Source organism: Meriones unguiculatus, chromosome 3 (genome assembly GCF_030254825.1).
Source record: "Meriones unguiculatus strain TT.TT164.6M chromosome 3, Bangor_MerUng_6.1, whole genome shotgun sequence".
NCBI lineage: Eukaryota > Metazoa > Chordata > Mammalia > Rodentia > Muridae > Meriones > Meriones unguiculatus.
In genome coordinates this window covers 68,468,933-68,590,828 of record NC_083351.1, presented here as the reverse complement: position 1 = coordinate 68,590,828, position 121,896 = coordinate 68,468,933, and the positions used below count along the sequence as shown (strand labels likewise).

Genomic DNA, 121,896 nt, shown 5'->3' with positions numbered 1-121,896 from the left:
TTAACACAGCGCCACCACACCACACTCCCTATCGCCCGGTTTTGTTTTCTCGTTTCTTTCACTATTATCTAAACTTCTTACTCGTTTAATTACTTTTTGATTTAGTTCCGAATCGTAAAACTGTTCTTATTATTTATTGTGAACTTCCCAGAAACGATTGGCTGGCGATAGACGGATGGATGAGGGACTGAATGAAGGATTAGAGTGAGAGAACGGCAGGGAGGAGGTTACTAGGTCACTAGAGGGCTGTGTCTGTGCAGCCCCGCGTCGGAACCCGAGGGTAGCGGTAGCGGTTTCCCTTAAATGAGAGGGAGTGTTTTGTGAGCGCACACAGGAAAGGCTGGGCGCTGAGCAGCGGGCAGCGGTGAGTTCGGCAAGCGAGCGCGGGCCGGAGGGTGTGTGTGGCCAGGGTGTGGGGTGCTGCCGCGGTTTGCTACGCTGAGCAGGGCGTCCGGGGAACCGGCCTGGCTTCCCGGGATCCGCCACTCGGTTGCTGGCTGCGGCGCGCCGGAAGGAGGGGAGATTGGGCCGGGCCGGCTTGGCGCACACGCCCGTGGTCCCTGCGAATTAGATGTGCTGGTTCGAGTCCCAGAGCTGTCCCTAACCTGTGCCTACGCTCCCCCACCCCCCAGTCACTTTCCCCCTTGGGCTGTGGGGTGCCCCGGAACAAAAATGGGGCCAGTAGTATTTGAACCATAGAGGGTGGGTCGGTTCGTTCATTCTATTTACTAGGGTCTGCTGATGTGGATGGCTAGAACGTGACCCAAGGTTTTCTCCTTTAGTGAGAAAACCCCTACTTTCCTTGTCAGGAGAGGGCTCAAAGTTAGAATTTGGGGTTTTGGGAGCTTATGGGTTGGGGAAGAACCTGCTGGGAGGCAAAGATATGTTAATGTAGACAAAATTGAGATTTTAACTGACATTAATGAGAATGAAAATTCTGGCTACTGAGAAGGGGATATATACACTGTGAATGTAGTACATATTTTGAAGGCAAATAATACGGAAAAATGTGAGCTTTTACTCACAACCCCTTCGCAGCCAAATTAAGTAATCTGATAGTGTTTCTTTTCCTAGTGAAGAAGTTAATTGACTTCCAGGATCTCACCCCCTGTAAGTAACAAAGCTAGGATTTTGTTAGGCATCCGGGCCAGTCCTATTTGCACACTAGGCTGCCTTCGTATTTCCCTCATCTTTTAATAGGGGAATCGTTTATGACAAAAAGGGAGTTGCATAGGGTAGGAGTGGCTTTTAAAAAGACAGTCCATTCAGAGTGTCCTCAACTTTCAGGCATTCTTCCCATGCTAGTCTCCACTTCGATGGTTTTAGCAACCCTCATCCGTTAACTTTCACAGACATGAATCCCAGTTCTGCAGCTTGTGTTCAGTTTCTATTTCCAGACAACTAAGGCAAGACATCTGTTTGGGCTTCGTTGGAGTTCGCCCAGCAGGTATAGGGGTCTAGAGTCTCCTTAACTACCCACTATGCCTTCCCACAAACTTAAAATAAATCCAAGGGCTTGAAACCACCTTCCAGTCTGTTGCCAAGCACTTAGCCTGGCTTGTCTCCTCATCCCTCACCTGCCCTCAGCTGGTCTCCAAGTGCTGCCCATTGATATTTTATGAAGACCTCCAAATCCTTTATTGACACTTGTTTAGAAATTAGGGCATCCACCCCTCTAATGGCTCCCCTTAGCTTTACTCCCAGGTTCTTGTAGTCTTTAGACTCTGCAGCTCAAATACGATTATGTCATTCATCTGCTAAAAAAAAAAATCTCTTGTTTTTCTTATTTGTCTTCAACATAATATCCAAAGCGCTTAGTGTAGATTCAAAGTCTTTTCAAATCTGCCTGCTGCCCCATGGTTGTCTTTAAAGTCTGGTGTGTTTGCCACCTCCATTACAGCTACAGTAGTAACTGCTAACTAAAACGAGATGACTACGCAGATCTAGAACAAAGGAGGCTTTGAGGAAGGGAGGTAATAACTAAGAATATACATTTCCAACAAATTTTGTGCATTTTAATTAGGTTTAATGAGGACACTAAGGGCTGAGAACCGGTGTCTTAGAAGCCATCCCATTCATAAAGTCTATTGATGGTACGTATGGCATGGTAATCCCCAAAGTAGTACATTGGCAGTAGAGGAAACAGTAGAAGCAGGAAGTTGTTGCTGTTCTAACCTGAAGCGGACTTCCTGTATAAGGCTTTCATGTTAGAGGTGCCTGTGTTATGCATGCAGGAAAAACGTATTTTCTTTTCTTAAGATGAAGGGACACAGAAGATCCCGAACAAATAGACCTTGTTGGTCATTGTCTTTAAGTCATTGCACCTTGTTCAGTCATGTTTCTGTACAACTTTCTAGTCTTCATCAAATTTTACATACATAGGGTTTTATTTCTGAAAGTTCTGTGTCATGTAAAACTCACATTAGATAGACTTATGCTTTTTTTCCTTGCTAATATGCTTTTTGTTACAGGAGTCTCATTCTTAGTCATGGGTGAGAAGAGAGATTACTTCTTCAGTCTGTTGCCTGCCTGTGTTTTTCAAAACATATCTATCTTATCTACCTATCATCTAATAGCCTTTGTGTAACACATATACACACATTTAGCCTTTGTATATTTCTTAGTTCAAGTTTATAACTGGGATGGCTTAAATAATAAAAAAAAATTATTTCTCACAGTGTGAGAGAAGTATGAACTGGAAGTATGAACCCAAGATGGTTGGCACAGAGTGTGGTACCCTCTTCCTAGTTTGCAAATAGCTGTCTTGTTGCTGTGTCTTCACATAGCAGGTTGAGTTGGAAGGGATATGAGACCATCTTGCTGGTGTCTTTTCTTAGAGAGGGGTGCTAATCCCTTTTCAGTGGGAATTAGGGCAGCTACTTTCAAGTTTTGGAAAGATGTCAAGGCCATTGCATGTCCTAACCCGTTTCCTCTGTTACTTGTAATCTGCAGGACTCTGAGAATGTCCTGACTGTCTGGCTCTTTCACACTCATCCCAGTTAGGCCCATTTTTGTGGACTCAAGGTAGATCTGTTCTCCTTCCCCTGCACTTACATTATTGTGTTGCAACTTTGCTTGTGTGGTTGTATCGCAGGTAGGGATTTAATGATTATAAGCATTTGAGAGAGGGACTTACTCGTCCCTGCTCTGGCTCTTAACACAGAGCAGGTGTTGTCTGTTAAAGAGCTCTTGAATGAATAAGTGTTTAGGGCCAGCTGGAGAAAGGTCCAGAACTACATGGACCTTTGGAACTTTTTTGTACTAGCCTAAATGGCTTCATTGATGTCTGCAATGTGGCTGTTTCTTCCTAGGAAAGGGATTTTAGCCAAAGAAAGGTAAAGGGAGAAATAATTTTTATCTATTTGGATAATAATGTATATTTATTTTAGAAAAGTTGGCATTGCATATATGTTGCAATTTTGAGAGGTCATTTACCATCCTGTATTTTAGAGGAAATTATACAGAAGTTATGCTTTTGTTTATTTTTATTTTTATTGATAGTCTTATTTGAATATAATTGGTATAATGCTAGTTGTAGATGCCTTTTTACCCTGCTAATTTTATTTAACATTGTATTTTGTCTTGTTTTCTACATCTGTGACTCAATTAAAAAAATTGAATTTCTACATGACTTGTTCACTTAATAGATGTTTTTGGAATAACTATTATGTGCCAGGTCTTACTTGATATATAGGATCTAGCAGTGACCACAACTCTACATTCATGGAGTTTACTCCAGTAGGATGTAAATATCATCAAATGATGCCATACAAAAACAGAATAAACATTACGCCACTTTTTATAAAAAGAGCTAATTTACTTTCCTTACAAGAGTAGGTGAAACTATCTTGTTATATTTTGTGATCAGTGAATATGATAATTTAAAACTAATTTTATATGTAAATAATAATAGCTTTGTAATTTGCATGCCTTTGATTAGTAAGTTGAACATTTTGTTTTTTTTACTTAGCAACGTGCATTCTTTTTTTAAAATGCATGTTCTCCACTTCATATCGAAGACATAGTGTTTTCCTCTGTTTTGAATAAGCTATTGCTGGCATTTTGGGTTCCTCATGTATGTAATGGACAAACACTCAACAGTGGTATAGTAGGACAGTAAGAGGACAGGTATCAGAGGAAGCCTGGAAATTGATTCCACCCTTTCTGACCTCCTCCTTTCTTCTAATATGGATAAGGAAAGGTGATTTGATATGGAAGAAGGAGAGTCAATGTAGAATACATGAATGAAGAAGGAAGATTGGTGAATGGATGAGAAGATGCTGATGAGAATAGAAAGGAAAAAAAAAAAAAAAAGAATAACCCAGAGAAGTGGCAAAGAGAAACCAAGAAAAGGAAAAAGGGGGAGGAGAAGACCATGGAGGAACAGATAATAGAATGTTCCATGATTATCTTGGATAACTTTTTCCTCCCTTTTTCTGTCTATCAAATCTGTAGGAGAAGATGACTGCTTTCTTTAAAACGCTTCGAAATCATTGGAAGAAAACTACAGCTGGGCTCTGCTTGCTGACATGGGGAGGTCACTGGCTCTATGGAAAGCACTGGTAAATATTGACAGCCGCTGCACCATCTGCATCCCACTACAGAACAAGATAGGAGCTGGGTTGAAATCTTGTTCAGCTGCCCTTCTCTGTATAATGCAGTGGTTAAACAAAATCGTTCAAATAAAAAACAAAGGCAAAAGCTTCTCCTTACCTGCCCGATGTAATTAACTATATGAAGCACTAGCTGTAACACTCACACGTCAACGCATATAGTTAGTGAAGTTGAAAAGAAAGCAAGTTTTACTCACTGTATTTGGAATTAAAGAAATTGAGACCAATTCTGGACAGTCCTCTCCCAAGTAAGTAGTAAGTTGAAATTGTAACTCACATATCTCCTTGGGATTGTTGTTCTTACTATGGTCTCTATCTGTCATCCCCTGGTTGCTGGATGATACTTTTTGGCTCTGCTTTTTCCATTTCCTGTAACTGTCTTCATCTATTTCATTAGACTGGGTTAATTTAAATGAGATCACAGATTAGCACCCTTTGTGTTTGAATAAGGAATTCAGTGAAATCATGTGTTATATCAGACTCAGACATGACAGGAAAAGAAAGTACCAGATCTTTTATTCTGGCTTTCAGGAGTCTATACTGCCTTTGCAGGGGCCTCTAAGGCACACTGATGCCATCTCGTTGGGGGTTTCTTTGCCCTTGCCAGGTGAAGCTCCAAAGAGCTCACTGTGTTCCTTTTTCAGTATGTCTTCAGAGGTCCTCTGATATTTCCTGAAGTCTTAAGATTTTTTAAAATTAATTAATTATTTTCATTAATTATAATTTATTCATTGTTTCCCAGCTGTAGCCCCTCCCTTATCCCCTCCCAATCCTACCCTTCCTCCGTCTTCTCCCATACCCCTGCCCTAGTCCACTGATAAGGGTGGTCCTCCTCCCCTTCTATCTGACCCTAGCCTATCAGGTTTCATTAGACTGGCTTCTTTGTCTTTCTCTGTGGCCTGGTAAGGCTGTTCCCCCCTTAGGGGGAGGTGATCAAAGAGCCAGCCACTGAGTTCATGTCAGAGACAGCCCGTGTTCCCCTTACTAGGAATCCACTTGGACACTGAGCTGCCATGGGCTATATATGTGCAGGAGTCCTAGGTTGTCTCCATGACTGGTCCTTGGTTGGAGTATTAGTCTCAGAAAAGACCCCTGGGCCCAATTTTTTTGTTTCTGTTGCTCTCCTTGTGGAGCTCCTGTCCCCTCTAGGTCTTTCTATCTCCCCCTTCTTTTATAAGATTCCCTGCACTCTGCCCAAAGTTTGGCTATGAGTCTCAGCATCTGCTTTAATACCCTGCTGGGTAGAGTCTTTCAGAGGCCCTCTGTGGTAGGCTCCTGTCCTATTCCCTGTTTTCTCCTTCTTCCGATGTTCATCCTGCTTGCCTTTCTGAGTGAAGATTGATCATCTTACCTAGGGTCCTCCTTGCTTATTTTCTTTAGGTGTATAGATTTTAGTATGATTATCATATATTATGTGTCTAATATCCACTTGTAAGTGAGTACATACCATGTGTGTCTTTTTGCTTCTGGGATACCTCACTCACGATGATCTTTTCTAGTTTTAAAAGGCCCTTTAGTTCTCCAGCATGAAGAGGCCTCACCCTGAACGGGGTTTGAGAGCCTTTGGGTTAAATTTTGTATACTAGTAAGGTCTAGCCTCACTGTTTTACATGTGGGTATCTGGGCTGGCACCGTTAATAGAAAAGTGTTCTTTTTCGGTTGTGTGGTTCTGGGAGTTTGTTGGAGATGTTTTGACCATATACAATGGAGCTTTATTTCTAGGCTCTCTGTTCTGTTTCATTGGCCTGTGTATATGTATGCCTGAACCACATTATTTTGATTAAGGTAGTCTGGTAAGAAGTTGTGAAATTAGGAGGTGAGAAGCTTTGAACCTTATTCTTTTTCTAGATTATTTTGGCCATTCAGGCTATTTGAGATTCCATATCCATTCTGTGGTGGCATTTTTCTATTTCTGCAAAAAGTGCCATTGGATTTTTACAGGGATTGCATGGAATTGGTAGCCTGCTTTGTGTTGTGGCCATTTTAACAGTGTTGTCTTCCAGTACATGAGCACAAATGTCTTCCTGTTTGTGATGTTAGTGAACATTATCTCTCATATGCCTAAATTTATTTCTAAATATTTATTCCTTTTGATCTTCTTGTGTGATTGATTGCTTAATTTCCTTTATGCATTTTTCAATCAGTGCATGGAAATGCAGCTTGTTTGTTAATCCTTTTTTATCTGGAAGCTTTGATAAAGTTGTTTGATGGTTCTAATATTTTTTTTATGTGTTTGGGTGGAGCCATTTTGGTGTTCTATATAAAAGATCATGTATTTGTAAAGAGAGATAATTTCCTTTTTCCTTTCCACTTATTTTAGATGCATTTTATTTCTTTCTTGTCCTCCTTTTCCCTTCATTTCTTTCTCCTCCAACCCTCAGCTCACCTGGGTCTTTTTATGTAGTCTAGGCTGGCTAGTAAGGTCTAGGTATACTAGTAAGGTCTAGCCTTAGGATAGAACTTAGGATCTTACTGCCTCGGCTTTCCAAGTGCTGGGATTATAGATGAGTGCCACTACTTGACACTGGTAATTTATTTTCTTCCATATTTCTTGGAGTCATTTCCCCTTTTACCTATACTGCCTGGCCTTGCAGTCTCATATGTCCTCCCCTTACCACAGCTGGAAATATTTCTCTGCAGCTAGAAATATTTTCTCTCTGTCTCTGCCTTACAGACTTCTGCTTCTCTTTCCCTCTCTGCTTCTTGTCCTCTGTGACCTTTCTTTCAAGAATGAGGAGCGAGTTCTCTGCCCTAGGTCCTCTTGTGTTGTCATACTCTTCCCCGAATGATCTCACCTGTACATACTGTCTTCTGTTACAACTCTAGGTGTCCAGTCCCAGGTTTTTGTTTGTCTCTGTAAAGACGTCTTCTGAGACCCAGTCTTAAATGTATGTTCCAGTGCTACTTTGGCTAGAACGAGATAGTCTTGAGTGGCATAGTCTTGTGGTATTTGAACACTGGATCTTCAGTTGGTGGTACTGTGTGGGAGGTGTGGCCTTGCTGGAGGAAATATGCCACTAAGGGTGAGCTTTGAAGTTTAAAAGACTCATGCCATTCCTACTTTGCTTTCTGCTTCCTACTTGTGGGTCAGGGTATAAGCCCTCAGCTTCTTTCTGCCCCATGCCTTTGCTCTGCCACCATGGACTCTGAAACTCTGGAAGCATTAGTCCACTTTAACCTTTCTTTTTATAAGTTGCATTGGTCATGGTGTTTTATCACAGCAATAGAAAAGTAACCCTACAAATATTAATCTTAGGATGCTTTCTAGGTTTCTCTGACTCAGCATCCTAAAAACAAAAATCCTGCTTGACCTGCTCCTCAGTTATTGGCTATACTCAGGATCCATTTTACTTTGCTAGATATTTGGATATCTTCTGTTCCTTCTTATCCACATTTCTCATATCTTGTACATAGATTCTCAATTATTTTAGAATCTCCTAATGTGTTCTGTTTCTTTTGTCTGCCTCACTGTCACCATCTTCATCTGTAGCGCCCTCCTTGTATGGATTCTTATTAGCTTCCCAGCTTTTTGACTGTTTCTGTTTTGCACACCATTGCCATGCTGTTGTTTTTCAAGTGAAGACTGCTGTTGCTTTTCGACTCAAATCCCAAATTTTTACCTGCAATGCATGAACTTGATCTCATTTGCATATATCCCTAACCTTGCTGTATTCTACATTTTAGCATTTGGCCTTCAGGTCTTCAGTCAAGTGATGTTTTGGAGAAACATAAGAATCCTGAAAGGGCTTTTGCATATGGTATTCTTTTCTGAGCAACTTAAGTTTCTCCAAGTCTTAAATACTATCTTTTCAACGAGATCTTACCTCTGTGATCTAGATTAGGCAGTCTTCCTACATTTTCTCCATAATGCTATGAAATCTTCGTATATAAAATACTCATTGCTTGTGGGGCCAGTGAGATGGCTTAATGCGTAAAGTGCTTACTGTGCAAACACGAGGATCTGATTTGGGATCTCTGACACCCACATAGGGGTTAGTTATGTATGCCAGTGTGCACCTATAACCCCATCTTTGGATTTGTGGAGAAAAGACAATTTCTGAAGCTTACTGGCCAGCCAGTCTAGTCAAAACTGTGAGTTCCAGGTTCACTGAGAGACCCTGTTTCCAAAAAAGAAGGTGTAGAATGATAGAGGAAGACACTCAACATCAGCCTTTGCCCTCTGCAAGTATCTACACAGGGGAGCACACCCATACAAATGTGTACACACACACATGCACACACGTAAAAGCACTCACTGCTATTGTGATGATTTGATCTGCTGTGTCTTCTTTTATCATACTACTGTATAGACTTTGTCTTGCACAATATTGTCCCAAGCCCGTGCACATCAGAAGGACACAATGCACATTTTGTTTATTGGGGAGGAAGCACAGGAGCAGATGAAAGGAGAGAGTAAGAAGCAAAGCAACAACTCCTTTGGCCCCTTTGGAACTCACACATCTAGGCTGCTGAATCCCTCTAAAACAAGTAATGTACTCCATCTATAGTCAGGTTCCTCTTCCATTGTTCACAAATGTATCTTGAAATATTCATGAATTTCTGTTTCATCCTCTGCCTTCTCTATACTGAGACAACCTTAACTCCCATTTTAAAGAAAATTAAAGACCACAACACAGTTATTCACACACACACTTTTGTGTTCTTTCCTTCAGTGGATGAGACAACCATCCTGCTGCCCAAGGCCAGTCATTCTGCCCCTCCTTTGTACCTTCCTGTTATCATCTACATCTTCATTTATGTCCTTGATCTTAGACTTCTGCTTCTTCTTTGTTGATCACAATTGTCTAAACTTAAACATGTCTTCACTCAAGTGACAATTCCATTTGTTTACTGCTCTGCCTGTCTTTTCATTTATGCCAGTTTTTAATGGTTTCCTCTCAACCCTTTCTGCCATTTTAAAACCACGTTAGTAAAATTTGGTTTATATTCCATCATTTGATTGAGCATTCTCCTGACAAAGTCATAAATAGCCTCTTAATTGAGTGAGTACTTTTCAGTCTTTCCTTCCTGCATTCAGTTGTCTTTGGTCTTCTTTAGTTACTTTCAGGCTGGCTTTTGGTTTGTTTGTCTTTCATTCTGGTGTCCTCCAGACCCCATACATACTTGGCATATTTTGTAAGTGATCCTCAGCCACTTGGCTGTTTGCAGGTAAGAGAGAGAGATTCTGGGAACATTGTATTTCTTCAGACATTCATCTTCTATTGACACTACGTGAAAATAGAAGAGGTGAAGGGGCATTCATAGCAGGTCTGGAAGAAAAAAGACATATTTTGATATGACATTTTATCTGTCCCATTTTTTATTGCCTCCTCTTATTAATCTTTTGATATCGCATTTATTTGTACGCTTTATTCCCTTGTTTATAGTACTTATAGATTTCTTCTCTTTTGAGAATTTCTTCCATTTTCTCTCTTCTCCCTTCAAAGAAGAAAGTCTTTTTTTTTTCTTTTTTTTAAAGATTTCTGCTATATAATTTTCCTGCTGAAGGCTGCTGTAGTTGGCAGGAGCAGCAGGGATGGCTCTCAGCTCAGCTCTGTGAGAGCAATTGAAGAGGAGGAAATGACCCTGTGTGCTGAGAGTAAAGAGAGTTTAAGTATTGCTCATTCCTCTCCAACTGCTCTTACTGAGCCTTCTGGGATCCCTGGGGAAGATTATGTTCCAGGCTGCTAGTTCATCATGTCAGCGGTTTACCTGCAGTAGCCTTTCATACTTTTCTAGCCTTTTAATAGCAAAGAGCCTGCTGATTAAAAAGTAGCAGAAGAAAGGACACAGAGTAGTATGAAACTTGTCACTGGAGTCAAACAGCAATAAGACATCCTAACAGTGTGACCTTGGGCTCCTAGAGCTTTATGTTCTTCAACTGTGGAATGGGCATAGTGGTATCTCATTGGGTCATTAAAGATTGAATAAGATAACAGCAAAACTCTAGCTTAGTGTATTCTAGACATGAGTTCACTAAGTGTGCTGAGTAATTTCATGTAATAACTGTTCAGTACTTGGAGACTTAAAGTTCTGTTGGTATCTGGGCAATGAATGATGTGAGAGATATCCAGGGGGTAGGAAGACAAGGACCTGCCAGATGATTGAATAAGATCTGAGCCCATCTTTCATGTGAAATGTGACTATTAGAAAAAGTATAGTTTTAAGTTTAATGTAGGGGCTAAAGAGATAGGTCTCCATTTTAGAGTACTTGCTGCTCTTACAGAGGACTTGAGTTTGTTTTCCAGCACCACATAGTTTCTCACAATCCCCTGTAACTCCATTTCAAGGAGGATCTTCTGGCACATACATATATGTAGGTACTCACACTTACACATATAATAAATATAAAATAAACCTTAAATTACTCACAGCCTAACTTAAGAACAACAAGGCACAAACCATTAAGAAGAACAAGACATAGCTGAACTCCTGATAATCTGTCTTGAACTGATATTCTGTTATCACTGAGACCTTGTCCTTGCTTATTCTGTCTTTCGTCTGTCTCACTGTTTTGGTCATTAAGTGCTGGCACTACTTTTCAACCCTTTTAGCTTAGCAATTAATGATGGCTTTAATCCTGCTTCTTTCTGGTCCCCCACTTCTCAGTTAATGCCTTTGGCTCCAGGCTTCTGGCACTAGTTCTACCACCAGCCCTTGCCTGTGATCCAAGACCCCCTTTCACTTATTTCAAGAGAATTTCTACCATCTCAAGTTGGCTAGAATTCCTGCAGATTTAAAAAAATCTCATTAGTCACCTTCAGTCCCTTGTTAAGCTTGCAAAGCAAATATGATGTTGGAGCCATGGTCCTGGGCCCAGAGAGCATAGGTTTTTATTAATATTGCGGATTTTTTTTTCTCACGTCTTGTAACACCAATCATGACCACATGTACATTTGGCCTTCCTAACCAATGATTATGAGGTTGTCTTCAGGGTTTGTTCATTGCCATTCAATTTATAGACCTTAATGATAATAGCTAACAATCAGTGTGGCTGGGTGTGAGTCTCAGCTCTCAGTATTTATGACATTGCTTTATTTTCCTAATAGTTTGGTGAAATGCTTATTAGTCTCATAGTAGCATAGTAGCATGAGATTAATAGCTACGGGTGGATGAAGAAATAGGGCAATGAAAAAAATGTAACACTGATGTTGTGTGTGAGAGATCAGGGGATTTGGGTGCAATTGCCAAGCTGTTGAAAAAGAAGGATCACTTCTCAGAGGCCCCTACAGTAGTGTAGTTAAGGTAAGCCCAGCAGTGTGGACTTGAACATCATTATCAACAATGTCTCAGTTACTGGTCTGGTGCTGTGAACAGATTCTAAAACCAAGGCAGCTTATTAAAGAAAGCATTTGATTGGGGCTTGCTTACAGTTTCAAAGATTTAGTCCATGACCATCGTGGTGGGGAGTGTGGTGGCAGGCACACATGACACTGGAGAAGTAGCAGAGAGCTTTACATCTGATTTGAAAGGACTGGCAATGGCATGGGCTCTTTGAAACTTCAAAGCCCACCCCCTCCAATGAGTCTGTACCTCTTAATCCTTTCTAGACAGCCCACCAACTGGGAACCAAACATTCAAATATATGAGCCTAAAGGGGCCATTCTCCTTTAAACAATCACAAGCAGTGAAGCCCTGGGAAACTTCACCTGTCCATGTTTGGTTTCTCGGCCAGTGACTGGAGGTAGCAGACTGTAGTAGTACCCATCTCTATGGGTTGGCATACAGACTTTTCTTAGAATAGCACTTGGTACAAAGAACATTCACAGAAACAACACTTCTTCTCTTGGGTTTTCCCTCATGAGGCAAAATCTAAGAAAGATGTCATTTGAGTTGGACCTTGAAGACTTTTTGGAGACTGGTACAGAATGTGGCTGGAGTGGCATGTTTTCACTGTACGGTGGGAAAGCCAGGTTGTGGCAGGCTTTACAGGCAGGAGACCCGTGTTTGAGTAGCAGTAAAGATCTTAGGGGGAAAATGATAATACTAAAAAAAATTAAAAAAAGATCTTAAGGGAAGAAGAATATATGAACAAGGTAACATTCTAGCCTCCTGTGCAGGGAACATTTCAGAAGTTGACCGCAAAGCTACTAAAGGCCTGAAATAGAGGGTTGCATAAGAAAAGGAAAACAAATGGGCAGATGTGGAGCTGTGGTGCCATGACTAATACAGCACTGAAGGCATGTAGGCATCTCTAGCTTCAATTCTGCTACCTGTCACCTTCATGGCCCTGTCAGGTGATTTAAACCACTTAACTCTGAGCCCGGTCTCCTCATCCCCACATGAGGGATAATTATATGTGTTTGGCAGGTGAGTTGCAAAGACTGAATGAGGAGGTGTGGGTCAACTGCCTTAACGCTGTGCTTAAATTTAGCTCTCTGCAGATGCTAGCTGTTGTTATTGCAAGGTGATTGACTGGGTGTTTGGCTGAGGAGGTGAACATTGGAGAAATCATTTTATGGCTTCAAGACTTAGGTATAACTGGTGATGCAGAAAGAAGAAAGTCACCAAGGAGCACTGGTTCAAGGAAGATGTATTATATTCTATTTTAGGCCCACTGAGTTTGAGGCCCTGACAGGGATAGGCAAGGGGAATGTTAGCTGCCAAGGGTAAATTATGCATGAGCTGCACTTGAGTAGACTTGATATACATACATATATATATATATATATATATATATATATATATATATATATATATATAGTTGGTGGAGATTATGGCTTCAGGAGTATCTTGGGCTTTGGGTCCCAGTATCCGGATATCTGAAAGCTCATGCTTTATCCTACTATCCCTTTAGAGCAGCCTCTGACTCTGCAGACAGTTGTTTGGGATCTGGCTTCCTCCACTGCAGCAGCTGCCTTAACAGTGCTGATGGTAGGAGGTTTATTCCTCTTCCTAGCTTCTCTTTGTTTCAGATTTTGTTGAAACTTTGATAAAGCAGTTTGTTTTGCTTTTTAGTCATTTCAAAGTTCATTCTGCACCACCCCACCCTCTATCCCTGTGCACAGGCTGATGCTGAAATTGGGGTTTTAATGGGTGCTATTTAAAGAAGCTCGTTTGTGGGCAATTAAATAACATGCTTGTCAGCCCAGATTTGATAGGGAATAAGGAAACCATTTTTTTTAACTTTAAAATACAATGAAGTTTAATTATATTCCCTTTCTTTTCAATTCCTTTTGTTAGATTATGTGGAAAACAGATTTCTTCCTTAAAAAATCGGTGTCTGTACTTTCCTGTTTCTAAGGGAGGTGCTAAGATGAAAGACAGAAAATATATTTAAGTTATATTTTGTCTTTCTGGCTTCACATAATTGGGGAAATTTTTATGTAGTGGTTTTACTTGTTCTAAGGCCTGTACAGAAATAATCATAGCTGAATGCTGAAAGCCGCGCTTCTCTAGGTAGTGACTGACATTTCAAATGTGTCATGTTTCAAAACAGCTTAATACTGATGTTAGTAGCTCTGAACTTTGTGTTTTCAGGTCAGAAGTTGTCCAGATCTGTCCTTGAGCTTTGAGCCCACAGTGAGTATCATCTCATGTGTGGTGTTTATAGAGAATTTGGTAGGTTGGTAGAGAAGGGAGGTTTTCTCTCAGCCTGTATGTTCTTGAGTACCCTAATGATCTCTGTGTAATAGTTTGTCTTCTCTTTTCCTCTAGATTTGAGTACCTTGCACATAACTGAAACTCAGAATATATTCCTTTACAATGACATTTGCCAATGTATAGTAATGGTCACTGGAACCCAGAGAGCTAGTGTTTTTTGGTTATCTAGTAAAGTAAATGATACATTTTTATGGAAAAAGAAATCTGGAATAAGATGTTTAAATGGATAAAAATGTATAGATGGAAGAAAATATAGAAGTAAATGAACCATGAAGAATGTCTTCTTAGAATTAGAAGCCACCAAGATGGCTCAGGGGATAAAGGTGTTTCCTGCCAGGACTGACAACGTGAGTTTGATTCCTAGGACCTACCAAGAGAAAACTGACTCCCGACATTGTCCTCTGACCTCTACACACTGCTGTGGGATAGTCGCCACACATATACATACATACACAAATAAATGTATTAATTAAAAATGAATTAGGAGTAGAAACATAAAAGAAAAGCTAGAGAGAAAAAGACGGCAGCTGAAGCATCCCCCAATGGTGGTACAATAAAGACCTCAGCAGAAATGTAGCCACCAGTTAGATATAGAGGCTGTATCTAAAGTGTAGAGAACTCAGTCCTTTTACTTGTGCTTTCCTGAATATCAGAACAATGCAGTAGGAAGAAACATTGGTATCTTCTGAGGACTTTGTGGTCGGGAGAAACATTGGAATCTTGTGAGGACCTGAGTATAGAATAAAAGAGCGAAAGTAGAATAATTTCCTATTCTAAGGAAAGAAAAGGCTTGCAGGATAAAGATGTTTCCACTTCCATTTCTCTCTGTCAATGGGTAGGTATTTGGGAAGCATAGACTGTAGAGCTGTCTTCTAGTTAAAGTCCTACAAAGCAATCTCACAGTACAGCTCAGTCATGAGAGAGACCCCTCAAGGATGCAATCTTTTGTTAAATAATTTCTTATTCTGAGCTGGAAGGGGAACAAGATGTGAGGAAGAAACAGGAGAGACCAGGAGATACTTGAAGAATTCACAAGTAATAGCTTATCTGCACAAGTATAGACAAGTATCTGTGATCTGATAATAAGACTTGGGAAAGGTGGTTTGGGGGTTTCTTATTTCAGAGTATAAAAGAATAGGCACCAAATTAGAGCTATTTAGAGCAGCTTTGGATTTTGTTAGAGTGCAGGCCTTCCTCTCTTGGGTAGAGGGCAAGTCTTTGCCGGATAAATACTACTGAATCATTAAAAGGTTGGGGTAGATTTGTGGGCTTTTTCCTAAGCCCGCCTGCAAAAAGTAAGACTATAATAGTACTGTCGTACCAGTGCAGTGAGCGAGTGTGAAGTGGGTGACTGATGAACAGTGGACTGGGCTCTGCTGTTGCTGAAAACATCTGTAGAAAGCAGTAGGGTGTTGGAGGAAAGCACAGTGTGCTGAGAAGCATGGTATTCAGTCCTAGTGCTAAGCCTCCAGTCACCTTCTGACAGTGTGCATGTCCCAGGCCAGAGCTTTCCTCACTAGGTCAGTTCTAGGACCATGAAGGGTTGTGAACAATCCTGAGTCTTTTGGGGTTAGAGACTGAGGTCCGGCTTCTATTTGTTTTCTTTGAATGCCATTAACAAACTGAGATTCACCGATGTAGTGAATTATGTTACCAGTGGGGTGGTATACCATTTGATTGATGGCAGTTGGGATGTATGGAAGGATCGTAAGGCAATGGGCTAAGTCATTTTCTTTTAACCTTAACATTTTAGGTTTCTTGGAACTAGGGCTTAGGGTTGTACACCTTTTACAAAAGTATTTATTTGCTCTGGCTTCTGTTTACCTTTTCTGTTTTGGCAAAGAAACAAAGATAGTAAAAGCAGGATTGTAGACCTAAGCATTGCTATCAGTATTCAGTAATCTATGTTTTGACAGTGAAACTCTGGGTTGAATCACAAATCTCATTCAGTAAGTGGGTTTACACATTTTGGCAAAGCGTGTTGGAAATGTTTTTAGTTTATTTTTTAATACCTTCCTGCTGGCTTGTTCCTCATTTCCTGTGTCCCTATTAAATTCACCTTATTCTCTGAAAAAAATTTTTTTTATCACTTTGTTTCTCTTCTCTTGCTCCTGGCTTAGCAAATAATAATTGTTGGTAAGTGCATTTGCCTTGCTTTATATTATTATTATTATTTTATTTTTTATATTAATTACAGTTTATTTACTTTGTATATATTATTATTTTTAAATGTCCCTTCCATTGTTGAATTAAGCCACCAACTAAAAAGTTACTGAATACCTTACTAGTATAGGAGGCTGTACAAATTACTGTACCTCACTAGCACAGGAGACTGCCTCATACTTGCCTACACTTCTGCTTGTAGTTGGTTAACTTTCTTGTTCTTTATCCACTTTCATTCAGCAGTATGACTGTGATAGGTTTTGATGCCAGCTGTTGCCTATGTGGCTCTTTGTTTTCTCTTATATACCTTTTATGGCATTGAAATGAAGAGAGTTGCCACTTAGTATAGAGCAACAATATTTTCTTCCTTTATACAACTTCAGGACTTTAGAGATGTAAAGATTTCTTTATTATTTTTGTGTGAGAGAGAGTTGAGAAGATACACATTTCCTTGGTGTCCATCATAGGGAGGCCCAGGAACAAGAAAAGGTGATGTCTGTAAAGACAGAAATACTAGAGTGGAGGGCCCCATAGCCTTTCAAGAATCTTTAGTATTTGGATTGTCGCCTTAGTGTTCTAACCTGTCACACTGACTTTTTCCTTTAGTCCTAAAATAACTGGACATTCTTTAGGAAGGAAAGATTCAATATTCTTTTCAGTAGGATGCACTTCCCTCTGCTGGGTCAAAGGTCTATCTGTCTCTTAGGCAAAAGTGAGGTGGCCACTGTTTTCTCATGTGAAATAGGGGTACCTGCAGCAGTCTTTATCTCTTTGGGAGAGAGTCTGGAATATGAAAAAGAGGTTGAAATGTGTAATTGGAAAAAGCTGAAAAAAAGTAGTCATTCTCTTTTCACTTTTAGCTTTGTTGTCATTTGTTTTTCTATTCCTCCTTTTCCATGGACAACCAGTGAGCATAGCCCCTGGCAATGTGATGACTAATTATTTTAGGAAGCCTGAGTAAGTCGCTGTGGTTGCTGTAAACATCTAAACTTTAAATCTATTTTGTGCAAAGCAAAGATAGTGTTTGTATGCACCAAGGGAAAACTGGTGGTAGAAATTGCTGAACAATTTGCCTCTAACTGTAGTAGGAAATATCTTTTTTGGGAAATAGGATGGATCAGTGTAATTCTTCTCTTCATGCAAAGCTGTTATTGAAGTAACAACTTATCTTATTTTGTAGTCCTAAAGTAATAAATAAAGCATTTATGGCTTGGAATAAATTGAGAGCATCCTGTTACCTGTAGTAGCAGGCAAGTTCATATTCTTTTAAAGCCTCAGGCAACAACATCAGCAGATATGTTTTCTTCCTTTTTTCTAATCCAGAAGCTTCTAATTTCTTTCTGTCAAAGAGCTTCCATTTGTGCTCTGAATAGGTATTCAGGGACCCTTCTTGATATGACTACCACTTGTAAATTGTATTTGCCATTAGTGCCCCATAGGCTTCTTGGCTGTATAGAAAGAACATAGGCTGCCAGTTGATGTACAGTCAGTTTTCTGTGTTTGGTAGCTAGGTCTCGGGCTCACATTCAGACTCATGATTCTTTAGATATCTGGATTTTTCTGACACTGGAATGTTCTCAGGCTTCATGGTATACAGAAAGGAACTCTTTGCTTTGGTTTTTAAGAGTACCAATTGCATCCTCTTCTGCATGTATATATTCACACAGCCTGAGGTCCTTCTGACCTGGCAGCGTTCCCATGACAGTATAGATTTTTTCATGCCTGCCCTTGACTATACTGGAGAGCTGTCTCAGATGATGTGCTGGTTCAGGATTGCCAGGTACTCATATAAGAATAACCTTCAGTTTGCCTTCAAGGATGAAGTGTGCCTTCTGAATACTGAGTCAATTTTCCTGTTCAAACATTTGCCACTTATTTATTAACAAGTATTCACTATCTACAGGAGTCAGTGCTGTGGATTGTACAGGAGAAAATGCCAGCAAATTATCCCTTATTAAAGAAGCTCATAATCCAGAAGGGAAGACAAGATGAACAGTTCCATGTATGGTAGGGTAAAGGCAGGGGTGGTTTGTATTTTTTTTTTTTTAATTTTTTTCTCCAAATTTGTATTAGTTGCTCTTAATACTATGACCAAAATGGACAGAAGCAACATACAACAGTGGACAGAAATCTTACTTCAATTCACTGTTTTTTTTTTTTTTTTTTTTTTTTTTTTTTTGTGGATTACAGCCCATCATACTGGGGAAGGCTTGATAGAGGGAGCATGTGGTGATGGAGCAGAAGGCAAGAGGGTGCAGGCTGGAACCAAGGACAGGATCTCTTTCCTTACTGACTCCATAGTGACCCCTCAGTCAGCTAGGCACTACCTCCTAAGGTACTATGGCTTTCCAAACAGCACCATAACCTGGGGACTGGGTGTCTGAAACATTTAAACCATAATATCTGAGGAGAGATAAAACAACTGAATTCTTGGAGGTCTGACCTCCAGTACCTTTTAGGAGAAGCAAAACATGAAGTGTAAAAGCAACATCAAAGGGAATGATGGGAAATAAGGAAAACTTAACCCTTTCCTCAGTTATCACCTCACTTTTTCTGTCTTCTTTCTTTCTTTACATTTTTAAAATTTTAAAAATAGATTCCTTTCTCATACAATATATCCTGATTATAGTTTTCTGTCCCTCTACTCTTCCCAGTTACTCCCCACCTTCAGTCGCTTCTGGATCCACTCCATTTTTGTCTCTCATTAGAAAAGCATAGGCTTCTAAGAGATAACACCACACATGACAAAACAAAGCATAATAAGATGAAGCAAAAACTTTCATATCGAAGTTGGACACAACAACCAAATAGGAGGAAGAGAGTCTCAAGAGTAGACAAAAGAGTCAGAGACCAACTTATTCTCACAGCTAGGAGTCCCATAAAAGTGCTAACCTAATAGCTATCATATATACATGTAGAGAACTTGGGGTAGATCCATGTAAGCCCTGTGCTTTCTGATTCAGTCTCTGTGAGCTCATTTGCACCTTGCTTAGTTAATTCAGAGAGTCATGATCTCTTGGTGTCCTCCATCCACGCTTTCTTCCTCCTCTTTTGCAGGATTCTCTGAGTTCTGAGGGGTGGGATTTGATGGAGACCTCCAGTTTAGACTCTTTTTCTGCCTAATGTCTGGCTGTGGGTCTCTGCATCTGTTCCCATATGTTGCTGGAGAAAGCCTCTCTGATAATGACTAAATAAGGCACTGATCTATGAATATAGTAGAATATGATTAGGAATCATTCTATTGATTTTTTTTTTTTTTTAAGAACAGTCACATTTGGTTTTACTGTAGGTCTCTGGATTATCTAGTTTCTGCTTCTTGGTTACCCAAGTAGTGTTGTAGTGTGAGTTCCTTCTTGTGGAGTGGGCCTTAAGTCAAATCATACAGTGGTTGGCTACTCCCACCAGTTCTGTGCCACCATTGCCCTAGTGTATTATGTAATCAGGACAAATTGCAGGTCAGAGGTTTTGTGGCTGGGTTAGCATCCATGTTTCTTTTTCTATAGCCTGCAGAGCATTTTCCAGTACTAAAGAGACTAGAATGTAGGGGTGAGGGCTCTATCTAGGTACCAGTTAGACTTCTCCATGTCTAATGAGTTGTGAGGGTGATAGTGCTTTATCGGGGGTGCCTGCTGGAGTTGGAGGATGGGATATAGCCACTAGTTGGGGGAAGGAGGTTAGGAGAGATGGTCTGTGCGATCCACAGTCCTCTCTACAGCTATAGCTATCACTTTTCATCCAGAGGTGCTACAGTATCTGGCTCATCACAATCGCTTTGTTTTTTTGTCACATAGTTATTTTCTTGTTAGTTCTAGCAAAATTATATTTCTGAAACAATTTTTGGAAATTTTTGAAGTAGTTTTTAGAGTTTGCTTTAGATCATCAGAATATAGGTGACTATAGCTACCTGTAGGCTTGGCATTTGTGGACTGAACCAATTGCAGATAAAGTATTCCGAAAAAAATTAAATCTACATGGAATATGTATGTATTTTTTTGCTTGTCTGTGTCTGAACAATATACTGCACTGTTTATATAAGCTTTTATCTTGTATGAAATGTTCAGAGTAGTGATTTGGGTATCTGTGGTAGGATAGGGCTGTCCTGGATCCAGTGTCTGTAGGATACTGAGAGACTGTCTATCTTAGTGCAAGGACTCTTTTTTTTTCTTTGAGAATGTATTTGTCTTTTACAGACATCCTGGTTCTGAGAGGAAGATCAAGATAGTTTATGTGATTTAGATATTAGAGTTAACTATGATTATATTTAGATTTTGTTTTTGTACGATCTAAGTCAGTGCATATTCTGGCTTTCCTGTAGTATTCCATTTTGCACATTAGATTAAAATTCTTTTGATTTTGAAGAGCATTCTGAAAAATCAAGCAGATTTTTATAAAAAACATGAGACATACAATCTTAAAATATTTCTCACTGGTTAATTATCAAAATATGTGTCGCAACGAAGTATTTGGGGGGAAATAATCCGACGCACTGCCGTGTGCTCTTGTAAACACTGGTATGTTCTTGTACACACTAGGGTAGTTCTTGTTAGCTAGTGCCTGGGAATAATGGTTGAAACAAAGCAAGGTGAGTTCCCTGCTCACGACCCCAGAAGAGCCAGTGCCCTCTGGTGGTCTGTCAAGCATAGTGGTTGGACCCTGGAAAGAAGCAGAGGTGGGCAGACATGAACAAAGATAGAGGAGTCTGTCCTGTTTATAGAGAGAGGACATAGAGCATAGACAGTACATAAGGAGGTCAGCGGATAAACGCTGGGAGCAATGGGAAACCGGCCTATCGGAAAAACATCAAAAACACGAGTTTGGGAGAATCCAGGTGTGAAGACTAGAAGCAGGATTACCGGGGTTACTTGGAAGCAGATGGTGGTTTATGCAGTCCAGGAAGCTTTAGTGACTGTGTCATTATTGCCACTAAAAACCTGGTAACACTCTGTGCCCAGTGATGCCTGGGAATTCACTGTTTCACCATTCCAGAGTGTCTATATGGAAATAGGTGTGAAATACCAAGTAAACTGCAAAGGCTTATCACTGTGTGATTTTTAAAAATTAAGTTTGTACCCTGTAGTGTATGTGTTTGAATTGCTAATGTTGGAATGGTTCTCTAGGGGCATTTGATGGAGGGATGCAGGGAGAAAAACAGAGTTGGATGGGATAGGGGAGAAGGTTGCACAAGTCCCCTGCCACCTGGGCAGCTGTGCAGAGTAACACAGCTAGTGTAGCCTGAACTTGGTTGTCAGGACCACCTGTGGAGCAGACCTCATAACAGATCAGTGCCCCTCAAATCTATTAATGTGTGCTTTTGAGGTACTGGAGCCATTATAATTTTCCTGGGACATTGTTCCTAGCTTTCAGGCTGTTTACCATTTTGTGTTGCTTGACTGTGGAAGACAGGCTACAGGCAACAGCTGTGACAAACATATATAGATTATTTTTATCCTCTCTCATCCTTAATTTTCAGTATGAGTCTTGAAATAACTCTCAAAATGCCAGATCCAGGTCTCCAGTGTTATAAAGGTGGTCAAGGAATATATGTAAAGCAACCCCTTTTTCTTTTAAAATTCTTTTCTTCTGTTATTTTCTTAACAAAACCAAGTGTGTAAGTGCAAACTCAGGTTTGAAGACTGGTCTTTGCAGGCACTATGCACCATTTAATGTGCTCTTACATCTTGGAGACCTTTATGTTAAACATACGATTGCATTCTGATATAATGTTTTCATATTTGGAAGCCAAACTTTTACTTCTTATTTCCATTTATGGTATATTAGATATAGATATACAGATAGTGATATTAAGAAAAATAGGAGTCTCAGAATGGTAGCAGAAGCAGCTAAATATCAAATTTAGCTTTGGCAAATGACCCAAGTAATGTCCATTGAATAAGAAAAATTCAAGACACGTATATTAGTTTTCTACTGTTGCCTAATAACTTAGAGTTTAACATACCATCAATATTTATCTAACCATTTTATGAGCCAAAGTCCAGGGGTTGACAAGGCTTGCCATTCCTTCTGGAGGCTCTGAGGGGAGGAACCACGATGTCAGTGTTCCTGGGCTCACAACCCCTTCCATCTTTAAAGCCAGCAAGTGATCACCCTCCCAGACCAAGGCCAGAAAAAGCTGCTCAGCTTGAAAGACCTAGTGAGCAATGCAGGATGCCATCACTATCTTGAAGCCCTAAATTAATCTGCATTTCCTTGTTGCCATGTGGAGTCACAGATCTTCAGGTTCTGGAAATTAGGCTGTAGGAGTTCAGGCGTCTAGGGCATTGTTCTGCCTACCGGAATGTGGAAATAGCTAACACAAGCTTTCACTCAGAGAATGTATTTCCTGAATGTGCTCCTGATTTGGTATCAGGTCTTTAAGAAATCTTCACTTAAGGTACTTTTTTTTTTAACCCATCAATTCTGTTTGGGTCTTAATCTCTAAGAATGTTAATGCTGGGTCTCTTTTGTTTCCTTTGACAGTGATAACCTGCTAAGAAGAGCAGCCTGTCAAGAAGCTCAGGTAATGCCATTTCCTGTGATAAAATTAGATTGCCCCTTATCTCCATGGTGCAGGAGACACAGCTTCTCCAGGGACTTACTTACATGGGGTCTTGCATCAGTGCAGTTTGGCTATTTTTCCCCCACTTCCAGATGGATCAGGCCGTTAGCCAACTCTGAGTAGAATGGGTGGAAGTTAGCCATCTGGTCAAGAACAGTTCTGACGCCCACCATGTTAGACTTGTTTACTTCTGGATCACTCCCAAGAACACATAATCTGACTGGCTGAAGAGCTAGGAATTGGCATGTGTTTGCAGTTAGCCTTGAAGATCTGGCTAAATCCTGAATCATTCCTGATGGAATAGCCCCCAGGGATGCTGGTTTAGAGCAGATGTTACCTCTGAAAGTCAAATCTTATTAAAATTGTTGACTCCGACATTTAAAGCCCATCTTCCTAACATAGCTGATTCATAGCGTTGCCCTGCCATCCAGTTCCATGAGATCCCGCTTAAGCATCAGTTCATCTGGCTGTGGTGATGATAGTTGAATTGCAAATCCTTTCAGATTTAAGACCCTGGCTTTGCTATCTTTTCTATTTGTAATTTGTGCCCTGCAGATGGACTTCCATGACTCAGTATCTTTTTGTTACATGCCATTTAAGCTTATGATGTCAGAAATGGCTAAAGAGATGTATAAAGGTTAAAATGGCAAAGAAAACACATTTAGTAGAAATGGTGTCAAACGTTTATTTCTGAAGTGTTTTCATAGATGATAATAACAATAGGTACTATTAATAAATCCTTCTTTGGTTCTAAATATGCTTTATGAATTTAATTTTATAATTGCACTCATGTACTAGCTAGTATAGCATCAAGTTATTTAAAATTAATTTAAAGAAACTTTAAAATTTATTTTAAAGATCGACATGATGGTTCACACCCATAGTTCCAGCTTCCAGGAAGCCGAGGCAGGAGCTTCAGACCAGCCTGAGCTATTCTGTGAGGCCCTCTCTCAAAAATAAGCTTTTGGATTATTTTTAATTTGCACAATATTTATCCTCTCTTATAAGTCTCAGTATGATACTCTGGTACATATATGCAATGCTTAATGATCAAATCAAGGTAGTTACCAGTAAACCTTAATGTTGAATTCCAGGTGCTGATACACCACCTCTTACTTAAGGTGAATCCCCTGCATCTGTTCATCCTGAATTCCACCTCCTCTTACTTTCCCAGGAACAAGGTCTTGTTAGGTACTTCACCACATACTGACCTCCTTACTGTTCTATTCTTTCACTCCTCTGCACATGTTTAGCTCCTTTAATGTGACTAAAGGTGGATTGATTTTCTGCTTTTCTCTGCTTTTCCTGTGTTCTTCTTACAGTCTAAATTATTGAGTGCTTAAAAATATCATGTAAACTCAACACAACTTTTATAAACTTCTTAATCCATTATAGATGAGACTTGAATTTACAAGTATGGTTAGGAATTATAGGGACTAAGAAATGAGGACAAGAAGGGACAGTCTACTGCTATAGATCTGGCATTTGTTTGACTGGTGGGTTGTCTCTTATTAGAGTTTCTACTAGTAGATTTCTATTGCTGAGAAGAGACACCATGACCACAACTCTTATAAAGGAAGACATTTAATTGGGGCTGGCTTACAGATTCAGAGGTTTAGCACATTGTCATCATGGCTGGCTGGAAACTTAGCAGCATGCAGGCAGACATGGTACTGGAGAGGTAGCTGAGAGTTCATCCAAATCGGCAGACAGCAGCAAGGGAATGCCACATTGGGCCTGCGTGCATCTGAAACCTTGAGCATCTGAAACGTCAAAGCCCACTCTCTAGTGACACATTTCCTCCAATAAAGCCACACCTACTCCAACAAAGCCACACCTCCAATAATGTCACTTTCTATTAGTCTGTGGGGACCATTTTTATTCAGAACACCATATTCCACTTCCTGGCCCCCATAGGCTTATAGCCATAACCTAATGCAAAAAAGCAGTTAGTCCAACGTCAAAAGGTCCTATATTCTATCATAGTCTCAACCATGTTTAAAAATCCACAATTCAAAGTCTCTATACTCCTGGCAGTCTCTTAACTATAACCTCCTGTAAAATCAAAATGAAAAAAAGAAAAAAGCAGATCACATACTTCTAACATAGAGTGGCACAGGATATACATTACCATTCCAAAAGGGAGGAAAGGGGAGCATAGAGAGGAAATACTGGGCTAAAGCAAGACTGAAAACCAGCTGGGCAAATTCCAAACTCTGCATCTCCATGTCTGGTATCAAATTACTCTTCAGATCTCCAACTCTTTTCAGCTTTGTTGACTACAACACACTTCTTTGTCTTGGGCTGGTTCCATTCACTCTTAATAGCTCTTCTTGGCAGGTATCTTATGGCTCTGGCATCTCCAACATCTTGGGGTCTTTCCAGGCAGTTCAGGCTTCACCTTTACAGTTTTACACAATGGCCTCTCTGGGCCTCCATGAAGGGACATGTCTATGCCTGGCTAAAATGGCTTTCCTTAGTTACAGAGGGAGATTTTGTAACTTCTTTCTTGTATCCTTGACTCAAAACTCAGGACCACATGGCTGAAGTTGCAAAGTTCTGCTGCTTGCTGGGGTTAGAACATGTCCCCTTGTTCAAATAAACTTTTACTAGCTTTCTGTTTTTGATAGTTTCTTTCACTGCCTAACTGTGGCTGTCCTGGAACTCCCTCTGTAGACCAGGCTGGCCTTGAATTCTGAAATCTGCCTGCCATTGCCTCCTTAGTGCTGGGATTAAAGATGTGTGCACCTGGCCCTAAGCTTTTCTTTTAATTCCTTTTCATTAATTGGAAGCTTAGCTGCGTGGTGTCTTCCTCTAAGGCCACCACTACCTTTATTCTACTCAGTATCACACTTTTGTTTAATCCGTTTATACTTCCTCATACTCCATTTTTCCTCCAACAGTACATTTTGTATTTTTATTTGCTCAGCTTGCTTCTTTTCATTAATGTCTGCATAAGATGAGCCACTAATAGCCATACAACACAGTTGATGCCAAGTTGTTTGGAAATGTCCTTTTCTTTTCTTCTGAAACCTTTTGAGCTGGGTTCTCACAGTTCAAACCACCCTTAGTACCACTGTCTTCCATGCTCCTACTGGTATGGCCCATTAAGCCCCATGGAAAATGTCCAGTCACTTTTCTAGTCCAAAGTCCCAAAGTGTCCCATATTCTTCCAGGCAAAACCATTGTCAAGCCTGTCACAGCAATACCCTACTCCTGGTACAAACTTCTGTTTTGGTTAAGGTTTCTAATGCTGTGAAGAGAAACCATGACTATAACAACTCTTATAAAGGGAGGCATTTAATTGGAACTGGCTTACAGGTCAGCCATTTAGTCTATTATCATAATCACATGCAGGTAGACATGGTCATAAGGAGGTGGCTAATAGTTCTACATCCAAATCAGCAAAAAGCAACAAGACAGTGCCACACTGGGCCAGGCTTGAACATCTGAAACCTCAAAGCCCACCCCTCAGTAACACACTTCCTCCAACAAGGCCACACCTACTCCAACAAAACCACACCTCCAATAATGGCACTCCCTATGAGTCTATGGGAGCCATCTTCATTCAGACCACCACAGCTAGGTTAGTTAGTTCATTCTAGAATGGCATGGATTGGAACTGAACAAATTATGATATTTAGAGATTTAGCAGGAAAATGCCAGTATCTAAGAATACAATGAGAACAGGACAGGTAGTTTTTATAAAGAAAATGGACAGGTAGTTTTTATAAAAAAAAAATCTTTTTGAAGTATTTGGGAAACGATGTGCGTGCGTGCGTGCGTGCGTGCGTGTGTGTGTGTGTGTGCGCGTGTGTGCGCGCGCACTTGTCTGTGCAGGTGTGTATGGAGGCCAGAGGTTAGCATTGGCATGCCATCCTCAAGAGCTTTTTCTACCTTATTTTTTGAGACAGTGTCTCTTACTGAACTTGGAGCTTGCTGTTTCAGCTAGACTGGCTGGCAAGGTAGCGCCCAGGATCTCCCAACACTGGGATCATAGGCATACACTGACACTCTTAGCTTTTTACCTGGGTGCTGGGGATCTCAACTCAATTTCTAAGGCTTGCACAACAAGCACTTTTTATTTACCCACTGAACAATTCCCCCAGCTCAGAGGGTTGTTTATTCAGAAGCAAGATGTAGAACGGACCTCTAATGGACAATCAGGAAGGTGGGCAGATTTAGAATGAGTTATTTAATACAATATTTTTATTATATAACATTTTTCTCTAATCTTTACTTTATACTTCTTTTCTAGAATTCTGCTGCCATAGCTTAGATTTGCTTTTTAACACCCAAGACCTGAAGTTTTTGCCCTTTTATTGTTTTTCTATCATTATTCTTTTCATCAACTGTCTTCTCCAGTCTACAGTAGTAGCTCCCATTCTGCTGCCAGTTTGAATCTTCACATTTAATCTTTTACCTCTTGATTCCATTTCAGCCTTGGAGCCAATAGAGTAGAAAAGGTTTGAGTAATGGGTTTCTTCTGTGTATAAGATGTGAAAATAAGCTGGTAACATAGATTCCTCTGGAGTACATTTTAGTAATGAACTGAAGGAGAAAGGATTGTAGCATGAAAACTGAAGGCATATGGGTTAAATTCCTCTTCTCATAGCCTGTGGCTTTGTAGGTTGTATACTTGTAATAAAGTCAGCAATATTTTCAGAGAAAAGGTCCTACCACGGGTCAGTGGAGTGAGTTTTTATCCTTACGTAAAAGTGGGCTTATTGTCATTGAATAACAGCACACTTTTGTCATTTTGCTTATGAGAGTTCTGTTATAGAGATCATGACTGAGCTTTTGTTCTTTGGCTGGAAGTCTTTGGGTTGAAAAAAATGTATGTGATCGCTAGTGAAAAAAGCATTTACTTGAAAGCTGTTTTTTTCTTTCTTTCTTTCTTTCTTTTTTCTTTTTAGGTGTTTGGCAACCAGCTCATTCCTCCCAATGCACAAGTGAAGAAAGCCACAGTCTTCCTCAATCCTGCAGCTTGCAAAGGGTATTTCAGTTTGTGACTTATAGTTTTTCTAAAGGCAAAAGACAAAGTCTCCACAGAGGCAGGTGGTTAGACTGTAGGACTAGAATGAGTGGGACCAATACTGTGCAGCCATGGTAGTCATGCTCAAAGTGGAAGTAACAGTTACTATGAAATAACCTTGCCATAAATTGCTGTTCAATAAACACCAAGGATTTGTATCAGCTTGGGAGTGGTCCTCCTGGGAATGGTTGTTCTGCTTTGCATAACTGTGTTCGGCTGTCACTATAGACAAAGTTGTGCAGCGGTGACCTAGAGCACTGTGGACTCAGGAGGACAGTGTATTCTTTCCAGAGAAGGGAACCTGCACCTGGTCTCGGATGGTAATGTTCACTATTACCAAACGAGGATGTGGCCTATGGAGCATACCTAGGAATAAGAATGACTTATCTTCAGTAACTGTTGTATGAAGGGATTGTGGGGAATCAAGTGTGAAGAATAGCTGGGCTTTAGCTAGAAATGGTGTATTTGTTGGTTAGTTGATTGTACCCATTGTGTCACACTGAAATAGAGGGGTACTGTGAAGGCAAGGAGAGGGTGTGGAGGAACCCAAAACTACCATGAGTGTGGAAAAAAAAAAGCCATAAGCAGAAAAAAAGTTTACAGTGTTAGGTGGTTAAATTTACTTTTGAAAAATAGAATGAAAGAATTGAAGAGGGGAAAAATGATTCTTGTTTCCAATGTCTAGATCAATTGTGCTTCCTGAGGTTTGAGTAATTGGTGAATATATATTAGGTAGGATGATATAAAGTTGAAGTCACATGATCAATAATGAGTAATTGGGGCCAGATTTTAAGTGTTCAGGCTCTGTTGTCTGGAGCAAAAAGAAGCAGGGATCCCAAGAAGCAGTTTCTGTGGGATCTTTTGGGGAAGCTTGAGCATGACTTCACAATGAAAGGTATATTAACCCCTTCTATAAATTATGCCTACAGATTATGCAGGTTAACCTTGCTTAATAGAAGTTTGCTGGACTTGGTTAAGGCTACTTATCTGTAAACACACCAATTTTCATATCAGTAATAAACAATACTGTTAAGCCCTTAAACAACACAACCAGGACACCCAGTACCTCAGTCACTGTGGCCTGGTGAGCAGTGGAGAGCTCAGTGTGTATCTGTGTATTTTTCTGCTTCTGCTTCTAGAATATTCTGAGTTACTTAGCCTCCTAAATCCTCAGTTTACTCAACTATAAAACTAAACAACAAAATGGACACAAAACCAAAATACACACCTTGAGAATCACCATATAGAATTTGGATATCTTTTGTATTAAATGCAATGGTGCTTATGAGTGTGTTGCTAGTATCTAGCTGAGTTCAGAACATTCTCTACTTTGTACTCCTATTTTTCCCAAGAATTCTTACAAGTACCCTTTTACCCTTCTTTAAAAGTAGCTATTTTGTGTGCTTATCATTTAGAAATCTTTAATTTCTGGTGAAAAAGTTTTGGCCGTTTCCTTACATTATAATCAACTATTGTAAGTTCTTGCTTCTAAGGTATACTTGGTTGTAGGGTTTTTTGTTGTTTTGGGTTTTTTTTGCTGCTGTTTTGTTTTTTTTCCCTAGCCCACATTGTTTTTATATTCATAACTTAATTTTTTAGAAATTAAGGTGGTTCTTACATTTTACATATAACTGCTTGTACTAAAAGGTTTTTTTTTCCTATTCCATATGAGTGTGTATGTCTGAGCACATGTGTGCACAAGCATATAAAGGTCTGAGGCTGATCTTCAATTGCTCTTCCAGTTTATTCATTGAGGTGAGGTCTCTGAGTCAAACTCAGAGCTTGTCAGTATGGCTGCTGTCCCTAACCAGCTTCCTGTGGAGATCCCCTGTCCCTGTCTCAGAGGCTCAGCTGGCTGTCACACCCTTGGGCACTTATGTGGGTTTGGGGGATCTGAACTCCCAAGTCCTGAGCTTGTTCAGCTAGCCTTAACCATCACTGAGACATCATAGCCCATTTAGCCTTCTAAAAGTAAAGCGGATACTTGTTTGCAGTACTTTGTCTAAAGAAAGGTTAAAGTGCTGCCATAGGTGACCTCCTATAACCAGGTGGATCCCTGCATGCATCTAGGACACGGAGATTCTGAAACTCCCCAGCACCTTTGGTTTTAAAGCTTTTACTATTTAATGGCCCCATTTTTTTCATCGTGGCCATGTGCTAACACAAAATGTATAATTTATTTTACAGCTATCTCATTATGTAGGACTGGTTTAAAACTTCAATAGAACCTTAAGAAATAAGATAGCTATGTGTTTAGTGTTAATAAATAATACATTAAAGAAGTAATTATCTTGTGTAGTTCCTGAGTCTAGAAATTGCCGTAAGTACATAAAGTTTTTATTCAGGCCTGGTGCTATTGCACCCTTAATTATGTAATAAATAATGTATTTCTTACTGGCAGCAATTGTTTGTCAATCTGAAGAAAAGTCTTTTTGCTTTATTTTAGAGATTTCCTGAACCTGTGGCATCATGTAGTGAATGAACAGCAAATGTTCAGATTGTCTTAAACTCACAGGAGGTACACATGTGTTATGGCAGATGACATGGCAGCTTCAGACCTCGTCAGAGTTTTGCTTTTAGGAAACAGATCTGACCACTCCCAGCAGTTCTGTTCTGATCATTCCAGCAGTGGGAGCATCCCTTGCAACGTCCCTAGATTCACCCTTTATCTCTGGGTTAGAGTGCAGAAATGGTGAGGGGGAAAGGGAATTTGTTTCCATGTAGCTTTTCATACTGATTCTAGTAATTAGTCAAGTACAAGAGAAGGTGGCAAATATTTAACTTGCTTGTATTCTCAATTAGGGCTGATGGTTTTTGTGAAATTTTGTGCAATCTTTTCAGTTTCTCTCTTAAGTTCACAACAAGGAATGTTTGTTTTGTTGCCATTTAGTGGCTCTAGCTTTTCAGTGAAGATGGTGAATTTTTTCTGTGCTCAACTCTTAAGTAGTCGTCATTAGTTGCCTTTGTATTTCTCGTATAAATATCCTTAAGAAAGATGAAGCATGGATCATTTGTTTTTAAGGAACCTGTTTTAGACAGAGAGCTAAGTGAATATGTGTATAGAAGTTAGATGTTTTAATACTGTTTTCATTTTGTGTGTATGGGTGTACGTGAGCTAGGTGGGATAGTCGTAAATACCAGGGTAAAGGACAGGCTGACTAGTTTTTTTATTTCAACTCTGCCATTTGTGTGGAGAGACGATTTGCTATTTCTGCCTTTGATCCCTAGAGGGTTCTTGAATCTTGACCTGAATTGAACAGGAGTGTACTTATGGAATGATGTTTATGAGAAATCCACAAACCCATCCAAAGGTTGCTTAATGATTTCTCTGATTGTAGAGCATCACAGTCATGTTGTTTTGTCTTTCCTCAGCATTTACCTGTCTACATTTGGAGATTTATTCACTCATTATTAGTACTCTAATTCATGAGGTACTTAGTAAGTACCTTTGAAATAGCCTAGAAGTTGGAGGAATCAAGAATTAATAAGAACTGGTATCTTTGTAAGCGTCATATCTAGTCCTAAAGATAGTTTTGAAAGCTATCCTCACCATGTGTTGAAAAGATTGCTGATTGACAGATAAGTAAAGTGCTAAAGGAACAGCAACAGGCTTCTGGGCTTGGGAGATGTCAACCAGCTTCTCATTAATTATCCTCGTTAGTCATCTATGCTTATAAATACCTTTGACTTTCCCTTTCCTAGCAAAAATTCAGCTGTCATGAAAAAGACTTTTGAGCTATCTTTACAGATTTAAAGATTTGGAATGACCTGTAGTGTTTTAAGCATTAAAAAATGATGTGTCTTCTTCTAGAAGATCGTGCTGATTAGTAAAGGATTAAATAAATCTGTTTTTTTCCCCTGGGCCATGTGAATAATGTTATAGTTAGTACCTCTACTCCTGTTAGTAGAATAGAAGTAAGTTCCAGTAAAACAGACACATATGCTGTGAGAGTGAGAGCTCTTCAGACAAGCCCTGCTTTCTGTCTTGCTCTATCTGCTCCACTGCTGTATATGGCATTCGGAATTCTCAGTGGATCAAGCTTTGTTATTTTGAGTGGCGCTCTATCTCCTGTTCATTGTTTGTCTATAGAATGTAGCATCCCAGATGTATATAAACTGATTATATGAGACAAGGAACAAACTATTTTTCTATCTATGGTAACTCACTGTTGAACTTCCTATACTTGAACAAATAGGAAAGTCTGTATTTTCTAGGGTACATGGTTAAAGTTTTTATTCTCAGCCTGAGAATGTGTCTTAAAATATTGCTTTTTTTTTCCTTTGTCTACAGCAAAGCCAGAAGTCTCTTTGAAAAAAATGCTGCACCAATTTTACACCTATCTGGTATGGATGTGACTGTCATCAAGGTGAGACTGACTCTAGAGTCTTTATTCACACAAGACCACCACTTCTGATGTATTCTTTCCTCTTACCCTCTAAGAGGAAGGTAAGCTTTTCATTTCAGCACAGGCCCAGATGGGTGTGTGGCGCACAGGCTCACATGGGTGCAGCTCCTGTATTTTGTAATTTTTCCGATTTGTCTTTGGATCTAGATTGAATATGTTCTGTATGTGTGTGTTCTGTGTGTGCCTAAAAGTAATTTGTATCAATTACTGAATATCATGTTATGTTTATGACCTATAAACCATTTGTTGGCCTATTTGGTGACCAGTTCCTATTTCAAAGCCATCTTTATAGCACATACTTTATGTTTGAGGGTCTTCCTGTGAGTAACAAAATAACTTCCATGGATTTTTAATAGTTTTATGCAGGGATAGGGAACAAAGAGCAGATATTTCAAATTGTTCAGGTGTTTTAGCCCATCTGATATTTAAGGATTTGGTCTCTGCATGGTAGTGTGTCTAGTGTATTTTGAACCGGAGATAGTAGTATTTTTATATCGCTAGCTTTGTGCCCTTTAGGGTTTTAGCATTTGTCTTCAGGGTGTGCATAATGGCTAAACTGTACATTTGAGTGCATACATGTATCTGAGATCAAATGTTCTCAGTAGAAATGGGAAGGTTAGAGTGCTTCACTGTGAGGTCTTCCAAACACACCTGCATATTTTTTTTGTGCCCAAAAGTATTGTTTTATGCAAAACAATAATAATCTCCATTGTGGTAGCACAATACCAGCTGCAAACACTTACTTTTGTAGCTGTTTTAAATTCTGCTGTGTAGCAATAGTACAGGTAGCCATGATTATCCTTCCCTTGATACATGGAAATTCATTGATAAGGAAATTAAGATCCAGTGAGTTTAAGGCCACTCAGCTAAAAAGTAGCAGGGCTGAGATTTACTGTAGGTCTCTTGGGCTCTGGAATCTGTGCTCTTTTCATTACATCTATTTCCTTATTTGCATATGCACTTGCCTTCTTGCCTTCAGATGAAAAGCAGAGTGTACACAATGTAATAGAAGCCACACTGGACTGTAAAAGAGTCCTTTGGCTGCCTAGCTGTAGAATTAAGACAAATTATTGGGCTTGAATTTTATTTTTAGAGTAAGGTGCTGAATAGATAGTTTCTGAAGCCATTTCTGGCTTAGAAAGTATAAAACTATGAAAATCCATACCTAATTGCTTTCATAGAATTTTTATGTCTGTCAACAATGTAAAATTAAGAAAGTCAATATAAAACTAAAGAGCATATCCTACCTTTCCATACTTTGAACTTGTGGTCCTGCAATAACAAATTTACCAAAACCTTCTTTCATCTTTCAGACAGATTACGAAGGACAAGCCAAGAAGCTCCTGGAATTGATGGAAAGCACAGATGTGATCATCGTTGCTGGAGGAGATGGGACACTGCAGGAGGTGGGGCCCTCCTCTCCATTTAGGACTTTTTTTAAGAGAAGAAAAATGGAAATTAGTTTCTGAGACAATGGCAATAATACTTAAGAAAATTGTTGTAATTTATTACTTTAGGGGGCTGTTTCTCACACTTGCACAACTGTAAGCTTTTCTCCTCTACCTTTCTCTCCTTGGTTTTGGTAAACCTTCCCACCTCACAGAGCAGTTTATATGTAATCAAATTTGTGTAAGAAAATTAAATAAAACAGACAAGGCTCTATAATTCAAGCACTTAAGATGAAGTGGGAAGGGGGCTGGAGAGATGGCTCAGAGGTTAAGAACACTGGCTGTTCTTCCAAAGGTCCTGAGTTCAATTCCCAGCAACCACATGGTGTCTCATAACCATCTATAGTGAGATGTGGTGCCCTTTTCCAATGTGCGGGCTCATATGCAGGCAGAATGGTGTCTAATAATAAATAAATAAATCTTAAAAAAAAAGATGAAATAGGAAGATCTGGAGTTCCAGTTCCTCTTAGGCTATAATAGCAAGATTAGATCTCAAATATTGACTAAAACAGAAGGCAGAATGGATATGGATGGGCTAAGCTTGTTATATTGTGCATCCTGTTAATGGTAGCTCTGTGATGGCATCATGGTTTTATAACAAGGACAAGTTTCTCATCAAATGAAAGTTTCTCTCATGAAAATCTCTTTATGCCCACTCATCGTTTCTGTTGTATAGAAAGTTAGCTCTTGATACTACATTTGTAGGAAGACATGCTACTTGTTCATATGTATGCATCTATGTCTTTTCTGTTGTAGTTCCTAAGGTTGGTTGGTTGCCAGTTAGTGCTAGAGAACAAACCTCATGGATGCTGGGCAAGTGTTATACTATGGAGCTACATCCCTAGTCTCGTCTTTGTTATAATAATATCAGTCTTCCTTAGTGAGATGCCACACCTATTAGAATGGCCAAGATCCAGAACACTGGCAGTATCAAATCTGATAAGTGTGGAACAATAGGAAATGCCATTCATTGGTGATGGGAATGAAGAGTGATCTAGTCACTTTATACAGTAAGCAAAATGAAAAATGAGTGGTTTCACTGAAAACTGAACACACCCTTACCATATGGTCCAGCAGTTGTACTTATTAGAATCTATCTAGAGGAGTTACAACTGATGTGCATACAAAAAATCTACACAAGGCCATTGATTGGCAAAACTTGGAAGAAATGAAGGTGCCCTTTAATAGATGATAGTAGAGTGGTATATGCACTAATGGATTATTTAGCATGAAAAAAAGAAAGAGCTATCTAATTATGATAAGACTTGGATACTGCTAAGTGAAAGAAACCATGAAAAGAATACAGTCTACAGTTCAACTGTTTGACTTGTGGACCAAGCAACAGTAGAGAGAGTACAAAGATGAAAGGTTGGAGAAGGATTAACAGTCAGCACACAGAACTTTTAGGGCAATGAAGACTTTGGTCTCTGCCTGGTAGTGTGTCTAGTGTATTTTGAACCGGAGATAGTAGTATTTTTATATCGCTAGCTTTGTGCCCTTTAGGGTTTTAGCATTTGTCTTCAGGGTCTTTATTGTTTAGCTTGGTGATGATGGCCAGGTGTCAGTATATGTTTTTCAAAGCCTATGATATGTACGATACAGAGTGAACACCAAGCTAAACAATAAAGTTTAGATAGTAATGTAGGTTTATCGATTTAGCCAGATGCTGTAGTTCATACACACACTATATTACTATTAGCTTTGACCTCTGTTTGGTGGCTTCATTAGTGTGAGGGACCAGAAATGAACAGCAGAAACACTGTCCTATGTTTGACGTGGCATTTGTATGAGCCTTAGTAAGCTTCCTTTTTAAAAAGGCTCTGCTAATGATCTTGTAATTGTTTTTATAGCGTGTTAATGAAATGTGAAGGGTTCTGATTGTATGCCTACAAAGAATGAAGGAGACCACTGACAGCCCATTTAATACTGAAACCCAGTGAGGCGGGACAAGATAAAGGGAGGGGATATGTCAACCTTCATTTTTACAAAATGTATTTAAGGAAAGACAGTGAATTGTGTATTTGGCGTATTTGCAATCATTAAAAGACAAAACAAAACAAACAAACAAAAAAAACCAAGCAAACAAAAAAACCAAAAACCTTGGCTAGAGAAATGATTGGTTAGGTATAACAACTCATACCCAAGGAGGCTGAAGTAGGAGTGCAGTGAGTCCCAGGACAGCCTAAGCTACCTAATGGTACCCTGTCTCAAAAGTGAATAGATAAATAATGACTAAAATAAAATAAATGATTGGGGTTACCTGTTTAGTTCTTTTGTCTTCATAGCTCTCTGGAAGAAGCACTTCAGTACAGATTTCTGAGCATAGTAAGCCATCCTTGCCTCTATGTACCACAAAAGGCTAATGCAAGCTTTTCTGTATAATTGAAAAGAATTCACATTTCTATAGCACCTACTACACATAAATATTAGTAAACTTATGTTTTCTAGACCTTGAAACATAATTTTACTAATATAATGTGGATTTTTATAATTTATTTTAGTCTTTATTCTAGGTTAAGAATAAAATCCAATTTATCACTGATCATATTTGATAATATGATGTGTTATTAACATCTAGCACATCATTTAGTATAGTTTCTAGAAGAAAACAAGTTGATGGTCCATGAAATTTGAGCCTAATTTTGATAAAGAAAATGCATGTTTATAATATTCTTTTTACTTTCATAGGTTATTACTGGAGTACTTCGAAGAACAGATGAGGTGAGCTTCTAAAAAATACTTTAAAGCTTTTATTTGTTATCATTCTTTTGCCTTTTGTTCCTCATGATGCATAATACATATATATATTTATGTATATTATGTATATGTGTGTAGATAAATATATACATACATATATATACTGTACTGAGGATTGAACCCACGGCTTTGGGCATGTTAGGTAAGCACTGTGTCACTGAGATTGACCTCCAGCCTTTTGTTCATTTAGTTTTTGTTTTTAGACAGGGTCCTGATAAGTTGCCCAGGCTAGCCTTGAACTTGTTATTCTCCTGATTTAGTCTCTGGCATCTCTGGAAATCCAGGCATAGACCAGGATGCTCATCTCCTGTGATAATTTCAATCCAGGATAATTGTGATAGGATTGGAGTTTTGAACAGATGGTATAATACTTCTTCCTCTGTCATAGGTCACTCTCGTGAACCCATGGTGGACTTCTGTTGGTAATCCAGGGTACCCAGTACCACTTAACAGCAGCTAGTGTGCTATGTAAAAATTGCCTATAAAATTTTTTCTTCAAGGAATTCGTTAATAAATTAATAGTGATATGTTTATATAATAGGAGCCAGCTAGCACTTAAATGAACAAACTAGGCTTATTTAGTTGAGAACAAGCATAAGGACCTGAGTTTCATTCCCAGTGCCCATGTAAAATCAGCTGGTATAGTTAGTGGTACTCCTGGTAGTCCTGGTGCTGGTTCACCAGGAGAGCCAACTTCACAAGTTTTAAGCCATGTGTGACATGTGTGAGACCTTGTCTTAAAAAATAAATAAATAAAGGGGAACAAAGGTGTGTGTGGGACAAGTCAGGAAGTTGCCCTCTGGCCTCTTTGTGCACCCTCAACACACACACAAATGCACAGATAAGTGTGCACATACACAGATAAATGAGTATCAGTCACAAGAATGTATTACATCTATAAATACCTACATCTTTAGATCTTAGAAATGTTAAATGCAAAGTAAGTTTTTAAAGAAAGAAATATATTTTTACATGGTTTTAGAATTCAGAAACAGTACTGTCAGTGTATGTTATTAAATATGTACGTATGTAGTGAGAAAAAGATGATATAATTGGAAAAGAGTCATGGTGACCTAGCATGGTTTCCTCTAGGAGTCAGTAGAACAGAATCTCAAAGCTCTTCATCTGTCTCTGCCTATTATTTTAGTTTTGAGATCCAATTTATTTCTTAAGACATCAGAAACAAAAGTGCAAATATTCTTTAATCTAGGTTATGGACATACAGGATTTTGTAAGATCTCATTCATTTTTCCTGCCATAGTTTAAAATATTTAAGTAAAAACAATAAGACATAATGTTCCAAACAGTCTTTAAGAATCTGCAGGTAAATGTTGTATATGTGATATTTAGTTAAATCACCTGTTATGTCATTAACTGGCAGCCACTTGACTTATTCTTTTTCGCTTTATATGTATTTGAAGTAGGTAGCTCAGGAAATACTGCCACCTTTCACTGTAGAATTAGTAGGCATTTTTAGTTGAATTTTAGCTCCATAGTTTTTAGCCAGTGTGATAGCTTAGTGCAGTCTCTCACACTGATTCAGTTTTAAGACAGTTGTCATCTTAGCCCGGTTTCATACAAATAATTACAGTTACTGAGTACGCAAATATTTCTTCTCAATTCTGAGCATTATGTTTTCATTGACTGCTTTGTTTTAGAAGCTGCTATCCCCCTTCTACAGCACACTGTGGAGTATTTGCTTACAGGCTTAGGGATGGGGAATGGAGATGAGAGGGAAGACATAGGCCAGTTACTTTGTCATAGAGGACACACATATGCCGCCTTTAAATCCAATCTTCTGACTATATCAATACAACTTTCTCTTCTTTTTGTTCTACCAGGCTACCTTCAGTAAGATTCCAATTGGATTTATCCCGCTGGGACAGACCAGTAGTTTGAGTCACACCCTCTTTGCTGAAAGTGGAAACAAAGTCCAGTAGGTTGCCAGTATGGAATGCTAACATCTGTGGGTGATAGAGCCTGGGGCTGAAAATTAACATGCATGATAAAATCAACTTTTCAGAATTTGCTAGCTTGAGACTTCAAGTTATTGAGAGGGAGCCTCCAGGCTTTCAGAGAATTGGGGTGCTCCCAGTTGAGTTGTGGTACCTTCCTCATCTAGTAAGTCCTGACATCAGGTGATGATGGGTACTTTCTGCCACTGCAGCTGATGTGGAGATGGCACCTCTCATCTGTACTGTTTCCTGAAGGAGAGGGCATATTTGCACTGATCATTTCCTTGAGTACACTTGGTGTCAAATCACAAGTCTCTTGTGGAGACTGAACTGGTAGCTTCACTATCTTGGAGATGTAATCACAACTAAATACAGTAAAACAACTAGATACAGTCACATCTTTTTGTGACTGCCTGAAATGCTAGGCATATGGATATAATAGACAGAAGGAGGGATAAAGTCTGAGATCTAAATAAAATTGCTGTGAGTCTGACAGTGTCTTCAGGAGTCAGGCAAATTGTTTTTCTACTTCTTTTTTTCTTGACAGCTTTATAGAACAAAGCCCAAGTTTTTTCAAAAAGGTAGTAGTGCTCTTCAACTTGAGACCTGGCTTTCACAGCCATTAATAACAAATGGTTGTCAAAGACCTAAGTAAATGGACAATGTTGGAGAAATTGTTACATTGTATATAATGTAAGATTTGTGACAGTTGGAAGTCAGAAAGTAAATATTTGCTGAATTAATTAAAAATTTCTCAGATAGTTTTCTTGTTATAACCTCCTAAGTCAATGATAAAGGTACTCAAGTAATTTTTTTTTTTAATTTCAGTTAATTTTTTTTTTTTTCTACTTCAGAGTGTTTTCTTAGACTGGTTCTTATAGACTGACTTTCCCTGTTGTAATTTTGAGGGCCAACAATTGTATCTCTTAACAGTTCTATGCTGTTCATAAAAGCCTGGGTGCATATAAGAAAGCCCAGGCATGCATTTATCAGACCCTCATTCTAGTTTCTCTCATGTGTCACAACTTTACAGGGTCCTTCAGCTATTTTCTAACCATCCTGAGGCCTAGCAAGTAGAAGAGGCCCTTTAACGGGCCATACTTTTTGGTCACAGGTTAGAATTTTTGTGGGGCAATAGGTAATGACAGATGAATGACTCAAGCATTTTTGCTGACCTGATATTAATCCTATCCAGTTTAGGACTTGATTTCATTAGGGAGCTTATCTCCCCTGTATCAGTAGAGATTATTGAACTGCATTAGCCTCATTTCCAAATGCCATGTCAGTGATGAGAGAGGTAGATTATTTTCCTTGTCAAAACCTTTGCCTATCTAAAAGTCAATTTACATTCACATGTGGCCACCCCCAAGATCTGAGATAGTGTTCTGCTTTTTAGGAGCTTTTTTTTTCCCATGTTCTTAAACTATTGTTATTGCTGCTTCTATTTGTAATTTAAAGATTTATAAAACGTAATGTTTATGCATGCTCCAGGGCTGTTGGGTAATCAGTAACTACCGTGGGCTCAGAATTTTGTAGACCTTTTTTTAACATGGCTACTGCCTGAGGCTATTTAAAAAGAACAAAGATTTGCCTTTTGCTTTGCTGTCAGGATTTCTTGTAGCTAAATTATTAAAAAAGAAAAAGTCTTTTTTTCTTGAAATGTGTAATGTTGCAGGTAAATAATCCTAAATGCCAGGCTACAAAGCTTCTTTATTAGAACTTTGAATTATTGTTAGAGAACGAGAAATTTGGGGTTACATTTAGTTGTTCTTCTGCCAAGCAATTTAGAGAAGCAATTTAATGCAAAGTCTTTTTGAATTGCAGTAGTTGGGGTTGTTTTTTTAGGTCAGTCCTTCAAAGCCACTTTCCAAATCTCTCCCTGTGCGCCAGGTGCTATTGAGATTAAATCAGTACAGATATCGTCTGTGGCACTTCCTTCAAACTCTGTACACACTCAGAGGAAGTCAGCCTACACTTTTGACCATACTCCTTGTTTCCTCCAAGTAGAGTTGCAGTTTTACAAAATTTTCAGCCCATTCCCCCAAAGTATCTATATTGAAAGGAAAAAAAAATGGGTTCATAGATAAAAATGGGAGTTTTGCTTATATGTGGAATTCCCGATGGTCAAGGAAGCCAGGAAAGGGTGTTAGATCCCCTAGAACTGGAGATACAGGTGGTATGGGAGTAGATCCAGGGTCCTCAGGAAGAGCAGGAAGTACTCTTCACCTGTGAGCCATCTCTCCAGCCCACACTCTCTTAAATTAAATGGAAAGAAAAAAGCAGTCCAGCTAGCATAAGCACTGGTAAGTGTATTCAGCAACTGAAACTCATCTATTAATGTCATGAATGCCAAGTAATGCAGCCACTATAGGAACTAATGTGGGTGTTTCTTATCAGATTAAACATAAACTCATCTTACGTTTAGGTGTTTACCTAAGAGAGTGCAGACATACAGATCAATTCAACAACCTACATCTTTCTTATAGAATCTGCTGGTCATTGCCAAAAAGCAGGAACAGTGCCAGCATCAACCAGCTCATGAATGGCTATACAAATTATGGCACATCTATACAAGAGAGTGCTACTTAACCACAAAACAAAACCATATACCCATGTTGTTGCTATAGTCAGTAGCATGAATAATCTCAAACTGATGCTTTTTATTCTATTATGTGACAATTCTACAAAAGATTAAATTGGACATGGTAATTGCTGGGAACGGATGATGGTGGTAGGAGTGGGTTAGACTGATGATGAGGGACTTGAGAGGATGTTAGAAATATTAAGTATTTTGATGAGGGTGTTGGTTTTATGAATACAGTTGTCAAACTATATGGAAAGGCAGCCTACAAGGACAGATTGTACTGCATGTGGATTCTAACTCAGTCAGTGTGATTTTAAAAAAGAAGTTGGTCCTTCAGTTTCCAGGTTTGCATTTGAGGAGCTCTGCTGAAGGAACAAACGAAAAGCTGACAGGAGTGTTTGCCCAGGATGCAAAAGGCCCTGGGCCCACTCCCTAGCACCACAGTAGAAAAACAAATCAAAGCAAACCACAAACCTTCTTGGATCTGAACAGGAGGGGAGGCCACCAGACAAACAGCTGCCCCATGATTGAAGAGACAGGTGGGAACACAGAGTCACAGCTTACCAAGGCAGAGACTCATGAACAGGAGCAGCTGTGGGAACCAGTGCTGGTATAGAAAACCGGAGGCTCTGTGTTGTTAGCTCTGAGAGTTCCAGGCTCCTTGGCACCCAACCTTACAAGTTTCCTATAATATTGTGACATTTACCCCAAGGAGTTTTGCTGAAGATTCCATACTAAGTACAAGAAAAGGAGGAAAGGCCGAATTTTGAAATACTATGAAGCAGTCTTTTTCCCTTGTAAGGTCTGCATCAGGAGAAACTAGTTATGCTGAGCCCAAGCTTCTGGAGTTGTATTGGAGTTGAGCAGGGGTTGCTGGACTCTAGCTGGCCCTGGCCTTTCTCATGAGAGAAGGGAAATATCCAACTCCAACTACTCACCAGTCCTGTCCTACCTTACAGGGTAGAAAAGACTTGAAGATTAAAATGGAAAGATAACTGGACAATTTTCAAATCTGTGCAGGCTATGCAACATACATCAAGGAAGAAGTCTCAAGAAGTTTTTAAATATTTTGAACTAAATAAAGACAACTCCCAAAAATATGTGGGAGGCAGTGATAGTGGTGGTTAGAGGAAATTTAAAGCACAAAGGGCAGAGCAAGATTAAGTGTGAATACACACTGTACAGGAATGCACATGGGAAGGTGAGGCAGGAGGATTGTGTGAGACCAGCCTGGTTATATAGTCAGACACTGCCTCTGAAATCAGGAGGAGAAAAGCAAATTAAATCCAAAGTTAACAGAAGGAAAGAAGTAAGAATTTAAATCCAGAGTAAACAAAGGAAAATAATAAGAATTAAAGCAAAATTCAATAAAATTGAAAATAGAAGTCAGTAGAAAAGCTGGTTCTTGGAAATAATAAATAGGTCAGCAAGTGGCTAGCCAGGCTAAATAAAAACTAGAAAGGACACAAATGACTAATTTTAGTGATGAAATAGAGGACATCACTGTAGAGCCTATGAACATGAAAGTTTATGAAGGAAAAGTATGGCAACTCTAGGCCCATAAGCTTGATAACCTTGGAACAGACTAAATTCTGCAAAAACAATTTGGCACAGCTCATGCAAAAAGAAATAATTGGCAAGTGGATTAATAAACTAGTACATGCAAATAATGGAATCTCATTCAGTTGAAAGGAATTAGCTATGAAGCCATAGAAAGACAGGAACTTGAATATATGTTACCAAGTAAAGGAAAAATGTCTGAAAAAGGCTACACTATATGGCTCCTACTATTAGAGATCTGGAAGAGGTAAAATTATGACAGCAAAAAGGGGAGTGGTTATTAGAGCTTGGAGAAGATACAAAGATTTGTGTGGCCGTACAATTACTTTGTATATACTACTGAAGTGGTAGGTGTCATTAATGTTTGTCTAAACCCAGTTACATTGCAGCTATGATCAACACTGGATTATAAATGGCAATAATAAGTCAACTAAGTTTTCCAGTTGTGACAAACCAATCTTGGGGTGTGGAGGGATATGATAATGGAACAGCTGTTTTTGGAGGAGGGAAAAGAATTATATAGGAAAATGTCTGTGCTGGCCTTAAATGTTTCTGTGAACCTGACCTAAGATTGCTCTAAAAAAATGAGTTTTGTATAAAATCACTAGTTTTGATCCCTAGCATGCACTAGTCCTTTTGAACGTCAATAAATTCACTTGATTAAGCAAACATTAGAGATGTGCTTTAGTTTCTCCTGAGTTTTGGTCATATCAGCATATATTTCTGTGGCTATTATCTCTCACCATTAATTCTAACTATATGGTGATCCTATACCCTTTCATTACATTCGTATGACAATGTGTCAGTATTTACAGTGTATTGAAACAGCAGATTGGTTTTATAGTGATAATCAGAAAATACACAAAAGTGAAAAACTGAATGCATTTGGATGCTGTGATGAACCAGATTATTTAGAAAACTGGTTTTTAGAGGTTTTTGTTGTTGTTGTTTGTTTGTTTGTTTTAAGTAGGGGACTAATGTGGTGGTATATCCCTTTAGTCATAACAGTCAGAAGGCAGAGGTGTTTGGATCTCTGTGAATTCATGACTAGCTTGGTCTATATAGCCAGTTTGAGGTCACCTAGGGGACAAAGTGAGACTCTATCTAAATAAATAGGAGTGAGAAAGAAGGGATGAGATTAGTAGGCAAAATGCTAGCCTGCATGTAGCCCTGGATTCCATCCACAGCCTGGAATAAACCAGTCATGATGGTTTATTCTGTAATTCCATCACTGGGAAGATAGAGTCGGGGAGATCAGAAGTTGAAAGTCATCCTTGACTCCAAAGTGAGTTCAGTGCCAGCCTAGACTACATAAGACTCTGTCTCAAAATTTTAAAAGAGTGAACATAGCTGGACATCATGGCATGGTGCATGCCTTTAATTCCAGCCGTTGGGAGGCAGGCCAGCCTGGTCTACAAAACAAGTCCAGGACAACCAGGGCTACGCAGAGAAACCCTGTCTTGAAGAAGAAGAAAAAAAAAAAAAGAGTTAAACATGTATCTTGGCTTTCCTATGTGGCCTACATTACATTGTGTCCAGGTGGTTAATGAGGGGAAGGTTAACGAGGATAAATTACAAAGATGATAGGATCAGGCTGGAGAGACCGCTCAGTGATTATGACTGCCTGTTGCTCTTGCAGAGGACCCAGGTTTGGTTCCCAGCCCCCATGGTGACTCACAGCCATCCCTAACTTTAGCTCCAGGTAATCCAGTGCCCTCTTCTGACCTCCACAGGCACCACAGGCACCACAGGCAAAACACTCATACACATAAAATAAATTAAATTTCTAATTGATAGTTAAAAAATTATCAGTTTGAAACCCAATAAATCTAGGTAATGATTGCTGTTTGTTGCCATCATCACCAAAGCCAGCAAGTGCTCTTTATGTTTTGATGGAAATACATAATACCAGATTATTGTTGCCAAGGATGAATTGATACTAACTTTCCATTTTAAATATCCTCAGAAAATGAATAAAATAGCTGTAATATGAGGGCCATACACATATAATCACCAAGGATCAAGTCCATAGAAACTCAGAGAAGGAATGGCGTATTTTTTAAACAGGAAAATAAAAAGGAACAGAAAATAGGTTAAAAGAGATTTAAAGCACATAAGCCAGCCATAAGTTTGTATGTCTTATTTGAATCTTAACTTGAACAAAGGAAGTAACATACAATATTTATATGTTGCTAAAATTTGAGTACTGACTAAATGTGTTGATAGAAATGGGTCAAAATTGTAAGTATAATGGTGTTTTATAAAGTCTTTTTCCCAGATATACAATGAACTAATAAGCTGTCAGCTTTGCTTTCATTGATTAGTGGCATATAGAGTGATGTGAAGAAGTAAGGCTGGTTTCGAGAGGATAATTGTTGCGTCTGAGTGAGGAATATACAGGATTCTTAGCAGTTTCTGTGCTTAAAATTCTAGAAAATAAAATAATTCCCGGAAAATACTGATTGCCTATTAGCATGCACTGTGCTGGTGTAGTTTTTTTTTGTTGGTCAGTACACGAATGAAAATTGTCACTAGCTTTGTAGAACTTTTGTTCTCCAGTAAGGCAGACGACAACTTTAATAAGTACACAGTACAGACTGTGATTGATGAAAGGACAGCAACAGTTCAGTGATAGAGTCACAGTGCAGGACCTTCCTGTAGCCTGGAGGGAGTGGGCCCCTCTGAGATGGTGCTGTCTACCAGATCTGAAGAATATAGTAAAGGGCTTGCAGTGGCTGCACTTAGGGCATGGGAGCATTCTGAAAAGATCCTTGATGTAGGTCTATCATTCTCTCCTGTAAGAGGAGATGTTTTACTGTCTAGCCACTTGACTTAATACTTCTCTTGTTGACCATCTGTTGTATATTTATGTATGTCTGACTTTGAATTTAAAGTACAAAGTCTAGGCTTGTTTGTGCATCTGGCATAATTTTATATGGCCTGAATGTATAATCCATAGTATTTAGTTTTTGATGGGTTTTTTCTTATTTTTTAAATATTTTTAAAATTATTCTTAAATTTATTACAATTTATTCACTTTGTATCCCAGCTGCAGACCCCCCCCCCCCAATCGCGATCTCCCTCCCTTTTCTCCTCCCATGCTCCTCCCCCAGTCCACTGATAGGAATGGTCCTCTTCCCCTTTCATCTGACCCTAGCCTATCAGGTTTCATCAGGACTGGCTGCATTGTTTTCCTCTTTGGCCTGGTAAGGCTGCTCCCTCATCAGAGGAGGTGATCAAAGAGCCAACCTGTGAGCTCATGTCAGTGACAGCTCCTGTTCTCCTTATTAGGGAACCCACTTGGAGACTGAGTTGCCATGGGCTACATTTGTGCAGGGGTTCTAGGTTATCTCCATGCATGCTCCTTGTTTGGAGTATCAGTCTCAGAAAAGACCCCTTTGCCCAGAATTTTGGTTCTATCTCCCGCTTCTTTCATAAGATTACCTGTACTCTACCCAAAGTTTGGCTGTGAGTCTCAGCATCTGCTCCTGTCCTGGTCCCTGTTTTCTCCCTCTTCCAATGTCTATCGCTTTCTGAATGAGGATTGAGCATTTTACCCAGGGTCCTCCTTCTTGCTTAGCTTCTTTAGGTGTGCCGATTTTAGTATGATTATCCTATATTATATGTCTGATATCCACTTATAAGTGAGTATACACTATGTGTGTCTTTCTGCTACTGGGACACCTCACTCAGGATGGTCTTTTCTAGTTCCCAAAATTTGTCTGCAAATTTCATGATTTCCTTGCTTTTAATTGCTGAGTAGTATTCCATTGTGTAAATGTGCCACAATTTCTGCATCCATTCTTCAAATGAGGGACATCAGGGTTGTTTCCAGCTTCTGGCTATTACGAATAAAGCTGCTGTGAATATGGTTGTATAATTGAGCATCTTTTGGATATATGCCTAGGAGTGGTATAGCTGGATTTTGAGGTAGCACTATTCCTAATTGTCTGAGAAAGTACCAGATTGATTTCCAAAGTAGTTGTATAAGTTTGCATTCCCACCAGCAGTGGAAAGAGGGTTCCCCTTTCTCCACATTCTCTCCAACATGTGTTGTCACTTGAGTTTTTTATCTTAGACATTCTGATGGGTGTAAGGTGAAATCTCAGGTTTGTTTTGATTTGCATTTTCCTGATGACTAAGAATGTTGAGTATTTCTTTAAGTTGTTTCTCTGCCATTTGATATTCCTCTATTGAGCATTCTGTTTAGCTTTGTACACCATTTTTTTAATTGGATTATTTGATTTGTTGTTGTTTAACTTCTTGAGTTCTTTATATATTCTGGACATTAGCCCTCTGTCAGATACAGGGTTGGTGAAGATCCTTTCCCAGATTGTAGCCTGTCGTTTTGTTCTGATGACAGTATCCTTTGCTTTACAGCTTTTTAGTTTCATAAGGTCCCATTAGTGGATCAAAGACCTCAATATAAAACCAGACACACTAATCCTATTAGAAGAAAAAGTGGGGAAGAGCCTTGAACTCATTGGCACAGGAGACAACTTCCTGTACAGAACACCAATAGCACAGGCTCTAAGATCAACATTTTTTTTTTACATAGATATTTTTCAAGAGATTGTTAGAATGTAGGTAAGAAAAGTCTTGTACTTTGAAGGAAAGAATCAGCAGTGAACATGAAGCACATCCTTGTACCCCTGGAAGAGAAGAAAATGTGTCTTAGCTCTTGGACTGTGGCTCACTAAGATAGCTACAGATCCTCTCCTTTAGTTACTTTCTAGCTGTTTGAGAAGAAAGATCTCTCTCTTTTAATGGCTCATTTTCTTACAGTGATTAAAAGATGCTATGTTATTATTATGTATTTAAGTACCAAATTTTTCAGTAACAGGCACAATGGAGTGGTTTAATAAATGTATGCATTGGTGATTTTTAAAAATATGCTCCTTCTGCTTTCTTAATATCAGTTTGAAAGACTGGCTTTTTCTAACCTTCTAGGATTCTAAGTGTGTGGGCGCGCATGTGCATACGCATGTGTGCATGCTGTGCACCGGGAAGGTGCTGCTATATTTTACAACAGGCTCCTTTCTGTTTTTTCTGTGTTTAGACATATTACAGACGCCACACTTGCCATTGTGAAAGGAGAGACAGTTCCACTTGACGTCTTGCAGATCAAGGTAAAAATCTTTCCTTCAGGTTTTGAGAAGTGTATCAAATTAATAAGCACATGTTAAAGAAAATAGAGTTTAACGGTTCACATGGGATTATTATGAACACGGCATTCCCATTCTCTTCCTATCCCCAGTATTAGTCCCCACAGAAAAGCATTGTTCATGATGCTGTTATCACTAATTGTGATACCTCTTGTAATAAAAATCATGTGATGTAAAATTTACATTTGTAGTTGTTTTAAGTCTGCACTATGGTAGTGTTAAATGTATGATGTCACCTTGATAGTTTAGTTTTGAACTTAACTCTTGGCTTCTTTGTTACATGCAAGAATTCCTCAGTACTACTTCCTAATATAATTATATGTACTTTTAATTTCTCCATCTACAATCTTTGTGTCATAAGAAATCCATTTATGTATGGTTGTTTTGAGTATTAAAAGAGCCCCTGAGGCTAGACATTGTACTGTATGCCTGTAATCCCAACCCTCTATAGGTAGAAGAAGGATGAAGGGTTCAAGGTCATCCTCAGCTGCACAGCTGGTTGAGGCTAATCTGTACCACATGAGAACCCTGCCTTTAAAACAGAAAAAAGACCCACAAAATACTTGGTACATAGCCAAGTACAGTGGCACATGCCTTCAATCCTAGCACACTGGGAGGCAAAGGCAGGCGGATTTCTGTGAGTTCAAGGCCAGACTAGTCTACAAAGTGAGTCCAGGCTAGCCAAGTATATACAGAGAAACTCTGTCTCAAAACAAAACCAAAAAACAAAACAAACAAAAAAATGTTTTGGACAGTGACTGATTTCTGTACCTGTTTAAATGCTGTTTGCATCTGTCTTCCATTCTCTATGACAGATGAACTTTTTCTCATGTCACCTGGAGCAGCTTGGTTGTCTTGTAGTCTTAGCTCTCAGATGGGCTTAAAGTAGTTAGGATCTTGTACCTCATCTGTCCATCCTTTCTAACACTGTGAACAATGTTTTTTTTTTTTTTATAGCTTCCTGCATCTTAGAATTCTCTGTTTTTCTATTGAGATGTGTAACATTTTCTTATTTCTAAAGGATAATTTGTTTTGGAAATGTATTTGCTGGCTGTGCCCATAAAAGGGCATAGAAGAAATTACACCTCACAGTGAGTGTAATTTGGCATTCAGATTTTGGTCTTTAATTACTGCTATCTTAAACAAAACAACACACCTACCAGGACTCAGTAAAAGGGCAGTTTTAGAGGAAGGTAAGTGTGAAGTAAGAAAACACTAAAAAATTAACAGGAACATTACAGAAAGATTTTAAGAGCCAACCTGTTGGTGTTTGAACATCAAAATTATTAATTGTGGTAGATTATGATACTTTACATAAAAATAAGGAGTCCCTGAAGGCCGGGTGATGGTATGAAAGAATTGCCATGTTGTAAGTACAGAAGGAATGATAGAATATTAGCTTTATTTTTTAGTCACCATTTTGATAATTGATTTTAGGCCATCAGTAGATCATCAGTAGAAAATGAAGCAATGAAAAGAATTCTATTGGGAAACCAATCTGTAAGCATTTCCAAAATTATTTACTAAGTCATTAATGGAGGCAAATATGTATTTGAAGTAGAGAAATTAGCATATGCCCCTTTATCTGATCATGACACAAACTGGCAGTATCTGCCTTTTGAGAATGATGCCACGTCACTGTATAGTCTCCCTCCACAAATGTCAGCTAATTTCAGTCTAATCACGATAGAGTAATCAGAGAATCCAAACTGTGGGTTTTTCTAAACATTCAGACTGTCCTAAAAAATGTTAGTGTTGCACAGTCCAGAAGAAAGCAAGTGGTCTAGTCAAGATGAAAAGTGGGAACCTAGTAAAGGATTTGAACAATGAAAATCAACTGTAATCGTGGATGTTGTTAGAACAAGTGAAGATACTTGTACATGACTTGTATTTTAGATCATGCCTTTCATCCTTGGAGTCTATACTCTGGGGAGATAATTGCTAAAGGTTCTGGGGTGATGTCTACAACTGCAACTCTGACAACAGTACACAGCATATGAGGAGCTGAAGAAAGAGCACTGGCTATTTTAGAGAACCCAGGTTTGCATTTTAATACCCAGATGTGACAGCTCAGAACTTGCTGAAAACTACCACTCCCGGGAATCTGATGCCCTCTTCTGGCCAGTGTGGGCACTGCATGTATGTGGCACAGACAGGCATGTAAATATACACATAAAAAATAAAATAAAAACAGCAGATAAGACTACAAAGAGAAGACTTTGGCAATGTTGACTTTAGGGGAGAGGTGTAAATAGTCTTCATTGTACTATTTAAGGTTTTGCCCTTACATTGTTTTTCAAAATAGTGGGGTGAGAGAAATGGTTCATTAGCAATTTCTACTTTTTGGTCACCATCCCTTTAAAATGCTAGAAAAAAGATAAGCTAATTTTGATAGGAGTTAAGCAAATATTCTTTCTTCATCTAACTTAAAAACAAAGAGCAAATGTCTCAAAATGCAGAACGGCAGAATTAGACCTTGCAGTGGTGAGCACTGTGTTTGCTCACGTCCAACCTTAAGGTGTGCCAGCTCCATTCTGAGTGCGCACTCACTGTTCACTCATTTTATGATTTCGTAACAGTTTTAAGGGTTTATACTGTGCCATGATCCCAACTTTAACCCTGAAAGTTGCTGTTATACTGGTAGAAAATCCAAACACCAAAGCTGCCAAACTGGAAACTTTAGAGCATTCCAGATTCCACAGTTTTTGTTTGGAGTTAGGAATGCTCAACCATTAGTTTTTGCAAATATTCAAAAATTTGAGAAACCCCAAAATAGGGAACATTTTTGGCCTTCTGCCTTTCAGGCAAGGGACACTTAACTTATTTGCAGTTTGCTAGTCCATCTTTTAAACTGGTGAGCTTACAAGTTTACAGCCAAGTTTCCTTTTATTTTTCTTTATATAGCGGTGTCTAGACTATTCATCATGATATTATTAATCATAATATAAATTGCAATTGATCTTTTAGCATGTAATACAGCTAAGTTGTTTTCACAAAACATTAAAGGATAACTAGTAGGGATTTTATCCATAAAGATATTGTAAAATATGACTATTACCAAAGGAGGTGAATCAGGATATGTTTTTAATAACTCTGTGATTTAGTCTTTATTATATATCTGTTAGAGGAAATATATTGCAGAGTAAATTGAATGTAACTGGGAATTCTTGCGTTTGTACTTGAATGTCTTTTTCTCAACCCTGTTCTCTCATATACTGATTTTGTAACTTGATGTCAGATTTTTCACAATCTCTATATTAATGACACAGCCCACGAAGTAGAAAAATATTAATCAATTCTTAGAAAGGGTGGAACAGTAGCTTCTGCCGTAGTTTCTGAGGAACCAGAAATTGTTTTTTTTTTTTTCTTCTTCTTCTTCTCCTTATTTCTGAAAAAAATTACTTTCAGAATGTGGAGAAAATATCTGTAAACAGAGCCTGGTTCCATAAACATTATAGACAATGCTTGATGCCAGTTTTTCCTTCTAAGAGCACCACAAACTTGTTATCACGAACTGAAGACTATCCAGAAGTACAAGAAATCATAAGCTATAACAGTATCGTATTTAGCTTGTTCACTGTTCATTGTGTACTCACAACTCATTTGAATGTTCAGTTTGATGAAGAAGTCAAGATACATTTCTTCATATGACATATTTAAAAAAAAAATCATAGGTAGATAGGCAAAAAAACATGTTGGCTGCATCTTCAAAACATATCCAAAGGCAGCATATCCTTCACTCTCTTGTTCCAACCCTGGTAGCCTTCGTCTTACTTCAGAGCCCTCTGACTATAACCTTGCCTTATACCTTTGCCTCCCCATGGTCTGTTTTCAACAGCCATTGTGTGATCACAAGTTGGGGTACATCAATCCTTTGTTCAGAGCCCTCAGTAGTGTCTCTTCTCTGAATAAAAGCTAAGGTCATTCATTTAAGGTCTTTAATCTGGTCCGCTGGGCCTTATCTTGAATGTGCATATGGTGATTTGGGTCTGTTTAAATGTCATTTACTAATGGCATCTTCTTTCATCTCCTAGATCAACTAGTCGTTGGTCCTCTTAGCAATATCTTTGTAAAACTTACTTTGGTTCCACTGCCCTCTCATCATATTGTTTGACTTCGCTCCCATTGATACCTAGAAGGATTTGAAGAAACTTTTTACTTAACTGGTAGTGCTATATCTCCCTGTTGGTTGCTGATGCCTCACTCCTAGGTCTCTATGGGCTCATATGAATTTCATTTTTAGTATGTCACCATGACATTGAGTTTTGTTTTTGTTTTTTGAGGTTGGAAGTCTGTTTTATCTCCATTTTTTTTTTTAACTCCTCCTGTAGTTCTCCGGCTAAGTACTCTCAATAGCCTCTTCATACTTGAGTGCTCTAGCCCCTGGTCCACAATCTTAGATGAAGTACTTACTACCTGGTACCCAAAGACAAACATGTCCTCACTGGCACCTCTTTGTGTGCTCTGCACTCTCACGCTGGTTTATTCTCCCCATTGCTTGTGTGAGTACAGAGAGTAGAAAAGCCAGTCCACTGCCTGAGCAGGTACACAGCAAAGGAGTAAGAGGTCAGTGTCACCTAGTATGATGTTCCTATGCATGTGTGTTTCTCTTACAAATCCCTTGCTTGGCTTTGACACAGTAGAATGAGAGTGATGCTGGTGCTGGGATTGGAGGAACCCTTGATCCTATGAACACAAGATGCAATGTGCTTTCTCTGTAATATCCCCACCTCCACTCCAGGTCTTAATCTTGGATTATACTAGCCATGGCAGAGAAGTGATGGTGTGGGAGAATCCAATTGGTCCTTTTGTCTTTCAGCAGCCTCTGTGGAGTTGTGTATAGTACTGTACCTCTTCTTAGAATATGGGGTACCGTGTATATCAGTTTCCAGCTATTGAAAGTTAGCTGCTCAGAACCATAGTTAATAAGTTCCCTTGCCAGCGGATTCATGAGAACTAATATATATGATTACACTAAAGTATGGGTCATTCATATACTCTTTCAGGCCATGGGATCATAGGACTTTTGAACATATATATAAAATATTTGGTTTGATGAGAAGTAGGCCATGAACATTTTCTAGATACGTATGAATTTACTGTATTCACAAAGCTAAATCAATTGTATTTAACTTCCAGGGTGAAAAAGAACAACCTGTGTATGCAATGACTGGCCTCCGGTGGGGATCCTTCAGAGATGCTGGCGTCAAAGTTAGCAAGTAAAGGATTACTGTGGTGATATGTGATGATTCTTCACAAGCTTTATTCCAGCCAGGCGGGACTGGTGTACACCTTTAATCCCAGCACCAGGGAGGCAGAGGCAGACATATCTCTGAAAGTTTGAAACCAGCATGGTCTGCAGAGCTAGTTCCAGAACAGCCAAATCTACACGGTGAAACCCTGTCTCGAAAAACAAAAAAAAAAAAAAAAAAAAAAAAATAGTTTTATTTGATCTTTGCTTTTGAGGTTTTAAAAGACAGTGTTATTAGAGTAAATCTTCAAGGCCTGGAAGTTGAATTAAAGTATTGATAATGAAATAGGAACAGCCAGGTGAAAGTTTGAAATGGATAGGCAAAAAGGATAGGGAAAGTTCCATAAAGAGATGAGTATGTTTCTGTTTTCAGACACATTTAGCTTAGGTTCAAGTCACCCAGAAGGGGAAACTGGCATTGCTTATCTTATAGCAGCATGCTTATCTAGATCCCAAGGTGCTACCTAGACTTGAGCCTCTTGGAGCCCTTATAGTCCTCGTTGGTCAAAAGACTGTGTAAGGTGTTTGAAGAGCTCGTAGGTAAAGAGAGTGGGCTGCTCTCTCCTACAGGAGATAGGTGGGTGTCTGGCATCACTGACTGGAAGAACAGGCTTGGGAGGAGTGATTGGTGGGCTGCTGCTGGCTTTCGTGGGAACAGACTTAGTTTTAGAGACTTCTGTGGAATGACACTTCTGGCTAGCAAAGAGCGTGGAGAGGTAGTGTGGGCTGGCTTCCCAAGGACACACCATGCAAGGTTCATCTCATTTCTAGTGGAGGTGTCCTCTTTTGCCTGCAGCCCAGGGCTTACAGTTTTAGTAGAGGCTATCTGGGTTATGGTTGAGCTCATGTTCAGCTCTCTCATTGAGAAACCTCTCTTGCAGTTCAGGGGCCAGACTGCTAACCTTTCTTCACAGGAATTTCTCACACATTTCACTCTATCAACCCAGTAATGAAATTCCTGTCAGTGAAATGCCAGTCGATGAGTGTTGCTCCTCATTACACACCACAGTCTTCAGTGCTTCACATCTTTTTATTGCAAGTGTGCCATGGTTAAGTTGATTCCACAAATTACCTTGTGTTTGATCTGTCACCTCAAATTCACACAACTCAATGAGAGCAGTTGTTTGTCTTTCTCTGAGAAAGTCTGCTCAGAACAAGCTGCTTTCCAAAGTGTTCTGATCAACAGTTCAGTACAGGTCAGCTATGGTAGGAATAGCTCATATACCTGTTCCACATTTTGGCTGTCTTCTGGACAATAGTTTCAGGTCTGCAGGTGGTTATATAATACCTTGGCTAGGAATAACCACTGAGTCACTTTTGGTGTGAAATCAGAAACATTCCCTTGCTGGCCATAGGATGACTTGAAGCATAGTATCAAAATTTACTACTGGTAAAAGTTCAAGGAGCTGCTAACACTTTAGAAATAAACCGTGAGTCAGGGTGTTTTTCTACTTGCTAACCAGGAAAAGGAGAAAACTATAAAGAGCTTTTGAAACACCATAAATATCAAATATCCAAGGACCTCATCAGTTCCATCACAGCATTAACCTGAATGAGAATTTAGAAGGGCTCTACATTGTTTATATCTAACTTTGCTGTTCTGGGGCTTTAGGCCATTATCCCTAATGACCAGTTCTGTGTTTTTCCTTTTAAGCCTTGTCCTGTCTCTGGCTGCTATACCTCTTCTGGCCTAAAGTTACTTTTCTCCCTCTTTCCTGTGTCTAGATTCAGTCCTCCCTGAGTCACTTTCTGTTCTGCACCTGTGCTTTATTCTTACATATTTTATGTCACAGCACGGCCACTCTAATGTTTGTTGTTTTTCCCTTCTTGAGTTTTCTTACTGATAGTGATCAGTTTATACCACAACACATGTAGGCACATATAATTTACTATTATTTAGGGGATGTTAACTTCTCAAATCATAGGCCCAAAGGTAGGAGTTTTATACTGTGTTCTGTATGTTTATGCCCTACACATCTTCTCCATATATGTAATAGGAGCTAAGTGAAGGCACTCTGACACGACTCAGGCAGGAGCAGTCAGGTAGCATGGCTGGTGTCCTGATCACTTTCTCATTGCAGATGGGAGGCTTTCTCTCTAGTAGTATTCATGTGCTTAGCTACATGCAATAAGTTTTCATTTTGAGACTTAACACTTGACACGTTAAAGCCTTATAACATGAGTAATGTGGATATATACTGGTTTATGAATGTGTGTGCATTTTGTGTGAGATGGGCCATGGGGTACAGGATCCAGGCCTGTATCTTGTAACACATTAGATCATGTAGCACATGTAATACACTATCTGTGTGCAGCTTTATTGCTGTCTCTTTGGGGCTCTTCTGATTGTATACTCAACCTGTACCATGGGTGAATGTTTGTATTATAATGACCTCTGTAAATTTAGGGGTCAAAGATTTAGGCTACACACCTCTTATTAACTACAAGAATCTTTCTACTACTTAATTGTATTTTGTCAGATGTGCCAATAAAATATAGGTTAAAAGTGTATTACTTTTGTGTTATGCCACAATCTTTAAGACCTCAGAGCAGCCAATCATTGGAGAGGTACAGTCCTGATAAATTGATTGTTTTGGATGGTATCTAGCACAGTGGCAGCTCTTTTCATCTTTTTATCTTGGTTTTTCTTAGGTACTGGTATCTTGGTCCACTAAAAATCAAAGCAGCCCACTTTTTCAGCACTCTTCAGGTAAATGCAATTTATAATGTAGAACCTCACCTATGTTAATTTAATATTTCTCTGTGATGTGTATATATGAGATATTAATTCCTTGCTATAGAGCCGTTTGATATATATAATTACAGGAAACATTCTTGTTTTAATAGACAAGAACCACTAATATCTATTTTATTTTTCTTTCTTTTTTAATAGTTATTCTTTTATTTTTTCATCTTTATCAGTTTAGTAAATGATAAATTTTATAATGAACGTTTAAAATATTGAAATTTCTGAAGTTTTCTGTAGTTGAGGACAGTTTAAGCTCTTTTTTTTATGTTCATAGCAGCTTTATTTCTTTTTTTTCTTTATTAATTACACTTTACTCACTTTGTATCCCCCCCGTGGTTCCCTCCCTCCTCCCATCCCAATCCCTCCCTTCCTCTTCACCCTTTGCCTGCATGCCCCTCCCCAAGTCCACTGATAGGGGAGGACTTCTTTTCCTTCCTTCTGATCCTAGTCAATTAGGTCTCATCAGGAGTGGCTGCATTGTCTTCTTCTGTGGCCTGGTAATGCTGCTTCCCCCTCAGGAGGAAAAAAAAGCCCAGGGCTTTTCAGCGCCCTGGTTTCAGCGCCGAATTCTACCAGACCTTCAAAGAAGAGCTAAGACCAATACTCTTCAAACTATTCCACAAGATAGAAACAGAAGGAACACTACCAAACTCATTCTATGAAGCCACAGTCACCTTGGTACCTAAACCTCACGAAGATCCAACAAAGAAAGAGAATTTCAGGCCAATCTCCCTCATGAACATTGATGCTAAAATACTCAACAAAATATTTGCAAAATGAATACAAGAACACATCAAAGACATCATCCACTACAACCAAGTAGGCTTCATCCCAGGCATGCAGGGGTGGTTCATTCTATGGAAATCCATCAATGTGATCGACCACATAAACAAACTGAAGGAGAAAAACCACATGATCATCTCCTTAGATGCTGAAAAGGCATTTGACAAAACCCAACATCCATTCATGTTTAAAGTATTGGAGAGATCAGGGATACAAGGCACATACCTGAACATAGTAAAGGAGATATACAGCAAGCCTATAGCCAACATCAAACTCAATGGAGAGAAACTTAAATCATTCCCACTGAAATCAGGGACAAGGCAAGGCTGTCCATTCTCTCCATATCTCTTCAACATTGTTCTTGAAGTCCTAGCTAGAGTAATAAGACAATTGAAGGAGATCAAGGGGATACAAATTGGAAAAGAAGAAGTCAAAGTATCACTATTTGCAGATGATATGACAGTATACCTGAGTGACCCCAAAAACTCTACCAGGGAACTCCTACAGCTAATTAACACCTTCTGCAAAGTGGCTGGATACAAAATTAACTCAAAAAACTCAGTAGCACTCCTGTATACAAAGGACAAAAGGGCTGAGAAAGAAATTAGGGAAACAACACCCTTCACAATAGCCACAAAAGACATAAAGTACCTTGGTGTGAACCTAACCAAGCAAGTCAAAGACTTGTATGAAAAAAATTTCCAGTCTCTGAAGAAAGAATTAGAAGAAGATATCAGAAGATGGGAAGATCTCCCATGCTCATGGCTTGGCAGGATTAATATATTAAAAATGGCCATCTTACCAAAAGTAATCTACAGATTCAATGCAACTCCCATCAAATTACCAACACAATTCTTTACAGACCTGGAAAGAAAAATTCTCACCTTCATATTTTATTTTTTTATCAATCATTCCTCATATCTATTTATACCTACCTACCACCTACCTACCTATAGTCTATCTATCCTCATTGTTCTATGGCCAAATTCATGTTTGATTTGTCTTGGATACTTGTCTTTGTTACTTATTCACTCACCCTTGCCAGACAAACCTTGAACAGAGTAAGAAAATGTCTAGATTATTAATATGTGTATCTTATTAGTACCTGGCAATGCACTGAAGGTTTGTAGTAGATTAAAGATGAATTAATTATATAGGCTTGCATATATTATTAGTAGGTTTTGAACTGTGTTGGTTAAATAAGTATAGTACTTACTATATTGGACAGAATGCGTTCCTCAACACAGAGTTCTACTGGGCAGTTATCTATATATAATACATTAAAAAGTAATAAGCTCTGAGGCTGTAGAATAGCAGTGACAAAGCACTTATATAAAGCCATGGGTTTTATCACTAATGAGAGAGTAAAGGCATAGAAAAAAGTGCTCAACAATTTCCTATTAATGAAAAAGCAAATGGGAAAGCCACTCAATACATGAGCTATATACTGTGTTCATATTTCGTGCAGATCAAAGCAATATAATCACAATGTGATTGGCTAATCTAAAAATTGTTTGTGAAAACTAGGTTCCATTGTTAATATTTAGAGTTATCTAGTATTCTTCTAATTATAAAACAATATATATCCATTGAAAAATGTAGCTGTCTAACTTCTAAGAAATTCCATTTGTATTAAAGAAAAGAAATGGAAAAAATAAAAGTCAGTAAAATACTTGGAGTAAATATACATTGTTTTAAAAATCAAATAGAAAAGGCAAAGATTTTTCTACTCCTAAGGCAAACTGATTAGTAAAAAGTATTATTGTTAAAGAGATTAATAGTAACACTCTCGGAAGAAACAGTACCTATAGTTTAAATGATGCCCAGTGTTTATCAGGTGCTTATTGCTATGTGCTTGGCAGACAGAGCGCAAACTGCACAGGCTTTCTGCCCTCAGGAAGTAAGCATGTGCCAGAGAAGTTCAGTGGATCAGCAGCCTGACAGATGGCAGGAGAGAAATGTGGATGGGCAAGAGAGGACCAGAGGAGGGCCTCCTAAATTCGACTGAGGGTCAGAAAGCCTTCATGAGTGCATTTATGCTAAATTTGAAACTACATAGAACTGGACAAAGGGCATTTGGGATAGAGAAATGGTCTGTGTGAGAAATGGGCTGTGTGAAGTCACTGTGCTAAACCATGGTCATTAATTCAAGGCTGGTGCAGTGCAGTGTGTGCAGATGGATTGGAAGGACAGGGCTGGCTAGGGAGGTATCAAAATATACAGATATGCATTGTGGAAAAATTGTTTGGCTTCAACATGCACAAGGAATTGGGCATGTGTAGCTATAGGCAAAGACAGCAGCTATCAGATTGACAGAGTCATCTAGTGATAGGGAAAGAGTGGCTGCTGAGGTGTGCAGTGGGGTTGCTAATGGCAGATGGATCAAAGTGCCACTGGAGTAAATTCTCAGATGCTGGAAGATTATTAGAGTGCCAGACTTCTAGTCTGAGGGACTAGAGTTTTGTAACCTAGTTATTTTTTTTTTTTTTAATTAATGTTAATGGTATTAGGGAAAGCCAAGTTTGTGGAAGAAGATGAAATTTCAGTTTGCTCTGTGGTGAGTGTAGCATGTCTGTGTACAAATAAGCATAGATCTAGTTATGATTCTGTCTGTAACTCAGAGAGAGACTCTAGGATGAAGAAATCTGTTTCCATGTTGTAAGGATGTGACTGCTTTTGAAAGTATGGGCTTGGTAAAGGTGCCATTAAGAACCAATGACTAGGAATGGCACAAAGGACTGTAAACATTTAGAAAACTGAGGAAAAAAATATGACTGTACTAAGAGAAAAGCCAAGAGAAACCCAGAATAGCAGCCAATAGAGGAGGAATTTCAAGAGAGAGAAAACAGTACAAGTTTTAAGAAGCAAAGGCAAGAGAATAAATATAAACAGGAGACTGTCTTCTGAACTTAGTAGCTGCCAAAGATTTGTTAAACTCCAAAGTAAGAGTATTAGATTATAACAAAGAAAGACAAGAAATAAATGGGAAGTAAAGAAACGAAAGACAGTGGAGCCTTCCCTTCTCGATGAGGAGGGAAGGGAGAATGAGGGAAGGTGGAGTGTGACGGTGGGACTGGGAGAAGGAAGAGAGGGCTGTGATCAGGATTTAAAGTGAATAAATTAATTAATTAATGGGGAAAAAAAAGAAACACAGACATCTGCGGGGAGAGGGTGGCACACACCTTTAATCCCAACACTCAGGAGGCAGAAGCAGTCGAATCTCTGTGCTTGAGGCCAGCCTGGTTTACAGAGTGACTCCAGGACAGCCAGGGCTACACAGAGAAACCCTGTCTAGAAAAACAAAACAAAAAGAAAAAGAAAGAAATGCAGATAGCAAGGGTAGACTGTTTCTTTTTCAGGAAACTTGACCTTGAAGAGGAGGAGACAGAAAAGGTAAAAGCTGAGAGAAATAGGAGGGCAATAGTGCAGTGGTTTTTAAATGAGCAGTTGTTTGTGGTTTTTGTATGTCCCAAAGCAGAAGACAGGAGGAATGGGAAGTGAATAGAAAAGAGACAGAAAAGATGACTGAGTTGGTAAAATCCATACATAGATAGAAGGTTGAAATCCAGGATTCTCCTTGCACAGGGGAAGGGCTTCATTTTTCACTGAGTCAGGAGAGAAGTAACAGTTAGGTCCTCATGAAAGTAACATTGGAGAGGTTTAGGATTTTCTTCCTGATGGACCTGATGTGATTTAAAAACAGGTGATCTTCTGAAAATTAAGCAGGTGGATGGATGGTAGAGGTGGCACAGAAAAGTCAAGAGAATTCGTACTGTCACATTGCACCAAAGCCTGAGAGTTTGTAATGTCATTGATAGGCTCTTGTGCTTTCTGTCTATACTCAGCTGGAGTATGAGGGGTTTTTTCCCCAATAAATGTTGAGTCCTGATTTAGGGCTCCCTCTCTTTCTCCTCCCCTTTCCCTCCCAAACATACACACACACACAAACACTAATAGTAATAATAGATTAAAACATATTATGAAAATATCTAGTGTGAGAAAGATGGGGTTTGAGGCAGTGAAGAGGCCTTAGGCTGGATTTGAATTTAGTCTTAGCCAGAGCATTCTGTCCTCCGCATGGAATATGATTCTAGCAGTGAAGGAGGTGCGGGATGCAAATGATTTCATTAGATTTCATTGTGCCATCAATAAATTGAAGGTTCATTTATTACGGTACCACTGTGCTCATTCATATCAATTTCTCTTGTTTGGATAAGTAAATGTGAGCAGTAGGTGTCAGTTCCATTTGTTTCTTTATGTTAGGGGAAGTGATAGAGAACACAGTCACTGTGTTCATGTTTATTTGTGTTTTGTTTTTCCTGGCTCATAATACCTTTTTTCTTTTTAATTTATTACAATTTATTCACTTTGTATCCCAGCTGTAGCCCCTCCTTCATCTCCTCCCAATCCTGCCCTCCCTCCTTCTTCTCCTCCCATGCCCCTCCCCTAGTCCACTGATAGGGGAGGTCCTCCTTCAGTTCCATCTGACCTTAGCCTACCAGGTCTCAGGACTGACTGCATTGTCTTCCTCTGTGGCCTGGTAAGGCTGGCCCCCCTCAGGGGGAGGTGAGTTCAAGTCAGAGACAGTCCCTGTTCCCCTTACTAGGGGCCCACTTGGAGACTAAGCTGCCATGGGTTACATCTGTGCAGGGGTTCTAGGTTATCTCCATGCATGGTCCTTGGTTGGAGTATCAGTCTCAGAAAAGAACCCTTGGCCCAGATATTTTTGTTCTATTCATGGTTTTTAAGGCAAGGCTTTGAAAGGAAAATGAAGCTTGATGGCTTCATATTTCCAAAGCAGAGAGAATTTTGCTCATTGAAGAGACAATTAGCTCATTAGAATTCTTTGCAGAGCATAGACCTCAGAGTTAGAACTTCTGTGTACATGAAAAAAAAAAAAGCTGTTTTCTTCTTCGTTGACAGGAGTGGCCTCAGACTCATCAGGCCTCAATCTCCTACACTGGACCTACAGAGAGACCTCCCAGTGAGCCTGAAGAGACCCCTCCCCGGCCCTCTCTGTACAGGAGGATATTACGCAGACTTGCCTCATTCTGGGCACAGCCACAGGATGGTGAGCAACATGGTGACTGTGGATCACAAGCCTGCTCAGTCTTAAAATGCCCTGGAGCAGACACCCAGAGTCAGTTCTAGATAATTAACTGGAGCAGGAGGAGCCATTCCACCCTAGTTGAATTCAGTGCTGTCAGTGTCTTGTGAATGGGTACCACAGTTTCTGTGCATTCTTTGTCACTGACATTAGTGCTACTGTGCTGCTTTTAGTGAGGATGTTTTGGGAATAGAGAACCTGATGTTTATCTCTGTGTATCAGGAAAATGAGGTAAAGTATAGAATTGGATGAAGGGCTGAGGAAGCTAAACACAGACACCAGCAGCTCAGCTGTTAGTGTCTCTCTTTCTCAGTGTGTGTATGTGTGAGAGAGAGAGATATCAGTAGAAACCCTGACCCATGTCTGATGGATTCCCACAGCCTTCTCCCGTGAGGTGATCCCAGAGGTCTGGAAAGATGTACAGCTGTCCACTGTTGAACTGTCCATCACAACCCGAAATAGCCAACTTGACCTGATGGTAAGTGCACTCTTTTTTTTTTTTTTTTTTTTTTTTTTTAAGAATTTGGTGTCGGGGTGGGGGTGGGGGGAGGAGTGACAGGTGCTTTTCTTGCAGCTCGAGTTTATTGGGGCACAGGAGCTCAGGGATCTCCGAACAAGTGTTTTGCTCATGCTTGAGTGACCTGGAGGGCTCAGGACAGAAGCTTTAAAAGTGAAAAGCTAGAAAACTCACTTGAACTCTCATTTGAGTAAATGTGCATTATTTTTGTGACTGTATTGAATACATGGACTCGGATTCCCCAGGAGAAGCAGGCAGATCTGTAATGACACATATGGGAGTTTTGTGTGGTTTGGTGAGACAAGGTCTTGTTATGTAGTACAGGCTAGCCTCAAGTTGTGATCTTTCTGCTTAGCCTCCTAAATAGTGGAGTTTCAGGCCAGTGTGCCATGTGTGGGCTTACATACATGATTTAATTTGGATACAATCTATAGACATGCATTGTCTAACACTCTTCATCTATGTGGCTATTTAAATTTAAATTACACAGGATTAAAGTTTAAAATGTAGTTTCTCAGTCATGGTAGCTATATTTCAAGTGCTTGATAGCCATGTGTAGCTTATAGCTGCTATACTAAACATGCAGATATGAACATTTTCATCAGTGTAGAAAATTCTACTGGCTAGTGCTGCTATAGACAGTGCATGAAAACAAAACACAAGAAGTGAAATAAAGCAAACTGACTGTCAGCTGATTTTATGTTGCCTATAAGCAAAGAATTGATTTTCTAATTTTAAATGATGCAAAATCAAAAGTATATTTTATGGTACATGAGACATATGTGAAAGTCACATTTCAGAATCGATATATAAAGCAATATTTTAACACAGATGTTACAATATTGAATTTCTCCTTTATATGTATTTCTCCTATGGCCACACTTGTAGTGCATCGGAGGGAGCTGGAATAGTTGTGACAGAGGGTATGTGGCTCCAGAGCCTTAGGTGTTTGCTATTTGGCAATTTTTAGAAAAAGCATACTGAGACTGGAAATGAGAGAACTTTAATTACTTATTATATTACCAATAGTGCCAGTATAAGTTGTTCTTACTCTGATATAGTCACAGTAAGATATTACTATGATATATTCAGCTTTTATGAAAATTCAAGTAGTCCAGTCAGAAAACTGGCAGATGGAGCTGCAGTGAAGTGGGAAGGTTAATCTCACCATTAATGTTCACAGTATTGATTTGATTTCTGCTTATTTGTGTCTCTTGTGAAATACTTGCAAAGACAGCCTCCTTTACCTTCTGAAATAATTCCAGTTGAATTAAAGAAGTAAATTTAAAATAATAAAGCTACTTAGGATTAAGTAAAAATTAAATGGTTATCAGTATAAACTTGAAAAGTACAAAAGTTTTTCTAAGCATGACACCAAGGTAAATTTTATATTGATGCATTCATCTACTTATTTAAAAAGATAAACTTCTGAATGACAGTTGAGGAGAATATTAGAATGTGGCAGAGAAGCAGTTATTAGCTTTCCTTATCACAGACTCCTCATATAAATCAATAAGGAATGAACAGAGACAGTATTCAACAATGGGCCACAGGCTAAAAATAGAAAATGCACAGAGGGGAACATTTTTTAAGTAAAGCTGAGTTTATTACATGGGAGTCACTGTCCTAAGAATCTTACATAAGTTAGTTATATTATCCTCAGATTTATACCATGTGTGTAAGTTTAACTGCATTTTATACTGAGGGTAACAAAAAAGTGTACAAAGAAACACTAACTGAAATGGTAACTACTGGTTCACAGCATGTGTTGCACACCACCCTAACACTAGTCCTCAGTGGTGCTGGGCTCGGGGAACTGGGCTGTCTCTTATCCTTCATGAGACTGTAAGTTACAACACTCTTTGTTTTGGGTCATGTAGACAAAGTGTCTTCCCATGCATCCCCTTGCCCTGGTGGGTGTGGCTGTTAGCTGGTGGGCGCCAGCTGGTGAGTACTTAGCATACATAGTCTTCCCTTACTTGCCACAGAGCTCTGAAGCCACTGTGAAGGATGAGGTTGAAAGTCCTCTATTCAGAGGGATCTTTGAAAAGTAGATAAAATTTCTATTACACTTTTTTTTTAATTTGTAGTCTTTGATAACAATGAATTTCTAGTATTTTGCTCATGTTCTTTTGCCATTGTTCTTTTCTCTCATGGCTGAGTCTCTATGAGTGCATTGAGCTCACTGAGCATGTGACTGCAGCTCTAAAGGAGCCACATTCAGGCTGCTGAATGTTCTTATCTTTGTGCTAATTACAAAGGTATGTGACACTGCTTCTTATCACTAGTGGAGCAATGTCATTTTTTTTCCCTCACCACTTTGCAAATGCAAATACAATAAAGTATTCAGACACTGTAGCTGTCTTGTAATAGCTTGAAATGTTTACTTATCATTAAAATACTATATCCATAGTATGAAAACAGCATTAGGATTGTGGCTGTCAGAAATTTAATGTCTTTAAATAAGCATGTTTATTCTTTAATAGCAAAGATATTAAATAAATTGATTAAGTGAATATTGATGCTTTTATTTAAAGTAATATCTAATCTTTACACTTACTAATGTGGCAAGATGCTCATCATATATTGCTGCGTGAAAAACCAATTTAAATTGGTTTTCATAAGATGGTTGGTTTCATTTTTATTCAAAAAAGAAAAACTGCCACCTATAATTGAGCTTTTAAATGGCACGGGTAAAAGCTCCAGTTTCATTTACTCATTCTAGTAGCCAGTTGTTTGGCCAGCTTATTGAAGCATCTATCTTTCCCTTAGAGATGGAGAGGTGATTGTGAGCCACCCATTGAGGGTGCTAGAAACTGAACTCAGCTCCTCTTGAAGGGCAGCAGCATTCTTATCTCCTGAACCATCTCTTCAGACCCATGATTTCTATAAACTCTATACGATGTTTATTAGGTTCCTCATAAAAGTTTTATAAGGTTGCATTGTATACATAGATCAACTGAAGAGAAATGGCATTTCTACAGTATTGACCCTTCTGGCATATCAATGTGATGTATCCCTTCATTTACTTAAGTCTTCAATATCTTTCAATGAAGTTTTATGGTTTTCTCTATAGCATTTGTCTATGGCTGAGTATACTCCTGGTTATCTTACTTTTGATGCTACTATCAATATGATCTCTTAAAACTTTATTTGAAGAGACAAACAATTGATTTTTGTGTGTGTTGATGCTGAATCAGCATCTAATTAAATTCTTATTAATTATGTTTGCCTATGGGTTCTTTTAGATTTGTTATAGATTTTGCTGTTATTAACAGCAAACAGTGCCAGTTTTGTTTCTTCCTTTTAAACATGTTGTTTTTCAAAGCCTTTGTCCTTCCTCACTGCCCTGTGAGGACTTCAGTGGTGCTGTACAGAATCGCTGATGGGAACCACTGCTTTGTTCTCACATTTGGTACCATTTTTTGATTCATGTTTTTAGATAAGGAAATTTCTCATAGAGAAAATTTTGCTAGGTTTGCCAAGAGTTTTATTAACTTTAAATATCTTAGACATTAAATTCTATAAAGTATCTTTTCATCATCCATTAAGACAATAAGGTTCACACACACACACACACACACACTTGAAACCACCTGAGTTGAAGAAAAAAACTCCTCCCAAGAAACAGACTCAATCCTGGGAGATTCAGTCACATCAGGACCAAGAAGTGCATTCCCACCAGGTAAAGGTGAACATGTTGTCAGGAAGGCCTGGGGCATTGATCCTTAAAAAGGCATTTCCTCCATAATGGGACAGAATTAGTCCGATTCCAGACTGTTTCCTCTAGCAAAATCTGGAAACTAACTTGCAGACTCGCCATTTCCAGGTGACCCAACTGTACCTCCAGACAAAGCAGAAGAAAGCGGTGAGCAGAGGGGCCAGCTGGCCAGCTGCCTTCAAGCAACGATGTTGCTGCATTTTATTGGAATGCAAACACACCAACACATTACGTTGTATACAGCAGAATCTAATGGCCGTCATAGAGACTTCAGAGAGCTCTCTCTGGTCCTTAACAGAAAACACATGTTGGTGTCCATTTTTACTGGAGCAGGGCTTTGCTGCCTGCTGCAAGTTTAAATATGCCTGTTTTCTTGCCCGTTCTCTTCTGTGCAATAGGCCTGGTGACTACATCGTTTCCCTCCTCCTCCCTGCCACTTCCAATGCCATGTCTCATCATCATATCATTGTCCTGGCATCTACTGAAACTTCCCTGCGCCTGCTCATTTCTTTGTAATGTTCTTTCTTGGCTCACTGCCTGCCTCTACGGTTAGACCTCTATCTCAATTCTTAGCACAGCAGGCAGAGTGACCCTATTACAAAAAAAGATCGAACATTTCCCTCCTTGGAGCCCTCTACTGCCTCTCCATCTCACTCACCACATTCCTTAAAGTGGTCTGCAGAGCCCTACCCACCAAGATGCTCTTTCCCTCCTCCATCTTTATGGTTTTCTTGCCCCTGCCACTCAGTCTGCTCTAGCCATGTGGATTTCTTTGCTGTTCTCTGTACATTTCAGGGATGCCCCCACCTGAAGGTCTCTGCCATGTAGTTCCCTTTGTATGGATGGCTTGTCCTTAGAATGCTGTTTTTTATTTATTTTTTATTACAAATATTCACTTTGTAGCCCAGTTGTAGCCCCCTCCCTCATCTCCCAATCCCACCCTCCCTCCCTCTTCTCCCTTATGCCCCTCCCCTAGTCCACTGATAGGGGAGGACCTCCTCCCCTTCCATCTGACCCTAGCCTATCAGGTCTCATCAGGACTGGCTGCATTGTCTTCCTCAGAGGCCTAGCTGAGCTGCACTCCCCAGGGGGAGGTGATCAGAGAGCCTGCCACTGAGTTCATGCCAAGACAGCCCGTGATCCCCTTACTAGGGAACCCACTTGGAGACTGAGTCTGTGAGCTACATCTGAGCAGGGGTTTTAGGTCCTCTCCATGCATGGCCCTTGGTTGGGATATCAGTCTTTGCAGGGGCCCCAGGGCTGAGTTTTTTGGGGTCTGTTGGTCTCCTTTTGGAGCTTCTGCCCCCTCCAGAGTGGTGGTTTTTAAAGTATAGTCTTTAGAGTGGCAGCATCAGATTACCAGGAAATCATTTGAAATAAAAATTCTTGAGCTTTAGAACAGGCCTGCTGATCTAGGTACTCTGAGAATGATAGCAGATTTTGAGTGTGTTTTAAATTAACTTTTAACCAACAAATATAAACAGGATCTTGATGTTAATTGGCTCTGCAGGGATACCCACTACAACTTGAAAATGGCTTCCCCTGATAAATACATTCCTTCCTTGATTGCCTCTTGGTCTTCTTGTGATTAGGGTCACCTTTCACCTGGCCTCTCTTTAAAACACTAGTCACTGGGGCTGGAGAGATGGCTCTGCAGCATAAGAGCACTTTCTACTCTTCCAGAGGGCCCAGGTCTTCAGAGGATTCAGGTTCAATTCCCAGCACCCACACAGCAGCTCGTAACCATCAACTCTGGTTCCAGGGCCTCCAACAGCCTCTTCTGACCTCCGTGGATATCTTGAACACAGTTAGTACATGGACACACATACAGTAAAATCATACATACACATAAAGTACAAGTAAATAAATCTTTTTTAAAAATGGACTGCCACCAATGCCGTCTCAGGCTTCTTGTCTGTTTATGGCATTTTGTAATATATTCTGATGTACTTCTACTATACCTATTTCTACTATATTCAGTAATATACTGCTTTATTATTCTGTCTACTCCCTATACTCCCTACAGTTAAATGTAAGTTCTTTGTGGGCAGAACTCTTTCTGTGTTCTGTCAGGGATGTAACCCAAACATTCTGACGGTTCATGAAATGTGGCTAGCATGCAGTAGGAAGTTGAATGAAACAGGAAATGGGAACTCTGAGCAGTCATGTCAGAATATTGTGTTTTGTAATTCCTAGTTGAGAGATGTTCTTTAGTGGTACCTTTGAAACAGTTCTCAGAGGCTTGTGTGTGCTCTCCTGGGCCTACATGTTTTGATCCCCTAAGAAGGCCATGCAGAAGTGTTGGGATTGCTTCAGGAAAGCTGGATTTGTGTTGCCCGATGACGACTAGTAGCAAACCGAGGGAGGGGATGGGAATTGTGGTTCTTCCCACAGCACTTCCTTGCGGGTCAGTCTTACAGAACTTTGTAGAGATAGAATCAAAGTTTTGCAACCTTTTTTTTTTTTTTTTTTTGGGAATAAGTAGGTTGCTGTTTTCTACTCTTGTTGCATATCACGTTTCCCTTTAGAGCATTTTAAAGAACACAGACACCTGTGGGTGACAGCTGCATTAGCCCAGTTTTCTAGTCTTAATATTCATATTCTTAATTTTTCTAGAGCAAAGAGGACTTTATGAACATTTGCATTGAGCCTGACACTGTCAGCAAAGGAGATTTCATAACCATAGGGTAAGTGCCTGGCCTGTGGGAAGTGGAGCTTCATTAAATAACTTCTTCAATCCTTTCTAGAGTGGGTTATCTACTTAAGATGAGGACCTGGCAAAAGCCTGTCTGCCTGGGAATTCTGGCCTTTTAATAATAGAGCTGGTATGTCCATTATCTGTGTACTTTGGCCCTCTCTGCTCATTTTGGGAGAAGCAGACTGCAACAGTCTGCCTTTTAATTTAAATTAAAAAGCTCAGTGTTTCAGGCAGAGTTAAGGACTCTAGTTTCAGTCCAAGAGCTTGACTGGCTCCTCACTGACTTCAGGACTCTTAAGGTCACTGACTTGTCTGACTTCTTTCCTATCCATAAAATGGTAGTGTATCATCATGTCTACTACCTCAGGACTGCTTGTCAGTCTCAGAGAGGCTTCTGACGTTGAGCAGCACGTCCCACCATCTTCTACTGTGCATGCCATTCACCTTGTCTTCCCATTCCCAGAATATCAAGGACAAACTTGGAAGAATGCTGAGTGCCTGAACATTTTTCAGGCCTCCCCTTTTCTAATACAGTGGATTCTTCCAAGTCCTGCCTGATTTGTTAATTCCTGCCTTGGCTGGAACTCATTGGCTATAAACCCTCCAGACATCTTCAAAGTATCTAAGGAGCTGTGTGTTCCCATGCCAACCAGCAATCTACTCAGCTATCTTTGCTTTGTCCTGGTGCTCCCTCTCGTGCCCATTTAGGGATTGGACATTCCTTCTGCAACAGCTGTGTCTCCATGGCTTCATCAATATCTGTTACAGCGTAGGCAGCAGAATGGCTTTCATTAGTCTGTGTTGTTCTTGCCTTTGATACAAATTTTTCAGATACTGAATGGCCCCTTCTGCAGCCTTCAATTACACTCACTGTAGTACAGGGAGGAAGGAAAAGGCCATCCCTTCTACAGTGTGTACAAATCTCACAGTATCTTAAGTGAGCCTACTAGTGGGGAGCAGTCGTAGTCAAATTCTTATAGCAATGGAAATAAATTTGTGTAATTCATGTGTTCGTTGAATATACGAGTGGAACATGGTAAAGCTACATTGAAACTGAAGACAATTTCATACACAAAAGAATCGCTGTTTCCAAATAGCGTAGATAATGGACTTTTTTTTTTTTTTTGAGACCTGGTCTCTTATAGCCCACGCTTGCCTTTAACTCCCCAAGGAGCTCAGGCTGACCTTAAACTCTTGCCCCTATCCCTTTCCCTGTTTTTGTATTTATCATGACTAGCCAAGTGAGGTAGGTGTGCATTGAGGTCATGCATGTTCCTCACTCACTGCTTTACGCCAAGGCCACTCAGCAAAGGTGAATGTGCTAAAAGTAGGTTGTTACATTTGAGAGTCATCAGAGAACACCCAAGACTCCGCATTGGGATAAAAGAATTATCTACCCCAAACTAGAATAAAACCACTTTGTCCTTCAAAAAGGATCACAAGGCCCAAGTAACAGAAATTCGATGCTTTTCTCAGAGGATTGAATTACACCCTAATTTTAAAATTTGAGATGAATGGCTTAAAAACTAGATAGAACCATTAAAAAAAAACCAACAACAACAACTGAGAGAAACTTCGTCTCAGCTTTATGCAGTTCTCTACACAGGTCAGTCAGTCTTCTCAATCTGGAACGCATCCCAGTGCTGGGCAAGAATCACAGAACTATCCACTGAGCCCTGCTCTCCACAGCTGCTCTTAATTGCCCTGTAGGGGAGAGCTGGGCTTTCCTTAGGTTTAATGCAGTTGCCGTCAATGGTTCTGACCTAGCCTTTTCTTACACTACTAGAAGTAAGAAGGTGAGAGATCCTGGCCTGCGTACGGCTGGTACTGAGTGTCTCCAAGCCAGCCACTGCACTCTGGTTCTTCCTGAGGTAAGGTGCTCTGCAGATGTTTTGGGTTGGCCTGTCTGTTCCTCCATTTTCCTCCTCTTCCTTCCATATTAACTGCCATTTAGGTACCTTCTGTTTGATAAACTCATCATCAGGTCTGAGTTAAAGGAGACCAGAGCTTCTAAGTTACTGATTTGGAGCAGGGCTCTGGGGCCTTTGAAGTCTCTAAGCCAGTGTTCTCCCTCAGAGGGATCCTTAGGTCCTCTGACCTTTGCTTCTTCCTGCCAGTAATGCGGAGGATGTTTGTATCAGCTGAAGAATTTTCTAGCTGGTGGATAATTTTATTTTTTTTCCTGTAAACTCTGCTATAGAATGTCATGCTTAGAATGACACCCTTTGTATGTAGGAATAAAAAGTGGAGATATGTGAATTGAAGGTAATTTGATTGCTGCTTCCCCAGGAAGGATTTACGGCAGGCCTGAAGAGCTACGGCCATGCTGCTGCTGCCCTGCATTGAAACTGTAGGCAAATGGGAGGTGTCCACATGCTGCCACCATAATTTCGTGGAGCAAATGCTCCATTAAATGAGTTCTGGCAGGACTCCATAGAGTCTGTAATGATCCTCTGTTGACACATCCAAGCCTGAAGCCCAACAAGTCTTGGGAAATAAAAATTAGTGGACACAACATACTTCACAGGAGAATTAGCTGTCTTTCTTGCTTTTAGCTTAGAAGGATTATAGTCCCTGGTCCTGGGTTACATGCTCATCATTTTTTTCCCATAATGGATATGCTTGTTTATTTATTATGTTAGTTCTGTGACAATTTAATAGATCTGTAATATGAAAGGGCTCCTGCCTTTTCATAGAGATGTAAAAATTTTAACTTTATTCAAGCTCCATAGTGTTTCTTGAGATAGTTTTAAAAGGAAAAAATCCCTCTTCATAGTCAGAGGGAGGAAGAGAGAGAGAGAGAGAGAGAGAGGAGACAGAAACAGGAAATGTTTGCAGAACCAGTCAGGACTGGGAGATTTGTTAGGATGTGCCTACAGTGGAGATGCTTACTCATCCATGAAGACACAGGTGTGCTCAGAACTCTCATCTCTCTAGGGAACTGAAGGTTCTTTCAGCATTGACAGTGAGGAGTATGAAGCCATGCCTGTGGAGGTCAAACTACTGCCCAGGAAACTGCAGTTCTTCTGTGATCCAAGGAAGAGAGAGCAAATACTGCAGGGCACATCCCAGTGAGCTGGCGGCAATGGGGGGGGGGGGGCACTCCCAGGCTGCGTCAAGCCACCAGTGGGACCACAAATGTGTGCATCTTCTATACCCAAAGTGTCACAGGATCCCAAGGGAATTTTCGTGGCAAGTACCCTGACCCTTCCTTTAGTGCTTCCTAGAGCACATACCTGTCAGCCAACTTGTGGTCAGCATTCTGTTAACCCATGCTTTCCTTGTGTTGTGGTAGTTGACCCACCTACACAGCGGTTGTCTTAGGCTGGTTGAAAGCCATTCGTGCACTTAGTTGAAAGGGGCTGGAATGTTGTGACTGCCCCACAGTGGCGAGTGCAATCAGTAGATTAAGCTCCCTTTCCAGTTTTTTGTCCGTCCCAGGGTATCCCAGGGAAGCAGCTGCTGTCTCAGGTGCCTCTCCCTTTCTGGGTTCTCTCATGGGTGCTGCTCCTCAGTGAGCTTTCTGCTTTATTGCTTGGTCTCAATCTAGAAAGCAAATGTGAGGTGTTTCCTCTTCAGCCATGGCTAACGTACCATAAAATGCTACTTACAAAACAAACTAGTGCTTCTTCATTGTTAGTTTGCTTGTGTACAATTGTGGCGCATGCTGAAAACTAACTGACCTGGGACCCACCCCCAGCCTTGTAACTCAACCTGCCAGGAGGCAGGGTTCTTCATGTTAAAAGGTTTCTTCCCCGGGTGACTCAACCACTCCAGGGGAAAGTGATTTTCCCAAATGTATTATATATATATATTTTTTTTTCAAAATCACGTGTTCGCGTTGACATCTATCGTTTGTTTCATGGGAAGTTAAACACTTGTCAATGTACTTCCTAGTGTTGTGTAAATACTGTTGTTTAAAAATAAAAACTGTTGCATCATTCTTTTAAACATATCCAGTGTCATTTAAATGCACCCCTCGTTTATAGGACTGGAAGAACATGAGAGAGGGGGCTGTGATAGGGATGTAATGTGAATAAATAAAAGTTTAAAAATAACCCAGTAAACTAGCTCTTCACTGCTCTTCACTATTTGAAAATTTTGAATTTATTTTTTTCTCCCTTGTATATAACTCTATACTGCTACCAGCAAAGGGATTCTTACAACAGTTTATTTTTATGCTTAATATTCTTTATCAATTGCTTTTCATCAGTAAACAATATAAATAAGTGCTAACTTATTACAAAACAAATGTTTTAACAATTATTGGTATATATTAGAATAATTATTTGAAAAATCAATTTGAATAAACGATAAATAATTCAATAATAAATAGATAAATAATTTGAATTAATAATAATTAATAATTAATTAATTATTAATTAATTATTAATTAAAATTAAAATTAAATTTGTTAATTAGAATTAATTAAATTAAAATTAATTAAAATTGTTATTAGAATGTTTCTATTCATAACTTATTTAGCCAATGTATAAATATTATTTCTGTGAGATAAGATATCCAGGATCAGTTATATTCCTTTTTCATTTTTTATTATTTATGAGGCCAGAAAGTTTGTAATATTGATTTTTGTTTTTGTTTCTGTTTTTTTTCTTTTTTTGGTTTCTCTTGTAATCTTGGCTGTCCTGGGCTGCTTTGTAGACAGGCTGGCCTCAAGCTCACAGAGATCTGCCTGCCTCTGCCTCCCTGAGTGCTGGGATTGCAGGTGCTCCACCACACCCAGCTTCATTTTTTTTTTTTTTAATGCTTTGAAATTAGCATGGGGGGGAGCATACTACAGCATTAAAATTAATAAGGATCTTTCTCTAGTCGGTTGCAAGCTGAGAACTGAAAGCACTTGCCTTTCTAAGGAGTTGCTACCAGGATATTAGTACCATTTACTTTTATTACTACCATGGGCATTCCCTTTGCTCATGCCCAGAAGCCCTTGAACTCTAGAAGGCCTGCATTATAGTAAATTAGATTGAGCCTTTGTCATTGTGAAAGGGAAAGTGACACTCTTAGTAGCAGGAATTTCAGAAAGATCAAATTTAAATGTAAAGACAGTAATATACCTTTACCCGTGCTTGAACAGAGTAGACAGACAGTACCTACAAAAAGCCCATAACTGACTATCACAAAGAGTAAGGCTTGCCTATGTGGTTCTTTATGCTATGCTGGCAAATGTTCTACTTTAACAGCAAACAGAGGAGCCTGAAGATCAGCATAATCACTTACCCTGAGCCAGCTGGAGAGGGAAGGGGGTTGCTACTGTGTGAGGAAAGAGAAGGCTGTGCTTCTGTAACCACATGTAGGACCAGTATAGAATCCAGCGATAGTTCTTAAAGCACTGGGCAGCTGCAGATTCTAACCATAACCACTGCCTTAAGGTTAGGGAAGGACCCACATTATGAATTTTACTCACCTTTAACTGTAAATGTGCTTTCTTAATTTTGTTTTCTTTGGTCAGTTTCCCTTAGAGACTTCGGTTTCATCATCTACTCCTTTATTCTTTGGATCGCCTATCCATAAAATGTCCATATTTAACAACAGATATACAGATGCTCTGAAAAGGAAACCATGGGGGTCACCTCCAGGCCTTTATACACACAGCAGGCACCATAGGAACATCGGTTCTTAGAATGCCCCTAAGGCATAGGCACTATTAGTTATGACTGTCCCACTTAGAAAACAGAAAGCTTTGCAACCAGGGTTAACAATTCACTCTGTACTGGCTTCAAATAACTCTCCCTATAGACAACATGTACACATGTATCGGTATAATGCTACTTTGGACTCTGACGAGAGCTTTCTGAAAGAAAATGGCTTCTGTCTAGAGTCTAGAAGTTTCCTGTGGGGGTTAAGCATTCACGGTCCTTGTTCTTTGACTTCAGTTTCCATTACCTGCAGAGTGTTTATCCAGCCGCAGCCTCTCAAAGGATTGGCTCAGCTCCCCAGGGTCTGTCTTCATCCCTTTAAGTCAAGCAGATTTCATCCCTTGGGCTCTGCTCACAGGTTGGGTCATCATCATTCCTTCCTACCAAAAACTACAGGTAAAGGATCACAGCACACAGGCTCATGTTAAAATGTGAACTTTAATTGTAAAAATTGTTTTTTTGTAAATATAGTTATTATCAAGCTCTGCACATAACTTGGTTCAGATATATACAGATATGACATACACGGGTGTTAAAGTGTACCACAGGAAGAACCAATTCAAGAAACATTTACATTTAGCCTCGGGGTTAAGTCCAGCTTCCTTCAGGTCTGTAAATAATACACGGTTAAAGACACAGAGAGAGGATACATCAGTCTGCAGTGGTACCCAGAGCTAAACTTATCAGTTACCCTTCTGACTTTGTCTATGAGGTAAAGACTTGAAACAAAAATAGATCCGGGTTCTCTTATTGCTATAACTCTTATGCTGGGGTTATTACTCAAAATAGGTTTTTACATTTAAGGCAACAGGGACACTATGTTAAAAAAAAAAAAAACACTAGGAAAACATATTTCCTTGGTTACAACTATTTCTAACTATTTCTTTTTCAGGAAGGGTTATATTTCAGACTGATATAAAAATTTAGCCAACAAGTTTTGGGCAAATAAAAGAAATTGGTTTTGTTTACCCCTGTCCCAAGTCCTGGCAGCCACTCATGCTGGCAGTGCCAGAGCGCAGAATCCATTTCTTGTGGCTGATGTGGGCACAGCAAACCCAAAGTTCATTTTTCTAACTTTTATATATCTTTGTTTAATTTACCCAGATACAATGTTGATTAAACATATTTGCTCTACATGAGCTTTTCACTTTGCACTTCCACTTAAAGCACAATTTATATAACCCTGTGCTACCCCCATGAGCCCCATAATCATTAGGAAGCAAAGTAAACTCAGCAGACTAAGCAGGCACCTGCTACAAATGCAAACCTTTCAGAATTTAAGTCACCGTGGTTCTGAAAGCCAGTGCCATGCTGAAATTCTAGAACATGTTCTAAATGTTAAAAGCAGAGTTTGATTTTTCCCATCTTCATTTCTCTATATAGCACCAGAAAATTCCTATTCCTTTTCTAAATTTACAGTATCACCCAACTTCCAGCCGCTAAAATGAATTAAAGTGCCAGTTAGAAAACTATCTCCCATTCCCATCGCCCTCCCTTGACCAAGAGGGAGTAGTCACTGAAAGACTATTTAACCTCTTCTGTCCTAGAGCTTCACTCAAGGTTACTGTCCCTCTCATTCTTCCTGGGCCAGCTGACTTTATCTCCCGCAATGCTGCTGGAATAATACAGCACAGAGTCTGTGCTCATGCTTTAAACACTGTCATGGACAGTGACACATCTAAGAGCCTGGGCTGCTATCAAACTACAAAACTGCCCATTTTTTCTTATATTATAACTTTGCAATTCCTTTCCATTCCAACACTTGAGTACTCAAGTCACCACTCAGTAACACTGATATAAAAAAATAAACTCCCATTTCTTGTAGGAAAAACATTACCTTAATTCACATTATTTTTTTTTCCTCCCACAACACTCAGTACTTCAGTAGCTCCTGGGAACAGAGGTATATTAGCAATAAAATGGAAGAGTCAAAACCCATGTCTTAGGTATAAAGAAGCCCTTAACTCCTCCCCTTCCCCTACCTGAATCAAAAAAGGGTTTTCATGAAATGAGAAGGGATGAGGCTGGGCCTGCTGAGGTAAGCCCATAGCTCTCCCATAGAACTACGAGCTATGAGGGAGAAGTGAGAGGGCTGGACAGCTCTCACAATCAGTCTACTAGCCTGGAAGCCTAATGGAAACACAACAGCCCCCGGAGGGCATGTTGGGTCCTCCTGTGATATTCTTGGGTTTTCTAACTCTTCTCATAATAAGGCAAGTTCACTGTGAAACTCAGCATTATCTTATAGTTCTGTCCATCCACACCCCTGTATCCCTTTTTTACCTCTACAAGGACCCTCACACTAGACCCAGAGAAAACATCTCAGGCCACTCACTAGCTGTGCAGCTTAAGGAAAAAGGCAGGTCCTGAGTCCCTGCGTCTCTAGGAGGCTGGTTTGCCACCAGAAGGCTAATTCATCCCCACCCTTGAGAGAAGTCTCCCTGAAAGCCTCAGTGAAGGCTGAGTTCTCTTTACCTTTTCACTGTACCAATAAGCTTTCAGTGCCTCAAGACAGAGAAGGTTTGTCTCCCTTGCCACCAGAATGAAGACAGCAATTAGCTACGATTTCATTTGCCTTTATCTTCTAGCTAAAATATATTAGATGTAAGTGGTCCTTCTCAAGAAGAGTTTGGCACTACTCTGAGTGTCACTCACCTTTCCCGTGGTTTTCCTGTCAAGGTAAGTTACAAGTTTCAAGTTCCTATCCTAAGTTCTATCTTAGCAATGAAACCAGCTTCTCTCCTGAAGCCGGAGTGGGTGGGAGGTGTGGGAGGCAAATGCCTCCTGTCACATTGTACTCCTAACTGACTGGACCATATGGGCTCCAGGTAGGACACTGACACTGGCCTGGATCCATGCCCAACACAGGGAAGGATTCATTACCAAGCAATGACTTGGCCTTTCTCTGTAAACTGGGCTCTGCTATTTTTACTCTTTCTTAGGAAAGAGTTCTGAGCCAAGCAATAACTAGCTAGGAATGACCATCTGTTAACAAAACTGAAAACATCCACTTTATGAGGCTTCATTATGCTTAGTGTGTTATACTTAATGTGCATGTCCACAAACCACAGACCCCAATTTCAGGCCCCCTGAGGATGGCTGCCTTTGGAAAGATCTGCTAACTCAAAAATGACTTGAGTAGCCAGCAGTGCAAGTCAGCAAGTGCTTCCAGGTTAATGCAGAGTACAAATGGGGGCTAATGCTCCCCAGAAAGGTTCTGCCAGCTTAGGCAGGGATCTGATGAGGGTGACCAGCACCGTGGCAGGACCCACATCTGAGTTTTCAGCCCTGTTCCTAGAGGCCAGTAGTTAAAAAAAAAAAAAAAAAAGCCTATCTCTGCTGATGGTCAGAAAGCTCTGAAGGTTGTGAACTAACTTCTTTCAAATAAAAGCAGGTGGGTGTTCAGAAAATATTTCAAGGATGACAGCAAAGCACATCCTCTGGCTCCTAGCTTTTGCCATCACTGTAGAGGGTTCCTATGTAGTTCTGAACAAACTACTTTCCTTCATAGGAAATTCACAGCATATTATGTGGGCTTGTATCTGCTAACTGCCACTTGGGAAGCATTCTGGAATGAAGTGAGACTTCACAGTGACATAGACTAGGGTCACTTCTAAAGACATACTCTGTAGCTGATAAATAGAAGCAAAGGGTGCAGAGGTGCTAACATACACACTGTCCAGCCACACAGACGCCTGAGCCAGGTTCTGGCCCCAGGAGGACCAGCAAGGTAGGGAAGGACTGAAGGAATTGCTGAACAAGAAGTTCTGCTCTGGGGTCAGCTAAGCCCGGAACCTATGACCTAACACAGCTGCTTAGTTACAAAGAACCCACAGTCTCTACTTGACAAGCTTTCTCACCCTTGCTACCTTTAGACCAGCACTGCTCAGCTTGCAGCTACAACAACACAGGAAGCAGGATTGGCACGCACAAGGCTCCAGGGAGGTTCTTAGAAATGGGCTCTTCAAGAAACTGAATTCTAAACTAAGAGATTCTTGTAGTCCCGCAGAAGAAGCAGCCTCCTTTTGCTCCTGTTCCCATCTCTGGCTATCTACCCCTGAATGAGCTTACGAGACCACTGGAAGGTGGCTCCATCAGCATCACGTGGTCCCTGCTCAGCCCTGCTGTAAGAGACGGTAGCTAGAGAGACAAAACAGGTGAAACGGAAGCCACTGAGCACAGCTTTGCTTTTTGTAAACATGTTACCGGGTGTTTAAACCACACTGACTAAACCCACATTGCTCAGGAGAAAAATCTATTAACTAGAACAGTTTATGTCAATGCCTTAAACTTATTTATATATTTACAGAAAAGATGTTACCCTGACTCATCAGTGTCTATTTGCATTTTCACACACACAAATCTCTTCACTCTTGAAATTTGTTATCAAGGAGCTACGGTGAAAATACTTGAGTTAAGCAACAAGCCTCAAGAACCCAGATTGAGGTAAGAAACATGGCCCCTCCATTCGAAGTTCTGTCCGCTGTGGACATCAGCCTGGCTGCTGACACAGATGTTTGATGGCTAGCTAGCTGGCCACATATAACAAAGGCAGGCAGGAAGGGCACAGGAGAAGAAATCATTATCAAAAATTCAAAATCCTTAACGAAAGCAGCACTGGAACTGGCTTCCTGAACATGGTTAACAACTGCCTTATGGGAGTTTCAAACTGGTTAAGAGACCTGTTAACCTCACACCCCGACCTCTGAGTGAACCAGCTAGGACCCTAGCTGCACCTCAGAATTCAGCAGGAGTATCTGCTGCAGGATTGTGCACCACCCTCCAGAGAGCTCTCAGACACATTGGGGATTTCTTCCCTCACCTGTTTGAACAGTATTAGTCCAAGAGGATATTCAGCCCTTAAGAGACTCAGATGTCCGATGAATTTGCTTGTAAGCTCCAGGGCCAGCACTTCAGAATTGACCGAGGGGAATGGAATACGATGGGGAGGGATAGAACTGTGTAATGTTATAACTCGTAGCTACCATTCCCTTACTTTAGGAAGGATTTCAGGGATTAATTCTAGTTTTCAACCTTTCCCTGCCATTCTGTTGGAAACATTTTTTTTTCTCCTCTGTGATCCCTCTACTCCAGTGAACTGAGAAGGTTCAGACTTGCCCTATGACAAACAGGTGAGCCCAAACTGACTCCTAGAACTTGGTGACCTTGAAAGGTCATTTGATTAGTTTCAGTTTTTAGGCAGATGAACATCTAAGGCCACACTAGGACACATGGTTACCTCATTCTTGTATGCGACAAAGGACAGAGACATAGACTTTCTGAGCAGTTCATCCCAGAGTTTGAGTCACTCTGACTAATGAAACTCTTAAGACTAAACCCAAAGAAGCAACAGTGGAAGACAGTAGATTCCCATGTCCAACCAAAGGCTACAAAACCCAGGCAGCCTCACCGCAGTCCCAGAGCTGAGGGGGAGAAAGGGAATGGCAAAAATGACATGTGTTGGAAAGTATAAACAGTCGCTTGGGTCAACTTAATTAAAACTGAAGCTGCAGAGGGCCTAGGGTGCACTCCAGGCTCCTGTCACCCCACACGAGTGTCTCACCACCAGTCCAGTCACTCTTCCTATGGACAACAGGGGTTGTCAATGACCAGCATGACATCGATGCCGTAGGCCTCCAGCAGGTCCATAAGGAAGCTTCTATCTCCCTGGGGATCCAGTCCCATGCCTCGGGCATGCTCAGCTGTTAGAGTTTTGTCTTGACTAGCCGACACCTCCATCAGAGTCTGAAAAATCCGGTTGTTCTGTTCTAGGAAAAACCTGCAATTCCAAAACAGGAAAGGGAGAAAAGATAAGGCAAAAAGCTCGTCTAGATAACCCAAACATGCAGAGCCCAATCAGTGCTGTGTATTACGTTCTTACAAGATTTCTGAAGTAATTTTAACACTCTTTAAAAGAAGGTAAAAGTTTAATGGTTATTAGAATGTGGATGAGGTCAGCATGGAAACCATATGGCAAGAATTGCAGTATCACAGAGAAAGCTGTATAGATGGTGGCTCTACTGTTTCCCTATGTTAAACATAGCTACCTGGGGAAAGGGGGCTGCAATCAGGCTGTAAAGTGATTAAATAAATAAATGGAAAAAAATGTCAGAAGAAACTGGGGGAGTTATTTGTAATTTAGTCATAATTATAAATAAATCCTGAGTTACATGATGATAAAAACGAAAAACAAGCAAACAAACATAGCCTCCCGGAGAGGCTCCAGAGACAGCCCCTCTCACTGTGTGCAATCTTTGGGGAAGAGAGTAAAGACACAGAACCTGATAATGCAGTTCTGAGACTAAGACTTCAAGCGAGAGACTGAAGCACACATTTTTCAAAGCTCTGACTAGAGCACTGCAATTGGCAGCCAATAAGCCTCTCTGGAAAGCACAGGGCTCTGTTGCTGGCCTTGCAGCCCTAGGTCACTCTGATGCTGTTCCTAGGATGGGAGAGCTCAGAGGGGCTGGGGCAGGTTCAGGGCAGTTCTGAAGCCAGCAGTGATGGGGAGGCAAGCTGCACCCATGGAGAATGGCACTCTGGAGGTTTGCTCTGGAGGAAGTGTACACAAAAGGCATGATTCAGACCCATGGCTTAGAACGGCATTGTGGGGCTTCTACAGACACACCAAAATGGCTTAACAAGACTGTGTGTCGCCCAGGCTCACGGTGTGCATGCATTAGAAAGTAGACTCAAAAACAAGATAAACCTCTGTGGAGATGACCTCATCAAAGCTAGGAACTCTGCAGGAGGTTTATTTCCACTTCAATTACAGTTCTGCCCTACTTCTCAAACAGGACTTCTTGTGGCTATCTGAGTACTATGGGTACTGATAAGAGCTGGCCCTCTCCATGGCCACCAGATCTGGAGAAAAGAGCTTACACTCCACTCACGAGTTGAATTTTCAGATGATCTCATAATACTCAGCACAAGAAACTGGTCTTTTTAGAAGAGATAATGGACAAGAGGGTAGAGAGGTGGACAGCTATGTGGTGACATTCTGGGTGCAAATGTTCAACAAGATGCATGTTCAGGGTCCCCCCTCCCCATTTCCTCTTGGACTTGCAGTTACTTCAGCCACTCTCAGTTCACCCTGATGGCTTTGCAGGACTCAGGTTGCCTCTAAGGACAGAGCCTCAAGAGCCCTGAGAACAATAAAGGACATGCTGCACTGCAGTGGGTTGCACGGGAAGAACGCAAGTTGCCCACAGAAATTGGTAATGGAAGGATTCCTAGAATCCAGAGCCCCACAGCTGCTGCCTGGGCCAACTCACAGCACAAAGAGGTCCTCTTCACAAGGGTTGTAGTCTCCTTCAACTTCCTGGGAGTACAGCAGCATCTGCCTGGTGGAAGGGAGGACACTGTCAGATTCCAGCGGTCACTGTATCCAGTTCCATGACTGGCAGCAACCAAGCATCAACAATGGCCCTATCTCTCCGGAAGCAGAGTTGGTGCTAGGCCAGACGCAGAGAAAGGAAGGAACAGAGCCTGGATTCAAACCCAGGATCTATGGCCCATTTTGCCAGTGGTCCCCCCTTAGTCAGGGATTGTCTTGCCTTATTGTCCCCTGAATGGGGATTGTATGCTAACGCTCTATCTTGTAGGATAAACAGTTGGGAGTTACATGGGACAGTGTGCACATACAAGCTTCCGAATGGATCCATACGGTGTAGACACTTGGTGAATAGGAATTTCAAACATATGCAGGCAAATCGCAGCAAGGTCTTTTGGGGTATAAGTTAGTGTGTTCCTTCACTTCTTTCACAGGGATTCGGATTCTCAAGCCCATCAGTAACCACCATGTGCCTGCTACCCTGCAGTGAGGGCAGCATGGAGAGATGTCAGCCTTCTCAGGCACAGGCCTCCCTGGATTTCCAGTGGTTAGGAAAGCTCGAGGGTGGTGGTGGTCGAGTAGGCTTTTCATCGCTCTCACAGGACCATCCTAATTAGGGTGGTGCTCCTGACTGCCCTTCAAGTCCCTGGTCCTTTGTGCACAGTCCTGGCCCGAGCTGCACACATGGCACGGATATGGTAGACTGGCTGTCTCACCTCTGCTCATTGAGCCGACGGTATTTCTCCCTGTCCGCGCTGTTGATCTTCAGCAGGGGCTGCAGGTGGTCATGGTGCGTCTTTACATTCTGGTTGTCCACGTAGACATCGTACAACTCCCGCTTCTCCTCAAATATCTTCTCTGTGGTGCCTGTGGAGCCCAGGGCCAATAAGGTAAGAACCGAGGGGCCACAAAGCTAGCCCAACCCTACTACAGAATCAAGAACCTATTTCTGAGAGGAGAAGGGTTTGGACAGAGAGAGCAGGGGAGGGCCCCATACTCACAGGCTACATAGGACACTTCAACTTCCAGGCTCTCGATGTCAGCCACGTTCACATAGAAGAAAGGCTTGGACTCAGGGATAGTGCCCCCAATGCCAGGCAGTGAGACATTGGCCAGACAGCAGCAACAGTACACTGTAAGGGGGGGGGGGGATGACAGAAGTGAGGAAGTTTCCTTCTGTTCCCTCTCCTCCACCCAAACCAAGTGGGCCAATACCTCAGAACAGTTGACCTACATGGAAGCTGCTACATTCTGTTGTTTATTCTTGCCAAACCCCATACTGAGGCTTGGTCCTCAATGTAAAAACATTAAGAGATGTAGACATAGATGGAATTAGGTCACAGAGGCACCACCCTTATAAAAAGCTTAATGTAGTCTGGAGACACTGAGTCAGTTATCTCTAAAACATATTATAAAGAGAGTCTGCTCCCTCCACCATGCTGCTCTTTCATCTCTGGTTTCTTCTACCAGGAGGCTTCAATGGCTGACCAAATGCCAGCATCATTCTCTTGGATGTTCAGAACCATGAGCCCAAATAAGCCTTTTATTAATTCCCAGACTCAATGAGAAGTTGCCTCTGAAGGTAGGGAAGGCTTTGTTTGTGCTACCTATCCTGTAACCAGGTGGTCTAGGAAAATCTTTGGGGACCCCACTGCAGAACCTGATATCCTAAAGTTCTCATCAGCAATTTCTCTACCGACCTGACTGGCCTTCCTCCTCAAGGCTCTGGCCTCCTGGAGCCTCCCATCCTCCACTCCTCCTCTTTCCATGGTTTCCCTCAGTCTCCTGTCCCTTTACCACTATTACCTGACATCTTCATTTCTCATACTCTCTCCATGTGATGCCTTCATCCCAAGGTTATCAGACAGGCTTTATGTCTCTCCCAAACCTTCTTTTCAAACCCAGCTATTCCCCAGAGGTCCTGACACAACCATACGAGTGCCCGGTGTACACCTGCTTAGAAGTGTCTCAAGTATTGCATTCCCATTAAGTCCCAAGTTACCCCACCACCAAACCAACTCCTCACCACTCCCCCACCATCCTCGCCATCCTAGATTCTGCTTCAACTATGCCCCTGCATACTTCAGACAACCCAACTCAGCTTACCTCTTACCTAAAGTCCATCATCTCTGCCTCAACCCAGACCCTTATCTCTTCCCGAGACAATAATGTGACACCCCATCCATTGCCTCGAAGCCACATTCTAAAATCCAAATCTAATCAGAGCCTTGATCCCAATGATATGGCCTGTACTCTTCCAAACTTGATTAACAACTGATGGACTAGAGCATATGTGCTGGGCAACTGGGCCAAGCCCCTCACTTGGGCTTTTGGTTACCTCTGTAACACACAACACCCACGGGTGGGGGAGAAAATATCAGAATGCGCTTCCGGAGTAAGGCAAACTTCCAGAGAATGAGGATCTGTTCTCCAAAGAACTTAATGAACTGAGACATGCAGCCAGCCGGGTGTGTGATCTGGAAACATAAGGGCAGGGGGACAGCTTGTTAGAGTCACCACTGTGAAATCACCTTCCATAGAAACACCAAATACCAAATATACCAAAATACCAAAATCAAGTATTAAGAGAGAATTGCTTCCACAACAAAATGGTTATCTGGTGCTTTAAAATTTCCTTTAAACCAGATTTCTCTGATGTATCAGCTCCCCTGACAGAATGAAGTTTGAATTTAAGACTATAAATGCTTTATTCTGGAGAGAAACACAGAGAAAAGAGCTTAATGTTATTATTTAAAAAGAGAGCTTGGTGTTTCAGCATGCTGACTGTACAATCATGATAACAGGAGTTCAGATTACAGCACCCACATAACAGCATCCCACAAACACCTGCAGCTCCTGATCCAAGCTCTCTTCTGGCTGTGTGTGTGTGTGTGTGTGTGTGTGTGTGTGTGTGTGTGTGTGCATGCTCATGTGCGTGCCTTTTGTATGATAGGTACACACAACTACCCTTGAAGATACAGCATACTTTCAACACAAAAACACAGCACTATAAATAACAAAATGATAAGCGAACAGTCTGAAATATGCAGTGACTGGGGACTCTCCTGTGCACAGCAAGGTATCAGCAGTAGTTACAGGCAGGGTCCAAGGGTCTCATGACTACCTCTGGAATACTTCAACTCTAAGCAACTTCCTTGGAATTCTAACGGCAGGGAGCCCCCTTCCCTGAGGCCTACCTTCTGGAGGTACTGTGAGATGAGTTCAGAAGGGCTTAGACCATACCCTGAGAAACTGCACTCCTGCCTCTGTCATTCACTAACAGGGAAGTCTGGGAAAGTTTCCAGTCTGCTTTCCTAGTCTGTAAAACGGGGAGACCAGACCATGGGTTACCTCACCCTGCTTGGGATCACCTGAGCCAAAACATGAAGGACTTATAGCTCGGAACAGCCAAGAGGCATAGAGAAGCCCAGTATCATTGGCAGAATAGGGACTTCAAATTAGAGGCCCATGAGTACTTCAGAAAGCCATTCTGATGCTTAGCTGCTGGCATAAGAATTCATCTGCCATAAGAAAAGTGGGCCAGAGGTCTGGAGACAGGCAGCTACCCTAAAGTATACACTGGGCTTAACAGGCTGAAAGCTGTTGGAGGAACCCAAGTACTGGGCCAGCCCTGGGGTGGCACCTGCGTTCTGCCTTCACTGGTTGTCCCCAATCTCCAAACCTTCAACTGGGCTACCTGGGAGAGGAATTTTCCTCTCCACCCTAACACCATGATTCCCCAGCCCCATGCTGCATACAAAGACCCCTCCACTGAGCATGTCCACTGTGACTCTTGGCCTAGTTCCTCTGTACTTCAGTCACCAGGAAGAGAGGGACCCAGGTGAGCCAGGCTGGTCAGGTCTCTTCAGTCACTGTCTTCTATCGAGCCAAACAGCAGACAGACAAGAAGGAAAGCAGGGCACACCCCGTTCTTCCCACCCTTCCTTTGGCCGTCTTTGGGCCTTTGACATGTATGTATGTGCACGCACTGCACACAGGTCTGATGGGGCTTGTGCAAGTGTGCCCTAGAATAAATTATTTATCCTAAATTCTTTAATTGTCTCACTTATTTGCTCATTCATAGATGCACATCTCCATTAAACTTAAGAACTATCTCCTAAGTGATTATTCTGTGCCCAAGTACTATGTATTCTAGTTCCAACAGTGAATAAAGACACTTGAGCACTGACTTTGACATTTAACTGGTGAGGTGAGCAAAGCAAGTCAAAAGCAACTAGAATACAGCCTGAGGAGACAGCATGGTGGAGAAGGAGAACAACCATTGGGAAGGTGCTTGATTGCATTCTGGTAGATGGTGACGCCTTCCTGAAGGAAGTGACATCTAAGCTGCAACGTAACGAGTGAGTCCAAAGGAGACCGTTTTGGCAGAAGGATGCGTATATATAAATGCCTGGAGCTGAGGGAATGCCAGTGCCTCAGGTCCCGTTCACAGGGTTATGCCACGGAGAGCCACCAAGGGTGTCCTATCTTCTGGAGTTTAGTCACAGATCTCATACCCTTCTGTGCTGTGCACTGCTCGGCCACACAGTGAGACAGACGTTTCTCTCACTTTGATTTAAATGTGTCTATTTTCTGAGCTTGTTTCTTTGCGGCTTTTACAGAGAACAATAAGCATTTCCCACTGTGAACATGTACATGATCTTCCATAAAAAACAAAATCAGTCATGGCATATATGGTAGAATCCACGGAGGACTGCTTTCCAAGACCCACTCCCCAGATACCGAGGTCTGTGGATACTTGATCTCTTATATACAATGAAAAATAAAATGCTAGCATGTAACATACACAGTTAGTCCCATATACTTTAACTCACCTTTAGTTACTGATATACCTAATACCCTATAGTGCTATGTAAATGCTATGTAAATCATTCCATAGCACTGTTTGCAGAATAATGAGGAAAAGTCTGCACGTGTTCATGCAGATGTGTTGCTTGACTCTGCAGATAGAGAACTACGCACTCAGGGCTAGTCGTATGCCACTTCTACTGCTGTCATTTTGCCCGAGCCCACCCTTGGATACACAAGAAGCACTGCCCTCCCCAACTCTCCATACTTTACGTTGCTCTCAGGCCACATATACATCAATAGCCAAATACATGTTCACTCGTTCTTCTTTCTTCACAGACAATATGTGTATGTATATTTATAGAAAATACACATAATATGTAATATGATTTGTGATTGTTCAACAAAGTGGGATCATAGTAGGAAGTTTTCTGCCCTTGCTACCCTTCCACAAAATAGACCTAGTAAAACTTTTCTGTCATCTTATGTTCTGATTTATTACTCACGATGACTATTTACTATATGAACATTCTAGTTGTCTACTGCCTGAACACTGTTGAATTACACAGCCTTATATATCATTCTGGTGTTCTCATATCTAAAGGGCAGAGTCCAGCAGTGGGGCTGCTGAAACAAAAGGAACATTTATTGTTAATTTTAATTGCTGACACACTGTCTTCTGAAGAAAACCCCCCACATCTTCAGCCTGTGTAAGTACCTTTCCCCCCTTATCTGAAGGTCTGACAGGTTTGTTAATAAGTTGCCTTTAATTGGGTAAAAGTGCGTGGCAATTATCTTCCTCTCCTTTTGTCCCTCCTTGTCTATGGGAAGAGGAAGCCAGGAACATCCAGGTCAAATGCTGGCCTGCTTCCCCTGGGTTTGGTGATAGCTGAGTAACTTCCTTCAGAAGAAAAAGGCGCTGGCAGTGTTCAGATCAAATCCTGATCAGCCTGTGCCCCTGGCCAACTGTCTCTCACTCATCAGTGTCAGGACTCCCTGGACACCCAATCTCTTGTTAGTTGTGCTAACGGGAAGCCATGACTTCAGGCTGAAGACAGGAGGAAGGGAGGACTTCCCTCAGTGTCTAGCTGCTGTTAGTACTTCGCCAGCAGCAGTGAGCACCTCTCACAGCAGCTTCCAGCCTCTCTCAGCATAAGCTGCACCACACACTGACCTCAGAGGCACAGTGCTTCCCTCAGAGATCCAAGCAGAGGCTGCGCAAGAGCCCCACTTCCCTACATATGGCAAGCAGCATCTAAGTAACCCCCATGGCCTTGGCATTTAGAGCCTTGTGCAATCCTCTCTTCCTCTTGAGGAAGTTGGTTCTACCTGAGAGACTTTGGCACACAGGCCTTTCACTTCTAGAATTAGGTTATAGGAGTTCTGACTTAATCGTGCTAACAGTCTCTTTTTGCTGACCTTGATGAAGCAAACTGCCAAGCTGGAGAGTCTCCTGTAGCTTCCCTTAAGAACTTGATCCTGTAACTGTCATTACAGAGTTATAGAAAAATAGGTTCTTGTCTAGTTGGGCCTTGTGCTTGGACTCCGGCCCTGGCTGGAACCTTAATTGAAACCTCGTATCAGATCCTAAATCTGGGGTTCGGCTAAGCCATGACTGGAGTCCTCCTCACAGAAACTGCGGGGCCATCCACATGCACTACTGAATGCCTTTAATCTTGGGTGATTTGTTAGGCAGCAATAGCTAGCCAAATCCAGGGTGGAAACTGTTGTCTGAGGTTACTAATACGCGAGGTTACTCTGTCCTCTGCTGGCTCCTTCAGCCTTCTGACTCCTGTTCCACTGACTACCTCTCTTGAATTAGTTTCAGATACCTAACTTACTCTGTTTTTCTGATAAAATCTTATTCCTTTTTTTTTTCCCTTAGGGCCAAATAACATAAACATTCAATCTCATTTAAGTAATTTGCTCTTGACCAAAGACAGCATGTCTGTGTCCTCTTGTCCATATTGCTGCAAAAGCAGTGAAGTAGGGCTGGGAGTGAGCACTGGCTTTGGCCGCGTCCTGGGTTTAGGTTCTTCCTGTCCTTGTTTGTTTGTTTGTTTGTTTGTTTGAGATAGGGTTTCTCTGTGTAACCTTGGCTGTCCTGGACTCACTTTGTAGACCAGGCTAACTTTGAACTCATAGAGAACCACCTGCCTCTGCCTCCCTGAGTGCTGGGATTATAAGTGTGGGTCACTGCACCCGGCTTGTTCCTGTCTCTTAAAAAAAGTCATTGAACCATTCATTGATAAGCTTCAATTGCTTTCAATAGAAAACAAAGAATAAAATAGCAAAACAAACAAACTTTTCTTTAAATCTTACAAGAGTGTTGCAACAGGTACTAACACATTAGCATAACGCCCAACTCATGGCTATGCTAAGGCAACAGGATCATGCCCTCAGCCCCCAGCCAACAGGTCTGGAATTCACACCACTTCTTTTCTACATAGCCAACTGCTTTAGTGAGCAACTTCTGCTCTGTGGTGGTTTGAATGAAAATGTCCCCACAGGCTCATAGGAAGTGACACTATTAGGAGGTATTGGGTGAAGTATGTCACGAGAGGTAGGTTTTGAGGTTTCAGAAGCTCCACTGTCTCTTCAGGCCCAGGGTATCTCTTTCTCTTCCTGCTGCCTGCTGGTCCAGATGTAGACCTCTTGGCTCCTTCTGCAGTACTGTGTCTGCCTGCATGCTGCCATACTTACTGTCACTATGATAATGGACTAAACCTCTGAACTATGAGCCATCCCCAATTAAATGTCTTCCTTTTTAAGAGTTGCTGTGGTCGTGGTAGGTCTACACAGCAGCAGAAACTCTAAGAAATATCCCAAGATACCTTCTCCCATAAACTCATGCATTATTTCTTTACAAGAGGAGTCCTAAGCTTCACTGAAGAATCTTGTGCTCAAACACAGGAGAAGGAATAAAAAGTGAGATTAATATTCTGACACCCTTTCGTATCTTCTAAACACCTACTGCATGGCCAGATTTCTTGATGTTAAACAGACATGCAAGTACAAATGCAAAGGATGCTACAAAAATTCCAAATAAAATAATGCCAAAAATAACAGAGCTAAGAAATACCATGTCTGTTCTTCAAGCTCTTCGTCTTTAGTTATTTGGCTTTACCATAGCAGAAGAAAGCACCACAATCAAAAGCATCTTCCTAGGAATCAACTCGAGTAGCTCAGCAGATGTGGCTTTGTGCTCTGACTATGGAAGGCTTCAGACAACTATTGTCTAAGGTAATGTGCCTTATGTTTTAAATGAACCTAATAATGTGAGAAGCAGAATTCTGTACAAGGCTGAGGGATACTTTCTTTGTCACTTAAAAACGAACCTATTATGACACATGAAAGAATAGCCAACCTCACCTTCATCTCAGGATACATGTAGCGGTGGATGGAAGGCAGCCAGTAGACAGGAGGCAAGCTGCCACCCCTCCCAGGGCCCGCATGGAGCACCCCTTTCTTGTCTTCATAGAACGCAGCCAGATGAGAGTAGTGTCCCGGCATCTCCAGCTGGTGTCTGTGTAACACACGCACAGTGAGCAGCTCTGCCCAACATAACTGTATCTCTACCCAAAAAGCCCAGATGCACTCAGAACATCTGCCCCTGGGGGTTACCGTCATGTCTCCATTACTGTCGAGAAGATCTTTATACAAAGTTCCAACATGAGGCCTGAAACTTCTCAATGGCACCAACATTTAGAATGAGCAGACTGCGTCTAGCGTCTACTTCTTGAGCGTGCTCTGCTGCAGGTCATATGTGCTGCTCTGGAGCACTGCTCATTGTGAGATGAGATAATCTGGAAGACCCTGCCTATGGCTGCTTTGCTGTGTGTAGAACTCGAGCATGTGTGTGCTGTTATAATGGAACAGAGAGAAGCTGAGCCCTCAGTGTCTCAAAGAGAGGAAAACAGTTATGGCTGAAGGCCACTGAGGTCTTCTACTTACATCCTCTGCTCAGGCTAAAAGCCTGGTCAACTGACCCTCAGATCAAGAGAATGACCTGCCTCCAGGTCAAGGTTTTATGTTTAATAGCAATGTTAGAGGCTGACTTTATTCCTTCCCTAAAGATACGTTGGAATCTTGGCCTTCATCTCAGCCACCTGAGAAGGTGGCTTTATTTGAATCTTAGGAGGCAATTGGGTTAAAGAAAGGTCTTTTGAGGGAACCTTGATTCTGGGTGACTTAAAAAGGAGAAATCACACACATGCTCATGTGTATGTGTGCATACACACACATACAGAGGCATGGGGTAGACATGTGGAGATGAAAGCAAACTCTGAGGTGATGCTGATACCAAAGTACCCAGAGACTGCAGCAAAGCACGGGGCCAAGAGGGATGTGGGAAGTGGCCCTGACACTGAAAACTTGAGTTTTGACTCTTTTCTTAATTTTTATTTTATTTTTATTAATTACAGTTTATTCACTTTGTGTTCCAGCTGTAGCACCCTCGCCTATCTCTTCCCAATCCTACTCTCCCTCCCTCTTCTTCTCCTATGCCCCTCCCCCAGTCCAATGATAACGGAGGTCCTCCTCCCCTTCCATATGACCCTAGTCTATCAGGTCTCATCAGGACTGGCTTCTTTGTCTTCCTCTGTGGACTGGTAAGGCTGTTCCCCTCTCAGGTGGAGGTGATCAAAGAGGCAGCGCATGAGTTCATGTCAGAGACGGTCCCTGTTCCTATTACTGGAGAACCTTTTGTACACTAAGTTGCCATGGGCTACATCTGTGCTCAACATCCTTAGTCATCAGAGAAATGCAAATCAAAATGATCCTGAGATTTCACCTTATACCCATCAGAATGTCTAAGATAAAAAATTCAAGTGACAACACATGCTGGATGTGGAGAAAGAGGAACCCTACTTCATTGTTGGTGGGAATGTAAACTTGTACAACCACTTTGGAAATAAATCTGGCTCTTTCTCAGACAATTAGGAATAGTGCTACCTCACGATCCAGTTATAACACTCCTAGGCATATACCCAAAAGATGCTCAAGTATACAAGGACATTTGCTCAAGCATGTCCGTAGCAGCTTTATTAGTAAAAGCCAGAAACTGGAAACAACCCAGATGTTCCTCAATTGAGGAATAGGTACAGAAATTGTGGTACAATTACACATGAAATACTACTCAGCAATTAAAAACAAAGAAATCGGGAGGGAACCACAGGAGGGATACAAAGTAAATAAAGTGTAATTAATAAAGAAAAAAATATAAAAAAAAAAACAAGGAAATCATGAAATTTTCAGGCAAATGGTGGGATCTAGAAAAGACCATCCTGAGTGAGGTATCCCAGTAGCAGAAAGACACACATGGTATATACTCACTTATAAGTGGATCTTAGACATTTAATATAGGATAGCCATACTAAAATCTGTACACCTAAGGAAGCTAATCAAGAAGGAGGATCCTGGGTAAGATGCTCAATCTTCATTCAGAAAGACAAATGAGACAGACATCAGAAGAGGGAGAAAATGGGGAACAGGACAGAAGCCTTTTACAGAGGGCCTCTGAAAGGCTTTACCCAGCAGGGTATTAAAACATATCCTGAGATTGATAGCCAAACTTTGGGCAGAGTACAGGGAATCTTATGAAAGAAGGGAGAGATAGAAAGACCTGGAGGGAACAGGAGCTCCACAAGGGGAGCAACAGAATCAAACAATCTGGGCACGGGATTCTTTTCTGAGATTGATACTCCAAACAAGGACCATGCATAGAGATTTTTGACTCTTAAGGCCCCAGAACAATGAGACAATCAGATTCGTTCATCTAATTACAGATACTGTTACCCAGTTTCAGCAAATTAATATAAGGATGAATAAAAATCTCCAAACCACTCTCAACCCTGGTTTCTTAGAGTAAAGACCAAACAATGAGAAACAAGCTTCAGAGAAAAAGAGACACATCCCTAATTATGGCTGAAAAAACACTGATTACAAATAGGTAATTCCTACTCCTCCCTTCCACCACCCTACCACGAGACCTACTCCAAGTTGTAACTCACAATGCTCAGAATCAAGATCACCACTGACAAAGGAGCAGCTGTTGGCAGCTGTTTTCTGTCACTGCCAACCCAGAGTGACTTCCAGCACTCAGTGACAAGATGATGGAAGGAGACTTTCTGGACAAATTTGTATTAAAAACAGAAATGTTTGCATCATCATTGTACTTAAAAAAGGTATCATTAGCTGTGTGTATGTGACAGTGAATACCTATAAGCCAAGAACTTGGCAGGAGAATCACAAATTCAAGGTCAGTCTGGACTACACAGTGGGACTTTGCCTCCTCCCAAAGAAAAGTTTAGAAAACAATTACAAAAAAAAAAGTGCCTCTCTCTAATTTTAGGGGTCTGAAAAGCTTTGATTCAGGAGGCAGCCATGTGTTAGTAGTGATAAGCAAACACAAGTGTTTAGAGCAACTGCTGTCATTCTCAGAAAAGCTCCTGGGCTGGATAGGAAATCCTTTGTGGCTCAGGTCTGTCTGGTTGTTCTGAGAAGACAGTGCCTTGCAGGTACTCTGCTGAGAAATGTGTCAAGTTTGAGAAACAGGTAAAGGTCAAATGTGTTTGAGTTAGGATCCCTTTTCCCTTAAAAAAACAAAAAACAAACAACAATAACAACAAAACACTAAGAATCTACATATTCTCTCTTAAAAGAGGCAATTTATCCAGGCCAATTTAAATAACCTTTATTTTCTGTTTGCTAGTTGCTGCTCAATTGTTGGTCTTTACTCTTTGGCTACAGTCAATACTGTATTTGGTCCAATATTCTATAGAAAGTCAGTACTGAGTTTAGATGACAAGCTAGAGATAGGGCCAACTTTTCCACTCACCCTGACAACCTTAATTTGATCTCTGATCCTATCCCCCCACACAGAGATAAATGTGTGGATGTAACAAGAAAACAACTAATATCAGGACTCTGTCCTTTGATGGCCTAAGGTTTCACTGCCTGACAGAATAAAACAAGGCAGTAACAGGTAGGATAGAACACAGGAGCTCAGATGTAAACAGAAATTCACAGTGCAAATCTGACTGTTGTTGTAAGGAAGCCTGAATTTAAACACACTGTAGATTTTGTGACAGCTCAAGTCACAACACCAAGAGAAACCAAGGGTACTAGCACAACAGAGTACCAGAAGACAAGATATTTTTCAAAGATGGAGACAATGAGGTTGTCAATAGGGCAGGTAAATTTAAAAACCATTGCCTGAAGTACATACCAAAGCCACACATGGTAACTGGGCCAGATCCCTCCTCTAAACAGTACGGATAAGTGACTCAGTGTATGTATGATATGAAGCCACTGCTGTGTGAAGCAGATCATGGATTCCCCTGTAGGACCAGTCTCTAAAGAGAGACTGGGGCTCTCTTTAGGCCAGAGGCCTCAGTTCAGAGACTCTTGCTGCCCCCAATCTTACCCAGTAGAAAGTCATCCACTGTAAGAATCAGAGATGCTCGGTCAGCAATCACATTTTGTCACTCTGGTGTGTTCCTTGCTTGTCTGAGCAAGTCTGTCACCTGGTTTTATAATGACAAAATGATCAGGCACTCCCATTTACTGCTGCTGCAAGGGGAAGGGCCACCACCGTTCCGAAGGCTTTGCTTACAGCTTGTGTTAAAGCGCACACGGTGTCCATCCTCTGACCCAGTAATTCCATTCGGAGGTAGTTGCCCTAAAGTGTTCATGGCTGTGAGTTCACCCGGATAATGCTCCAGTCTACTTATGGTGCAAAAAAATAGGAAACAACCTTAAAGCCAATGACAATGAAATGATTAAATACAGAAATCAGGAGTTCTAGCATTCAGTGAAGCTGCCAAGACTGTGTGTGTGTGTGTGTGTGTGTGTGTGTGTGTGTGTGTGTGGTATGGTGTGTGTATGTGTGTGCATATGTGTGTGTGTTGGTGTGGGTAGAGATCAGAGGTCAACCTCAGGTATGGATTTTGAAGATGCCATCCCCACTTTTTTTTCTTTAAGCCAACGTCTCTCCCTGGCCCAGAATTTGCCTTGCAGGCTGGGCAGGCTGGCCAGTGAGCGTCCGGGATCCATGTCTCCACCCACCATGGCCCCACCCAGAGCTTGGACCGCAAGTGCGCACCGCCACACCTGACATTTCTCTTACATGGGTAGTAGGCCCTGAACTCAGATCCCTAACTGGAGAGACAGTAAAGGTGACAATTACAGATGAAATACTAGTGAGTAAGGCTAAGATATCAGAAGTCAGAATGAATTTAAATGCAGACTGGGTATTGCAGAATATGGTATAAATTAAGTCTAATTAACTTATGTAAAGCTGCTGTCCCATCTAGAACTGACCTTTCTTTCTTCACGCCGTTATCATAGTCTCATCTCTGTTGTCTCTAGTTCTCTTTAATCAGCAAGGGAGACCAATATGGAAGCTCTCCTACCCATGTGAGAGCATGTCTACTGCCAAATGAAAAGGCCAAAACGCAGCCCGCTTTCTTTTGTGTGAGAGGGAGAACAGTAAGGATATACATTTGTACATACACGTGCATACATACATACTTTTAGGTATCAATTTTGGAAGATATATGAGAAATAGTGATTACTAGTGTTATTGGGTATTTATGACAACTGGGGAAGTCTACATTTTATGACAGTGGTAGAGATTGCTTTCTTCTGTTACTATATAGAACCTCCAAATTTTCACTGTCCTCACCTTCTCTTGGACTACATATTCCCAGACCTCCCAACATCTCGGTGTGGCCAGGAGCCACCAACTAGCCTACAGAATGTGTGCAGGAGTGATGTGTTCACGCTGAGATTTCTGCATCAAGCTCTCTCCTCGCTGGCTGACATGGCATATGCTGACCGTGAGTCACTTTCCCCATCATGCTGGGAGATGGGCGAGATGGAGGACCTTGCCCCAGTGGCCGCCCACACCGCAGCATTTCTCTCTGTCTGGTCTGGGATGCCGTGCTAGAAAGCTGGAGTTCCGATTTGTTTGAACCACTGTATTTTGGGGGGTCTCCTCTTTGTTACAGTAACTTGGCTTCTATTTTAGATAAAGTAGAAGTTGGTACCCAAAAAATGGGTTACTGCAGAATCAAAAACCACAGTGTGGTGTTGGCTTAGAAGCTGAAGAAGATTTAAAAAAAAACTGTTTAGAAAGAGAAAGGGCATCATCTCTGTAAAATCCACTAATTTAGGTCTCATGAGGGTGGGAAAGCCAGCTCCTGTGTACCCAAAAGTAGTTGAGACTTTTTCTCACTCTTGGGAAGACCGGGAGTCAGACTGTAAGAATAAATCTCAGATACAGGGAGTTACCATGAGAATGAAGGAAATAAGGATGGGCAAAGAGCATAGGCTAACTTAGATCCCATCATCTAACTTAAACTATGACCCAGGTGGGCTGGAAAGGTGGCTCAGTTAAGAGAAATCACTACACAATCATGATGATTACAGCTTACATCCCAGTGCCCATGTAAAAAGCCTGCCATCCCATACAATTGCAAATTAAAAGGCTAGCCTGGGCTACAAAGCAAGACACTAACTCAAAATAAGTAAGTGAATGAATGAATAAGTAATGCATAGGATAAAATAGTTCATATGTAACTATCAATGCCAAGTACATACACACATACATGAAATACAAGGTCTTGCTACATTTCTACTTATGTAAACGGAAAGCCTTTAATTCCTGGGCCAAAAAGTACCACTATGCCCAGTTGTCATGCAAATTTTATCAAAGCACACAAATATACGTGTCAGAAAACAGACTAAAACTTTAACAGTCTTCTAAGACTAGAGAAAAATTTCTCCAGTATTGTTTGAAGGTTAATTAGGTTATTTGAAAATGCAACATACATATGTAAATATAATAACTAATAAATTTTCTTCTTCTATTATATGTTCTTCTGCTATCTGAAATAATAAATGATTTGACATAAGACAATTTTTAAAATCTTCCTGCTTACCTGGGAAAGAAGATAAGTATAGCAGCTAAGTGTAAACAAAGACAATGTTTATATCTGATTAAAATATATTTGATTAAAAAGTGACGCAAGTATTACGAAACACTGAGAGTAAACATCTTCCCCAGCTTTCATTATAGGATAAAGAATCATTTGATAATACATTTGCTGAAAGAAAAGGGCATCGTGTGAGGCTTGACCTGGAGCCACAGATACTGGAGGAGACATCTGTGGCCAAAAGCCTCCATCTCCAGGGACTCACTGCACAGGCACCAGCTGGCAGACCCTGCTGCTACCCACAACATATAGAAGCCACTCGGGGAAGCCACTTACCGAACCTGGTTCTCCAAAAAATGCATGTAGCGGTAGAGCAGGGTGTAGGATGGAGAGAGGATACCCACAGACTTCATGCGAGCGCCGCGCTCCAGCTCGCTCTCCACAGGCATGTTGGCAAAGCAGGCCAGGCCAAAGAAGGGGCCCTTCCGAAAATAACTGAAATAGACCAAATATGCACTGTGTCTCCAATTTAGGAAGACAGCAGGTTTTTTTGTTTTGTTTTTACCTTTTTTTTACAATACAATCCCAGCCCAAACAACTATGTTCAGAGCTCCAAATAAAGTTTGATCATAAAGAAAGTCATCCAGTCTCCCAGGGAGTGGCCAAGGTTCCAAGACCCCAGAACTGGCCATCCCAGAATCAAAGGCTTAGCATGTGGCATCTACAAGCATGCTGCTCAAATGCCCACAGCCAGAGACCCTGGTATCCTCTCTGACACAACTAAGGGCTTCAATGGGAGAACCAGAGCCAGGGCTGACCTCAGGCTCCTCGGGAAGTCACACTCTGTTTTCTCAGTATCAACCACGATTCTCTCAGTTCCTTGGCTTTGGACAGCTCCAATGCAGCTGACATTTTAACTCCCTTTCCCTTTACACACTTGCTTGGGTCAGCTATGGCTTCAGCCCAATGCAGAGATTAAAACTATAAATTATCCTGAGGGCATATCCATTGGCTTCTTGAAAAACTCACCATACACCATTTACACGTCACTAAAACTGGCCTGTTTAAGGCTAGAATTAACAAGTTTACCATGTAGATATCTTTGATTAACCCACACTGAACTGAAACTCCTTTCTTACACTAAAAGCAAACCTCCATAAAGACACACAGTTGCTCAGTAACAGGAAAGCGCCTACTGTAGGAGCTGTCAGCAGGGATGTGGGACCCACTGAGACCTTGAGAGCTGCAGCCATGGCTGAGAAATTAGAGAAACACACAGAACACTGACATACACTATCTGAAGACAGCTCTTGACAGCATGCTCTGGAGGACGTGGGAGAGAAGAGATCAAGCAGCACAAAACAGGTTCAGAAGTACTCACATGAAGTCAGACTGGACTTTATGGGACCCACTGGCCATAGACTTGAACTCGACACCTTCAAGGTCAACATCTTGAGGCAAGCACCATTCTACCATGTTTCCTGTAGGAACAGGGGGATCGAGTTAACAGAAACAAAAATCATTCAGAGAGAAGAGCATAGCACAGCACATATCGCTTCTCAGAAATACGCTGCTTGATCAGATTGATCCAGAGCCTGCAAAGAGGCGCTCATAAGCTCATCCCATCCTGATGAATTACAGCAGAGGACTAGGAGGGGGCAGCAGAGAGACCCCATCCCCTGCTTTGATTTCAGTGTCCTTTGAGTGTGACTCCTGTGCTGTGAGCTCTGTTCAGCTGTGAGCTCACTCCCAAATCTTCCTCTCATGGCTTCACCTCTCTAAATATAGGGGAGTTTATTTGTTTTTTAATCTTAGACTCCCATTTCTTCATCCTATAGTCTTACCTTACTCTCCTGATACTCTGTTTTTAATCTTACCATCTGTAATAGCCACTAAAGTCTGACAAAAGAAGAAAATCCCCATCCTCCCTGGCCTCTTCCTGATGTTTGCTAATTCCTCAAAACTCTTTCTCCTGATTTCCCTCCTAGGATGCAATTCTTGATCTTTTTTTGCTTCTCTGAGCAGTATAGGCCACCCACCACGTCTCCTCAACTTTCCCCAGATATGGTCTTCTTCAAGAACCAACTATCAGTTCTTCACCTCACAAGTTTGGTAACTCAGTCATTCATTGCTGTTTTCTGGGTTTCCACTAAGTGAGGTGTTGGGAACATGAAGGACAAGACATAACCCCTGACCACAGAAAGATGAGAGTCCAGGTAACAAGGCGACAGAAAAAGACCAGCAGTTATGGCTCAGTGTGGTGACTGCTATGACAGAAGGTAGGAGGGATTTTAGAATCCAGCCACAAGCATCCTCCAGACCAAGGGAAAGAGAGCACTGCACAATTAGCAACATAAGCCACAGACAGGATATCATAGAGTGCTCTGTACTGTTTTGTGCATATTCAAAATTTTCCAAAGTTAAAGAATACATAATTAGTAATATTTCATTTTTGAGAAAATTCATAGCAAAAACATTATAGAAAACTTATAGTCCCAGTTCTCTAGGCATTAAAAACAACATCATCTGTCTTAGCCACCACCACTTTCAGACAATTGTTTGGGACATCAGAGAACACACAGTCCAGGTTCATGTCACTGTTGACAGCATTGGGGATCACCCAGTCCCACACTCAACAACCCAAAGCACTTTCAAATAATCTATTTTGGAGAAAAGAATCATAATTCTATCCAACTAATAAATTCACTGAAACAAAAAAAAAGCATGAAAAGAAGAAATCAAAATTTCATAAATCAGAAAAGGCTGAAATGACATTCTGTTAATTTGGTTAAAGATAAGGAAACAGGTTCACCAAGAGTGCCAGGTTTGAGAGTAAAGGTAAGTCCCGCCATATTCCCGCATTCTCTCCCTTAATGTGCACGTGCAACCATCTAAAATCCAAGGGAGCTAACCTAGGGGCTTATGCAAACTAGACATAGCTGGACTACATCCCTTGGCTCTACCCCACTCCTTATGGCTTCACCCAACTCTAATCCATAGCTACATATACAACTTGAGGAAATTTAACTGACCTAAACTTCGTACTGAAGCCTAGCCTTAAGTACAAATTCTACAACACATTCAGCCTTCCCTAAGAGACCATTCCTGTATAGAAGGCAAAAGAAGGTCAAGAGGCAGAGTGCACACGATGCACACTGCATGCGCATCGGAGTACTTCCTGAGAGAACCCTAACGCCATCCCCACCCTCTTCAGAGTAACCATGGCCCTAAAGCAGCTTAGCCTTTTCTGAAATGTTATAAAAGCAAACACAGTTCTGTCTCTCACTCCTTACTCGTGTGCGCTTCACCTGTGGTGATAACAATGATGTGTCCAGACATCACTTCTATCACTTGGGTGCAGCACTTTTATCGACTTCGCTATTGAGGCCCATTTAGGTTAGTGCTCATTAAAAGCTATGGCAACTGGCATTGCTGTAAACAATTTGTACTTGCCATCTGCTAAGTGCCTGGGCTGGCTTTTTGAAGGCGCTTATGTGACTAGGCTGAACTGCACTGCTCAGAATTCCCTTCAACGCATGTTTTCATTGAAAGTTGAAGATGGGTGTGAAGGGGTAATATCTGGAAGGTTGGGGGCATCAGGCAGTTCACCTGCACTGTTGTACCCTTGCTTTCTAAGGTGGGAACAGCAGCCAGGCCTGCTGATGCTAGAGGCTTTCCCCTGGGCTGCTGTGCTGGCCAGTCCTAGGTCAACGACAACTAACTAGAGTCATCTGAGAGGAGGGAACCTCAACTGAGGAGGGGCCTCCACAAGATCCGGCTGAAAGGCCTTTTCTTAGTTAGTGATAAATGGGGGAGGCCCAGCTCATTGTGGGTAGGGCCACTGTTGGGCTGGTGGTCCTGGGTTCTGTAAGAAAGTAGGCTGAGCAAGCCAGTAAGCAGCACCCCTCCATGGCCTCTGCATCAGCTTCTGCCTCCAGGTTCCTGTTCTGTGTGAGTTCCTATCCTGAGTTCCTTTGATAATGAACAGCTATATGGAACTGTAAGTCAAACAAACATTTTCCTCCCCATCCTACTTTTTGGTCATGGTGTTTCATTACAGTAATAGAAACCCTAACAAAGACAACTGCCTTAAGCTTTATAAGTTAGGTGTGTTATCTTTTCCATAAAGGACATCAGCGTCTCTCAAAGGACACCCCCATCACTAACACTGGGAACAGCTGACCAAATGTAGTGTCCCACGCCTTTAATCTTAGCACTTGGGAGGCAGAGGTGGGTAGATCTGAATTGGAGGCCAAGTTCCAGGCCAACCAGGGTTATACAGTGAGACACTATCTCAAAACAAAACAAAACACAAAAGAAACAACAAAAATAACAAAACTAAACTAAACAGAACAAACAAAAAAACTGGGAGCAGTGACAGACTGACCCAGGTCTCCATCCACTCCCACAAGTCCCATCTGCCCCCTTCTTCCCATTATCACTGTCCTCCCTCACATCCATCTGCCCACTGGACTCGAAGCCTCATGCAGATAGCAATCTGACGCAGACCGGCTAAACAGCCCTCACATTACCTTACAGAAGATCTAGTCCCTGCAGCAATCCTTTAAAATATGGCATAGCTGCTGTTTCTCTGTCTGAATCTAGACTGACACAATTCCATGTTGCTGTGTGCTTCACTGCAAACTAAGGAAACTTCTGGGATTCCAAGGCTAATGTGAACAGAGCTTCTTAAAGAAACAAAGTATGGTGTGAAGCACATCATGGCCAGATTTTCTTAGGATGAACAAAGACTGTAAGGAATATTTTTAATTGTAGAATTTCACAGAGCCTTACATATGCCACTTTGCAATATGAATTTTATAGAGTTCGATGGTGTTTAATGTTTTCCAAAATCATTTTGACACTGTATCTGGGTTCTGTTGTTGTTACCTGTTTGGGGGATTTGGGACAGGGTTTTATACTCGTCTAAAATGACCAGAAACTCACTATACAGCTGAATCCTCCTACCTCAGTCCAAGGACTGTGATTATAGGCACGACTCAATATACTTTGCAGTAATTCTATTTTTAAGGAGCATTTTCAGGGATTAATTTTGTAGAACATCCCTTTGGTGTTTTTAGACATGTTGGTACAGTATGTACTACAGGATGGCCCTCAATATCCATTCTTAAAACCTGTTCCTTTTAGCTTGGCACATGAACTCCCAATGAAGACTGTTTCTCAGCCCTTCCTGCATGTAGGTGTGGGATCCAGACAGAAGTGAGGCACATAGCTTCCAAAATGTGCCTGAAAGGGAAGGAACAAGCTGCCATTTTCACCATCGTGTTGCCTAGCATGGGGTGTGGGTGATGTCATGACATGAGGAACAACAGAGCTATAAACCAACATGAATCCAGGTCTCTGGAGGGCCCCATTGATCTGAGCTGATATTTTCATCTTTGACAAGCTATTACACACATGAAAAAGGAATGAGTCCTATCTTGATTACAGTGTAGCTACTGGATGCCTGGTATTCATGACCCAGTACAGCTCACCTAGAGGATGAAGTCCCCATTCCTCAGCCTGGTTCTCAAAATCCTCTTCATTGTAGCTCTGTGCCTGGCCAAACCTCACTGTAACAACACTAAATGAACCTAAGAAGGGGAGGACATCCTGTTTGATGTGCCCTTTACCTTTAGATGAAGGCAAGCCCTTCCGGGTTAGAAGCAAGGTGTGTCGGAAGCAGCAGGGCGGTCACAGACAGAGTAGAGGCTTTAGACCACCACGCTGGGTGTGTCCACTGATGCACTCCCAACGAAAACAGATACAGATCCTACTGCTCTTATCCTAACCTATCTTGCCTAAAATTGCCTAAAATTGCCTGTCTCCCCAGCACTCCAAGACTCTGGAGGGCGGGAGAGAAGGACTTTTGCTTGATTTCTTTTTGTTGTTTTGTTTTTTTTTGTTTTGGTTTGGTTTGTTTTCACATCCCAACACAGCTCAGTGCCTAGGACAAGAGAGGAAGGGCAAGAAAGCCAAAACACACTGAACAATACAGCTTTATTAGGAACAAGCTTGTCTTTAACCAGCTAATGGATGAATCAGTGGTAATTATCCTAGGAGTGGTGATGACATTGTGGTTGTAAAGGAAAACTGCCTCACTCTGAGGAAGTTAATTCCTAGTTATTTAGGAATGAGATTTAAACATCACTGCAACTCATTTTCTGATAGCTCAATGTCATTTATGATGTCTGCTAAACTTTGGCCAATGCAGCCAACTAGGGAACAATTTGAACCCAAAGAATTGTGTATTTTCTACCACAGATTCAATGAAATTCCAATTCATACACAACAGACCAGCTCGTCATTTAATAAAGACAAATTCATTCTAAAGCTGGGTAGACAAGATGGCTCAGTGGGTGAAGGTGCTTGACCAACTGTCTGAAACTGTGAAGGACACCCAACCTTCAGCAGTCTGTGTCAGATGTCTTACTACAGTGATAAAAAGTAACTATTAACTCAGGGACTTGATCACATTAGGTGTCACATGATTTCAACTATGAGAAATACCAGAGAACACACAACCCTGCTGACTCAAGCCACGAAGAAATGCGTGACGCTCATTCTCCAACCTCTGGCCGGTGTCTGGGGCCGAAGCTACCAGCTAGAATTACAACTTTCCATCAGACCCCAGCAGCCCTTGTCCTAGTTTACCATAATGCACCAGTTCAACCTGCCAACACTTGCCTCCTTAGGCAAACTGCTGTGTTCCCAAGCAGGATTACACCCTTCCTGAGTATTCAAGTATTTGTTTCCACCTCACAGACTGAAGACTGCCTGATTCTTCCTCCTACGTTCTTCCCTGCTCCCTCCCTCTGTCTTTTCATTGGGTTACTGACATTTTTGTGGTTGTTCCCACCTCTCCCTTTTCTCAGGAAATTGATTTGCACTGCATGAAATTGCCTAGCAGAAGTCTCCAGAATACATTATTTCATGTTATAGTGGAACTGACTGTATAAGGATGAAGCCAATATGACAAAATGTCAACAGATGGAGAGTCTATATGAAAGGTAAACAAGTTTTCCACTACTGTTCTTTCAGTCTCCATCCCTAAAGTTTAACCAGTTTCGCTACAAATCAGGGAAACAAATGAAAAGGTAGAAATTCATGTATCTATATCAATATGTATGTATGTGTATATACTATATAAATGAGAAGCATGAAGGACTTTGCAAAACCACCAGTAACTGAGAAAAGTAATCATACCTAATGTGAGACAGGGAAATATTAAGATTTGACATCATCTTTTTATAAGAGTATTTTGAATTGAGGACCTACTTCTATAAGGAATTTGTAGAAGCTTAAAGAAAAATGATTTTACAAAAATGGAAAAGCTTAAGTGAAAATATCTGATGCCAGAGAAACTTTACATGGAGTACTACCTACCTATCCCAGGCTCAGACTTCACACTTAGCTCTCAAACATCCTCTCTCTAATAACAAAAAAACATAGTCTGGAAGCCTGGAAGGATTCAATAGAAAGGACCTAATGAAACAACGCCATCACTGGCACATGCCTTTTCCTTCAAGCTTGGTTTCCTTCCAGCTCTGTATCCTCTCGGCTCTTGGCCCACACCTATCACAGGATCCTGCAGGTCCTGCCTGGGCCCTCCTGTAAAGACAACTTAGGAGGAGGATTTCACCTAGGGAACAAATGCGGTGATCTAAAATGTGTACATTCAGCTGGTCTGGTCATTCAATAAATATTGGTACTGCCTAACTTGGCAGCACCGTGCCCAGTGTTGAGCTCATGCAAAGGTAAACATATTCCTATTCAAGGGAACCCGGACTAACAAATAACTGGGCTAGCAGCTTGCATGCCTAGGGGAAGCTAAGGCTGTGGGTGTACACATTGGTCTGAACTCGGCCATCCCATTGCTCCTAAGGTCAGCCTGGGTGCTCTGTGTGAGAGCCTCCTGAGCTGGTGTAGAGGGAGACAATACATAACCTAACCCCAGCTAGGGATACAGTGTGAGTACTTGTAAAACCCTGGTTCAATAAACAAAGCTCGTAGACAGTTCGCCCCATCTATATAGGGCTGCCTCTGTCTCCCATTCTGCTTAAATGTGAAGTAACCTTAACCCCTGCATGTTGGTCTGTCACAGTCCACAGAGCACAGTTCACATCCTCCCTAAGCCAGCTTGCAAGCTGAAAAGCTCAGCTCAAAATATTTAAAGTAGAGAAAATCACAATCGTGACCTCAGTCTCTCAGAAGGTAGAAATTGGGCTCCTCCCTCTACTGGGTATCTCCAGTCCAGCACTTCCTCCTGTGGTTTCCTGTACTGTACCCTGGGTGGCACCCTCTCAGAGCTACCCTAGGCCTGAGGGTGAGTGAAGCTTCATAACACCCCCCGAGACTTGTTCACTGGGTTCCTAATCTCTTCCCTCAGCTCCCGCCAATTAGCAGTTATTTGTCCTCTAGCTTCAGCTAGGAGGTAACAGGGAATTCTGTCTCAGAGATTCAGGTAGGAGCCAGATGCTCTCTAATCCCAGCACTCAGGAGGCCAAGGTAGGAGTTTGAGGCCAGCCTGGGCTATAAAGTGAGTTTCAGGTCAACCTGGGTTAGAGTGAGAGACCCCACCTCGAAATAACAAAGGAACAAAACAATAAGAAAGGCAAGAAGCAGGGGCTCTGTCGGTCCCAACAACACATTACTTGACTATAACCGTCTTTTAACAAGCCACTAAATCCTAGAGGTAGAAGAAGCTTCAAAGAGTGATCCAGTCCCTGTCCAGCCCATATCAATTGATTTTGGGTCTTAAGTATTTTGATATGACTTTACATCACTCTAGAGGAGAACACAACCAAAATAAGAGGCAGAGAGAGAATGGAGAGTTCTGAACCAGGGAGAAGTTAATCCTGGCAATTTCAAGGAGGCCACATATCAAGTCCACAGCTCATTCCCCGTGCACCAGTTTTACATAGGGAGAAGGAAAAATAAAAACCCTTCTGGTTCATAGGCCACTCGTACACTCACTTTGGTGTACTTCACAGCTCTAGGTGTCTGCTTTTCTCTTGTGTAGACTACTGGGGGATCAGAGGCATACTCCTTGAACCCCATAGTACAGTTCCTGAGGCCCCAGTAGGCACACAGTAAGTGGGTACACATTGTAACTGATACCCTTGCTTTTCTTCCTGTAGATTTTTAAAGAGAAGAAACCAAAATTCACAACAGATGGCCACATACTTTCAGCCTGAAAACCACAAAGCAGGTGAATCACCAGCAGCCCAAGAAAGACTCTGCCAACGTGGCATTAATCAATAACCACACTGGTATTCTAATCAACCACTGACAGGTGACAGAAAACAGAGAAAGGACGGTGAGCATTAAGCCTCCCCTGAGACTGTCCTGTTGCCTATCAGAACTGGCTCTCCCTTTCCTGCCCTGTGTGCTGGCCATTCTCAGGACTACTGTCCACTTCCAGAGTTTCCATTTGCTTTCCACCAACAAGCCCCTCCCATTTCTAAAGGGAGTCAGATGAGCTGGGCAGCACTCCAAGTTACGCCTTGGGCACCAGACCTAGTCCTAATCTCACTGTACCTTTCTACCTGCTCTGGCTTGCATTTCTACAATTGGACAGGGAATCTACAAAGTTTGAAATGAGAAGTAGTATGTGTGATGTGTGTTTGAGATAAGTTGTTATGCAGCCCCACCTAGCCTTGAACGTTCTAGGACTGTCATGCACCGCCACACCTGGCAACATGTGTGGCTGATTGTAAATATTCCCATTTGACAAACGCATCATTTAGATAGCTCAAGTGCTGTTTCCATAACGTGGGCAAGGGCTGGAGGCTGAGAGAGAACAGGTGGTTCATTAGTAATCAGGAAAAAGGCATCTGGAAAACCCCACCAGGAGATACTCTCTCCTCTTCTGAACAACCCCAGGGAAACACTCACCATACACACACAGCGAACAGGAAAATGCTCCCAAATGCCCACAAAATATCAGCTGTGTAAAGTGAGTCTCATAATGAAATGGTAGGAAGTAGGCAGAGTCACAGGACACCAAGCAGGAACTGAGGGGCTGGAACTTCATCAGCCTCTGTTACTCTGGGGCAGCATTCCTGCCACCATTAGGGCACATCCCGCACCAGGGCACCTTTTTCCTTAAACAAGCAGAGAAAAGGAAATTTAACTAGAAAGCCTAAGAACAGATTAAAACGAAGCCCTAGATCACAGAACTGAACACAACAGAAAAGAGAGAGAGGAAGAGAGAGAGTGAGCGTGTGCATGTAATATTCTGGCTGCCAACCTCTTCTATGCAGCGTGCCAACCCAGCATCTGGGACTGGTTTCAATAGCAGCTTTGTAGCCCAGATGGCCAGCACCACCACCCTACAGCTAGCTCTCCGCTCCAGAGAAAGGATCTGTGCGGAAGTGCGTGCCTTACCTTGAACCTGAAGCCCTTGATCTCAGCGTCACTGGTAGGTCAAACAACCATAAGTTTCAAGCAATGACCCAGTAGTCTAGAGAAAATAATCACATCTTTCCTTTGCTCTCTGATTTTTCCAACAGATGTCTAAAGCAGCTTTCCAAAGCTTAGGTTTCAAAGTGTGAACGGATTACTCTTACTTCCCATCCTAAAACACACTCACGCTCTAACCGGGATCCACTCCTCTCTCAGGTTCTGTCTGTGACAGTCTTAACTCTCAACATCACTAGATTTCCAATCACCTGAGAAACACCGCCCCCCATGTGCCTTTTGGGGTGTTTCTGCAAAGATCTGCCTGAGGAGGGAAGCCCAACTCAGAAAGTGGGCAGCAGCCCATGAGCTGGCATCCTGGACTGAATAAAAAAGAGCTAGCCAGGTGTCAGTATTCGAGTGCTTCCTGTTCCTGTGACGTCGCTCACCACCTCACGCTCGTCTTTCCTATCATGATGGACTGTCTTCTCCAACCACAAGCCAAGCCCTTCCTTCCTTAAGCTGCTTCTGAGAAAGAAACTACAGAAGTAACTCTCACATTCACCAGACAGACAGACAGACAAGCCACAGCTAGGAATTCTCTCCTCCCATTCTTTTTCTCCACACTTGAGTGCATGCGCACGCAACACACACACACATAAACACACACATGTGTATGTGTGTATGTGTGTGTGTGTAATGTCCCTACACACTGACTTGTACAAAGGCCAAAAGTAACCCATGTCGGGTGGGAGGACACATGAAATCCACTGCCTGGGCAGTGACTGGGTTGATTACCTCCTCAAAATGAAAACTGAGGACAGAGGTGGGAAAAGTGTTAGGACGACAGACCAGAGGGAGAAGCTGAAACAAAGCCTCACACCTAGGAAGCTAATGGGACATGTTCCGATTTGGGTACAGCAGCCGTATCTACTTGGCTGAGACACTTGCCTGGGTGGCCCAGTATTAAATAGGAACATATGGCAGACAGGACTCAGGAGAGTAGGCAAGAGTAGATTAAAATGAGAGACACATTACTGGTCACAGGGATGGCTGCAGCTTGCAGGACAATGACCTCCTGCACCTCTCTAAACTGGCCTTCCTCGACCACCATACACGTATGCACAACAGTGCTCTTTCCTTTGTCCTGGGGCTGAGGTTTGTGAGTTCACTCACCCCTCTGCTGCTTCTGAGAGACATGCTATGTAACTTTCTTCTACATAAGCATGACCAGCATGTTTCAGAGGCTGGGAGGAGCCATATAGAAGGCTGGCATAGATCAAAGGCAAAGCGATGGGCAGGGAACAGCTGTGTTCTCCACCCAAATAAAACCAAGTCAATAATGTTCACCCAAGTGCACACATCTTCCTCTCCCCAGACCCCTAGGGCAGTGATGGGGCAATGTCAGGGGCAAAGGTTCAGGCAGTGGAGTGTGCTAGAAAGGCACTGATTAAGCTGGCAACTTAATTCCAAAATATGTAACCATTCTTGGTGCCTTTCCTCATGAACAAACTAGGTGTAAACATTCAGTAGTTAAAGTAGTTAGAGTGAAATCAAACAGGATTATAGTAAAATGCCTGCACAAATGCCACAATATTACTGATGGCTGTCTTTCCACATTAATCTTAGTCTGGAAACCATCACACACACACACACCTTAAACCAGAAAACCATGGCCACCAGCTGTGAATGGAAAGACATGGGAGACACTACAAGGTCTTTGGGGCTTTTATAAATTGATCAATATTAACTGTTGACTTACAAACACCAGTAACTGACCAACAGCAGTAACTGATCACTGATTTATTTTATCAATGCTGCCTGTGATTATTGTGAGGTTTTCTTTTCCTCTCCTTTTCCTAGACTCTTATCACTAGACAGCTACCACTACGCAGTCAGAAAGCCATTACTGTCTCCTTCCCAGTTCTTACACGTTGAGGGACTTCTAAGCTTGCCTCTGTTTACCTGTGCATAAGGGAGGAAATACACAGGAAATTTAGTTAGCTATAAATAACTTTTTTTCCATCATTAAGGGTTACTTTTTTTTTTCTTGAGGTAAATTTTATTACATATAATTGAGGCTTGATTAGGTTTCTCCTAGGCAGGTTATTTTATTTTATTTTTTTATTTATTACAATTTATTAACTTTGTATCCCGGCTGTAGTCCCCTCCCTCATCCCCTCCCAATCCCACTCTCCCTCTTCTCCTCCCATGCCCCTTCCCCAGTCCACTGATAGAGGAGGTCCTCCTCCCCTTCCATCTGACCCTAGCCTATCAGGTCTCAAAGACCTGGAGGGGACTGGGGCTCCACAAGGAGAGCAACAGAACCAAAAAAATCTGGGCAAAGGGGTCTTTTCTGAGACTGATACTCCAACCAATGACCATTCATGGAGATAACCTAGAACCCTGCACAGATGTAGCCCATGGCAGCTTAGTCTCCAAGTGGGTTCCCTAGTAAGGGGAACAGGGCTGACATGAACCCAGTGGCTGGCTCTTTGATCACATTCCCTTGGGGGTGGGGGTTCGGGGGTGGGGGGAGCAGCCTTACCAGGCCACCAAGGAAGTAGACAGTCCTGTTATTTGGCTTTTATCAGTATTTTTTCAAAGGATGTGTGTGTAGGAGTCCTGATTATAAGAGTCAAGCAGTATGTGTGATCAACATTAATAAGGAAGTACAGAGGGGGTCCATACTATTTCAGGAAACTCCTCTCTCTACCGACTCCAAGGAGAAAGATGAGGACACATCTGGGCGGCGTTCCTCTTCCTCAAAAAGGATGCAGAACAACAGCAGGGGGAAATACTTCGACGCCCCAGGCAGACCCCTGGAGCCCACAGCTTTTCGTTCGCTTTTACCCGCTCCTCGAAACAGCCCACTGTTAGAACGCCCCCCCGCCCCCGCCGCCCCGCTCCGGCAGTGGGTGGTTAGGGTAAAGACGATGTGACATAACCAGTGAGTCTTCCCAGGAAGGCAGCCTGCCAGAGAAGGCTTCTCCAGCCCCATCCCCTGAAGCATTCTCGTTTATTCCTCAAAATAAAGCCTTCGGAGAAAGTGAACTTGGCGGCTGGGAAAGTTACCGCGCAGGCAGCAACGCGGTGCAATCGGGAGGGCGCAGAGCAGGGTCGTTCTGGACCTGCGTGGGAGGCGACGTACGCGGGGGTGAAGAGTGGGGAGGGGGGGGTCCCTCCTTTCAACGTCTGCAAGAACCTTCCAGCAGAGCAGGAGGAAAAGAGAAAACAAAAGCGACTGTGCCCGCGGCCACAAACCCATCCTCCCGCACTGAAGCGGAGCAAACAGGAGAGCGGCGCTCGTCGCGGGAGCGGAGCTGTGAGCCGCGGCGGGACGGAGCAGGGGGCGGAACAAAGCCCCCGAGATTCCTCGGCTCCAGGCTGGGGACACAGCGCCCCCGTGCCCCGGGAACCCCGGGCGGGGAGGGATGCAGGTGTGTGGGTGCGAGTGCGCGCGCAGCGAGTCCCTCCCCCGCGACCCCCGAAGCCCAGCGAGCTGCCTGCCCTCCCTCCCCGCTCCCTCCATCCCTCCGCGGCTCTCACCGGAGCGGGGATCGAAGGTGACCACGAAAACGGCCACCACCTGGTCCTCCTCCACGTCGCCAAGCTCCAGGCGCCCCGGCTGCAGCAGCACTTCTTGGGGAGCTGGCTCGTCGGGTTCCCGCCTTCGGGGCGCTTCCACGGCCACCCGGCCGCTCCCGCCGCCGCCCCGGGCCCATCCTCCCGCCTGCAGCGCGGGGTCCTGCGGCACAGAGACCGCGGGGCCCTCGGCCCAGCGCAGAAGCGGCGCCGCGTCTCCCTGCTCCACCATGGCGAGGCGAGGCGGAGCCGAGGCGCGAGGGGCGGGGCGGGCTGCGGGCACTCCCCTCCGGGCCTGCGGGTCCTGCGGCTCTCCGCGGTGCGTCGGCACTTTGGGTGCCCGTTGGGCTCGGCCACACCTGCCCCGGCCGCGACTCCAGCCGACTTGCCTAGCCCCGGAGCTCTGGAAAGCGGCCCGCGAGGGTTCGGCCCCCCAGGGCCTGGTCCGGGCTTCACCTCTGCATTTCTGTGTGGGTGTTCTTGACTCTTGAGTGTGGGGTGCAGAATGGGCATCCCTTAGAATGCCCACCTGCGGATGGGTTGAAGCGCATTCCCACCTAGGATTCCGCTGTGGATTTCTGAACGGCACCATTATTTTTAAGGACCAAGACACATATATTATATAATCCTGAGAGCTTGAAAAATAAAAATAAAAAACTGCCTCCAAGTCAGGAAGTGAAGCAGAGGGCTTCCTAAGTGTTTCAAATATACACATAAATCAAGACTGAAAGGACTGTAGGGTTGCCATTTGGCATTTTGCTCTATTTACATAACAGGCTGATTGGGATGGTAGTCAGGAATTTATTTCCTTGAGTATGTGCAATTTGAAGATATTAAGCTGGAGGTTTATGGGGATTGTTCTATATTTAAAAGAGTAGGAAAAGTCAGAGGAGTGAGAGGGCAGCTCTTAAACCTATGGCTTTGGAAGGTGAGGAATGCCTGTGAACTCAACTCCCTTTGTATTTACAAGCAAAGTTTTGAAAAGTCTCAACTTTTGGTGGGGCGTCAGTCTGGTGACTAACTCAGAAGTATGCATAAGAAATAGCCATTAAAATCACGAGGAAAAGGTAATAAGATGGTAAGACACACTTATTTAAATAGAAGAATCATCCCATGTTTCAGGAATGCCCAATTTCTGGCAAGGACTTGGTGGATGTCTGTTACTCCAGGGACCTTTGTGAAGCTCTCCCTGGCAGAGATACAATGATAATGTGCCTTGACCCTGTTCCCAAGAGAATCATCAACGACTGACTGACCAGAACTGCTGCTAGGTCCAAAAATGTGACTCCTGGCTTAACAATAAAACGTTTTACCAAAAAGAGTGGGGATTGCTGTCATCATCATTCATGAGTTCAACCTGACCCCTATCCCCCAAAGACTCGTTAAGTGACTGTCTCACTCAATCAATGGAGTAATTGCTGAAATGGGAGGCTGGGGATGTACCCTCCACGCCAGGGCAGGGCACACTCTAGTTTAAATTCAAGGGCACACTGGGTTGAGTTACACACATGTTCTCAAGGCCAGACACCAAAGTCCACTACTTCAGAAACTGAACCACACCCAAAGCTTCTGAGGTTGAGACATACAAGATTTTAGTTTTAGATATAAAACAGGGGTTGATAGATAATCCTTAACCACTTTCCAAAGTCACCAGCTTTGGTACAAATGGATTCTTTCTTCTTCCTTTCTTGTTTTTGTTTTTGGTTGTTTTTTTTTTTTGTTTGTTTGTTTTGTTTTGTTTTTGAGACAGGGTTTCTCTGTGTAGCCCTGGCTGTACTGGAACTCTCTGTAAACCAGGCTGGCCCTGAACTCAGAGATCCTACCTCAGCCTCCTCAAGCTGGGGTTAAAGGTTTATGCCACCACTGCCCAGCTGATTGGCAATGTCTACTTGTTCCAGTACTCCCTAATTTAAAGTCCTAGTATTACATATATACCCATAAGCTTATAATTTCCATACCAATCAGTTCTCTGTATACACAGAAGAGCAGTTTCCAAACTGATAACCATGTTCTTCTGTCTTCCGCATAGTTCGCCAACCATAGGCCCAATAGCATATTCCTCATGCTTTGCATGATATTGCTCAACAGATGTCTCTCAACTCAGGAAGTGAAAGCAGAGACTTACACTCCTATGCCACAGGCCCTCTTGCCAGGCTTTATCTAGTACCTCACACACGGTAGGTGTTCAAAAATATTGGTGATGCTAACAATGCTCTGGTTTAGCACACACATTCACAGTCTGAAAGAGGCTTTTATACCTGACCACCAGATTACCCTCTGTATCTACTAAGTTGTTTCACAATGAAGGAAACATCATGTTGCAATGTTAGAACAGTTCTGCTTGGGAATAGTGTTTGAGAAAAGAGAGGAGAAAGGCCACTCATTTTCAGAGATACTTGGCTGAGGTAATGACATCGCAAAGTGTGTTCACCTAGAACACCCTGTCTACATTGAAAAAGAAATCTTTTGCTTTCCCAAATACTAAATATATCTACATTCACATAAAATGCAGAATATTTTTACCCCATCACCTCATCACATAGATGGTAACTGTAAAGACTTAAATTGTCCTATCTCATCATAGACTACAGAACACATTTGTGTTTAGCCATGCTGAGGTATCTGGCAATTATCACTAAGGGCTGGTTGTCACAGACGAGATTTTTGGTTGCCTTGTCAGTGGTGGGAAGGAACCACCAACCTTGGACTAAGCTGAGTCAAAGGCCCTACTCGAAGTTCCTTGGATGGTGCTGGTAGTGTGATTTCAAAGTGAAAGCTTTCTTAAACAGCTTTGTGTAATCCAAATTCTTAGGTGAGATTTTTTTTTCTTCCCTTCCCACTAATGACAAATTTGAGGCAAGAAGTTTCCTTATCCTTACTCCTCCTTGTAGGAGACTGCTTTACTGTTTTATATAGCCGTACTAGCATGGAAATGTAATGGCTTGTTTTAATCAGATAATAGGTGTTCTCTTTCTGTGTTTGTTTGTTGCTCTGTGCTAGGTTCATTTTCTTTCCCCCTTTACTGCATATCACAAACATTTTGGCTTCCTATAAAGGAAAACTACATGCATTATTTTTGTGGCTGGTGTTATGTTGAGAGTCGGATAATTTATATCACCATCTGTCATTGTTGGAAAGTAAAGCTCTTTCCCCTTCTGTTGTGTCTGAAGTTTTGACCGAATTTTACTCTTAGTGTAAAGCTCTATAACCTTCAGCCCTGAGCACATACTGGGAGAGAGGTGAAAAAGACAGATGTGTTTCTTCTCTCAAACTCATAACCCAGCAGGAAAAGCAGCTATCAGACAATAAATAAAATATAGGATGAAGGAAGACAATCAGCCACTCAACCACAGGGCTGCTGACTTGTGATAACTGATAGAGGTGGCCAACTGGGTCCAAGTGCATTCTTTTCTTTTATTAGGTTCTTGATGTATGTTTATGTTTTGTGATTGAATTCCTTTTCAAAATATATGCTAGAAATTTGTGTTTCCTCTTTAGAGCATGCATGTGCATTTGATGTCTTAATCTTACCTGGTCTTGTTATGATATGATACTCTACATTTTCCCATTGAACAGCTAATATGTGTGTGTACTTATGGAATTCTTCCTCTAATTATTGTGAGTTGTAATCTCCTTACAGTACATCGTAAATTCACTATATTTGCTGCTCATGCATTTCTAGCCGCTGTCTATCTTTGCATGTCAACCACACTAATGGGAGGCCCTGGAAGGTCTGAGTATAAGAATATCAGATCTTATTTACTCTTTAGAGAGAGCCCATTAGCTGCTAGATATAGGTATCTGTTTATGAGCCTGATGCCTTCAGGAATGAGGTAAGTGGGGAACAGACATGAGATTTCAGAGAGTTGTGGTCCTTGCATATTTCTTTGCTGAGATATGAAAAAAAATGCAGGAAGAAGAGTTGAGAGAATGTTTGGGACATCTGAAAAAGGGAACTTTTCATTAGGCAGAGCAACCTGTGATAAGATCAATGAATTCCCAAGTTCAGGAAAGAGGACTGTGAATGTAGTTGTGAATCCCAAGGCTCATGGCTGTGGATAGCATCTCCAGCAATGACACTTTATGGAAGTGAGTTCAGACCAAAATTCAGGGGACTGAGCTCTGGGAACTCCATATTTAGAGGCCAGAACTGGAGAGAAGTCATTCCGGCACTTCATGGATCAGATTTTATTTATATGTATTTATTTTATTTACATGTATTTATTTATATATTTGATTACAGGTAGTTTAACAACATTTTAAACATTTTAGTAACTATATATTCATGATAAAAGATTAATGAGTCTGGGTGATAGCTTTTAAGCATGAGGACCTGAGTTTGATTCCTGGAATGCACATTTTTTTTTATGTGCAGATGTGGTAGCATACTGTTGTAATCCTGGCATTGACAGGCAGAGAGAGACAAGTAGATTCTGCTCTTGCCCCAAGACCAATGGGAGGACCTGTCTCCAAAACAAACAAACAAACAAACAAAAAAAAAAGGAAAAGGAAGTCAGATGATGACTGACAAATGGCGCTGAGGGTGTCCTGTCATCTACCGGCTCCCACGCAAGCACACGGAGTTGCACACCCAAGAATATACATGTACACGTGCATGAGCAGAACAAGGAAACCACAAGCGGAAAGTAGCAAGGGGCAAATGCCCTATCTAGCTCCCCACTCGCCCTTTCTCCTTAAGAAAAGCACTTTCGAAAGTTTCTGAGTTTTCAGTTTCCGGTGGCTCCCCCGGTGGAGAGGTGTTACTTCTTCTTTGTCAGCATCTTTAAAAACTGCTAAAATTCTTTCTAATCCAGGTGTGGTGGTGCATGACTGTGACCCCAGCACTCAGGAAGTGGGGGCAGGAGGATCAGGAGCTCAAGGCCAGCCTCAGCTGCTTAGAATTTGAAGGCTGCACTGGTTTATATGAGATAACTTCTTGAAAAACAGAAACAAACCAATCCAAACCAAAGACGGAGTAGGGGTTGGGGGGCTAAAAGGTTAAACCATCAGTATAGTGGCTGCAGTAGAACTAGACTTGATACTGAGATGCACCAGGATGTGGCCTCCAGTACTTGGTCAAGACTTCTACAGCCTGTCTTTTGGATCAGGAACGAGATATATACCAAACAACCACAAACTTTTCCCATACTTACTGAGTTTTTGGAAGGGAAAAAAGTATATCCGTATGCCTGCTTGTTTGTGTGTATGGATATACAAGGATGTATACACCCACAGATAAAGGAAGCCAGGAGATGTAGAACACTCGTCTCTGGCTGCAGTGCTAGCTGGGGTGTAGTAACTTGGGCAAGCTATTACCTACTGTAAGTCTAGAGAAATTGAAAATGCTCACAGCTAACGGAAATGACCCAATGAGTGACTCCAAGGAATACTTTCTAAATATCTGCTCTTTAAAGTATGGACAGCACATCGCAGACGTCTAAGTTATTGTGTAGCAGTCTGGAAATCTGTTCCTGTTCTAGGAATGAGTCAGAGTCTGTGAGAAGTACCGTGTCTCCACCTCAACAGTTATTTTAATGAACAGCTTCTCATTCTATCCAAGGGGAAAGTTCAGCAAGAGAAGCAGTGTATCAGTGGCTGCTCAACACTAGCTAAATTACAGAAGATTCCAAAATGATAGACTAACCTAGAGATTTTTATATTGCTGCCAAAGTATCCATGGGTGGAATGACATGAAATCACTGATTGGCTTTTAAATACCCTAGCACCATTTCTCCCTCCCCTTCAAAAAAAAAATTGAAGATACAAAGGTAACTAGATTATAAAGCTGCTACAATGTTTGGATCTAGCTCATAATACAGTCACACTATCCTGTCTTCTCTAATATGGCATGTTTGATCATTTTCAGAAGAAAAGCTTAAGTGGGATAGAGAGATGTTTCAGTGATGAGTACTTCGTTGCTCTTTCAGAGGACCCAGGTTTATTTCCCATCTCCCACATGGTGGCTTACAAGTATCTGTAACTCTGGTTCCATGAGATCTGACACTGTCTTTTGGCCTCCATGGGCATCACACATTTGAACATGGTACATATACATACATGCAGGCAAAACAATCATACATACAAAATAAATCTAAACAAAGAAAAATTTAAACCAAAGTATTGTTGGGAAACCAGACTTTTCCGTGCCTTCCAGTGGAGCAGTCCTGTTAAATACAGGGTAATCTAACATCACATGTTGGCTTATCTTAGTGACAAGCTTAAGTCAGTTTCCAAGAATGGGGAAGAATTTCACTTTAGCCTGTTGGAGTATGTTTTTACAATTCTCTCTCAACTGAGGGACCATCAGCCTATATGACCTTCCTTGGAGTGACAGAGTCTATTCTCTCATCTCCCAGTCTCTAATTTTACACCTTTACAAACAAAAACTTTGCCCTAAAGGTGAATACAGGTTTCATGCCTTGCAAAATCAGTTCCAATAGATAGATTTTCCTGCTTGTGCTTCTCCCATCAGTGTTCCTGAGGCCCTGGAACCAGGGTGGATTCTCCTTACCACTTGGATGTTTACAAGAGACAACCACCCCACCCCTTCAGGAAGAGGCTTTGGGGCATGCAACCTGGCATGCAACACCTCACTTTTGTGATCTTTGATTTTTCTCTGGGCAGCAATTCCTGTTATGTTTTTTTGTTTGTTTGTTTGTTTTTTTAAGCAAAGTATTTGACTATTTTAAAAAAAAACCTGAGATATACTTTTTCCCCAAATCCACCCAAAAACAACTGATGGGACATTTAGTATGTGTCAGGCATTAAAGGAAAGACCCCTTTTTGTTCCTACTGACAGGTAATGTGGGTCCCTGTTAACAAACCATTCCAGTAATTAAAGAATGTCTGATGGATGCACTGAAGCACACCCAGAATTTTCCTTAGTGTGAAGTGGCTAAGAATGGAGAAGAGAGTATAACATGACACCAGAAGTGGTGAGGCCCCAGGCCAGAGTCAAGAGTCAAAACTCCAGAGAAGTCTGCTTGGGTTATCACAATCAGCAGCTGCTTGGTTTTTCATCATATTTTCCACCCCAGAATATAATGAAAGTGACAGGTGGTAGAAAAAGAGAGTTGTGCTAGATTTCTACTAAAATTGCCATCAGCATCATGAGATCTAAGCACCGTTCCGCCCCAGGCAAAGAATACAGTCATAAATGATTTATTATATTTGCAACTGAGAAGTCTAACAGGGAGAGAGGAAAGGCAGGGCATAGTGGGAAACAATGATCTTCTGATCTCCTTGGGAAATGTCCACCCAGCCAGGTCCAAGATACACTCAGCATCTTATGTCAGGCCCTATTCAGTTGGGAGCCAAGCCAACAATCAGCTGGCCTGGAGAAGAAATGGCAAGTTATGTGATGTGAGGAAAGGAGAACCGATCTACACGGAGGCTGTGGGAAAAGAATCATGTCACCTGACTCCCTGGCTTGTAACCAAGAACCTTGGCCCTGGGTTCAGAATTTCAGTTGATGGAAATTCTTTGCTGGTATTCTGAGCCTTCCTTTCCATTGAATGGCTCTTTATTGCCACCAATGGAATGCTGAATCTCTGACAAAGGTGGGCACTGAGTTCTCACATGCTGAGAGGACTATTTCACTGTCTGTTCAAGTACCCGGAACAGTGTGTGGGGGTGAAGGGAGGGTGGGAAGACCAAGGAAAGCTCGTTAGTGGGTCACCTGCGAGGCGCTGGCTCATGAGGAAGCCTTTAGCTGAGGTATGCTTTCTCACTCTCCAGTTTTCATTCAGGGCGCCCTCTCCTTGAGTTCTTGTTAGAGATGGGGAGGAACTAGGAAAAGATCAAGTAGTGAAAGGATCAGTGGAGAGAAAGAAAACGGAAGCGGAATGGAAAGCAACTGTACATCCAAGACTCATGAGAAGGGGAAGTACAATTGTTTCAAACTCTTTAAGCTGCTTTGGTTCCTCAGTCTCTTTGTCCCCTCTCTTGTTCTCTTCATGCCAGGCCCTTCCAGAGCCACTTTAACCCTTTTCCTTTTTCACTTACTGCCTTTCACACAGATTTCACCTTGGTGTCAGTGAGCCCCCTTCTCTTTTGTTTGTTTGTTGTTTGTTTTGGGTTTTTTGGTTTCTTTGAGACAGGGTTTCTCTGTGTAGCCTTTGCTGTTCTGGGCTCAATTTGTAGACCAGGCTGGCCCTGAATTTACAGAGATCCACCTGCCTGCCTCTCTTGAGTGCTGGGATTGCAGGTGTATGCCACCATGCCTGTCTAGGCTTCCCTTTTTAATCTAATTGTTAATATGTATGTACACACTTTAATGAATGGCATGATCAGTTTAACATGTCCCTCGACACTCTACCTGGAATTAGATCCCCAGAACTTAGTTACCTTGTAACTAAGCTGGCTTTCTTTGACCAGCTTGCCCCCAAATCCCGGAAACCGTCGTTCTACTCTCTGCTTCTGAGAGTTTACTTTTCCTAGACTCCTCGTATCAGTGAGATCATGGAGCATTTGTGTTATAGTAATTTTATATTTCATAGCATAATGTCTTCCAGAGTCATCATATTGTTAGAATGGCATGATTGCCTTCACCTGTAGCCAAGCAGTATTCCATTCGAGATGTGTGCCATGGCTTAGAAAAGCCATCTATTTGCTGGTGGCATGAGCTGTTTCCATGCCACGTTGTGACTAGTGCTTCAGTGACCTGAGGGGTGTGGGAATCGCATTGAGCTGTTGTTTTCAGTGGTGGGACAATTACCCTGAAAAGAGATTGTGAGTGATCATGTGGTTATTTTTTCCCCCAAAGAAGAGGCTTTGAGAAAGAAATGAAATAATTGAAAAATATCTAAACTCTAAAAAAAGCATTCTATAAAATATGGTAAATTTTGGCACAAAGTAATTGTATTTTAAAATGATACCATCCACTTCCAGGCATTGCTATTTTTTTCTAAATCTTGTCAGTTGAAAAATTTATTCAATTTCCTCATAACTTTAATTACTCATAGTTGGTGGGGAGGGATGGTACTTGAGTTGGCAAAGGCGTAAGGAATGATCCCACTGAGGGTGTGAATGTCAGGCAAGCCATGCTGAAGGTTGGGAAAGGCTCATCAGGGTATGTAAGTGATGCTAAATACTAATGGCCTGCTGCTGGTAGCCGTGAGATGGGTGTGGCATGAAGGGAGTAGAGCTTGGGGCATATGCATGGCAGATGTGAAAGCGTGGAAAATAATTTCCTTCTCACAGTGAACTTGCTCCCCAATTGGCTAACGGATACTTTTGGTAAATTAAAGGGAGCCAACCAACCCTCTTGTTAGTGTTTCGCGGCGATTGACCACTGGGAGACTCTGTAGGCTAGCAGGGGGTTCTCACAGGGACTGGATGTAGTTGCTTGGAGAGTTGCTGGAGATTTCTCTAATCAGAAGGGAAATAGGGATATGCTGAGGCCTTAGAAGTGTGGTACTTAAGGGAGAGCATTCACAGCGTGTCTCTCAGCTGTTGGTGCGTAGAGGGAAGGGCAAGCTAAAGCTGTGGAACTTGTTGGCTTTTTTTCCCTCCTTGTTGGCCTCTGTAGATTTACAGTGGTCCCTTCTCAGACGCCTCCTTGCCTGCACTGTAAGGCCCTTCATTGAGATGGCTGACAGAGTACTTCACTATGGACTGAATAAGAAATTCAACTTTTCCTTTTGTGACGAAGATGCTGAGAACGAAGGGCAGATGACAGCACACGACATTGGAGAGACGCAGAACCAAAAGCCTAAGGCAGATGAGGATGAGGAGTTGGAGGGTCCCAAGTCTCCCCCCAGAGATGAACTTTATACTTCTCAGAACAGAGACGTGGCCAGTCCTGGTCCCGGTCTTTGGATTTCAGTTTCAGACCTACCCAAATGTCCAGAGACACCAATACCATACAGAAAGAGCAAGCCGCCACTCGCTTACAACCTCTCCACTCCCAAAGTGAGTAAAACCATGGAGAAGAGGGACCAGGTCTCTAGGACCTGTTCTTCTATGGGTCAGCTGATGGGAGATGAGATCTTGGTTACTTACATATCTGCAATGAACTTGCCTTACAGGCTAGATATATCTTCGGTTACCTGTTTCTTAGTGAAAATGGAGGCGAGTTTAAAGTTACCAGGAAGCAGAACGAAATGCCTAGCTTGCTTGTTTCCTTCAACCAGTAACTATTTGATATTGGCAGCACATTCATCTTAGTTGAAAAGATCATAGTTAAAGAATATTGGAACTGGAAGAGATGCAGAGATCCACAGGCATCCTGTGTACCTTGCACATAAGCAAATCAATTTCCAAGAGATGAGCTGTCTTACCTCAGTCACTGTTAGAGACAAGACTGGATTCCTCATCTTTTTGGCTTAGTCTGTTTTCCTTCCCATTATTCCAGTTAGCTGTACTTCTAGGCAATTGTTTACCAGTATTTCCTAAAACAGGAATGTTCATGTTCACTATCTGCACACACTCTTGTCTGTGGCTGCTGTACTCCCCAGCACAGAGTCCCCTCTGCTTTTGGCCTAGTGCAGTATTGGCACCTCTATTAGACTTGAGCAAAGCAGAACTTCTTTAAGCATTGAAAGCGGTAACAATTAAGCAATGGTTGCTTATCGTTCACATATTCCTTTATTTATGCTGCATTACATTGTCCTTTATCAAAGTCAGGGCCTGGGGATGGATGGTTACATGTAGTAGATCCTGATGCCATGGTGTGTGATTGGGATTCCCTAGGATGAACATTAGCTCTGCTCCCTGCCAGCTCAGCTCGAGGTACTTAAGGTCATTATAACAGGTATGATCCTGCTTGCAACACAGTCACTGTCAGTGGGGCTCTGTAGTGCCTGCTGAGTGCCATGGTATGTCTGACAGGGAATATTAGGCTTCCTGGATGAACTGCAGACAAACAAGTTCTGGTGCTCATCAGATGTTTCGATGTTCAATACCAACCGATTATGTTTTTTTCTTTTTCTTGAGAAGCCACTGTGGGTAATTAACGTAGGACACAACCTCTGCTCTCAGCCAGTTGACATTATATCAGGAGATGGGGAGAGTGATATTTTGAGAGTACTTTGTGAAGACTGACTCTCAGTGGGATGATTAGGAAAGAAAGAAAGGTGAAGAGAGCGAGTGAACAGCAATAGTAGTTGGGTATAGTTTTAGTAGAAGTACGCAGGCAAGGGGTGATACGCATGTGTATGTATTTCATTCCTTACCTCAACTACAACGTTCTTTGTGTTAGCAGATCCTCTGTCAACACCATTTACTTTCTTCAGCAAGTGCGTCCCCCCATCAATTTAATGTATCAGATAATATGTTGTGGAGGAATGGCAGACTCTGAGGAGCAGAAATTGGGAGTTAAATTTCATAGCAGTGGGGAAGGTTTTGTCTTGTTTTGTTTATTGGTTTTTAAAGGAAGTACTGTCTGAGGAAATACTTAAATAATGAACTGGGGTTAGCCAAGTGATACAGGAGTCTCTGTAAAAGAGAGGCAGGGAATGAGGCAAGAAGGGTAGGCAGAAGAAGAGAACATTCTATCCTGAA

The 121,896-nt window shown here is 41.5% G+C and overlaps 2 protein-coding genes across 5 annotated transcripts; one reads left to right on the top strand and one right to left on the bottom strand.

Moving 5' to 3' along the window:
- Positions 1 to 220: 220 nt before the first annotated feature.
- On the top strand, positions 221 to 72,626 carry Agk (acylglycerol kinase). 4 transcript variants are annotated; one of them, XM_021661357.2, is made up of 18 exons: positions 1,232 to 1,447; positions 2,024 to 2,093; positions 2,953 to 3,024; positions 4,456 to 4,562; positions 22,857 to 22,896; positions 27,852 to 27,931; positions 32,262 to 32,337; positions 33,690 to 33,782; positions 36,513 to 36,545; positions 38,423 to 38,517; positions 47,740 to 47,809; positions 52,985 to 53,064; positions 55,749 to 55,806; positions 61,552 to 61,699; positions 62,116 to 62,213; positions 68,590 to 68,660; positions 70,458 to 70,542; positions 71,609 to 72,626. In XM_021661357.2, exons 4-18 carry the CDS (start codon positions 4,462 to 4,464, stop codon positions 71,744 to 71,746), a joined length of 1,266 nt encoding a protein of 421 aa, XP_021517032.1. In that variant the 5' UTR covers positions 1,232 to 1,447; positions 2,024 to 2,093; positions 2,953 to 3,024; positions 4,456 to 4,461; the 3' UTR covers positions 71,747 to 72,626. The 4 variants fall into 4 exon arrangements, with proteins under 4 accessions (XP_021517031.1, XP_060236116.1, XP_021517032.1 ...); XM_060380133.1 differs by lacking the exons at positions 1,232 to 1,447; positions 2,953 to 3,024 and adding an exon at positions 349 to 364; XM_021661355.2 differs by lacking the exon at positions 2,953 to 3,024.
- Positions 72,627 to 74,747: 2,121 nt separating this feature from the next.
- On the bottom strand, positions 74,748 to 110,639 carry Dennd11 (DENN domain containing 11). Its single transcript, XM_021661350.2, has 9 exons — positions 110,359 to 110,639; positions 97,790 to 97,889; positions 96,745 to 96,903; positions 89,843 to 89,996; positions 84,000 to 84,138; positions 82,663 to 82,794; positions 82,378 to 82,528; positions 81,603 to 81,671; positions 74,748 to 80,107 (listed from the first exon to the last, which is right to left on the bottom strand). The coding sequence occupies exons 1-9, from the start codon at positions 110,624 to 110,626 to the stop codon at positions 79,912 to 79,914; spliced, it is 1,368 nt and encodes a 455-aa protein (XP_021517025.1). The 5' UTR covers positions 110,627 to 110,639; the 3' UTR covers positions 74,748 to 79,911.
- Positions 110,640 to 121,896: the final 11,257 nt, after the last annotated feature.

Coding starts and splice junctions, on each gene's coding strand:
- Agk (XM_060380133.1), top strand. Junction 36,546..38,422: donor TACTTCGAAGAACAGATGAG/GTGAGCTTCTAA, acceptor TTGTTCTACCAG/GCTACCTTCAGTAAGATTCC. Junction 62,214..68,589: donor ATAGCCAACTTGACCTGATG/GTAAGTGCACTC, acceptor TAATTTTTCTAG/AGCAAAGAGGACTTTATGAA.
- Dennd11 (XM_021661350.2), bottom strand. CDS start 110,626: ATGGTGGAGCAGGGAGACGCGGCGCCGCTTCTGCGCTGGGCCGAGGGC. Junction 96,904..97,789: donor AAAGTCCAGTCTGACTTCAT/GTGAGTACTTCT, acceptor GGTCTATTTCAG/TTATTTTCGGAAGGGCCCCT. Junction 84,139..89,842: donor ACATGTATCCTGAGATGAAG/GTGAGGTTGGCT, acceptor TTATGTTTCCAG/ATCACACACCCGGCTGGCTG.